This window comes from Jaculus jaculus, chromosome 2, assembly GCF_020740685.1.
Source record: "Jaculus jaculus isolate mJacJac1 chromosome 2, mJacJac1.mat.Y.cur, whole genome shotgun sequence".
In the NCBI taxonomy this organism is placed as follows: domain Eukaryota; kingdom Metazoa; phylum Chordata; class Mammalia; order Rodentia; family Dipodidae; genus Jaculus; species Jaculus jaculus.
Genome location: NC_059103.1, coordinates 128,341,397 through 128,485,575, shown reverse-complemented (window position 1 = coordinate 128,485,575; position 144,179 = coordinate 128,341,397). Strand labels below are relative to the sequence as shown.

Sequence of the window (144,179 nt, the reverse complement as noted above, 5' to 3'; positions counted from 1 at the left end):
GCACACTTTGCATATCTTTAGATTGAAATCGGAAACCCACCGCCACACCTTAAGATCAACCAGGAGCATTGCCTCCAGCCAGGTAGCCAGCAGATGCAAACTACAAACAACTGAATATATTAGGGGCCATCTATTCTATTCAAACCACCACAGCATCTTATGTAGTTCTGGCTTGGTGGTCATGAACTGCTTTAGTTTGTGCTTGTCATCAAGTGTCTTTATTTTTCCATCAGTTTTAAAAGAGAGCCTTGCTTACATAGCAAAATTTGTTGACAATTATTTACTCTCAAGGTTGTTAATATATTACTCTATATCTTTCTGGATTGGGGGTGACTGACAGAAAATCGGATGCTATTCTAGAGGTTTTGCTCTTGTATATGAGTTAGCACTTTTTCTTTATAACTTGTAATATTGTTTCTTTGCTTTGTATTTTTGATACATTAAATATAATATGTCAAGGAAAAGTTCTTCGATGGTCATGTTTATTTGGAGCTCTAAATTTCTATTATTAGAATGTCCATTTTGTTTATACTTTGGGAATTTTTTGCTATAATTTCATTGAGTAGACTTGCTATACTTTAATGTTTATCTCATCTCCTTTCTCTGTCTTTTCATTCTTAAGTTTGGTCTCTTGGTTTTTCAAAGCATTATTGGACACTGTGGACATATTTATTTCTATTTCTTTCTTTGTTAACATTTGCTGTAGCATTTTGACAGTCTTGTCCTCCATCACCAATGCTGCTTTCTTTTTCTTTGTCAATTCTATTGGTGATGCTTCCCTTTGTGTTTATTATTTAGCATATTTATTATTATTATTAACAACATATTTTGTAGTGATACATCATACATTGATGCCCTCTGTTCCCTCATCCCTGCCCCCATTCTACTGGGCTTGCAGGTATTCCCCATGGGGTTGTGGGTTATGGGTTGTGAAAGAAACAGTCAGACTTTTATTTGTCGGGGGAGGGAATGCCTTTAGGCATGATGTCTCAACCTGTGGCTCTTACAATCTTTCCATCTCCTCTTCCACAAAATTTCCTGAGCAATGGTGAATGAGTTTTAAATTTACTTCAATTAATGAGCTCTTAGGAGCCTCTGGATCTCTGCTTTGGTAAGTGTTGAGTATCCTCAGGGTCTGTCTCCTTCATCCTAGAGCTGACTATAAGGTTCACCATAGAAGCAGCACTCATGCTCATCTCCCCAATTCCTTTGTGGTTTCAGCTGTGGCTTGGCTGAAGTGTGGGGGTTAATTTATCTTCTTGGGTCTCATTACCTTCTGAAAAATAAGAACAGATTCTCTAATGGAGATTGAAGTCAGCATAGGTTAGATGAGAAAACATTATTAATTTAGGGAGAATTTTATGTATGTAACCTCTCTTTAACCAAAGTCTAGTGAAAGCTTGGCACTAGAGGACATAAGCTTTCTCTCCACAGGATTCTGATCTGGTTCCCAATTCCAGATATGGGTTCCTTTACAATGAAAAGATCTCTTAGCCAATCAGAAAACTATTGGTTACCCACCAAGGCTGTGTGCCACTGTTGTCCTCATGTGTACATCCTGTCATGGTGTTTGATTCTGAGTAGCTTAGACCTCTAGTTGCTCAGACCATTGTTGGCCACTTTGCCCCAGTAGCTCACATAGTGCTTTCTAGCACTAGACAGGCTATCTGGGGACTGGCTCGCTCTGGATTCAAGCCAGATTTCACCCTGTTCTGTGTAGGCAGCCTAGGTTGTGTTCAGCAGCAATAGGGTCTTACATTTTGCCTCAGATGGGCAATCAAGTGTTTTGACAAAAAAACTGTCTTGTTTTGGGGACCTCATCGGTCTCTCCAAACAACAGCTCATTGTGGTGAGAAACTGATTTCTGGTACCAGGATTTGCAGGCCAGAGACAAAAAAAAAAAAAAAAAAAAAAGCTAAGGCTTCATCCCGCCCTCTCCAGGGCCCTTCTTTTAGGTGCTCCCCTGCCCTTACTCCTGTTGAGTGTTATATCTTTTAGTCTATCCCCAAAGATAAAGGTTTCTATGGTGCTAGTTCACTGTATATTAGTTTTGTGTTTGTTGTTCTTCACTCTCTCCTTCCACTCCCCCCAAACCCTTCCACCCCTGTAGTCTGGGCCTTGACTTGCTTATCAGGTATGTCAGCAACTTGAACTACTTCAGGTTAGGAACCACAGATAAGTGAAACCATGTGCTATTTGTCTTTCTGTGATTGTGTGAGTCCACTGAGTATAATCTGTGCTAAGTCTGCCCATTTTTCTACAAATTTCATTGTGTCATTTTTTTCTCATTGTTGAGTAGAATTTCATTGTATAAATGGATTACAACTTTGCTATCCCAATGATGAGCACTTGGGTTGATTTCAGTTGTTAGCTATAATGAATTGAACAACTTTAAACATGGTTGAGCAAATATCTCATGTAGTGAAGCATGGAGCATTTAGGATAAAAGCACAGTAAGGGAATAACTGGGTCTGTTGGTAGCTCTATGTTCATCCTTTTCAGGAATGTCCATATTAATTTCTATAATGTTTGTACAAGTTTACAAACAGTGGATGAGTGTTTCTCTTTCCCCACATCCTTGCTAAGATTTATTGTTTGATTTTTCAAGGATTACCATCCTTACTGGAGTAAAGCAGAATCTCATAGTTTTTTTTTTTTAATTTGCATTTCCCTAATGGTTAAGGATGTTGAATATCTTCTTAAGTGTGTGTTAGCCATTTGTATTTCTTCCTCTGAAAACTCCCTATTTAGTTATCTGCCACATTTTTGGAGTGTGTTGTTTGATTGTTCTTTGTTTACTTTTTGAGATTCTAAACGTTGGGCTTCTGTCAGAGGTGTATCTGCTGAAGATTTTCTTCCATTCAGTGGATAATCTATTGGCTCTGCTTATTGGTATCTTTGTCTATGAAAAAGCTTTTTAGCTTCATGAGATCCCATTGGTTGAGTGATTGTTTAATTCCCTGGGCTACTGGGTTTTTGTTCAGGAAGGCTTTCTCCACTCCTATATCATGGAGAGTGGCTCTTTTTTGTCTTTTTTGATTACTCTTGATTGGAAGTCTATTTTATCAGATATTAAAGTAGCAATGCCTGCTTGTTTCTTATTTCCATTTGTTTGAAATATCGTTTTCCATCCTTTCACCCTGGGGAGGTGTCTGTCTTTAGTGGTTGAGGTTGGTTTCTTGAAGCCAGCAGATAGAAGGGTCCATTTTTCTGTTCCACCCTATTAACTTGTGTCTTTCGATGGGTGAGTTAAGACTGTTAATATGTAAGTTACAACTGTGATGTTTGATTTAGTCCCTGCCATGATGGGGTGTTTTATGGATTTTGGTGCTTTTTTGTGTATTATGCTTTTTTGAGCATATTATAATTTTGGTTATTGTGCTCTTCCTACAGGCTCTTGAGATTGGTTGTTTGACTCTTCTGTGTGCAATATTTTCTGAAGCATTCCTTGTAAGTTTGGCTTTATGTTCATATTATCATAGAGTTGACATTTTTCATGGAAAGTTTTCATTTTACCCTCTACTATGAGGGAGACTTTTGCTGGGTAAAGTAGCTTGTGTTGGAAGCCATAGTTTTACAGACTTGGAAATGTTCCATTCTAAGCCCTCCTGGCTTTCAGAATTTCCTTTGAAAAATCTGAGGTAATTCTGATGGAATTGTCTCTGTATGTAGTGAATTGTTTCTCTCTTTCTGTGTTTAGCACTCTCTCTTTATTTTCATTAAGAGTTTTAACTACGATGTTCCTTGGAGAGTTTTTTTTTTTCCTTTGGTCTTGTCTGTTTGGTGTTCTTTGAGTTTCTTGTATCTGGATGGGCCTCTCTTTTGAGTGATTGGGAAATTTTTCTTCAATAATTTTGTTGAATTATATTCTCTATGCCTCTGGCCTGGATTTCCTATCCTGGTATACCCAAGATCCAATGTTTGGTCATTTTAGTGTATCCTACAGTTCCCTCGTATTCTGTTTGCATGATTTGATTTCTTTGAACTTAGCAAAGATTTTGTACTCCCAATCAATTTCATCTGTCTTGTCTTCTGGTTCAGAGGTTCTGTCTTCCACATAAATAACTCTGTTAGTGAGGGGATCTTGAGAGGTTTTACAAAGCTCGATTTGATTTTTGTTTTCTATTGTGTTACTTGCTATTGTTTCTATCTCTTTTTTTTTTTTTCTTTTTGAGTTTGATTTCAGTTTGAGGTCTGATTTTCTTGATACTTCCCAGAATTCATTCTTGCATTTGATCATTAAGCTTATTCAACTGGTTAATGAGCTCTTTCATTTGTTGACTCACCTTCAATTTATTTATATCTCTTTTCAGGCTTCTAACATTTTCCTTAATAAAGTTCAAAAAGTTCAATAAACTTCAAAAGCTGAGTGCTCTAAGAGATGCTTCTGCTCAATTGCATTTATGTGATTGTTGTTTTTTTGATGGATTCTTTCCAGTTCAGCAATTCTTTTGATCAGGGTCAAATTGCTTGCTTTCTGTGTTTCCATTTTGGGATTCAATTTCTGTTGATTTATCCATGATCTCATTGAAGGCTTCCATTGTGGGACTAGGTATCCTTGGTGGAGATCTCTGTTTTCTGACTTTTTTTTTTTTTTCTTTTGCAGCATTGTGGTCTACCCATCTTGAAAAAAAACCATTGTATTTTATTGAAGCAGTAGTATTTGTCCTTGTAGGATCATCAGTGTGAGAATTCTGTTTTAAATGTGAACCAGATTGGTGTATGATGGGGTTATGAGCATAGATTCACAGGTTGTGGAGATTTCCAATAGGTCAAAAATACCTGGGGAGCTGAGAGGTCTGACCTACTCATTCCACTTGCATGTACTATTCAGCACATGAGGATTAGTGGACAGGAAACCAGGAGCAGAGAAGCTGGAGAGCCAGGGGCAAGAGGTCAGCTCCTACAATGACCTGTGTACCCTCTAGCTCAGAGGCATAGGGATTTGGGTACCAGGGGCTTCTCCATCAAGCTGGCAGGGTCCAGGCATCCCCAAGCCAGCAGCAGGGGAACTGGACCTGTGTTTTTCATTCAATTTTGTGAAATTTTCCTTTCCAACATTTTATTTGATTATTTTAATTCTTAATTTCTTTGTTCATTTTTTTCCCATGTTGATGACTTTTGCATCCACACTGATAATTTGTTTCAGCCATTTTGCTATGTTTTTTCTGTATGTTGCTGACTCTCCTCTCTATGTTACAATTTGAATTTGTATGCTTGTTTGTACCCTCCACCAAGTCATTGGTCAGTTTTTGCCAGAAAACTTTCAAAATCTTCATCTAGTATTTACTTACTTCAGTATCCTTGGACTCCTTCCTGCTTCCACCTCTAAAGTATTGAGATTATAGATGTATCTTGTTTATTTACTGCTGTTTTAACAGGCTTAATTTTTAAAACTTATAGCTATTTCTCACATGATAAAGGTCAATGTAAAATAAATTTTAGGAGGATAATGGATTCAAGAAAGCAAAACTTTGAGAAGTGCTAAAAAAGCAAAGCCATGAGTAAGTTCTATAATTTAGTACATTTAGGTAAAGGAATTTTTAAAAATTAATCTCTGTTATAATACCCCTGTCATTTCAAGGAGAGCTTAAAAATATATCAATCTTTAAACAATTCTCATTTTCCACACAGCTGGTGGATTTTTGGTTATTATGATAACCGGAATTGTAATGTGCTGTTTTATAATCATACATTATATAACATGAGATATTTTATTTCCTAGAGATAATAGGATATGCAAAAGACATTTATGGCACTTGCTATAAAGAAAATGGTACATTATTAAAAGAAGAAGAAAATGGAGATTAACATAAGAAGGTAAGAGATTTGAGATCAATGCTAGACCATGTTGTCATTAAGAAACTTGTCTATGCAAGGTGTGGTGGCACACGCCTTTAATCCCAGCACTCAGGAGGCAGAGGTAGGAGGATTGCTGTGAGTTTGAGGCCACCCTGAGACTACATAATGAATTCCAGGTCAGCTTGAACTAGAGTGAGACCCTACCTTAAAAAACCAAAAAGGAAAGAAACTTGGCTATGAGTAAGACCTCATAAGACTCTGAAAGGATGTCTGAAACAAAAAAAAAAGCAGGTAAAACCTCAGGTTTAAGAAGTATTTTTTTATTCATATAGTTTTATGTGAAAATAACTATAGACACATTTTTATCCATATAATTTTCAATAGTCATAGCCAGACTAGATGTGTCATACAGCTGTCATGAAACTCACAGTGCCTGACACTACCTACACAAGACCATCATAAAAGATCATGACATAAAAATTTAAAAGACTGATTGAGAGGTGGGCGTGGTGGCACATGCCTTTAATCCCAGCACTCAAGAGGCAGAGGTAGGAGGATCACCATGAGTTCGAGGCCACCCTGAGATTACATAGTGAATTCCAGGTCAGCCTGAGCTAGAGTGAGACCCTACCTCAAAAGACAAAAGAGAGAGAGAGAGAGACTCTAAGCCGGGCATGGTGGTGCATGCCTTTAATCCCAGCACTCAGGAGGCAGAGGTAGGAGGATAACCACAAGCTCAAGGCCACCCTGAAACTACATAGTGAATTCCAGGTCAGCCTGGGCTAGAGTGAGACCCTACCTCAAAACACCAAAAAAAAAAAGAAAGAAAGAAAGAAAGAAAGAAAGAAAGAAAGAAAGAAAGAAAGAAAGAAAGAAAGAAAGAAAGAAAAAACAGCAACTCTTAAATTGACAATCATCACAGGGATAATTCATAGAGGGAGAACTGGGAGATTTTTGTTATAATTCATTTTTCCTTCTCTACCAATCAGGAAAATGCTTTAGATGTTTCCCAGAGTAAATGATCACATTCCTCTTTATGTTCTAGATGTCCAGAATGTTAATGCTGGTCACTTGGGCCAATGCCTTGCTCAATGCTGAGGTCTAGTAGCCACACACAGGAGCTCAATGACCTCATAGAACACTGGCCTGAAAGGGATTCCACTGTTCTCCCTTGCTGCAAACTGTTCTGCCACAAAGCTAATGACTTGTTGCTGATGCTGACCCCTGGTCATGGCTTGAGCTTCCTGATATTGCTGGCACCTGGACATCTGCTGGACCACTCACTCAGCGAGTCCAGCCACAGCACACCTATAGTCTTCTAAGTCAGCCATTAAGAAAACGAAGAAGCTGTTCCATTGGAATAAAAGGTCTCTTCTCTCTCAGTGAGAGGCTATGGATTGAAATGGTATGATTCAGTCATGATTATTTTGCAACAATTGTTCTTGTGTGGAGTCACATTCGACTTTAGGACATGAGGGCCTTGGTCTCTAGTGCTTTTGTGGCATACGCCTTTCTCAGAATGTGTTGATTTTCTTTGAGAACTGTCTTGTCTCCTGTGGGATTTAATCTGATAAAACTGTTCGCTGGCCAATCATCCCTGCTTTAACAAGCTGATGGTTGGCCAACTAACTCTGGCTAGGTCAACAGATGCATCACACGCAACCACTTTCTGTTGTTTCCTGCCCAAGCTACTTACTCTGCCCCATAAATTGTGCTCATTGTGGAGGTAAGAATAGAATCATTATTGTAATCAAAGAATTTATAAAGTAGGCATGGGTCTATGTACACATTTACATACAACATAAGCACTACTGTGAACTCTAGGAAAGGACGGAAGAAGCTCCAAAGAAGGAGCACTTTCATGTTGTCAAAGTAGCTCCAGTTAAGTTTCAAAATAAATTGGATTTCTTCAGTTTAGCAGGAAGAGGAAAGTATCTCACACAGAGGGAACACAGATGAAAAAGACTGATTTGTGAAAGATTGGCCTATGTAGGAAAGAATAAGAACTTCCCACTAGTTTAGTACAGAATACAGCATGTTATGACAGGGTTAACGCAGAACCTGGCAGGGTTAAAAGGACATTTCTATAGGTTGATGTACAATGACAGGAGTGGGTATCATCACATAGTTTATGGTTTTCAAGTTTTCTGTATTTTAAGATGTTTTGACATCCCTCGGGGACATTATAGATATGGGGAGAGACACCTCCAGAGAGCTGGCTAATTCCTTGAGGTGGCAGAAAGTTTACTTGAAACCTGCCATTCTTATGCAGACTGGCTGATTTCAGGCTGTACCACACTCACTTCCTTGCATAACTCATAAATGCTACAGTAGTATTACCTGCCTCAATCAACCCTAGACCAGGTACCAGGTATCTGGGGGCAGCCCCTGTGCCCCAGAGCTCAGCAGAATCTTTCAAACTCATGAGTCCTGTGCTATACATAATGGCCTGCTTGGCTTTGCTCAAGATTCGCTAACAAAGGCCTTAGCTTTCCTTTTGTTCGTGTCTATATCTCCCCAGACCTTCTTGTGTTTGTGGTTAAGCCTCATACTTGATCCCCAACTAACAGAGCCTTTAGGAGGTGGAGCGTTACTAGAGAAGATGTGTCACTGGGGACAGGACTCTAGCCCTGCTTGACAGTGCTAGGGATCTCACTTTTTCTGCTATCTCACTGGTGGAGTGGAGATGAAATGCCTGGATGTCTGCTCCCACCATGCTTTCCCCACCACTGTGAAACTGGGAATAAATCCTTTCCTCCCATGAGCTCCTTCTTGTTTGATGTTTTACCTGGCAACAAAAAGGTAATTGCTACATTGGGTATGTCCTTTTCTCTCTTTTTTTTTTTAAATTTTATTTATTTATTTGAGAGCGACAGACACAGAGAGAAAGACAGATAGAGGAAGAGAGAGAGAATGGGCGCGCCAGGGCTTCCAGCCTCTGCAAACGAACTCCAGACGCGTGCGCCCCCTTTTGCATCTGGCTAACGTGGGACCTGGGGAACCGAGCCTCGAACCGGGGTCCTTAGGCTTCACAGGCAAGCGCTTAACTGCTAAGCCATCTCTCCAGCCCCTTTTCTCTTAATGTTAAGTAATAAATTCTCCTTTCAATGACATTGACTCACTCAATCATCTACACAAATTAACATAAGTTTAAACAAAATATTGAATTAGATATGACAGCCAAGGGACTGGAGAGATGGCTCATGGGTAAAGGCATTTGCTTGTAAAACCTAATGGCCCAATGTTTGATTCCCCAGTATCCATGAAATGACAGATGCACCAAGTGGCACATGTATTTGGAGTTTAATTTGTTGTGGCAGGAGGCCCTGGTGTGCCCATTCCCTCCCTCTCCTTTTCTCTTTCTCTCTCTGTGTTTCTTTTGCCTTCTCTCACACACACAAGTAAATAACTAAATATTAAAAGATAAAAGTATATGAACAGTTATATATTTCAAAAAAAATCATGGCAAACAAAAGCTAAGAAGACAGGGATCAAAATGACCAACAAATATCTAACTTGAGCCACTCAAGTCACTTGTGTGGATGGTGATGGCATGTACAAAACAGTGGGCACATTGAGGGAAGATGAAAGTGATTCTAAGGGTGGAAGGAAAATCATCCTAGCTACAGAAAACCGCTGAGCTATTGATGGAGAATAGGAGTTAGAAGTTAGCTAAACAGTTGAGGGTAACAGAGCCCAGAGATTTAAAGTGGGAAACATCCTTCATCCTGTTAGGGGTAGGAAAGTCCATTATATATATATGCTTTTTCCTAATGGAGTTTTTGTAACTTCTATCTTCTTGGAGGCCAAAAGTGTCAGAAGGGTCTGATTTTTATTTTATTTTTTTTTTCCTAAGTGATTTACCCTTCCCTAGAAACCAGGCATAAAGAAAACTTAAGGTGCCTAAACATCTCACATAAGAACTGGACTGACCAGCTCATCCTCCATCTAGTAAAGTATTATTCCTATAGATATTATATTAAAAAAAAACCTCAATCAGAGTCACCATGCAGATTAGCCCTTCTTTATAACTCCTGTTATACAGGATTTCTGCCTTTTTTCCTTCTCTTAAGGTCTATACTAAAATTTTGCTTTAAAAATATTTATTCAAGAGAGAGAGAGAAAGGGAATGAGAATGAGCATGCCAGGGACTCCTGCTGTTATAAGCCAACTCCAGATGCATAAGTCACTTCGGGCATCTAGATTGATGTCAGTATTAAGGACCCAAACTTGGGTCATCAGGATTTGAAAGCAAGTGCCTTTAACCATTGGACCATCTCTCCAGCCCATATAATAAAATCTTTCTAAACCTCACCCTTTATGGTCTATGGATTTCATTCTTCAATTTCACAAGGTAAGTACCTAGAGGCTACTGCCTCAGTGGAAGTTTTGTGTGACCCTAAGTGGTGTCTGCTATGTTAATTTCTGTATTAAAAGCCCAATCAAGAGCCAATACTGGCTTCATCAGTCTTCAAGGATACCCCATATTCCCTTATAACTATCTGGAATTGAAGAAGGGGGAAAGAAAAGAGTGGCAGCTGAGTGAAAGACCCGAGCTTGCTATGGAATCTCTTTGCCTAGTTCCAACACAATGGGTTGTATTTTTTTTGCTGTGGATGGGGGTAGTCAAGGGAGGGTCTCACTCTAGCCCAGGCTCATCTAGAATGTGCTGTGTAGTACCAGGCTGACCTCAAATTCACAGCAATCTTTCTACCTTTGCTTCATGAGTTCTGGGATAAAACTGTATTTTTTTCACTGCTGGACCTAAGACAGTGCTCAGAGCACAGTAGGTATGAGACAGAAATCAGTTGCATGCGTGTACTGGCCAGGTCCTGCGTCTTTCTTTCCTTAGGCTAACTACAGGTGATGCTAACTCCTGAGGGCTTCAGGAGGTGGTTGTCTACCTTTCCTGTTTTGGTAATGTCTGGGTTCTTAATTTTAGTAGAGCTAAGTCTCAGCCATTTAAAATTATATAATTAACTCCATTTGGCTTCAATGATGATTTTAAGGTATACTCATTAATGCAGTGGCTATTGCAGAATAAGGGTCTATAGCTGTTTAAGTCTTACTGGGCTGCTGGTTCATCCATGTGAACTATCTTGCTTAAAAAAGTAGTAGTTGCTGGGTGTGGTGGTGCATGCCTTTAATCCTAGCTCTTGGGAGGCAGAGGTAGGAGGATTGCCTTGTGTTCAAGGCCACCCTGAGAATACATCGTGAATTCCAGGTCAGCCTGGGCTAGAGTGAGACCCTACCTCAAATAAAGAAAGTAGTAGTTATGTGGCCTATACATTCTGTCCAAAGTTTATATGGTAGGTGTCAAAAGCCAGAATTAGACAATTTTGGGGCAAGTATTCTTATCAAGTTGCCTTTGGTTTCTCTTCATAAATAGATTTTTTTCCATGAAAAAATGAGATAAATGATTATATATTCCTCTTGCTCAGGCTTACCACTGTGAAAATTAAACCACTGTAGTACAGTGTCAGGAAAATAAACTTTATTTCACATCAATGGGCAGACATATGTTGACTTTTCATTGCTCTAAAAAAAAATACCTTAGATAAATAACATAGAAGAAGGAAATTTCGTTTGGCCTCTGGCATTGCCGTACAGTATGCATGGAAGGATGCTTATCTGTAATCCTTGTGCTTAGAAGGCAGAGAGGGTTCCAAGACTCACTGGTGCTAGTATCGACTAAATGGTGAGCTCCACACCAATGACAGACCCTGTTTCAAAAGTGGACAGTATCCCTAAGGATAACACCTTAGGATGTCCTCTGGTTTCTACATACCTGCATGCACATATATGCCTACACATACACATGAACATGCACACATATACATGCTGGGCTCTGCCAGCAGGGGTAGGTAGTGCTGAGGGAAGGACCAGGCTTGCTGGTTCCTCCCAAGGGGATGAGGAGGAGATGAGCGTTGGATGACCCAGACCTCTCCTAGCCACTGGAGAAAAACCACACTGAGTTGGGAGTCTTTTCAAAGCAGGAACTCACAAGAACTCACTTTATTGCTATGAGCAGTTGCCTATATAATGTTGGGGATGAAGGCAGGGATTTTAGGATGGGGTGTGTGTGTGGGGGGAGAGGTAAGGGCTAATAGTAAACTGTAACTATTGAAATGATAATTTCAACTGCCACGCAGGGGTGGCAGGCAAGAAGCCATTAGGCATCTTGCTGAGTCCTAGCTGGCCAGAGACAGGTTGCCAAACTTTAGCTAAGCTCAGGAAGTTCCACTAGGCCTCACGCCTGGGCCTTTCAGGGCCCAACACATACATATGCACATCATGGATACATATCATGGTTGCACATATAGATTTTGAACATTTTCATTTCTCTGAGGCAAGCCCAACAGACTGACCTTTTTTTATGTGAGAGAGCATGTGCACATGCACATGAGAGAGACAGAGAGAGAGAGAGGATTGATGTGCCAATGCCTCTAGTCATTGCAATAGAACTCCATGCATATGTGCCCCCTTGTGCACATATGCGACCTTGCATGCTTGTGTTACTTTGTGCATCTGGTTTATGTGGGACCTGGAGAGTTGACCATGTGTTGTTAGGCTTCACAGGCAAGTACTTGAAACATTAAGCCATCTCTCCAGCCTGAAAATTCTAATTTTTGCTTGAAGTTATATACGCACAAGCACATGTATGTGTGCATGTTTAGTGGTTGCTATCTCTAAGTGGTTAGGAAGAATTTCTTGCTCAGTATAATATAAAATACTACATGCTTTTTCTTGGCATGAATAATCTTTGAATTAGATCATTCTTTAGATAAATCATTTTTTCTTTGGCCTATTCCAAGTTTTTGAAAATATTTTGTTATTATAAATCTTATATTAGTTTGCTGTAGAAAAATCCATGAAGATAGAAAATAATCCATAATCCTACTAAGTAAAACCATTAATATCTGTAGTATATGTGATTTTTCTCTATTTTGTCTTAAGTAGTCATTAGACATTTGTTATGGATTGAATGTAGAATGTCCCCCATAGGTTTATGTGTTTGTACACAGTCCCCAGCTGGTGGTACTGCTTGGGAAAGTTGTAGAAACTTTGGCAGCTGGAGTCTTGCTGGAGGAAGACCATCACTCAAGTGAGGACCTTGAAGTCTTGTAACTGGCCTGCTTCTTGTTTGTCCTCTGCTTCCTGCCTACTAATGTGATGATGCAACAAGCTGTCACCTGCTTCTGCCACCATGCCAGCCCCAAAATAAAACTTCTCCTTTAAACCATAAGCTGAAAATAATCTTTTTTCTTTCTCGAGTTGCTTTTACCCATGTATTTGTTCACCACAACAAGAAAATAACTGGTGCAGCCTTCTTAGTATAAGAATGACTAAAAATAACCCATGCCCTCAAGTCAGTCAGTATCACATCTTTACCATCACAGTTTCTATCTTAATTACAGCTCCTAGCAGGTTTCTTTCCTTCCTTCCTTCCTTCCTTCCTCTCTCTCTTCTCCCCCACCCCTTTGCTGTCTTCCTTCTTGGAAACAGTTCCATTGTTCCTTTCATACTATTCTCTAATAGCTCCTATGGCTGCTGCATCAACCATAAATGTAAAGGCTTAATACAGGATGCCCCAGAAGGGCTGCTTTCCTCTTTGCAGGCACTTGGAGTGAATCTTTAGGTATTCTTCTTACAACCTGCACAGGCTGCCTGTATATCTTGGCTTCCTTCCTCTGTTTCAAAGCCAGCACAGATACAGCACATCCTCACACTGTTATCTCTGAGGTTCTCTCTCCATACTCATGGTCCTCTGATTGCAGTCACAAGGAAACCACATCTCCACATCTGACTGAGCAAGTGCAGATTATTAAGGTTTGACTGTGAAATGTTCTCCTCAGATTCATGCGTATCCAACACTCATTCTCAGTTGAACTGTTTGGTGAGCTTCTAGAGACTGTAAGAGGTTGGGCTAGCTGCTGAAAGACCTTAGTAGCTGTACTGTGTTCTGGGTCTGCCTGCATCTCTTCCCTCTCCTCCCATCTGTCCTTCCTATCTTCCATAAGGTAAACAGCCACATGGTCCTACAGCCATGATGTTATACCTCAACACCAGCCTGGAAATATGGAACCAAGTGATTATAGACTGAGCCCTCTGAATCTGTGAGCTAAAATATATCTTTTCTCCTTTAAATTATTCTCATAGGTATTTTGGTCACTATTACACAAAAGTAACTAATTCACAAATATTCCATGATGAGCTCCCTATATCAAACTTCTCAATTCACTCACGTCTACAAAATCTCCCTTTCCACTTTGGAAATCATGTGTTGATGTTTGTAAGGAGCTAGTTTTCTGTCTTGTACATTGAACAATTCTCAAAAGCTATTTATATAATATAAAAAGCAATAAGCAATATTAGATTGTCTTCACTCACTATCTTATTTGTACCATTGCTAAGTAGAGTTTCATGTCTTATTTTACCCTTGATGTGATTTAGGCTTCTGTTCTGACTTCTAGGATCTTAGTGTATCCACAGGCTGGTGATTCATCACTTACCTTCGTCTTGCATCCACCTTTAGTCAGTACCCTCTAATGAAGGCATTAAATATGTGCCTTCAGTAATCAAAAAATGTCTAGTTTGTTTTCCAACTAAAGTATTTTGAAAATTAAGGAAGAATATTTTTTTTCATTTACACAGTGACAAGCTTTCTAGATAGCTTTTGAAATTGATATTAAACTCTAGTGAAAAGACTAAAAAATAAAGGTAAGACCAAGTATACTTTCCATCATTTTTTTCAGCTGTCAAATACACATTTAAAAATTGTCACATTTGCCATCTAAAATGTTCAGTTCAGTGATGTCAAATGCATTCTGTAATGTCTTGCAGCATCACCATGGTCCATCTCTACAGCTCTTGCTTTCCAGTGAATCTGAAACTTCATACTCCATTCTTGATAACCTCCCATTCCTCCTTCTCTTGGCTGCCAGGGGTTGTCATCCTACTTTCTGTCTCTATTATTTTGATTACTCAGAATAGCACAGGTAATTAGGATCACACTTAGTTTATTTTCCCATGACTGGCTCATGTAATTTTTGCATAATGTCCTCAAGGACCACGCTTGATGCATATGACAGAATTTGCTTCCCTCATATGGCTGAATGACACTCTATTTGCATGAATGTACAACATTTTACTTATGTATTAATTAGATCCCTGAGTTGCTTACATGTTTTAGCTTTGCGAACAATACTTCTATCTACAAAATGTTTTCCAAGGAAGCCAGTTCATTAGGGATGTTTAGCCAATATAGTGCTACATGAGCTCCTGTGGGGAAATGACTAACAACATTGTGAGACAACAATGCTATGTGAAAGCAATCAGCCTGACAAGCTGGACACACCTGTGCAATGGTGGTACCCAGCCCAGGTGGGTAACCAATGGCTCTCTGATTGTCTAAGAGTTCTGCTCAGTGGAAAGGAGCCCATACCTGGTACTGGGAACCGATTCAGAATCCTGTGGAGACCAAGATTACAGACTTCAACAAGAAGCTCCCACTAGATTTTGGCCAAAAGTGAGGCTACACCCTTCAAAATCACTAAGTTAACATTGCATATCCCCTTAAGCTATGCTGAGTTCACTCTCTATTGGAGAATCTGTTTTTCTTTCTCAGAAGGCAGAGAACTGAGGACAACCAAAATCTAACAATAAGAAAAGATAGCTGACTCCCTGGCAAGAGATAAACCACCCCTTGCCTATCAGCTAGAGCCCAAGTAAAACCACAGAGGAATTGGTGAGATGAGCAAGAGTGTGGAGACCATGGCAAACCTGACAACCTGCTCCAGGATGATGGAGACAGACACTGAGGACACTCAAAACATAGCAGAAATCCAGAAGCTGCTGAGAACTCAACACTAAAGTGACTTAAAACACACCCATAAAGGCTCAAAGAATTTTGCAGAAGAGGGTGCAGAAAAATTGTAAGAGCCACATAATGGGAAGGAATATCAAGAGGCATTGTCCCCTCCTTTAGTAACTGACTGCTGCTCTCAAAACTCCTAACCCACAACCTCTTGGTGAATACCAGGAATCTCACAGAGGAGGGCCCTCAGTGGGAGGGGGTACAGGGGGAGAGAACTGATGGTACCAACACATGATGGATCCATACAAAGTTTCTACTTAATAAAAAATTTTTTCAAGACTTTCTTTTAAAAAATACTTTTATTTACTTATTTATTCACAAAATAAGAGAGAGAGAGAGAGAGAGAGAGAGAGAGAGTAAGACAGCATGAGTGAGCATGGGCACACCAGGACCTCATGCCACTGCAAATGAACTCCAGATGAACTCACCACTTTGTGTGTCTGGCTCTATGTGTACTGGGGAATTGAATCCATGCCAACAGACTTTGCAAGCAAGCACCTTTAACCACTGAGCAATCCCCCCATCCCAAGACTTGACTTTCAGTTCTTCTGGGTATGTATACATCCACAAGTGGATTATATAGTAATAATATTTTGAATTTTTTGAGGAAACATTAATTATTAGGCATAATGACATACTCCTGTAGTCTCACTACTCCAGAGGCTGGGGCAGGAAGACTGTGAGTTCAAAACCAACCTCAGCTACATAGTCAAGCCATGTCTAAAACACAAGCAAAACAACAACAATAAAAAAATTCAGTTTCTTCAGTACAAAAAATTCATTTCTGCGCTGGAGAGATGGCTTAGAGGTTAAGCGCTTACCTGTGAAGCCTAAGGACCCAGGTTCGAGGCTTGATTCCCCAGGACCCATGTTAGCCAGATGCATAAGGGGGCACAAGCGTCTGGAGTTCGCTTGCAGTAGCTGGAGGCCCTGGCGTGCCCATTCTCATTCTCTCTCTCTTTCTCTCTCTCTCTTTCTTTCCCTCTTTCCTTCTTTCTCTCTCTGTCTGTGGCTCTCAAATAAATAAATAAATAAATAAACAAAAAAAAGTTTAAAAACTCTTTTCCAGATCTTGAAGAGAACAGTTACATCTTTTCTCTTCTGTTTTGGTCTCCTCCCATGGGAACTTACATACACTACATGCAAAAACCAACATACTTTTCCCAACAAATGCAGTTCACTTCCTGCTATGATACTGATGACTCTTGTAAACGTTGCGTTGAAGTTTAGTTACCCTCACATCAGTACTAAAAGGTTGGATCTTTAGGAGGTAATTGGGTTGTCCTCATGAATGGACCCATTCTGGAATTAGTTGGGTATGTGGGAGTCAGTTACTGATAAAAACAATTGAGTTTAGGCTGGAGAGATGGCTTAGTGGTTAAGCACTTGCCTGTGAAGCCTAAGGACCCCAGTTCAAGGTTGATTCCCCAGGACCCACATTAGCCAACTGCACAAGGGGGCACACAAATCTGGAATTCATTTGCAGTGGCTGGAGGCCCTGGCGCGCCCTTTCTCTCTCTCTCCCCCTCTTTCTCTCTCTGTCTGTCCCTCTCAAATAAAAATAAACAAAAAAATTTTAAAAAAACACAAACAATTGAGTTTGGCCTGCTTCTCATTGTTCTTCCAGGTGCTGGTGGTGTTTGCCAAAGTGTTTGGGGGAAAAAAGGAAAGAACAGAGTTTAGTTTCTTGATGTGACCAAGTTCTACGGAATACAATGTGTGCTGGAAGTAACAAGAGAGCACAAATCAAGCTGAATAATCAAGACCATAACAAAAAAAGAAAGTAAAACCCTGGGCTTGAGGTAGGCAATCACAGGGAAAACTTAGGTACCTGCAACACTGCTTGGCTTTTTCTAAACAATGTACCTAGCAACCTGTTGGCAACTGGGCACCCCTACTTGTACCTAGCATTCCAATCTTAACCATGAACTGGTGAAATGATCCCAGGCTGAGATTCTTTTCACGGTGGATTATCGGGAATCTTAAAGAGAAGGAAATTAAAATAAACATGCTCAGTGTTAAGCATTTCCCTACTACAGAGAAATGGAAAAAGAGAATACATTGGTTGTATCCAAAGGTTGCTATTTATGTACTATTTTTTGCATAACAAAATGAGTAATAAATGCTATTTGATTTCCAATTCAGAAGTAATATACATTCTTTGTAAAATATATAGAATGTGGTAGCTTTAATGTGTCCCCCATAGACTCAAGTGCTTTATTTAGCTTGTAACTTGGACCTCCAGCTACCTGGCTGGAGGAGGTATGACTGGGGTGAGGAGTGGTTCCTGTTGTCCAGTTCTAAGGTATGTTTGTGGGGGCAGATCCTGATTTCCAGCCCAAAGGTATGCACAGCAATCTGAGCTCTGGTGGGTCCCAGCTGTTGGCTGCCTGTTTTGTCCTTGTTGCATGTGGTATTGGCTCTCTGCCTGGGTGTATGGAAGCAGCTTCTTTCACTACTGATGGAACTTTCCCCTCAATCTGTAAGCTTGAAATCAACTCCTTACTCTTATGAATTATGCCTGCTTTGGATGTTCATTCCAGCAATGTGAAACTGTCTACAACATAGAAGTATAAAGAGGAAAAAAATTCCTAATATTTCAATTCAGAGATAACTACTATGCACACTTGCTATGTTTTTCTAGTATACTTAAACTATATTAATATTAATACAATATTTATTTAATGATATTTCACAAATATCTTGCAGTAATTTCCTTAATTAAATCTTCATTGGAAACAGAATTTTATAAATTATTTTATTCATTTATTTGAGAAAGAGTAAGAGAGGGAAAAAGGAAGACAGAGAATGAGTATGCCAGAGACCCCAGCCCCTGCAAATGAACTCTAGACCCATGTACCTCTGGCTTGACATGGGTACTGAGGTCCTTAGGCTCTGCAGGCAAGCACCTTAACCCCTAAGCAATCTCTCCAGGCCCAGAGACAGTTTTTTTAATGGCCACATAATATTATAGTGAATAGATTATCAGTAATTTACTTTACCATTAGCCTTTTTAAGGTACTAGATTGCTATTATTTTTAAAATATTAAAAATAAAATTAGAATTGATTTTTATATAAATCTTGATGCTAGATATTTTTTCTTTGATTGCTGAATATTTTTTTAGAAATAGATTTCTAGCTATATATATATTGCTTTGGTGGGTCTCAACATCTATCTAAACACCTCTATGGAGAAGCTAGTTCACTCCTATGTATCTCTTCTCAATTCTGTGCTCAGTGACTTCCCACTGGAAGCTGGAAATTGACCACAGCAATTAGCAAACTCTCCAGATCAGCCTATTCCCTCTAGACTGTGTGGTAGCTAACAGTACCCATTGGAAAACTGAACCAAATGTTCTTTTTCTACATAGTGTTTAAGAATTCCTCTCACTGATGGTGCACAGCTGTAATCCTATGTTCCATAAAGCTGACAGGAGAATTGAAAGTTCAAGGCCAACAGGGGCTAAAGAGGGAGTTCAAGTCAAACCATAGCATGATACTTTGAATATAAAATGTCCTCCAATAGGCTCATGTGTTTGAATACTTAATCCCCTACTGGTGGTACTATTAGGGAAGTTTGTAGAATTTTTAGGAGATGGAGGAAGTATATCACTGGGGGTGGGCTTTGAGGTTTTACCACTTGCTGTTGTCTATCTCTATACTTCCTCCCTGCTAATATGCTCCCTGCTAATATGACAGATACTGGCTCCCTGCTCCTGCCATGCTTTCTCTGCCATGATGGACTATAAAGCAAAATAGATCCTTTTCCTTCCATAAGCTGCTTCTGGCCATGTAATGTTCCCAACAATATGAAAGTAACAATACATATAGCAAGACTATGCCTCAAAGAAAACTAAACAGGCTGGAGAGATGGCTTAGCGGTTAAGCGCTTGCCTGTGAAGCCTAAGGACCCTGGTTCGAGGCTCGGTTCCCCAGGTCCCACGTTAGCCAGATGCACAAGGGGGCGCACGCGTCTGGAGTTCGTTTGCAGAGGCTGGAAGCCCTGGCGTGCCCATTCTCTCTCTCTCCCTCTATCTGTCTTTCTCTCTGTGTCTGTCGCTCTCAAATAAATAAATAAAATAAAATAAAAACTAAACAAAAATGAAAAATAAGAATGTCTTTTCACAGAAACACGGGATGTAACTATAGACATTACTGATATTTTCCAAGTTCCAATTTGATACATAAAAATTAGGATATCATTTTGTTTTAATTTTCATTTCATTTCTTTTTTAAAAACTTTTTTTTAAGAGAGTGAGAGAAAATGGATGGGCCAAGGCTTCAAGCTGTTGCAAATGAACTCCAGATGCATGCACCATCTTGTGCATCTGGCTTACATGATCCTGGGGAACCAAATCTGGGTCCTTTGGCTTTGCAGGTAAGTGCCCTAACCACTAAGCCATCTCTCCAGCCCTCGTTTCTTTATTATTAAGAAAATTCCAGGGCTGGAGAGATGGCTTAGTGGTTAAGCGCTTGCCTGTGAAACCTAAGGACCCTGGTTGAAGGCTCGGTTCCCCAGGACCCACATTTGCCAGGTGCACAAGGGGGCGCATGCATCTGGAGTTCGTTTGCAGTGGCTGGAAGCCCTGGCACACCCATTCTCAATCTCTCTCTCTCTCTCTCTCTCTCTCTCTCTCTCTGTCACTCTCAAATAAATAAATTAAAAAACAAATTTAAAAGAAACTCTTTAAAGAAAATCCCAGTAGATGTGTTGAGCTCTGGGAGAAGACACATTCCATCATCCTAATAAATTTTCCATATTTTAATGATGCAAGTTATAGTTCAAAATAATTGTTCTGTAGATAATTTCCTTTTCATTTTCTAATCTAATCTATACTAATCTCTGATGGGCAATGACCCTAGCAAAAAAGCTGGATGTACAAAATACAAGGGAGACTATTGAATGAAGGATGACTAACAAGAGTAGTGACCTTTACCCATACGGGAAGATAAACTGGGCAGAGGACACTAATGAGCACCCCCCAAAACCGGACATAACTCAAGGAGGAAACATTGATGCAAATTATACGTATAGCTCCTCGTCCTTTACAGCAATGGGACATAATAACCAGAACTTCACTGGAGAGGCTGGGGTGTGCGATCACTTGAGCTTATGAATTTGAGGCTGACAAAGCAAGATACCCTCACCCTGCAGTCTCAGAAGAAGAAAAAATCAGAACCGCAGAAACAGTATTAGCCTCAGGTAAAATTTTAAGAACGGATATCATGTGCAAAGCTCTTCAAAGACGTCAAAGCTCAATCTATGAAGTTAAAATAAAACATTACTAAGAGTTCAGAAATGTGCTTTGTGGTTGTGAAACATCTCAGGATGGAGGAGAACGTGGCCTGAAGCTCTATGAGGATGAAAGAACAAGTCCTCGCCCAGAGCTCACTGGATTTTCTGAGATGTGCAATTAACCTCATTTGAAGTAATAATGTCTTTAAAATACAGCTACTGGGCATTGAAGATAAGTTAATTTACACCTTTACTTAGCCTTACTGTAAGTCCAGTGTTCTAAAATTCTTGTTTCCCAAGGCACATACATTTCAAAGTTAGCTCTCATTTAGCCTCTACTGCATTCTCATGTTTTGCTTGTGAATCCTAACATTTCTCTTGTAAAGTAAATATCCAATTTAATACATGTAATTAGCCAGCTTACTGTTGGTGTGGCAAAATACCTGAGATAATCAACCTAAGGGGGGAAACAACCACTTTATCTCATGTTTCAACCTCAGTGCTCTTGGGGCTTATAGCAAGGCAAGTACATACATCATGGTGAATGTGTGTGGCAGAGAAATCTGCTCACCACATGGTAACCTGGAAGCAAAGAGAGATAAAAGAAGGGGTTAGATTCATACGGGCGTGACCTAGTTTCCTCCACCTAGCCCCACTTCCTAAAGTTTCCACCATCTCCCCAGAGTGTGAGCAGCTGAGGACCAAGCCTTTAACAAATGAGCTTTTGAAGTACACTTAAGTTCTAATCATAGTACACACAGTCTCTCTTCCTCCCTTCCTCCTTCCCTCCCTCCTTCTTTGTCCTAATGTTGACAGGATGCTTATCTTGATACAAAGCAAACAAGACTGTCAGAAATTTCTTTCCACTACAACCCTTCAGCCCCTCTGTCACAGTACTGGTTAAGGAACATTCTGAGGTAAGCAGGAGAGAAACCAGGCAGAGATGGAGGAGTGTGAGCCAAGGTAGGAGAAAAGCAAGGATTCCATAGGAGCTTGGCAGCAAAGGGGCCAAATACTCCAGGCCAGAGCCATGCCTCATGCTCTATTCAAGTACTCTGGGTTCTGCTGAGAGCTCAGGAAAGATGAAACTAGAAACATGACTGGTAATTGTATGATTTAAAAAGAACCATTGCATGGGAGAGGTAGAAGTCTAGTCAGAACTGAAGAAATTGCAAGGTGAAAAAAGGGAGACAGCGTGTGGAGACAGAAACTGCCAAGAAGTTCTACAAAGAATGAGAAGCTAGAGACAAAGGAAGAATAAGGGAAAGGTTTTGTTTTTGTTTTTTAAACTATGATAATCCTCTTAGAACCAGAATGTCTCCATTTTTGGAGTCTGGTTGCCATTTCATTGTAACTCTCTGTTTTCCAAGAGTGACGCAGACCACCCCTCCCAATTATCACATTCCTGGAATGACCTGTCCAATTATCACTTATTTGAAGTGGCCCAATTCCTGGGGTAAGATGGACTGCCCTTATGTGGCCCCACTGCCACATAAGTATACCCAAGTCTGTAAGGGAATTGGCTTCTGATCTGTCTGGTCACAGCCCTTCTCAGGCTTTCTCTGAATGCAGCCTGTCTCAGCTGTTGAGCAGTCTTCTCCCTCCTTCCATTTCCTACTTTTTCTAACATTTCATTTGGTGAACACTTTTAAAAAGTTTATTTATTTATTTGCAGGGGAAAGGGGGAGAATGGACACACATCGGAACCTCTAGCCTCAGCAAATTGACTCCAGATGCATGCACCAGTTTGTGCATCTGGCTTTATGTGGGTGCTGGGGAATCAAACCCGAATTGTTTGGCTTTGTAGGCAAGCACCTTAACCACTGGGCCATCTCTCCAGCCCCTGGTGATGGCTTTTTTCTAACACCTTGCAGAACTTGGTCCTTAAGACAAACTAGTGTGTTGCAGAATACATACAGTTTACCAGCTGGTTATTCAAGAATCCCTCAAAGGTAAGCACTCTCTGGCTTAATCTTGGGATATACTGAGAAATCATAACCTCTATCAAAGGCGAGTCATACCCATTAGGATAGCTTTAAGTAAAAAAAAAAAAAATGGTGAAGATGTGGAAAATTGGCACTCTTCCTTATTACTAAAGAGTTAAATGGATCCATTACTTTGGAAAACATTATGGCCTTTTTTTTAACTGTTTATTAGTGGGGGAGAGAGCAAGCGAGCATGCTGGTGCTACTTTGTGTGCTGAGCTTTCCATGGGTTCTGGGCCAGCAGGCTTTGTAAGCAAGTGCCTTCAACTGCTAAGCCATCTCCTCAGCACCTGGTATGGCAGTTTTTTAAAATGTAGAGATGGAGTGACTATATGGTTCAGCATTCCCATTCCTATATTTCAACTTCATTCAACAGAAATGAAAGTATGTGCATATGAAAACTGGTACTTGAATGCTTATAGCTGCATTATTCTTAATAGCCCAAAGATGGAAAAGCTGCATGCCTAGAAACTGCTGAATACATTACTGTAAATGAAGTGTATTTATACAATGGGATACACTTTGGCAATAAACAGGAATGAAGTGTGGACACACGCTACAGCTCTGATGAACCTTGACAGCATTATGTGAAATCAAGCCAGATACAAAAGACCAAGTGTTGTGTAGCTAGCTGCCTTTGTGTGAAATGGCCCAGCTAAGCCAATTCAGAGACAAAAAGTTGATTAGTTAGGACAGAGGTGTGCAGTAGGACAGTTTGTGGTTGTGATAGCTAAAAGAATATAGGCTTCTGGTTGAGGTGATGAAAATATTCTAAAATTGTGGTAGTTGCACTTATCTGTGAATGTCCCCTCCCCCTCCCCCCGCACACACAAAGCATTGAAAGGTACACTATAAATGAGTGAAGTGTTGTGGCATTTGAACTGCAGCTCATTAAAATGCTATTTAAAAAGATAAATTAATGCCATCAATTACTTCAGCAATTGAAATTTGGGATTGGACGGCGAAAGCGCTGTTATGTCCAGTCCCCGAGGCCAAGAAGTCGGTGGTTGACTGCGTCGGCTCGGTTCCCGCGTGCACGAGACGAGAAAATGCAGCGCGCTGCAGTGTGTGGCAGCCCAGCGGGCGGAGGGGCGTGGGGGCGCGGGTCCTCGGAGAGCCCGGGGCGCCGGCCGGCCGGAGCGTAGGCGCCTCGGGTCAGCGCGCGCCCCTCCTCCGGCCTGAGTCACGGCGTCGCCGAGTCCCCACGCGAGGATGCTGCGGTGAGCGCGGCCGGGACGCCGCGGGGCTCTCGGGAAGCCAGGCCCGCAGCGGCGCGCTCCCGGCCGGCCGGCCGCCGCGTGCGCCCTCTCCGCGGCTGCTCGCGAGTCCCGGCGGGCGGCGGCCTGCCGCTCCCCAATGGCGTTCATCCGGAAGAAGCGGCAGGAGCAGCAGCAGCTGCAGTTCTACTCCAGGGAGAGGTGCGCGCCGGGCCGGGCCGGGCCGGGCCGGGAGGGGAGGGGAGCGGGGCGGCCGGGCCCAGGCCGGCGGGCGGCGTGCGGGCCAGGCTCGGTGGCCGAGGAGCGGGGCGACCGCTCACGGGAAGGCCGCGGCCGGGCGCGGGTCGCCTCCCCGGGGCCTGGAGCGCCGCCTGCCCGCGAGCCCCGACGCCCCCCCGCGTCCTCCTCACGCCCGCGGCCCGCGTGGGGCCCTCGGCCCTGGCGGAGGAGGTCGCGCCGCAGGACGAGCGCTCCCCGGCGGCTCCCTCAGAGCCCGGGGCTCGCGCAGGCCGCCCCGACCCCCACGCGTGCTCGGAGCCCAGGGCCCGGGCTGCGTGGCCTTGGACGGGCCGCCCGCCGCCCCGAGAGGGGTTGGGGTTCCACGGGCGAGCCCAGGCCGAAGTTGTCCCCGAAGTTAAACACCCCGCCCGACCCGGGGACGGGTCTGGTGGGAAAACTCACTTCCGCGCCGCGCGTCCTCCTCGGTGACCCACACACCTTGCTGGTGATCCGGCAGGGGTTGCCACCCTGGGCCCGAAAGCGAGGCAGGCGACCTCATTTTCCAAAACTTGCTGTGTGACTGACTGCTCCTTGAGTCGTCCCTTGGTGCGGCCAGACCTGCCCCGCGGGGCCCAGTGGATGCCAGGGAGCTAGGGAAACAGATGCAGGCTTTAATTTTCTGGAATGTTGGGCGATTCATTCTGAAATTTCTTTCTTTCTTCTTTCTCCTTTTTCTCCTGAGCTTGAATGGGGTTTCATTGACATCAACAGCTTGTTATGACTTGTAGGTGCTCTGTGTTAAATGGATGGGCATTCACGTTAGAGCTTTAAGAACTTTGAAACACCTTAATTGCCTGCTATTTTGAGGGAAATTGTTTCTCTTGGTTAGCTTACTGGCAGCTCTGCAAAGTCAGAGAAGCCTGCCTGTGGTCCTTGTTAATATTAAGCTGTTTTGTTAATATCCTTTGATCAAACAATAACAGGTCAGGCCAACAGGACTCATAGGCAAGAGTTCTCAAGGCCCAAACATATATCAGTAAGAAGGCATCAACTCTAACTGAGCATCAGAAGAAATAGATGCTAAACATTTTGTATTTTATTCCTACTTCCTGACTCAGCTTCATACCTTTGCAACTTTAGTAGGGTGTTTCCCATACACACACGCACATACACACACATATATATGTATATATTTAGTCTGTGGACTTGAATTACACAGTTTCTTCGTAAATCGTACAATTCATGCTAAAAAGCTAAATTTGGCAAGTCAGCTTATAAAAAGCAGGTTTATCGAGCCCCAAATTTGCCATTTCTCACACATTTTTCCTGGTTTGTTCCTTAGCAGAGATAAACACAAGTTGGCAAGATTAATATAGATCATCGCCTCCAGCATATCTCAGAGAACTTACTTTCTTGAGGAAACTTGGGAGACTGTTTGAGAAGTTATCTGTAGAGGCCTTCCTTCTGCTCTGAACACACTGGCTCCTCTCATGTTAGGGATTTTAGATATCTGTGCTGCCAAACAGTGACTCCAAAAAGAAATAAAATATATTTTTTGATAGTACATTCAGTTGCGTTTAGAATAAGTTGTATTTTCTACAAAAAAGATTCATTGGGAAATGGCTTAGATCACAATGATGGCAGATGAAATTGGGAAAAGAGGGTGTATTCTAGTTGTTTTCATGATGTAAAGAGTCCACAGGTCTTGATATGTTGCTTTAGAGAGAGAAAGAATTCCAGCTAGGATTGTCAGATGTAAGACACCCAGTTAAATCTGAATAATTTTTTAGCAGAAGTATGTCCCATGCAATATGTGGGATATATACCAAAAAATTAGTATAAGTATGTTATTATTTATCTGAAATTCAAATTTGACTGGAGAGCTTGTATTTTTATTTGCTAAACATAGTAAATAAAAGAGTCCTCTACTCAGATGTCTGATTTCAGTAGTCATGCCGTGGTGCCATTTGTTGGTAATATTTATGAAAAAAATGCTTTAGTAATTTTCAGGACTAAAAAGCAAAAGGACACACAGCCTTTCAAATTAAGTGCACTAGTACCCTGATGATTGTGATAGCAGCAGCCATATTGATTTTGCTGCTTATTAAAAATATCCTGAGCAGGTGCTGATAAAAGGAAATGAAAAAGGCAGTTCACATATATTCATTGGAATCATTGAAAATGTGGAGACAAGCTATTTTTACAAACTACTATTTAAAATAGTTCTACTTTACGGTCTCAGAATCAACTACGAGTTAAATTTTCCTATTTTCACTTTTTAATTTTTGGTGGTGGGACTATGATTGCTTTCATCTTGTGTTGCAGAAATTTAGGTAGTTGGGGCATGTTCCTTCTGAGGGACAGTTCTCGCTCTATTTCTGTAAGTCACAGAATAAATTAGTTATGTGTTGTCAGCTGTCATCTTAGGCTAAACAGTAGTGATCCCCCACTCTGTGTGTACCTACATGCTAGGTTAATAGTTTGGGGGCATTCCTGAGACTTTAGCATTACTTTAAGCATTCTCTGGGTACATAGTTCATTGCTTATGCTCATGTTAAGTACCGTTCTTTTTGAAGACTTAAAGAGACTTTATTAGATTAAGAGAAGAAAAGCAGGTGCAGAGAGCTCCTGCCATGTAGAAGGCAGAAGGAGGTAGAGAACACACGTGGGATTTGGGGTTTCCCTCCATCTAAGCCCAACAAGGCCGAGATGAAGGGACTTTACCAGAGCAGAGACCTGAAAGTTCAGGAAAGGTGAAAAGCCAAAAAAGAGCTTAAGTATCTTATTTAATATGTTTGTTTAATCAACTGATAATCTTGTTCTGTTTCATCTGATATTAATATACTTATAACAAGTATAAATAATATTATATTTTTAAATATTCTTTATATATACTAAATATAAATAAGTTTTTGCAGCTTATTTGCATTACATGGAATTTTCTGTGATTTCGCTTGTCCATGTCCTACATTTTCAGTATATCTCTTGCAGAGAGAGCTTATTGCTGAGCTCTTGATAATTTTTGTCACCACAGAGGTGTCTATTTACTGTCGTCATAAAGGTACTTAGATTGGTTTCTACTCATCTGCTCTTTTACTTTGTCATCCTCTTCCCCTTCCTTCCTTTGAACTAAATAAGGTCTCAATGTTCACTTTCATTTTTTTTTCCTGCATAGTATGTAAGATGTACATTCTGATTCTGGTTTGTGTGTGTTTCATCAGAAATGTGAACATGCATAATTTAATATTTGAAACTGATCATTCTTCTCCTCCTCTAACAGTGTGAGCATGTTAGAATAGCTAACTCTTTTGTGCTTTTTAATGCTAGCCTGCTCTTGTCTGGTTCAGTATGTGCATCAGACATTATGGTTACCTAGTTAATGACTGTGTAGTTTTATATGTGTTTATCACCATCTTTGATGAGTATTTCTTCCTGCATTTCATATCTTCCTTGGAATTTTTTTCTTTCTTAAGTATATTCTTAAAAGTCCCTCTGAGCAGGGCCTGATGGTTGTAAGTATGCTGCCTTTGTTTTCTTGTGCCTAAATATATCATTATTTTACCTTTGTTTTGAAAACAGCCGTGTTTGATACATCATTTCATCAGCATTTTGAAGATTATGTAAATAAGGCACCTGGGTAGGGAGTACACCCCAGACTTCTTAGAGCAGCATTAGATAGGGATGCTGTAAAAGAAAAAGTTCAGTGACAGGTGTGGTCTACCCTTCTGGGCAGCATGGAGCTACTTGGCTAGTCCACTTAAACTTCAGGAGAACCTTGGAGCCCACAATGACCAGGGGCCAAGAAGTGGTTGTACTGGAGTGAAACCTTGACTCACCGTACACAGCTCAGCATGTGTAGCTGTGAGTAGTCTGGCTTTTTTCTGGATGCTTTGAAGGCTATTTGCCTAGATATGGAGTTGTTCTGTCTTCATTTGTCCTGGTTGGGATTCCAAAACCTGAAATAATTTTGGAAAATGTGGTGCTGACCATCTTGGAATATTGCTTCTCCCCTGTAAAGGTTTATACTGTTGTCAACATAATAGGACCTAGAGTCACCTATGAGGGATTACGTAGACTAGGTTAGCTTGTCTGTATGTCTGTGAGACATCATCTGGATTAGGCTAATTAACATGGGAAGACGCACCTTACCTATGGGTGGCATCACTCCATGGTGGCAGTCCTGGAATAATAATAAAGGAGGGAGTTGGTCCAGCCGTAGCATTCATCACTTTCTGCCTCCTCACTGTGCTGATTGTGAACATGTCAAGCCTTTGCCACTGTGCCCTCCCTGTCGGACAGACTATAACCTGCAGCTATAAGCTGAAATAAATTTTTCCACCCTTCGGTTAACTTTTTAAAAATATTTTATTATTTGCGCACAGAAGTAACAGAGGGGAGAGGGAGAATGGGCAGGCACATCAGGGCCTCTATCCACTGCATATGAATTCCAGATGCATGTGCCACCTTGTGCATCTAGATTTACATGGGTAGTAGAGAATCAAACCTGGGTCCTTAGGCTTTGCTGACAAATGTTTTAACTGCTATGTCATCTTTCCAGACCCTAGACTGATTTTTGTCAGGCATTTTGTCCCATCAGTGACAAGTAGTACATGTCCCATCCTTTATATTTCTTAGAATTCAGCAACTTTATTTTCCTGTGGTGTGTTATAGATTATATAAACTCATTTTATAGGTTGCTAATTTCCTGTCTAGTTACCTAATTTTGGTTAACCCATTATGTAAATTTTGAATTTTAAACTTGTAGTTCTAGTTGTTTCATTTTTCTTCTTCCTCTTCTAATTTTTTGGACAAGGTTTTTCTCTGCAGTCTAGGCTAGTCTCTTGATTCTCCTGCCTCAGCCTCCTGAGTTTTGGGAGTTGGTTCATTTTGATAGTTGCCTGGTTGCTTTGTTTGCTTAAGCATACCTATGGTCACTTTGTTTGTCAAAGCATAATTATGGCGCAATCTGATGCAGGTGTTAAGTCACAGGTTAGATAGTGTTTTGTTGCTTTCCTGACTTCCATAGTAATTATAAATTTTTTGATTTTTGTGATCATGCCTTCTGGTCATTTGAATATTTTTCCTTAGAAATTCTTCCAAGCCCTGAAGTGTATTTTTCCAGAAGATTTTCACTTGTGTCTGCCTGTGCTTTGAAGAGAGACTCCAGTTACTTATTTTGGATTTTACTCTACTATGCTTACTGTATTTGCCCATAATAAATCCAGGTTGTCTGCTTGGGCAAAGCCTCCAGCCCCCACCCTCACCCCATTAGGGGAGAGCTATTCCACAACCTGTGAACTTTTCATGACTTACACTTTATGCTTCTTTTGCCTTTTTTATTTATTTATTTTATTTTTTTAAGACAAGGTGGTCCTTTTCTCACTATGTAGCTCAGTCCAACCTTGCATTTGCCTCAGCTTCACAGTTGCTGCCATTATAGCTATGGACTGTACCATACATTTGAAAAGATTTTTTAATAATTTTCCCACAAGTTCTATAATATCTGTAGTGTGGTTTTTCTTTGGATGTTGGAGCTGCCACTGTTGCAGGATTTAGGAGTTTGGGGGGGTTCCCCAAGCCTTTGAACCCCAATGTTTGGGATCTAATCCATTTTAACAAAGGATTGAGAAAAAGGACTCTGAGAAGAATAAACTGTGAATTATAAAGTTTATTGAGGGAGAAATTATGAACTATGAGGCTTATTTTGGGAGAATTGTATTCAGAGGAAAGGAAAGCTAGAAGACACAGGCCAGAAGAGAATTCCCTCACTGCCCAGCTGGAAGGAAGGTGGGGGAATTGAGAGTTAGGAAAATTCCATCACAGAGAAATCTGTAAGGGTAAAGTCAAGGAAGGGGCACACACATGGAGGAAGCAAACAGAGCCAAGGCCAAAGGATCAGAAGAAGCAGAAGCACTCACACCCAGGCACAAAGTCTAAGCGCCCAGGCCTTCACCTTCATGCTTGGATGGGTCAGGAAAGGATAAGAAACAGGACAGTGAAGAACCCAGGGCTTAAAGAAAGATCACATATGTAGCAGAGCAAGAAAATACCCAAAACCAAGACAGGGACGTGTCCAAAGAAAGAACGAACTTCTAAAGCAGGAATCAGGAGAGTCCAGTGCCCAGAGAATATACCAACAGAGTTATTACACACGTAGAAGACCTGGAGCTTAGAGGAAACTCACACATGCAAGAAGTATCTGAAAACAAAATATATGCAAGAAGCAAGCAGAAAATACCCAGGCAAGTAAAAAGAGCTGGGCTGGGAGAAGGGAAGAAACAAACACCCTGGTGTTGGGAAAAACCATGGGGGCAGGGGGTTGACAAAATGGGAGGGGCAGAGAGAAACAATCCCCCTTCCTTCTTGGGAAAAGGGGAAGAACAGGAACAAGGAGAGCTGGTACCAGGAGAATATGGCCAAAAGAGTGATTACCCATGTGGCAAGCCCTTTTATAGTTAATTAGGATTAACTTTGTAGTCACACTAGGGTATGTCAGGTAGAGACCTGATTGGTATATGAACTCAGAGGCTGAGTCAGAAAGGGCCAGCTCACTTAGGTATGCTAGATTGAGGAAGAAGTAGGAGGCACTGTTGCTGAGGGATTGTTTGTAGCCATGTTGGCCAAAACTGGATAGGTTGCAGTTTTGCCAGCGCAGGTGAGGTAGCCCCTCCTTGTACTTGGGCCTTGTTTCTGGCTGACTGCCCATAAAAAGCTATCTTGCTCCTGTTTCTTCTTCACCATGATGCCTTAAATTAATGCTTGCTGATCTCTTTTAATAAATCTATTGACCCACTGATTAAGAAGATAATCTAATCAATATCTGCCCTCAGTTTTATAGTTGAAGAACTCAGGGTCTAATTAAGTCAAGTGATGTGACTGACTAAGGTCAACTAATTTAGTCCTGGGTGATGGTTAATCCTGAGAGTACCTAGGAGATTATTAAATGTGTCTCTAGGTGTGTTTGTGAGGTCATTTCCAGGGAAGATAAACAAAGGGTGGGGGGGGGAGACCCACCCTGAATGTGGGAGACACCATCCAGTAGGCTGGGGTCCAGATGGAATAAAGAAGAAAAAGGAGAAAGCTTTTAGAATAGGTACTCACTCTGCTTCCTGACTGCCATGAGGTGGGCTGCCCATCTTGCTCTCCACCATGATGGAATGAAGCTGTGGAAGCCACCGCCACAAGTTGTCCCTGCCTTCAGGTTGTCTCTACAAGGCATTTATTACAAAGACAAAACAAAGACCTAACGTACTCTGTCTAAACTACATTAAAGCTAGTACTGAGGTTCTATAACCCTAGTTCACTCCTTTCTTCTCTGTGGCATGCTGATACTGACTGTATGTTGTATACCAGGATTGTGGACTGCTGGCCAGTGCTCATTTTTAAAGTCTCGGGGATTTTGAATGTTTGAAGCCTGGTGTATGGGATATTGGAAATGTGAAAGTGTGGCCCACAGGCCAGCAGCATGGGCATGCCTGGAGCTTAACAGACACACAGACTCTCAGGTACCATCCTAAGTTCACATCAGACTCTGGATTAGAACAAGATCCCCAAGTGATTGGGTATACATTAAAGTGTGAGAAACACTGCTGTAGTCAACAGAAAGTAGGCATTCATCCTAAATTTTTGTTTGCTTGCTTGATTCTCTGAACAGTACTATCTTCTTTACATTCGTAAGTCCACAACGCTCCCAAAAGCATCCCGCTCTGGAGTATGACTGTTTGCAGTGAGGGGATCTTGAGGATTGTGTACCTAGGCCTTTGCTAATGCTAGGTATACACTCAACCACTGAGCTGCATCCCAGCTTAGTGCTCTACCACTATTGATGAGCATTGGTGATTTTTTAAAAAACCTTTCTTCTCATATTGCTGAGGCTTAAATTATTAAGTAGCAGGTTGTATGGATGGTATCTCTTCTGAGCTCTCTTGTTCAGGAAGCAGCTGCATTTCACACAGTGAATCAGTATAATTTCCTAGAGTATGGCTGACTGATAGGGTTTTAGACTTACCTTGCAGGGTAATGGCTAAAAGGCCTGCTGAAATAGTAACATTGATTCATTTGGACAATGGCAGCTCTTGCAGGGTAGGAAGAACCAGGGATTTACAGGAGTAAGCCATGGGAACAGGAATTAGAACTGTTTAGTCACCCAGACTTGCCTTTGCAATTGTGGAAAAGATAGATAATCAGATGAGCTGTTTCTTATTACAGAGGATGATGGGACTTGATCTGAATCTCTTGCTGAATAGCTATGGATTATGAAAAGTAAAGACCTGTTAGGCATGGCAGTGAACAGCAAGAAGGGAGACATCAGTATGGGAAATTCATGACCAGAGTTGTGATGGAGGCATGGACCAGAAACCACTTTGGAAAGAGGAACAGAGATTACATACATGTATTCATTTGTTACCAGATATGTAAATGAATAGGGAAAAATTGGAAGCCAGGCTTGGTGGTGCGCACCTTTAATCCCAACATTTGGGAGGCAGAAGTAGGAGGAACGCCATGAGTTCAAGGCCACTCTGAGACTACACAGTGAATTCCAGGTCAGCTGGGGCTAGAGTTGAAACCCTACCTTGAAAAGCCAAAAAAAGAAAAAAAAGCATGGAGGTTGTGTACCTAGAGTAGATCAGAAAACAGGAAGTAGCATTAGCAATACATGCACAGAGATGCTTAGAATTAAGTACAGTTCTTTGACTTCCCCTTTTGAATGTTTTTTTTTTCTAGCTTTGAAGTTTTAATTCATTATAATGCCGAAATCTTGGGAACCTTATTTAATTTAGAACATTAAAGGAAAATTAATGAATCCTTTAGAAAAACTAATCATGTAGTGTTACTTGTTGAAGCTCAAGGAGATTATGGGTATTGCCTTACATAGAACATAGATTTTAAAGAAAGCAGATACTGAAAGTTTGACAGGGCAAAAATAGAGCCATTATTATTGGATAGTTCTGGAAAGCATTTATCTAAGAAGGTGTACAAAAGTGTATTTCAGAACTGTTAATGCAAATTATCTTAAGTGAAGATAAGGCAGAAAAACAGCAGTTGTCTGTGGCCCTGCAGGTAATGTTCCTTTGTGCTTCTAATAGTTTTTGAACATGAGTCAAAAAGTTACACACAACTAACTTCAAGAAGTTTGAAATCTCACATGAATGAAGGCTTTGAAAAAATGCTGCATATTTAAAAACTAAAACCAAAATTTTCTGAGCCCATGTTTGAAATGAGGAAGTACTTGACTGTTTCCCAGGGCCCAGCCTGTCAGTGTGACATTGATTTATGACAGAGAAAGTGTCTCTTATTTTGTACTCTGTTCATGACACTGACCTTCCGGCTAAAAGTTTCATATGCAAATGCAGGTGTCTGGGCATAGAGACCCTGGAAGAATCTGAATGGAGCATCATGGACTTGGCTCAGCCATGCAGGAACTTTGGGAGCCGGGAAAAGAACCTACATGTGAATAGGTTTAGTGCTAATTCTAGGTGGGATAGGTTGCTTACCATTCACCAAGCAAGAAGCTCAACAGTCTTCAGAAGGGATTGGCTATCAATCATGCCATGGGACCCTATAATCTTCGTTGACAGAGTTCAGACTAGTAGTTCTGAAAACACAGTAGATCTTGATCATCTGTACTTGATCTGAAGAGAAGGCTGACTTTTTTGACGTTTTTGTGGCAAAATCAATAAAAGAAAAATTAGTTTGTTATTCGGCATGCTGAATACTTTAGAGATGGGAAGGTCTCAAAGCAGTCTGAGAAGCAAGGTCTCTCTCTGTCTTTCTCCTGCTTCTGAATCATGTCCTGATTGTTAGGCCAGAATTCTTCTTCCTTTTTAAAATTACGTATGTGTGTGTCTGTGTCTGTGTCTGTGTGTGTACCAGGATATCTTGCCACTACAAAAAAAAGTGCCTTCCAATTTTACATGGGTAGTTGGAGAATTAACTATTAGCCAGCAGGCCTTGCAAGCAAATACTTTTAACCTCTGAGCCATCTCCCTAGTCCTTAATTTTATTTTTTTATATATATAATATATTTTGACCATAATCCCCTCTCATCACTCACTCTTGCCCACTTCCTGTACTCCTTCCGTTGACTACCTTCCTTTTTTCAATCCATCCCTCTTCTATTTTGATGTCTTTTTTTTTTTTTTTTAAAGCATGGACACTATATCCCCTCCCTCTTAAAATCAGCCATGAAAACTAGAAAGGTTACTTTCTGTCTGTTCTCCATCAAGCTTCATTCCCACAGCGTCTTGTCCATACTCAGGAGGAAGGTGTGGCATCAACTTAGACCAAGAGGACTGAAGGCAGGACTTGCTGTGCTCCACCTCAGTCCATTATCCTTTTGCCCAGTCATGTCTCTGTATAGTTCTCTGTTTCATCTATTTCTCATGGAACATAAGCATAAAAGGAAGGAAGGTAATTCTTCCTGGATCTTTGGCTCCTAATGTCCAAAACTCCCATGTCACATAAACTTTGATTAGATAAATTTGTTATGCTTTTTTCATGTGTACCTGAGTTTGTTATAGGAAAATGGGATGTGACTGTTACCATGGACGAGGGTAGGTGTCATTCTGTTGTGCCCCAACCCCTCTCTTCAGACATGAATGTCTATTGCATTGGCAGCTTGGCTGTTGTGGTGGGCATGGAGGAAGGAGGCAGGATGTGGTTGTCCGGTAGCAGGAGTAACAGGACTGTGGTCTTGTCTAGTATATCCACCTGTTTTCTTAATTTCTTCCTTATTAAGAAACTGAAAGGCTAGTCTCTTTAAACTTACTCTAATGGGGGCTGTACAACCAGCTTAGTCTACGCGTGTTGGCTACTCAGAGCATGGAGGCTCATGACCCCTGTCTGCATCACTCAGTGTCACAGCACTTTTTCCATTAAGCTGGTGTCAAACTTGTATCTCTGACCTTGATACTGGACTGACTGGTAGAAACTCTGGATCCACTATCAATATAAGTAATGATGATGAACTACTATGAATGCAGTTATCCCCAAGGGTTACCTGCAGAGAAACAACTTGATGATGTTGGTCAAGTGCTAGCATGTACGTATACTTCTGTGATGGTAGGATAACATCTTTATAGTAGAACTGACGTCATATGAGGGAAGTGGTCTAAAAAGTGACCTCACGCTCTGTTAAGGTGGATTAAACTGAGACTCTTGAGGGCTGGGGCCATGACAGCAAGTGTTTTAAAGATACAATTTATGGGGCTGGAGAGCTGGCTTAGCGGTTAAGCGCTTGCCTGTGAAGCCTAAGGACCCCAGTTCGAGGCTCGGTTCCCCAGGTCCCACGTTAGCCAGATGCACAAGGGGGCGCACGCGTCTGGAGTTCGTTTGCAGAGGCTGGAAGCCCTGGCACACCCATTCTCTCTCTCTCCCTCTATCTGTCTTTCTCTCTGTGTCTGTCGCTCTCAAATAAATAAATAAAAAATGAACAAAAATAAAAAAAAAAGATACAACTTATGGTCTGATAGAATACTAATGGGTAATAGTATAAAATCATAAAATTATAAGACAGTGATTTTAATTTTTTAAAGATGTGGAATCTTTTATTCCATAGAATGTAGTTTAAAAATCATTGTGAAAATTTAATTGTAAAAATTTGCATATAGGAAAACTTTAACACAATTATCACTAAACATATCAGTGGGAAAACAAAACCATTCCTTAATCTGTTATTTATAAAAATACTTTTAGTTATTTATTAGAGAGAGAAAGGCAGAGAGTTATAGGCTCACCAGGGCCTTCTACCACTGCAGACTAACTCCAAATGCCTATGCATCTATCCTTATGTGTGTACTGGCAAATCAAACCAGGCCATCAGGCTTTACAAGCAAGTTCATTTAACCACCCCTAATCTGTTAGTTTTAAAGTGTTATTTGGTTGTAATTCCTTGTGTCTGTGTGTGGTATTTGAATGGATGGCCCCCAATATAGTCAGGATTTTATTAGTTTGTAATTTAGATCTGCAACCACCTGACTGGAGGAAGTGTCACTGTGGGTGGATCCTAGTATCCATCTCTAAGGTGTGGGGGTGGATTTGGAATTCCTGTCCAAAGATGTGCAAAGTGCTGACCTAAGTTCCTAAGTTCCTAAGTGTGCTTGCTTGTCTCTCTCTCTCTCTCTCTCTCTGTCTGTGTTGACCTGTGAAAGCAGGCTAGCTTCTTCTGCCACTGGGGAACTTTCCCTGGATCTTTAAGCTTCAGATACAGCCTTTCTTCTTCCCATAAACTGTCTGGTTTGGAAGTTCATCCCAGCAACTTGAGGCTGTCTACTATAATGTGTTTTATATCTCTTGTAAAATATGTGTATGGTAAGTGTGAACCGAAGTTCGGGGGGGGGGGAGGCGGGAAAGGGAGGGGAGAAAGATTTGCCTGTCCTGTAAGACTGCACCTGATTAGAATATTAATGTGGAGAAATGAGAATGTTACAAGTCCAGAGCCAAATTATCTTGGGCTACCTTTAGCCCCCTTGCCATCCATTTAGTGTCCACCACTCTCTGACCTAACATCCTGGTAACTATCAGATGATCATGTGAAACCTTTGTGGAATGTACTCATAGACCACCAGCTTTCACCAAACCAAAGACTAAGTCATCAGACAGCATCTAAACTCTATAGCAGAGATGCCCTGCTTTGCTGGAACTCTCCTACCTGGTGTTTACACCAATGTATATGAAAAATGCCTTGGTCTATGACTTTCTTTTGTTCTGCAACTATAAAATCTTCATGAAACAGTTAACACTTTGGAACATAGAATTTGGGGTAAGTGAATCAGTGTTCCTAGGCCATGTTCACTCATATGTGGCTCCAGAATAAACTGTCTCTTACTCCCTTTGAGGTGAGAGCTACATGATTTGTGTCAACATAAAGAGGCTACAATTAATTTACTAAAGTTATGGTTTGAGTTCTAAAATGGTTGATAGGAACATGCTTGAATTATTATATGGTTGAATCTTAAGGTGATTTGTGCTCATAGCAATACCCTTACCCTGTTACCTTCCTGAAGAATACTTCCTCACTTCCTTTCCTTGCCGTTTATATTGGGAGAGGCATGAGACCAGCGGCAAGAAAGAAGCACCACACAGCTCTAGCCAAGCAGATGGCTTCTAGTCATTGAGGTACAAACTAACAAGTACCAGATAATTAGTATCTTCCTGATTTGTACCTTCCTGGAAGGTACCCACACCATCAAAGGGCTGCCTCATAACTTTAAATTGTGTGCTTATACTAAAAGTCTGGTTTATGATTATTTTTTGTTGAACTTGAGAATAAATCCAATTTATCATTCATTCTTATTCACAGATTTTAAAATGGAAGACAAGTCAGTAAAAGAAGGATGATAAAACTGGTTCCTGTAATCTTTAATTTTATGAGTCATTATTTTGGGTACAATTTTTTTTTCTTTTTTTAAAATTATTTATTTATTTATTTGAGAGCTACAGACACAGAGAGAAAGACAGATAGAGGGAGAGAGAGAGAATGGGCACGCTAGGGCTTCCAGCCTCTGCAAACGAACTCCAGACGCATGCGCCCCCTTGTGCATCTGGCTAACGTGGGACCTGGGGGACCGAGCCTCAAACCGGGGTCCTTAGGCTTTACAGGCAAGCGCTTAACTGCTAAGCCATCTCTCCAGCCCTGGGTACAATTTTTTGAATGAGCAAATTTCTTCTTGTGTCATGCAAGGATATTAATTATAGCCTTCTGACCTTTTCTTCTGCTTTCTGCCTTGTCTCTAGTACTTCAAGGCATATTCTTCTGGCTTGTTCTTTCATGCTAGACCTTTGTAAGGGTGTTAAGTATAGTCTTTGATCTGTTCCCTACCTGTCTCTTCTTCAGGTTGCATTCTTGTCTTGGTCTTTCTCCTTCATATGAGCAGCTCACAGTCTTGGACGGCCCATTCAAATTCAAATGCCTTCTTAATACCCCGTTCCCCCAGTTTCTGAACTTTTTGTGAGTGCTCTGATTTGCATGGATTTTTCTCCCTAGTGGTGCTCTCTGAAAGTATCTCTGCTCTGAGTTCAGGATGCTGCTCCCTGCTCTCTATCTTATGCAGACTGGCTTGTCTTTTTTTCCCATCCTTTAGTCTGTCTACGTTACTTTAGTCTTTGGGTTTTATCACCTAAAATAGTTTTAAAACATTTTATTTATTTATTTATTCATTTATTTGCAAGGAGAGAGAGAGAGAGAGACCAACAGAATTAGCATACCAGGGTCTCCATCTACTGCAAACCAACTCCAAACATATGCACTTTGTACATCTGGCTTTACATGGGTACTGAGGAATTGAACTTGGGTCATCAGGCTTTGTAGGCAAGTACCTTAACTGCTAATCTGTCTCCCCATCCCTTAAAAATATTTTTACTTACATCTTAGTAGTGCTTCAGGTGCCAGCAAAAAATGAGAATACATGTGTATCTGCCATATTTAGTCTAAATGTCTCACCTTCAATACAATAAAACTTTAAGATCCATCTCAATTTTGGCAATTTCTCTGAAAGCATTTCCTAGACACTGTTAATGTTCCCTGACCCTTACTGTAAAACAAATGATATTATCTTCACTTCTTTGTCATATATTTATTTCTGTGGAAGTATAACTAAATTATTATTTTGTTTTTTTTATTTTTAAAAAAATTCTAAATTTATTTTATTTTATTTATTTGAGAGAGGGAGAGAAAAAGGCGGATAGAACGAGAGAGATAGAATGGGCATGCCAGCATCTCCAGCTTCTGTAGACGAACTCTAGTTGCATGCACCACATTCTGCATCTGGCTTATGTGGGTCCTGGGGAATCAAACCTGGGTCCTTAGGCTTTGTAAGCAAGTGCCTTAACTGCTAAGCCATTTCTCCCGCCCTTTCTTCCTTGATTTTTAAAGTTAAAAGCACCTAAAACTCAAAGAACTACCATATTGGTTTACTTACTTTATTTTAAAGCATCTGTTGTGTATATAACCATGTTTGCACCTGTCTCATAAAGGCACATTGTCTTGTGAGAGTAACAGCAACTCAAGTCAGAGTGTGGGGGGGGGAGGGTGTGACAGAGGAGAGATGGAGATGCCTGGCTAGTGCGGTCAGGGGAAGTAGAAAATGAAAATTCCGTTGGTTACTAGTGTAGCAATGTTTTTTTGTTTCAGATAAAAGAAAAAGCTTAATTTCACACAATTTGAGAATTCTGTAAAGTACATTGCATCCACCTTGTGAAGGAAATTATTTTTTTGGCAGAGTCGAGTCACTGCATAGAATGAGTTTTAGCATACAACATATACTTCCCAAGTTCTTCGTAAATTACCAGTCAATTGGGTAAGGATGTTGGATCAAACATTTTAAATATACTGCCTTGCACTTTTTAAAAACTAACTGAAAAAATCCACTTATACCCCACATTTAGGTTTTCCTTGCTGCTGCTTAACCTGGAGGAGTATTATTTCGAGCAGCACTCAGCTAGCCATGTTCAGCAGAGCGGCAGCCACGAGGAAAGGTAAGAGAGCTGTGGAGAGTTGTGCATGAACAGACCTTGGTGATATCTAGTATTCCTTGCATGTGTATGTGTGTTCACATGTGTGTTGGTACATGTGTGTGTATACAAATGTATATGCACATGTGGGCATGTGTGTGGAGGTCAGAGGTCAGCTTCAGATTTCTTCCTTAATCATTCTTCACCTTATTTTTTGAGACATTGTCTCTCTGAACCTAGTGCCAGGTTTTGTCAGATTAGCTAGTAAAAGAAAACTCAGGTTTGCCCTGTCTCCTCCAGTGCTGGGGATTGCAGGCATGCCCCACTATACCTAGCTTTTACTATGGGTTAGCTCAGCTTCTCGTGCTTGTGAGGCAAGCACTTCACTGCCTGGGCCAATTCTCCAGCCCCGTGTTGGTTATTTTTTTTTATTATTTTTTTTTGTTCATTTTTATTCATTTATTTGAGAGTGATAGAGAGAGAAAGAGGCAGATAGAGAGAGAGAGAGAATGGGTGCACCAGGGCTTCCAGCCACTGCAAACGAACTCCAGATGTGTGCACCCCCTTGTGCATCTGGCTAACGTGGGTCCTGGGGAATTGAGCCTTGAGCTGGGGTCCTTAGGCTTCAAGGCAAGCACTTAACTGCTAAGCCATCTCTCCAGCCCTGGTTATTTTTTTTTTAATTAAGTGTAGATCCCTATAAGGTTTTTTCTCTTCCTTCTTTTTAGGGAGATAAAGGATAAGGGCCTACTATCAAATGTTTTTTTTTTTTTTAAAGCCAAAAGTGATGACTCTAGTTAGTTCCACTAAGGTTGCTGGGCAGGGCTATGGTCCATCTCATCATTTGTTCATTGGTCTAACTTGTTACCTAGTGTGCTCTGTGCTCAGTCATTAGGGTGGTAGTGCTATACAATATTAATCATTAACAATAAGAGTTGTATGAAGTACCATTTTCAAAACAAATACATGAATTATGTCATTTGAACCAGAGGCCAAACTGATTTCTCCATAGGTACTAATTTTCTACTTTAAAAGCACATTCTGTTTCTTTCATCTGACCTTTCAAAAGTTATGCATAAAGTATATGATACAGTCTCTTGCTTTCCTTGTCCAGTTGTATTCCAGTGTCACCAAATTTCTAAGGAATATAAAGTTCTGGTCAGTTGACAAAGTAGAGCTAATAATTATGGCTGTGATGATCAATTCCTGACAGATCTATAGGTGTCAGAAAAGTTTAGGCTTTTAGCAAATCTGACCTGCCTCTTGCTTTTGCATCCAAAGCTTTATTGGAATATAGCTGTACCTACTTGTGACTGTATGTCCATAAAGCCAAAGTTTGTTTTGTTGGGCCTTTCACAGAGAACTCTGGCCATAATTGTATGGTATATCATACTCTTCAGTAGCTGCTAAGATCATTAGGTAAGAAGTTACTGGCGAGGGCTAGAATGTACTTCCACTGGTAAAGTACTTGCCTAGCATGCATGAATTCCTGGTTTTCATCCCCAGCACTACATAAACAGAGTATGGTGGCACACTTATGTGATTCCAGCATTCAGGAGGTGGAAGCAGCAGGATCATAAGTACATTGTTGTCTAAGGTTATTGGTATTAAGTAATTAGGTAAAATCCTTGGGGAATTTTAAGAAGCTACTGAGAAATCTCATAATAAGACAAAGAAAGATTAGTATCACCTCAATTCTACTATCACCACAAGCCTCCACATCTCCTGATGCAAAGGCCTTCCAAGTGCTTCCTGCCTAACGTATTGTCAGAAGATCTGTCCAGTATCTATCTGATCCTTTAGTCTTATGGATAACCTCAAAATAGTAACTGGGTAAAGGAATATCATCAGTGCATTCAGCAAAAGGTAAAGGGCTTAGGAAGTGTGTTCAGCAGTAGGTGCTCATCTAGAACTCATGCTTCGGGAAAACTTGGGTTCAATCTCAGCATTGCCAATTTATCACAATGTCAAAAACTCTCAATATGATTAACATATGTGAGAAATGTATCAGCCAAATGTAATATTGACTATGTTTGAAGTTTGATTTGAGCAATGACTTACACACATTTATGAAGTAGGAAATTTTTGAATGCATATACTTGATGGCATTAAAGAGTTACTTATTTTTTTAGTGTGATAATGATAGGCTCATTATCAAGAGAGTACTCCTTCAGAGATTCATATTGAAGTACTATGGATAAAGTATATGAGTTCCAGAATTCTGTCTATAGACCAACAGGGTTCTGAGAAACAAAAACTGGATGAGTCACCTCCAGCACACCAGCCAGGGCACAGGGAACATTGCAAAGGTAGTCATGGAAAGAATATGAGAGCTGCTGTCACTGCTATCCAGAGAAGCCTCTCTATGGAGATGGCAGTAGATACTGAGGAGACTCAAGACTCATCAAAGCAGAAATAAGACTCTGCCAAGAGCTCAACACTAAAGGACATTTCTAACATACCCTCCAGTGCTCAGGGAACACTGTGAAAGAGGTTAGAAAGAATCTAATAGCCACATAGTAGGAAAGTATATTCTGAGGTCATTGTCCTCCTTGCAAGACTGACTGTTGCATTCATTACATCATGGTGGTTGCTGGTACCCCACAAGACCTGCACTGTTCAGAGCTGATAAATGTTTTGACGTAGAGAACAGAGGAGACCAAAAGGAATGAGATAAGAAAACAGAGGAAGGACTATGTTGAAAGAGGAGGGTCGTCAGTGGATTGGGCTGGGGGAGAGAGGACAAAAGAGGATAACATGACCAACTTACAGTATGTTCATATATTAAAATGACCAATAAAGCTTTTAAATGACCATGTGTTATTAGCTATTGATATATGGGCTTCCTATTGTTTTATTTAGAAATTTCATATTTTTTTAAGTTTTTTAAAATTATTTATTTATTTATTTAATTGACAGCGACAGACACAGAGAGAAGGACAGATAGAGGGAGAGAGAGAGAATGGGCGCGCCAGGGCTTCCAGCCTCTGCAAACGAACTCCAGACGCGTGCACCCCCTTGTGCATCTAGCTAACGTGGGACCTGGGGAACCGAGCCTCGAACCGGGGTCCTTAGGCTTCACAGGCAAGCGTTTAACCGCTAAGCCATCTCTCCAGCCCAAATTTCATATTTTTTAAAAGAAATGGAATATTTTATAAATTCAGGTATTAAAATGTATGTACATTTCACAACATGAAAATAAAATGATATAAAATTTCAAAAACCCTTTGAGGAAGAAGAATTGTAAACTGCATCATGACCTTCAGTATGATGGGTCTTCTGATTCATTCAATATATGGATACTGAGTGAAAGCTTAGGTAAATACTTCCAGAACAGAGGAGGGAGTGTTGCTCTGTTGGCATGGGCATTCTTAGTAAGACTGTGTTTCTCAATGTGGTGCCTCCTAAGAAACTTCAGCTTTTTTTTTTAAAAAAAAAAAAAAGAATTTATGTATTTGCGTATGTTTGTGAGTATGTGTGTGTGCGGGGAGAGCATGCTAGGGCCTCCTGCTGCTGCAAGTGAACTCAAGACACTTGGGCCACTGTTTGCATCAGGCTTAAGTGGGTGGCATGGGAATTAAACCTGGGCTGGCTGGCTTTGCAAGCAAGCACCTTTAACTATTGAGCCATCTTTCTAGCCCCAAGTTTCTATATCTACATACTAATATATAGTTATTCCCTGGTATCCATAGAAGATTAGTTCTTAGGGCCCCAGAGATACCAAAATTCTTGAATACTCAAGTCCCTGATTAAAAATGGCATACTATTTGCATATAGCCTGCACACATGTTCCTGTTTCTTTAAATGATCTGTAATTACTGATAGATCTAAACACAGTACCTACATGTCACTTCATTCCCATGGATTTAGTATAATACTTGGCATATAGATAGACAATTCAAGTTTTGCTTTTGGAACTCTGGAATATTTTATAACATGTTTTAAATCTGAAGTTGTATACTGTGTGGAGGCAGGACCTCAGCTATGGAGGTCCAGCTACCATTGCTTCAGTTAAGGCAAGGAGACCAGAGTCCTGGGATAGACAAAATGAAAGTTTACCAGGTCACCTAGCAAGAGCTGGAAAGTATCCACATGACATTGAAGTGATTGTAGAGACATGAGATCTTTAAAATTTCAGAAACTGATCTGGCGGGGGGGATGTTATGCTTACATACCAGCATTTCTTATATGTGACTACATAATAAGCTATTGTCTTGGTTTGATCATTGATAAAAAATCAGTCAATTGACAAGACAAAATGAAGGTGACGTATGTTGGTTAAAATTAATAACAATCTCTAACAATTTGAGCATATTCATTCCAAAATTTAGGGGAGCCATATAAATAGCCCAATAAACTAAGGAAGTAGCAAAGTCCATCCATATCTGATTTATTTGATTGTATACTAGAAGCTACATGGTTTCTAAATTTGCTTTATTGCTAGGGTTTTTTTTTTTTTTTGCCTCCAAATTCCTCTATGCCCCAAAATCATTGTTACAAGTATCCTATGCACTAAATTCAAATTTGATTTTACTTTATTTTTAAATAGTAAAAAACTTCTTTACCTAATTAGGTTTTGATATTTAATGTTGCCTTCTGAATAGCTCTTCCAGATATAAAGAATTAAAAGCCAACAGAATTCACTGAAGTCATGGTATAGTGAACACTTTTTAATGTGTCTGGTCCTCAGTTTCCTCTGTAAAGTAGTTATAAGGACCAAATAAAAATAGCTTAGTGGTTAAGGCACTTGCCTGCAAAGCTTAAGGGCTCTGGTTCAATTCCCCAGGACACACATAGGCCAAAGGTGTTACATGCACCTAGAGTTCACTTGTAGTGGCTGGAGGCCCTGATGCACCTATTCATATTCTCTCTCTCTCTCTCAAATAAAAATAAATAGACTAAAATATTTAAAAATAAAAATTGAACTTGGACTACAGGATGATTCAGTGGTGAAGGGCATTTGCTTGCAAAGCCTGACAGCCTGGGTTAAGTTCCCCAGTACCCTCATAAAGCCAGATGCATAAAGTGTTACATGCATCCAGTGTTCATTTAGAGTGACAAGAGGTTCTGTCATGCCTGCCTCATCCCCACTTACAAATAAAATTTTAAAACTTGAACATATAAAACATCGTGATGGTTTGTATTGTCAGCTTGACAGGACATCACCTATGAGAGATTATACAGACTAGGTGGGATTATCTTGTTTAGGCTAATTAAAGAGGGAAGATTAGCCTTAGCAATGGGCAGTACCATTCCATGGTTAGGGTTCTGAATAAAAAGAAGAGAGCTGGCTGAGCAGCAGCATTCGTCACTCTCTACTTCCTCACCGGGGACTGAATGGACTAGCTGTCTCAAGCTCCTGCCACCATCCCTTCCTGGCATGATAGACTGCAAGCTGAAATAAACCATTCCTGATTTAAGCTTATTTTTGTCAGGTGCTTTGTCTTAAAGATAAATTGAGTAATAGAGTGTTCAACAAAATAAACTATAATTACAATATGCACAGATTTCTCTACCTCTGGAGAGGTGGAGATAAGGAGAGATTATTTTTTCCAACCTGTCATACTTTTTGCTCTAATTGTGTTATTGACTTATTAGTTCATATCTTAGTAACTTACTTTTTTTTTTTTCTTTTTGATTTTCATGGTAGGGTTTCACTCTAGCCCAGGCTGACCTGGAATTCACTACGGAGTCTCAGTGACCTCGAACTTAGAGGTCCTCCTACCTCTACCTCCCAAGTGCTGAGATTTAAGGCGTGTGCCACCACGCCTAGCTTTTTAACTTACTTTCTAATTATATAATTATAGTCTATAATCTCTTCTGATTTGGCTCCTAGGAAAATCAGAGGCTCCTTAAAAATATGTTCAAAATCAGTGATCTTTGAACCAGATGCAATATCCCAGCCTATCATTAAGGTAAACAAATTTTAAATGTCAACAGACATTCCTTTTTTGTATGTACTATTTATTTTTGCTTATTTATATAATATTCTTCCTCAATTCTTTCCAGATTCCTTTGAGAGATTGTGTAAAAATAGGAAAATATGGTGACAATGGAGCCAATAAACATTTTTCCAAGTAAGTCATTTGCACTAACTGTTTCATTTTACTTCAACCAAAAAGTTTTATATCTGATGACTTTTATCTGTGTTTTAGGACAAAATCTTGGGGTATTTCACTCATTTTCAGTCAGGTAAGGAGCACCTAGTTAAATATTTACAAAAACATCATGCTGTATTTTTTATATTTTATATGAAACATGCATGTGTGTATAATTTTTTAACATGATAAAGCTTTGTATTTATAAGACCCTTGGAACAGATGTTTAAATGCTTTTAAAACATAGTAAGTGAGAAATTTTTTTTTAAGTTGTGATTCCCCCACTGGGATTGTATTAATTAGGATCTTCTAGAGGAACAGAACCGATAGACTGAGTAGATATTCCATTGAAGCTTTATTGGGTTGGCTTACTTGATACAGATTGGGCAGTCCAACGGCAGCAGTCTTTAGGCTAGAGAGTCTGAGAACCCAGTAGCTGCTCAGTTCACAAGACTGGATGTCTCAGCAGTCTCCAACCTGGTGTGAAAGCCTGGGAAATTCCTAGAGAGCTGCTAATCTGGAGGTCATGCTGGAAGAACAAAGAGGCTGGGTCTTTTTTTTTTTTTTTTTTTAATTTTAGAGAGAGGAGAGTGAGATAATTGGTAGTCCTCAGCCACTGTAATCAAATTCCAGACACTTGCGCCACCTAGTGGCCATGTACAACCTTGCCCTTGCCTCACCTTTGTGTGTCTGGTTTTGGTGGGATCTGGAGAATCGAATATGGGTCCTTAGGTTTCACAGGCAAGTATCTTAACCACTAAGTCATCTCTCCAAGAAGCTGGGTTTTGTTGTCTGTAAAGGGTGACAGTAACAGGGTAGATGCAATCACCAACAAGAAGCAATGGCACCTAGGGAAAAGGATTACTTTGTCCTGGAACCTCTGTATATAAGCAGCCACTAAAAAGGCTACCCCACTCTGGGAAAGTCTTCCCTCTTCAGTTAATCCTATCTGGAAATGCCCTCACAGACTTGCCCAAGAAGCCTGTCTCTTATTTGATTCCAGACCCAGTCAAGTTGACCCAAAGATCTGTCCCAAGGATTCTTCATGTTCACAAAGAATACAAAATGTGCTATTGTGTTTTTGCCCTCAGGAGCTCAGTGTCAGAGGTTAAAATGAAGGTACAATGGTTCTGCCTGTGGCCTTCTAGTTGTTGAAAAGTGAGAGGCCAGGGCAGGCCATGTGAATGACCTGAGACTGATGTCTGACAACCCAGCACTGGCTTAGGATAGGTACTCTCCTGTCAGTATAACCTTGGGGCCATTGTTATTTGTTCATTCTAAATATATTTTATATTCACTTATGTTCCTACTGTTATGCCTGCTATAGTATGAACATCACAAGACAAATTGAAGTATCCTGTCCTATAATTAATTAATGAGTAAAATGGTGAATAAAGAGAGATAAGAAGACTTCTAGTATTTTCTTTTAGGTCTAGACTTCACTTTCTTCATCTGTACACTAATGTGTTAGGCATGTTGTTTTGACTGTACAGATATCTAGTTGTATACATTGTTGAGGTGTTGAGAAAAATTCCTCTAGTATCCAGCGCATGTAGAAAAGCTGTGGCAAACAGATCCCCCAGTTACTATACTTCAGACCTCAATGCAGAGCCTTCCACAGGATAGCACATGGAGCTTCTGGGGGAGTCAGTGGAGAGAGGAGGTCAGATTGATCCTCACTGTCTGAAAATTGTCATATGCTTTTATTCACTAAACAGTTGTTGAAATTTCTTTGATGAATTCTGGGAGATTTCAGATTCCATAATTTTCTGCAACTAACTTTTGTGATTCCATTAGTTTTAGTTTATATTATATTTTTATTTATTTATTTGTGAGGAGAAAGAGCTAGAGTATGGGTGTGCCAGAGCCTCTTGCCACTACAAATGAACTATAGACACATCTGCCATTTTGTGCATCTAGCTTTATGTGGGTACTGGGGAATTAAACCCAGGCCAGTAGGCTTTGTAGGTAAGTGTCCCTAAGCAGTGAGCCATCTCCACAATGCCTCCATTAATTTTAAAGAAGAAAAACATTTTGTGGTCTATCTTTGACTTCCTGTGTTTAACTGACATGCATGAAAGCAGTTACAGCCATCTAGTGTTTTGTGGAGAGAGCATCGTTTCTAATAGTTCTGGTTCACTTCTGTGTTCCCATGTCTGTATTTCTTACCATGATCTTATACTAAAGCATCCATATCTTAGAAGTACTTTTGAGTTGAAAGGAATATTTCCTTTATAAAACTACCTATTTTAATAAAATTTCAATAACTTTGTTCTTTAAAGTAAAGCTTTAAAATCCTCTCACTTACTTTTAACAGTTTATAGAAGAGATCTCAGATGAAACCAGCACAAAACCAGCCTAACATCCAGCTGCTCTTTCAAATACTACTTTAAGCTTCTTCCCATGTCAGATATACAACGAGGCAACTTTTGTGGGATTTTTCTTTTTCTTCTTCCTTTCTTCCTTCCTTCCTACTTTCCTTTCTTTATTTTTAAAATATTTTATTTTTATCTATTTATTTGAGAGAGAGAGAGATGCAGAAATGGAGGGGGGGAGAATGGGTGCACCAGGGCCTCCAGCCACTGCAACTGAACTCCAGACACATGCGGCCCTTGTGCATCTGGCTTACGTGGGCCCTGGGGAGTCAAACCTAGGTCCTTTGGCTTTGCAGGCAAGCACATTAACCAGTAAGCCATCTCTCCAGCCCCTCTCTCTTTGTCCTCCCTTCCTCCCTCCCTCCCTCCTTTCTTTCTTTCTTGCACTTACTAGTTTACAGGGTCTCAGAGAGATAGGTTTTACTTTTAGGGCTTGTTTTTGTTATTGTTGCTGTTGGAATAAGAAGGTATGTATGTGTGTTTTCAGTATTTATTTCATTCACAGCCCCAGAGATATAGGGAAGATCAAGATGAGAGAGAAGCTTTTCTCTGTATGGACTTTGCTTTTAAATGTCAGTTAGGGACAGATGTTACGGGAATAAATGAAAGGTGGACAAAAGGACAGAGGACATGGGGACTGTAGGGTGCAACTTCAGACATAGTGGTCAGGAAGGGCTCCCTGCGAACAAGGTATCACTTGACCAGGGACATAGAGGTGAGGTGTGCAATGATAATGTGCCATTGGTCAGAGAGGTCAGAAGAGAAGTTTCAGAGATTGTCAGAAGATAAGCCCTGAAGGTGGGGTGCCACAGGAGGCAGTCTGCCTAGAGTATGGGAGTTATGGAGAGCAAGCTTAGTAGGGACTGGGACCCTGTTGTGGAGGTTCTCTGGGCCATGGTAAGGTTTTAGAATAAAAGGCAAAAGTGTGTAGAGCCTGTGGTAGCGAGATGGATAGCCAACTGTGTAGAGTTAAGTGTAGAACAAGATGCTTAAGGAGGTTCCAGAAATACAGACTTTTACACTAGGGATAGATTTTATACTAGGGATAAAGAGAGTCATTGTCTGGAGATACTTTAAAGATCAACCTGCAGAAGTTTTGAGGATAAAGCTAGGTGTAAAAGGAGAAGGATCAAGAGAGACTGGTGCATAGTAGTGCCTTTTATTGCACTAGCAAGGCCTGATGTGAGCATGCTTGGTTTGAAGCTAAGCTGGAGCTGCCTGGCAGACCGCCCAGAAAAGTACAGCAGGTATCCAGCTGCACAGGTCTGGGTTCCAGAGAAGTTGAAGCTAGAAAGGTACTGAGAAAAATCCTTCCCCTTGTCTACTTGGATACATAATACAAAGGATATCATTCATCAGACATCTAACTTATCCAGTAATTGTTGCTATCACATTGCCTTGATAACATTTGTTATCAGTACTTTAAGCCACACTGGTATTAATGCAAGTACTTTTGCAAATAGAGGTTATGTAAAAATGGTTTAAAACTTTACATTTATTATATTTTAATGTTTAATCTTTACAGTAAAAGCTTTCAGCTATTTCAGCATTGTCTTGTCTTTCTCAGGTATATTTCATTAAAGAGCATAATATTGTTGCACCATATAAGATAGAAAGGGTAAGTAAAGATTTTTAATATATTCCCAGAAATTTAAACAGTGATTTTGAGCAATAGGATTTTGACTCTATTAATATTTTTAATCAAATATAGTAATACTGAATACTTCAAAGTGTATTACCTCACTGTTATTACAAAGTCATCCAAGGAAGCCATAGACTTTTTAGCTCAAGGGTTTTTGTTGTTGATATTGTTATTGTTTTGTTTTTCAACCTGGAATTCACTATGTAGTCTCCAGGTGGCCTTGAACTCATAGCAATCCTCCTACCTCTACCTTCTGAGTTCTGGGATTAAAGGCATATGGTACCATGCCTCACTTGGATTAATATTTTTTAACCTAAAAACAGTGTGCCTAAAAGCAGCTTCTTTGATGATTAGATTAGAAATTGAAGTTAGGATATGTGTTGTTTATAATTGTATTTACTGTGTATCACTGCAATTGCCTTATATTATGTAAAACTTATTCTGAAAAACATTCAAGAAATATAGGCTATGAAGTCCTAATTTTAGCAATTAGTAATCTCTTATAAAAAGTCTTCTTGGGTGGAAGCTCTAAGTAGACTTGAAGACAATCTCCATGAACTTTCAGGCATGCATAGACATTTCTTTGTGCTTTAGCATAATATATGTAGGGCAAAGAGATTACTCCTGTTAAAGGAGTTTTTGCAGGACTCAGGGTCATGGCTAACTCCTTCTAGTGACCCTTCTGTGAATTAGAAAAGTTGGGAAAACACAGTCCCTCATGGTTTCAGTCGCAGGTCAGTCTGCAGCCTGTTAGGGGCAGCTTAGGAAGCAGGTTGTACCATGGATCTTGGGTTTTATGGGCAGGAATGCCTGCTTGTACTGATTATTCAGCAAATGTAAATACCAAGGCTTGCTGCTGTCAGAGGATGCTCTGGCAGTGTGACCGGTATAGTGTTTCCCTTTGCGTGAGTCCTTTTATACAGCCTCTGCCCATCTCCCAACACCCCAAGTAACTATTGCCTGTGTGACAGCACATCTCCACACATTGACAAAAGCACCCCTACCCCCTCTGCCAGGGGAAGCCCTTTCTCCCAAGTTGAGAGCCACTCTTCCAGTGTACATTCTCTAGAAATTCTGAGTTGATGTGAAGTTCAATGTGGTACTCCAAGGGCATCTGCTCCATTATTGATTGAATAGTGTGTTGTCTAGGGAAACAGCCAACAGAGCATGAGTGCAAATGTGTGTATATGCACTACCTATGTACATGCATAGGATGGGGAGAGAGGTTGAGATGAGATCAGTATTAGGAATTCATTATAAAGAGTTGATTTATGAGATCATAGAGGCTGGAACACCCCACCGCAGGAGAGCCAAGAGTGTAAATTGAGTCTGGGGTCTGAGTCTGGAGGCAAGGGAAGCCCCGTATCCCAGATGGAAGATAGCCAGAGAAGACATTTGATTCTCTTTGGGCCAGATTAAATGAGACTTGCCCACAACAGGGAGTTCAGTTTGCTTTACTCAATATATTGACTGAGATAATATTCTCATTCAGATATATTTTTACAGATATACCCAGAAATAATATTTAATTTAGTATCTTTCCACATTGTTCAAATCAAGTTGACATGTAAAATTAGCCATCACTGTGTATATGTACTCATCCTCAGAGCACCTAAGTGTAGAAGCCAAAATGGAGAGAACTTCAGGGAAAGCTAGACCCCAAAATGATCCTGTCCAGTTCACTTTGTTGGTTAGAACATGATGCTGATAGACCCCAAAACAATGTTAGTAAAAGACTTTCAATACCCTTTTCAACAGTGGGTATAGCATCCAGCTACAACATCAGTCTGAAAATAGCTCTGCAACCAAATGAACCCCTCACAGACATACAAAACATTCCAGCCAACAGTGCAGAATACACATGAGGCATTCTTCAAGGCAGGTCACATGTTAGGTCACAAAATAAGCCTTAACACATTTAAGACTAAAATCATGTCATGCATCTTAACTGACCACAGTGAAATAAAACCAGAACTGGAAATGTACAGATAGTGGCAATTAGAGAGCAACTCTCAAGCAATAGATCAAAGAAGAACTCTCAAGAGAAATTGGGGGCTAGGGAGATGGCTTAGTGGATAAAGTGCTTGCCCTGCAATTGTGAGTATCTGAGTTTAGATCCCCAGAACCCACCTAAAGCTAGATACTGTAAAATGAGCACCTGCAATTCCTATGCAACTATGTAAAAAGGAAAGAAAATCACCTAGCAACTTGCTAGAGGTGAACAATGAGAGACCCTTCCCAAAACATGGTGGAAGGCAAGGACCAACACTTTGCCCTTCTGTGACCTTCACATACATGCCATAGCATTTTCACACCTGCACTTACACACACACCAAAAATCAACGAAAGAAAGAATTTAGAGGTATTTTAAGACAACTGGAAAACAAAAACAGTATGCCAACACTTATGCAAAAGCAAAAGTGGTAGAGGGGCCTTTATAAAGATCAGTGCCTACATTAAAAAAGAAGAGACAGCCAGGTGTGGTGACGCACGCCTTTAATCCTAGCACTTGGGAGGCAGAGGTAGGAGAATTGCTGTGAGTTTGAGGCCACCCTGAGACTACATAGTGAATTCCAGGTCAGCCTGGGCTAGAGTGAGACCCTACCTCAAAAAATCAAAAAACTAAAAAAAAAAAAGAGAGAGAGAGAGAGAGAGAGACAGATCAGCCTGGACTAGAATGAGACCCTACGTCGAAAAACCAAAAAAAAAAAAAAAAAAAAAAGAAGAAGAAGAAGAGGCCTCAAAACAAAATAAAAATCCTTGATGGTGAGAGAGAGCAGGAAATACAGTCTCAAGTCAGTAGAGACAGTGAGTAATAAAGTAGCAGTGAGGCTCATGCCTCTGCCTCTTGGAGCTCTCATCCTGTTCTGAGAACACGGGCTGAAAATGCAGAGTGAGCCCATTCTGTGCAGTGACCATCGGGCAGTCAACTGACATTCTCCTTCTCTTGCTAGGGCAGAATGGAGTATGTCTTTGAGTTGGATGTCTCAGGGAAGGTGGATGATGTCGTGGAGACGTTGCTGCAGGTAAGCCTCCATGCTCCCAAAAGGAACAAAGCAAACAGAGTCAGACATTTTTTTCTGTTTTTTTTTTATTTTTTTTGAGACAAGGTATCATGTTAGCTCGGCCGGCTTTGAGCAAGGTTCCCCTTTAATTCCTAATCCTCCTGCCTCTACCTACAAAGTGCTGGGGTTATAGCCATGTACCACCATGCTGGCTCAGAAACTGTGTTTTAATCTCCTATTTTATATTACCTAAATAGTTACCACTTTTTCTAAGTATGTTGCTTAACTTCAACTTCAGTGTGTTGAATTTGAAACCATATGTTAGGAAGAAACTATAGCTATTGCAGAAGTAAGCTTCCCATAAATTTGTTGTTGTTATTTGTTAACTTATCTCTAGTCTTTTTCATGTTTAATTATTTGGCTTTTGATATTTTTATACATGTATATTACATTTTGATCCTATGTGTCCCACATTATTCTTCCTTATCCCCCTCAATCTCACTGTACCCTTCTTCTTACTTATACTGCTAGAGAGAACGACTGCCACCTCCCCCAGCATCCATGAGCTCCTCAGGGAGGGGACTGATCTAATAAGCTCATTCCCTACTCATAACAGCACGTAGACTGGCCTAGTAATGTGCAGGTAGCCATAGTGCTCCTCCTGCTCCACCAGCTCTTATATTCCTTCTGTCTCCTCCTCTGCCATGAACCCTGAAACTTATGATGAAGTATAGGTTCTGTGTAGGCCAAGCACTTATCAGTTACTTATTTGCAGCATGTTGACCTATTGTGAGTCTAGCAGAAGTGATCTTGACTGTTATTGAGTGACAAAATAATCAATATTTTTCATTGTCTGTAAAGAAATGCTTGATATCATCTACAAAGAAACTAACTAACTGTATGTGTTTGTAATATCGTAGCTGCACAGAGCATCCTGCCTTGAAAAGTTGGGTGACCAAACCGCCATGGTAGGTGTTCTTGTTGCTTGCTGTCTTTGATTGTGAATTAACTTCTATTTTTATCATATTTATAAATACTTAAATCCACACCTTTTAAATGATTCTGTCTTTATAGATAACAGCCATCTTGCAGTCACGTTTAGCTAGGACATCATTTGACAAAAACAGGTAAGATTTTAAAGATTTTGTTTCCTACTAGCAGTGGACAGCTGTACCTGTAGGCCTCATTCAGCATCTTCAGAACTGATGTAGGGCGGGGGCATGGCTCAGTGCCAGAGCACTTGCCTAGCACATGCCTAGCCTGCTTTCATCTCCAGCACCACTGAAAAGGAAAGACAAAAAAGATTGCTGTTGTCCCTGTCTTCTCCCCCTGTACTTGTTCATTTTAGGGACTGGCTCAACCTAAGAAAAAGAGATCTCAGGACTCCCTCGACTCTCCTCCATTCGTTTTGCACACTGTGATACCCCAGCGTGAGCTACAAGAACCTCCCACCAGAGCCCCAGGGCAGCTCGTAGTCTACCTTCCCCATTAGTGTCTCTTCCTGTTTCCCTCCTCACTCGTGGACTGATGCCCTACTAACATACCTTCTTTCTAAAGAGCCCTTGAATCCAGTCATTGGCTGTTGTAAATTCACCAAGATACCCCACTGTCATCAGGATGAGTACCAGCACCTCCTGGCTCAGCCTTTCTGTGCTTGTGCTTGCTCGTTGCTCCTAGTGACTCTGGCTCCTGTGAGCTCTGGGCTCCAGCTGCTCACAGAGGAACAGTTCCTGCACTGTGGCATGCTTTCTTCCCTCAAAGCCTTAGTCACATTCCCTCATTCCATTGCGCTGAGAACAGCACCACATCTCCTTGCACCTAGCTCACTCTGGCTTTTCTGATTTTAGCTTTGCTGTCAGTTATTCAAGAGTCTTTCTTTGGTCCTTCAAGTTGCACTAAATATTTTTCCTGCCATGCCCCATAGAGACCAAGAAAATATGCTCTTTGCTGTTCTAATGGCCTTCCCATTGATTTTCTGACTTAAAAAGTGTATAATATATTTTCTGTAAGTAATGGTAATTTTTTTTTTTTGAGGTAGAGTTTCACTCTAGTCCAGGCTGACCTGGAATTCACTAGGTAGTCTCAGAGTGGCCTTGAACTCATGGTGACCCTCCTACCTCTCTCTGCTTCTCGAGTGCTGGGATTAAAGGCATGCGCCACCACACCAGCTAGTAATGGTATTTTTATTATCGTATTGCCTTATATTAGTAGATTTCTTTTTAGTTAATATATTTAGTCTATTTGTCTTTATATTTATCTCTTACATCCCTGTATTAATTACTTTATCTTCACAGTGACCATTGATATTTTGTAGTGCAGAGCCCCACATCTTATTTTCATAACTTATGTGCTCCATGTTCTTGGTCTTGTTCACTTCCACATGAATTCAGAATCAGCTTTCAAGTTCCATAAAAGCAAGGCTGCTGGGTCTGCTTGTGAGAGCAGGGTCTCTAGTCTTCTCTTCACCTAGACCTTCTTCATAGTCTCCTTAGGGCTTCTTCATAAATCCTTTCCTTTTAGCCTTAGGCCAACTACTTCACTCTTTTTTTTTTTTTTTCCTTTGGTTTTGTGAGATAGGGTCTCACTTTAGCCCAGGCTGACCTGGAACTCACTATGTAGTCTCAGGGTGGCCTCGAACTCACATCGATCCTCTTACCTCTTCCTTCCAAGTGCTGGGATGGAAGGTGTGTGCCACCATGCCCAGCTTGTACTTCACATTTTTGATGGCACTCTAAGTGCTTTGTTATTAAAATTTTATTTTCTGCTTATTAATGATATGCCGAATGCAGTAGAATTTTGTGTACTTCTCTCATTTTCATTCACCCAGTGAAACTTTGTGGTCAAGCCTGTTAACTTTACACTTAAATTCTTTGTGTGTACAAAAGCTTATGTATAGACTATTTTTCATTCTTTGTTCACTAGCATTTCTATTTGAGATTTCTATAATCATTCATATTTAGGATACACTGAAAGGAGTAACTGAATACATTGGTCATTTATAGGTTTTTAGGTGCTGGCCTTACCAGTGATTGTAAGCAAGATCAATGTATGATATTCTGTCTTCATGTCACCTTGTGAGACTGGGGAGTCAGAGGCGTCATGGCCTTTTGTCCTACATTTTAATCTACTAAAGGATCCACCAGTAAAGCTATGTAGCTAGTGCTTTTTAATGTCTATGTTGATTTTACTACATAATGTTAATTTTCTTACCATTTTTATAGAAGCAAGGTATATTAGGCAATTGGCTTGCTGAGGGAAGAATGACTTTCATTTTAGAAGGAAAGGAAATATGAAGAATTACTTTTCCCTGACTTTCTCTAGCGCATCATTTCCAAGTTGCAGTTTAGAATCCAGTTCCTAAGGACAGCATGGCATTCAATTAAAAAAAAATTGTTCTCTAGTTTTCATTCATCTAGATTCTGAAATGTTAGTTTGAAAACTTACAATTGAATGTTTGCAGTATGAAATGAAATATTCCAGTATGGTGTTTTTTTTTCTCTCAAAATGAAAGCAACTATATAAATAAGTTTGCATCATGTATTTCTCTTTTCTAATTTTTCTTATTTATTTTTATTTATTTGAGAGCAACAGACAGAGAGAAAGAGGGAGAGAGAGAGAAAGAGAGGGAGGGAGAAAATGGGTACGCCAGGGCCTCCAAGCCATTGCAAACAAACTCCAGACATGTGCGCCCACTTGTGCATCTGGCTAATGTGGGACATGGGGAACCAAGCCTTGCACTGGGGTCCTTACGCTTTACAGGGAAGCACTTTACCGCTAAGCCAGCTCTGTAGCCAGCATCATATATTTCTTGTTGAAAGAATATGACTATTTTCCCCTACTTTTTATTATGAAAATTTTCAAGTAATCACAAGCTAAGAGATACTCTGTGATTTACCAGGTGGTTGGTTGTTAATATTCTTCCAGAGTTGCTTTAGTTCATACCATGCTCATGAGCTTATTTATGTGGTTGCTCTGTGTGTTTATGTATCTGTATGGAAACAGTTGGCTGTCTGTAATTTCTCTATTTGTGGATTCAACCAACGATGGGTTGAAAATCCTTGAAAAAAGTATCTACATTGCACAAGCTTTTTTCTTGTCATTATTCCTAAACAGTACAACATAGCACAATATAGCACCTACTTACATGCACTTTCATTGTACTAGGTATTTTAAGTCACAAGAAATGTCTTGTAATGTATGTAGGTCATGTGCACATTACTATGGTAGAGATGTTTACATATGTATTTTTGTATGTGTGTCTGTATAATATGTACATGTTTGTATGAGTATAGTTTTACTGTGAGTCAATTGAAACTAAATTGCATGACAATGCCCTATAAATATTTAGGCATGCATCTGTTAAAGGAATATTCTCATATCCATTATACCATTGTCATCCTCAAGTAGCTGTACTAGCACTGAACACATGGCTCCATTGCCTCATTTCACTCATGCATACCCCAAAATATCTCCAAAAGTACTTTGAATGGAATAGAATTATCTCTGTACCTCATAGCTTTCCACATTGCTATGTTTAGTTTGTAGATGTCATGATCTTCTCCTGGGCATCTTCCTAAGTATTTCCTTGATGCTACTGAATTTTTTTTTCCCAGTTATTTGTTACTGGTATACAGAATAAATTCTTTTTATATTGACCTATATCTTGAAATTTCCAAATCCATGATTTAGTCCTACATGAGATTTTAATAGAGTCCATATCATCCCCATAGTTGTAATCATCTAGTCTCTGAACAGTGTTCTAAACACTCTAAGGCTATTTCCTGATTTGTTATATTATTTTATTAATAAATGTGTTTGGGACAGATTTCTCTGCCTTATCCATGTTCTTACAGAAAAAGGTTTAATTCTTCATCACTAAGGAATGGTCCCATGTGCAGGTTCTTCATAGATGCCCATTATCACAATAGTAAATCTTCTTTTATTCCAGTTTGCTGAGAGGTTTTTTTTCAATAAAAGATATAGAATTTTTTTTCAAATACTATTATGTATTTGTGAGTAAAAATTATTAATGAGATCATCTAAGACTGAATTATTCTTGAGTATTCTACTTATTTTTATTATTGTTATTATTATTATTCTGAAACCAGGTGCACAAGCTGGCACAAACTCAATAGTTTTTTGCTTCAGCCTCCTGAGGGTTATGATTATAGGTATGTGCCACCACACCAAGCTTCATTTATTTTTAAACTAGACTATTTAGTTTGCTGGTTCTTGTATCTGTTTTGGTAAATTCCATGTTTCAGAAGTGTCTATTTCATGTGGTTTTCAGATACATTAGCATGTATTTGTTCTGTCCTTTTAGTGCTAGCAGATTAGGACAGCATAGTGACCCTCCTTACCATCACCTTTTCTTTCTCAGTGTTATAGGAGGATTATAGACTTTATTAACTTTTCAGATAATGACTTTTACCCTTTTTTTCTATTCATCTATTTTATTTAAATTTACTGTCTACTTTCATTATTTTTCCAGCTAGTGAAAAACTGAGTAATGTTCCTTGATCTTCCTTAAGACAAACTCCAGACTGCTTATTTTATACTTTTTTGTAATAGAAGCACTTAAATTTATAAGCACTGCTTCAGCTGTAGCCTAAAAGTTTGATGCTTGTTTATCATTTCTATAAAATATTTCATAATAATATTTTATACTTTGTTTTTATTTTGGATCCACAGGGTATTAAAACTATTGCTTAATCTCTGCATATTTTATAAACATCTTAGCATTGCTGATTACTAGCGGATATTACCTGGTCATCAATATATGCCATATAATTTCAGTCTTTTTTGATAACATTTGGTTTTTGGCCCAGGATGTGGTCAGTCCTGGTGAGCGTTTCATGTAACCTGGAAAGAATGTTTACAACTACTGAGTATGCTATTCCGTAACTTCGTCTGGATGGCTGATGGTGGCCCAGATAATGCTGTCCTGTAACTGTCATTCAGTCTAGGAGGCTGACCTGATGGTGGCTCAGATGATGTGTACTTTATTATCTCCTTTGTTGATGTGTTAGTTGCTGAGAGAAGGATGTGACAGTTGCCTGATAACTGTGGAGTTTTTTTTTTTTTTTAATGAGAATTCTCCTAGGTCTGTTAGCTAATGTACTTTGCACTGTGAAGCTAGTTAGGAGGTGTACATACTGTTTCTTTGATGCTCTCTTTGTACCTTATTCTGGGGAAATCTCTTTTCAGTTTCCTATTGTATCTACTTTGGTTATTTTTGCTCTTTAAATATTCTATTTTTACTTATTTATTTGACAGAGAAAGAGGGAGAGAGAGAAAATGAGTGCATCAGGGCCACCAACCACTGCAAATGAACTCCAGATATGTGTGCCCCCTTGTGCACCTGGTTAACGTGGGTCCTGGGGAATCAAACCTGGGTCCTTTGGCTTTGCAGGCAAACACCTTAACTGTTAAGCCATCCCTCCAACCCTGTCCAACATCTTTTAACTGAACCATAATACCAAAATATTCCCCCCCAAAACCCGTAATGGCACAGAATAAACACACTGCAAAAGATGGCATTGGGCATAGCAAAGAAATATTCAACCAATACAAGATCAGGGCAAATATCAAACCCTGTAACTTCAAGTCCAACAACTCTATCCAGTGACAAGTCTCTGAGTCCAGTAATTCTAACCAGCAACAAGTCTGTAGAGTTCCAATTCCGCCCTCCAGCTAGGCTACTCACAGTCCTGAAAAACTTCATCAGGACCAGCAGTTCTCCTTGGCACCCATCTCGTGGTCCCAGCATCTCCACTGGGTCTCCATTGCAACCTATGGTTCATCCTCATGGCCCCATGGGGTCTCCATGCAGGCATCAAGAAAACCTGCTGCACACTGCCCATGGCCATTTCCAAAACACAAGACCACATTACAAACTCAATAACGCTCATTCTCCTGTATTTCTTTTACTCAATAATACCAGGTAGGGTGCCAATTTGTCAATCCAGAGGGAAATAAAGCAGACTTTGAAGAACAGGACACTCCTTGAGCACTCTGGCCCCTCCAAAAGAGTCTACATTCTTCCTGTTGCCCCAGCGCAGTTCAGCTGGCCCAATTTCAAAGGTTGTAATCTCTCAATTACAGCTGAATGGGCACAATTCACCCAAAGATTTTGCTTTCTGTGCCATATCCCTCTGCTCACACCAGTTCATTTCTATGCAAAGCAACTCTGCACAACTTCTCAAGACACAGGCATAACAGCAAGCTTTTCACAGAACTATCTCTAACCCAGTCCAAGCAAAGCTCTTTCTCACCCTCATAAGCCAAACCTCACAGTCCATAGTCCTTACTGAATTCAGGTCTTTCAACTTTGACCAGAATAGTCCATCAAGCTATATTTACAGCATTGCAAGGCATCTCTTAGGCCAAGGTGTCAAATCCTTTCACATTCCTGAATGTCAACTCCAAAAGTACAAAACCACAGAGTCAGGTGTCTAACAACAATCCCACTCTTCGATGCCACTTTACTGTTGCCGTCAGGTTCACATTGCTGGCAGAAATCACCCAACCAAGAACAGCTTTTGGGAAAAAAGGGTTAATTTTGGCTTATGGGCTTGAGGGGAAGCTCCATGATGGCAGGGGAAAATGATGGCATGAGTAGAGGGTGGACATCAACTCCTGGCCAACATAAGGTGGACAGTAGCAACAGGGGAGTGTGCTCTACTTTGGTTATTTTTTACTTTGCCACTTTGTGTTCTTCTCAGTGGTAACCTACAAATTACAGTATGTACCTTGTAACAGAGGGTATCTTCAAGTAACATTATGTTCTACTAATTCATAGTAATACAAGAGTCTTGTTCTACTCTTTTCCCATTGAGCCTCTCCTGTTCAGTGCATTGTTTTTAATTTCAGTATATGCCATATAGTACTCATACTTATGTTTAAAAAAGACACATTCTGAATACATTAGACACACACACACACATATATATATATATGTTTATTTATAAATTAAAAACACTAAAATAATTGTTTTCTGTTTATTTAGTTATTAATCTGTTTATTTTCCTAGTGTCCTCCCTTTATTTCCATGTATCCAGTATTTCATCTGCTGTCATTTCCTGAAGAACTTCCTGAGGCACTTTTTTTTTTTTTAATTTTTTATTTTTATTTATTTGAGAGCGACAGACACAAAGAGAAAGACAGATAGAGGGAGAGAGAGAGGGCCAGGGCTTCCAGCCTCTGTAAACGAACTCCAGACACGTGCGCCCCCTTGTGCATCTGGCTAACGTGGGACCTGGGGAACCGAGCCTCGAACCGGGGTCCTTAGGCTTCACAGGCAAGCGCTTAACCGCTAAGCCATCTCTCCAGCCCCTGAGGCACTTTTTGATACATTTTTTGTTAAGAACTTTAATACATGCCATATTTGATCATATTTATATTCCATTGCCTTGCTTTGTTGCCTGTCTCTATTCTCTACTCCACAAAGCCCCTCCTCTTTACAAGCAGTCCTCCTTCTGCTTTGATGTCTCATTCCTTTTGTCTTCTTCCATCCTCTGTCAAAATGTTGATGTGCTCAGTCAGTTCATGACCAGAGGATAGTGTCCCACAGTATGCCTTCCCACCCTGTAGCTCTTACGTTCCTTCAGTCCTCTTCCAAAATGTTCTCTGAGGCGTAGAGGGAGTGTTGGAGATATCTCATTTAGTGTTGACTCTACTCAGATCTGTTGGAGATTTAATTCTTTCAGCCATGTCTATCACAGAGTGTCTTCATTTCGGCTTGTTTCGAGGGTAACTTTGGATGTGGAAATGTAGGTTGATAGGTTTTGTCTCTGCTTTGATGACTTTCATTTTGTTGTTCCTTGTGCAAAGCTGCAGAATTTACATCAGCACATTTGTAGGATGTGGCTTTCCTTGTGCTTACTCAGAGTAAGAGAAAGATGAAGACTGCTTCCTCTTTGCATACCATTGGCAGACACTCCTGTGATAAGATGTGTGGAGTTTTCCATACCACAAAATTCTGTGATTTCATGTCTGTTACAAGTAATCCAATTTAGTTCTGACACTGTCTGCCTGGAATTAGTGCTGACCCCATTACTTAAGAACTCAGTCGCATGAAACAATCCATACTTAAGCACCATCACGAGTCCAGGTTGTCAGTTATTATCTAGCCAACTGGCTATAATTGGAAGTTTCTAAAGCCCCTTCCTTTCACCCTTTGCTAAATGGCTTAGGGAACATACATTACTGTGTTAATAGGAAACATGATAACAGACACAGATGAACCATAGATGGAGACACATGGAGAGGCCTGGCAGGCTTTGAGCATACATGCTTCTGACTCTGTGGGGCGGAGCTGACCAACCTTGTGCATGTGGGTGTTCACCAGCCTAGAAGCCCTGCAGTCCATGTATTTTAATGTATTTTTAATGAGGCTTTGTACTAGGGCATGTCCAGTTATTAATTCACTTTCTAGCTTGTCTCTCCTCCTCCAAAAGTGTAGACTGACAGCCTCAAGCCTTTAATCATAACATAGTCTTTTCTATGACCAGCCTCTTACCCAGAAGCCACAAGGATCACCTCACTAGAGCAAAAAGTACTTCTGTCACCAGGAAGTTCTAGCAAGCTGGGTCAAAAAATCATTGAACCAGATCATTGAACAAAAGATCACCTAGCCCCTCTGTTACCTTGGAAATTGCAAGGGTTTTAGCAGCTCAGCACCAGGAATGTGGGGCAGAGACCCAATGCATTCTATCACACAGTTACAGAGAAATATATCTCTATGAATCATCAGTTATTGACCTTTTTCTTTATTATTTACTTTGTCCTTTTTATGTTAATATGGTTTATATATAACCCCAGATTTATATACTAAATTCTATAAGTCTTTAATTTTCTTCATTCCTTTAATTTTGCTTCATTTAGTACCATCTGTCTGTGTGTCTTTGAGGCAGAGTCTCACTCTAACACAGATTAACCTGGAACTCCCTCTGTACCCCAGGCTGGCCTCAAAGTCAGGGCACTCCTCAGCCTCACCAGTGCTGGAATTAGAGGAATGAGCCACCACGCCCAGCTTCAGTTAGGACGTTTTACTGATCTGTTTTCAGCTTTGCTGGCTCTCTACTCATGTAATCTGTTAAGTTTTTAAAGATAATTTCTGATGCCTAGATTGTCATTTCTTGGTGAGTGTGTTTTTTTTCTCTAGTTTCTGTTTCTCCACTGAACTTTCTGTACCTTAAGCACAGTTACAGATTCTCCCGACACTTGCCATCTTCTCTTCTCTTCAGTCCTTTTTAGAGCATAGTCCATATTTACATTTGCTTCTTTGTGTGACTTATAATTTCTTTGCTTTAAAAACTGGAAAGAAGGCTGGATAAATGGCTTAACAGTTAAGGTGCTTACCTGTGAAGACTAAGGACCCAGGTTCTTTTCCCTAGAACCCATGTAAGCCAGATGCACAAGGTGGCACACATGCATCTGGAGTTCTTTTGCAGTGGCTAGAGGCCCTAGCATGCCCATATTCTAACCCCTCTTTCTCATAAGTAAATAAATAAAATTTTTCTTAAACCTATGTGCATATTTAAAAAAAAAAAAAAACACTGTGAAGACCAAGCTATGTAGTACTGACCGTCAGAAGTGGCTGCGCCTTTCCTTCTGTCAGGTTGCTTGTGTTGGGGGCTCTCTCTGTGGAATCTGTCCCGGAGCTAGAGTCAGGCTTTGTTGTGGCTCTCTCCCTTCCTTCCTCCTCTTCTTCCTTTCTTTTTTCCTTTCCTTCTTTCCTTTTGCTCTCTTTTTCCCTTCTCTTCCCTTCTGTTCCCCCCCCTCATTTTCTCCTTTCCCATTCCTTTACCCCCTCCCTTTCCCTTCCTTCCTTCTTTCTCCTGGCTCCCTTCTTATATGTTCCCTGTGCTTTATCAGCAGATGTTTGTCTCTTTGGAGGACAAGGAGGGGTGGAGCCGTGTTCCCTTCCTTCTTTCTCCTGGCTCCCTTCTTGTATGCTTCCTCTGCTTTATCAGCAGATGTCTGTCTCCTTGGGGGACAAGGAGGGGTGGAGTTGGGGTTAAGTGAGTATATGGGTTACAGAAAAACCACTGGGAGTGTTGAGTGTTGTCTCTTCACTTTTTCTTATTTCTACCTCTTTCCTCTACTTTATTTCTTTCCTTCTTGTCCTGCTCTCTTTTGCTGCCACTCTTCCCTCCTTTCTGTTCTCCCTGTTCCTCCGGGGTAATTGAAGCATCTCACAGGACCATTCCTGGAGTGCCCGTCAGAGCCTTGGTTGAGGACCCTGATGAGCCCTGCTGTGGTTCACAAATTCCGCTACCCCACCACCTAGAAGAGCCACAAGACTCTGCGCTCAGATTCCTCTCAGGATCTCTGTCATTTTGCACCGACTCAGGACTGGCAGTAGCCCCTTATACTGTCCTGGTCATGACCTTGATGGCCATCTGGAAACCTTGCTCTTCTGTCCACATAGTGCTCCCAGAAGGCAGGCAGGCACTGTCCACCACAGGTCCATACTGGCCCCTCCTGCTTCAAGCTTTCTTTCTGGGTGTTCTGAGGACTGGTCATTACAGCTTCTGCCAAGCCTGTTTTCCCCCATTTGTGTATAAGTGGCTGGAGCAGTAGTACTTCTGATGATGATGAGGGTGGTCATTAGAAAGCTGGCATATCCTGAGAGTCCATCAGTCATGAGACACTAGGCCATATGTCTTACATTTCTGTAACCTCACATCACTACCACTTGTACTTAGTAAGGGAATGCTTTAGACTTTATCTTCCCTAAGATGTCAGATCTGTACACCTGAGGAATTCTGGAACTATTTGGGTCTTTAAGACTAGCCACTGTCTGAGAATGGTGAGAGAATTCTCATTTCTATCCCACCCAAGAGAAGTCTTTGTTGTCTATCCCTACTGCAGCTTTCTTCTTCTCTGAAGCTGTCTTATCCTGTATTCCTCACCCTCCTGTGATAAGCCATGCCTCCTGACACCCATCCATTTGTCTCTTCCTTCTGTGATCAGGTTCCATTAGGTTTCTTAGAATCCTCAGGTTTCTGATGGGCTCCAAGAAGTCATGAGGGCTGTTCTGCTTGCTAGTTGGTTTTGATCATTAGAGGAGAGTTTCAAAGGTCTGTTTCACCTTTCACATCCTGGCATGAAGGCAAGTGTGCTCCTCTATTTGTCCTGTTACTTATGAAATGTCTTTCATTACTTAGTTTTAAGGCTGGGAATTCGACCATGGCTTATGTATGCTAAGCATAACACTGACCTCTACTCCCAGCCCCAGGAGACTTATTTTTAATCCTGTTACTTAACCAATTGCCCCAAAATATGATTTAATCAAACAGAAAAGGAATTTTTTTTACTAAGTATTTTAAGATTAAGAGGTCATCTTTGACTGATTTTATTTCAGTAATTCCAAAAAGCTTTATACTTCAAACTGACCTTCATTTAATTTAATGCCCATAGTCTTATAGGTAAGTGTACTGTTAACTCATTCCACCCGTGTTCAGGTTGGACATAATTCAAGATACTCCTTCACCTTCTGAGTGCTTAGATTACAGGTATGCACCACCACATTCAGCATGAATAAAAGGTGTCGGTGATAAAAATGGAAGGCTGTCAGGAGAGAAGTGTGAGTTTAGTTGGAGGATTACTTGATGTGGCTTGCTTATCTCTGTGTCTGTTATACATATTATCCTTGGTTGATAAATTGGGTTTTCCCTTTGCTACTGAAGCAAGTGCTGGTTCTTTCTAGCCAGCTGGTTTGTATTACCTCCTTTTTCGTACTAAATGCAGTTTACACAGTGTCTTATAAAGTCACAATGCAGATAAGCCTAGAGAGCAGGTCAGTTTCTGATTTTTCTTACTTTTGTTGCAAAACATCTTTTCAGATTCCAAAGTGTTTCAGAAAAGCTGCATATGGAATGCAAAGCAGAAATGGTGACACCTCTGGTGACAAATCCTGGACACGTATGCATTACGGACACCAACCTGTATTTTCAGCCTCTCAACGGGTACCCGGTACGTAGACCACAGACTGTGTGCACTGCTTTTTCTGTCCTTGAGTTTGACTTCACAAGTACTGTGTCCTCACATTCTGGGAGGGTCAAAACTGTTTGGTACCCCTCAAACCAGCACAGTCCTGACCCACACTCACCCAGGCGTGGCGTCCTCTGCCTTATTTCACTCATTGTGGAGGCCTTTGTGCCTAGTGCTATAAAAAGAAACTCCACTCCTGCTATTGTATTCAAGGACAGCAGAGATTTATGTCTTTCTGCTGGGAAGCACTTTTGGAAGATCCCAAGAAAATGTGCCACAGTTAACACAAGGGCTGCTTCCTGCACAGTTGTCTGTGTGCGGTCACCCAGTGGCATTCCTTGTCTCTTCATGACAGTCTGGGTCTGCATCTTTCCTGAGCAGCATTGTGAGCTGCTCTTGCAGCCTGTGTGCAGGTTTGTGTGGAGCACTTTCCATGATCTAGGAAAATCTTCTTTTTCTCCAGGACTTTACAGTTCAGGATGTGCCAAAAGTACAAAGACTCTATGCTAAAACTTGTAAAGCTGAGTGACTTCCTAGAACTGGCCCCTTTTTGGAGTGAATCATTAAGAGAACAGAAACCCTCACAACCATGGTAGTGTTGATGGGTCACTTGGTAGGGCGAGGTGGAGAAAAGAGTGTTTTCTATAGTAGAAATACACACCCTTGCAAGTTGCTAGGACAATCATTCCATGGTGTTAAATAAAACACCTTGGCTTTGAAGTAAAATGTGATGCTATAACAATTCTGCCCACTAGGTGGTAGCACACACTGGCCAAATCCTACAGAAGACCTGGCACGTGGTTGAATGGCATTCTCCAGTTGGGGGTAATTGGCTGGGCTATTAGTGGGTCAGAAACTTGTAGAAAAATATCTAAGTATTGCACAGCTTCAGTATTTCTAGCATGAGTACTCATACCTTTCCAGTACCCTGGCAGGGTCCTTGTCATGACAAGAGTTCTTCAAGGCATTTTCCAGAGGCCATAATTTTGGCCTCTCCAGGCAGCTTCTCCTTGTCACCTGGGAACAGGAACACTGGGGCCTAGTCTTTTAGCCAGGTGCACAGCCTTTCCTCATCTTGATTTGCTTCTAGTGTTTTAAGTCCCTGAGACTCAACAACATTTTCTTCTTAAAGAGTTCGGAGGCCCTGCTTTTTTACTGTAGTAATTTACAAGCTTTCATACTCTGATAATTTATTATTAAAAAAAAAAAAGAGGTAAATCAGGACTAAGCAGACCCTTGGTCTGTAAAATTGTAGCAAGATTCCAGAGTAGTTATTTATACTTGTACTTTACTATTCTCTATCATCCAATAATCTTGAGGTAACCTAAGAGATAGAATTTAACACTATCCTGTGAGAGTACAGAGCAGGCTTAGGAGACATGGCCAAGGTCATAAAGGTAATGGAGAGAAGGGCTGGAGAGATGGCTTAGTGGTTAAGGCGTTTGCCTGTAAAGCCAAAGGACCCCTGTTCAATTCCCCATTACTCACAAAGCCAGATACACAAGGGGAGTTCATTTGTAGTGGCTGGAGGCCCTGGCACACCCATTCTCTCTCTCCCTCTCTGTGCCCCTTTCTCAAATAAATAAATATAAAAATCACCCAAATAAGAATAAACTTAAATGGGCTGGAGAGATGGCTTAGCGGTTAAGCGCTTGCCTGTGAAGCCTAAGGACCCCGGTTCGAGGCTCGGTTCCCCAGGTCCCACGTTAGCCAGATGCACAAGGGGGCGCACGCGTCTGGAGTTCTTTTGCAGAGGCTGGAAGCCCTGGCGCGCCCATTCTCTCTCTCTCCCTCTATCTGTCTTTCTCTCTGTGTCTGTCGCTCTCAAATAAATAAAAAAAAAAAAAAAGAATAAACTTTAAAAAAAAACAAAATAAAAATAAATAGGGCTGGAGAGATGGTTTAGCGGTTAAGCGCTTGCCTGTGAAGCCTAAGGACCCTGGTTCGAGGCTCAGTTCCCCAGGTCCCACGTTAGCCAGATGCACAAGGGGGTGCCCATTCTCTGTCTCTCCCTCTATCTGTCTTTCTCTCTGTGTCTGTCGCTCTCAACTAAATAAATAAATAAGATTTTAAAAATAAATAAATAAATGGAGAGCAAATGTGACACCAGAGCTACCTTGTTTCAAGAAACTTTTCTAGTTGACCACTTCCAACATATTTGGAAGGTATGATTTGGGTGCTTGTATCTTTTTTATGACACTGAAGAGCAACTTCTGATTGTATTAGATTGATGGTGTTTGATATGGTCTTTGTACTTTTTAAAGAAACCTGTGGTCCAGATAACACTCCAAGACGTCCGGCGAATTTACAAAAGGAGGCACGGGCTCATGCCTTTGGTGAGTTCAGATGCATCCAGTGGAGGGTTGTCATTCTTCTGGTTGTCTGGTGATTGGTTGACTCATAGACCTCTGTGGCGGGCCTGAGGATGCAGGCATGTTGTATGTAAACAAATGGACTCTGATTCCTGCTGTTATTTCTTTCTCTTTCTCTCTCTCTCTCTCTCCTCTCTCTCTCTTCTTAAAGTTTTTTGAGGTAGTGTCTCACTCTAGTCCAGGCTGACCTGGAATTCACTATGTAGTCTCAGGGTGGCCTCAAACTTACAGATCCTCTTACCTCTGCCTCCTGAGTGCTCCGATTAAAGGCATGCACCACCATACCCAGCTCCTGCTGTTCTTTCTGTTAGATGAACTAGAAATTGATAAAAGAATAGTTTCTTCTTGTAAATGAGATATTATGTTGAAAAAACAAGTTTGGTTTCAAAAAACAAAAGGGTTAAAGAGTCCTTGTTCTGACTTTTCAGCTTCTGAGCTTGGGCTAAAATAGTGTTTGCAGATTTATCCAGTATCCCTCCCACCATCTACCTATTACAGCTTAGTGTCAGAATAAAACTTGAAAGGAACTAAAATACCAACTTTTTAGTAGAACTGTAGTATAGACACAGTTAACTTGGCTTTGGGGCTTAGTTGGAGCAAGAAATAAGGAAAGCTAGCTATTTAAATCATATGGGCAGTTCTTCCTATCAGTTTCCTCAGGGTACTTGCATCTGTACTTATGTTTGTCTTACATACATACTGCAGAAACCAAGTCATACACAAGATGTGACTCCATGGTGTTTGAATTGACATCAATATAAATTTGTTTTTTTCTCCTTTGACTATTAACCACTGACTTGGTATCATTACAAAAGCATTGTGAATTTTTTTAATATCACATTTTTGTCCTTTTAGTATGTGAAATTTAACTATTATGCTATTTTATGTGCATGTCTAGAGAGTTAAGAAAACAGATACTATTACAGTTCTCCTATTCTGAGTATCTAACAGTAGTCAGAAAACATGAAGAAATTACATTGTTTCATTGCCTTTGCCAAACAAATCATCATAGTCTCTATGAAGTGAATAATATTCTTGCATGCTGCAGATAAAGCACTTGAGACTCCAGGAGCTAGCTTCCTAAGTTTTCCAATTGTAGTTGCCAGTAGACTGAATGTGAACCCAGGCTGGCATTCATCTCATCCTTGCCATTTCCTGCCTGAATCAGCTTTCCTAGCACACTAACCATGAAGCTAATTCCCTTCTCAGACATTTGGTCTTACTGTGTGGCCTAGTCAGGCCTGGAATTTATGATCCTCCTGCCTCCTGAGTGCTGAGATTATAAGCATTCAAGTTCATAGTTTTCTCTTAAATCTCATAATTTGAGGGCTGGAGAGATGGTTCAGCAGTTAAGGTGCTTGCCTGAAAAGCCTAAGAACTCTGGTTTGTTTACTCAGTACCCATATAAATCCAGATATACAAGGTGGCACATGCATCTGGAATTTGTTTGCAGTGGCTAGAGGCCTTGGTGTGCTCATTCTGTCTCTCTCTCTCTCACTCTCTCACTCTGTCATTCTCTCCCTCTTCCTCTCTTTCTGTCTCATAAATAAAGTGTATATTTTTAAAAATCATAATTTAAAAAGTCTGTTTATTTACAACCTCCACACTTATACACAATCCTCCCTGATGGTAATCCCCTCCCAGTGCCCTCCTTTGTCCCTCCACCATCCACCTACTACTAAACTGCTTCCCTTTATCAACTGGCTCCTCTTATGTTTTGATGTTTCCCTCCCTCCCTCCCTTCCTTTCTCTTTTTTTCTTTTCTTTTGGCTCTCATACTATCAGATCGAATGTAGACAGTGACAGCCAGTGTGAGGTTAGGAATGCAGTAGTCACTTTGTGTCTGGAAGACAGCATTCCAAAGAACTCGTCCCCATCCTTTGGCTCTTATATTCTGTCCGCCAGCTCTTCTGCAGTGGTTCCTGAGCCTTAGAGGTTGTGATACAGTTGTCTCAGTAATGAACACTCCACTGTCTCTTCTCAGCACTTTGATAAGTTTTGAGTTTCCCTAGTGGTCACTTCCATCTGACAAGAGAAGCTTCTCCAACTAAAAGGAAAAGCAGCATTTAATATTTGAGCATAAACATAGTTATTTAGAGGGCAAGTTGAGTGGACAATATATATCCATCTAGCCAAACATCTGTAGCAGTTATCCCCTGGGCTTATGAATTCTCTACCCATAGGTTTTTGACTACATTATTTAGTACCAGGCAAGAATAACCTTACTTCCCATAGATTGCACCTCAATTCCAATCAGAAAGCAGTTTGTTCCTCCCATAATATACGTGCCACCATTGCATCAGTTGGCACATCTGCCCTAACTGTACAGCTGTCAAACTTACAGGGTTCACTGCTGGTTGACACTGCTGATGAATTTTCTCCCCAGCAGTCTGCATAACACTTTCCAGCATCACGAAACTAGTCAATGGGGAAGGACTTCCAGCTTAGCTCCAGCTTGATTTCTCAGTAACCTGCAGTTCAAGTATGTGGAGTCTGCAGCAAAAGGGTATTACCATCTAGTTCTGATGGGCAGCAAAGAGTCTTCACTATCGCCTGGGTTGTTTTAGGGGCATCACGTGCCTCCCTGAGCTGTAGTGCACTAGCAGATATCCCACCCTTGGCACTTAAACTTTTTGATAACAATATATACAGCTCTGTATATGAGTACTTCTGTCAAAACTTAAAACTATAAAGTTTATTCAAAAACTTTTCAAAGTCCTTTATGTTTTATGTATAAGAAAGTTTTTTTAAAAAAATCAAGATTATCTTTTGTGCATGTTCATGTGTGCACGACTATGGGAAGAGGATGCACGTGTGTGTGTGTGCAGGTGAGTGGATAGCTTTGGCTGTCATTTATCTCAGGCACCCCCACCTTTTTATTAATTGGAAACTTTAATGTATAAGCATACAGTAATTTGATCGTGCTCCCATCCCATTATCCTCTTTTGTACCCTCCCCCTTCCCCCCATTCCAACGGGAAACTCCTCCTTTCATGGTGGTTATTCTTCTGTTTTCTTGTCCTGTTCTTTTGTCTTTCACTGTCCTTTATGACAAAATGTTGATGGGCTCATCCCAGTGCCAGAGGTAGGTCACATAATGAGCTATTGGTCAGAGAGGCCCCAAAACAATACAGGCCATTGCCAGATACTTGGTTACTCACTAAACCAGATGGTAAGACTCTATTGCTGAAGATACCATAGTCTGGGGTAACAGGACATTGAGCTGTAACTGAGATGGAAGTCATCTTCCTGCTGGATAGCTGTCATAGTGCTAGAAAACACTATGCCATCTTCTAGGGGACAAAGGTCATCAAAATTCTGAACAAGCAGTGGATCCTGCAAGCTACAAAATTAACCACAAAAACAAGATACACCCATGGGTGCAATAGTGGCCCATAAGTTATGGAGGTAATCAGCTGTTCTCTTATAGGATATGAGACCTACTGAGTGGGAAGGAATTCACACCTGGTACTGAGAACTGAGGCAAAAGTCTGTGTCTTGGTAGGTCATAGACTCCCAGGGGGGACCTTCTACTGTTCTTTGGCTAAACCAAGACATTATGTCTACCAGAAAGCCTACTAAATGTATACATTTATGCCCTTAGATTAATGCTGATCTTGCTTTTGTTTAGAGAACCTTCTTTTTACAGATGGAGGCAAATGCCTGGGAGACCCCAAGAATCACCAAAATGGCGAGATGAGAAAGCCCAGTGCTTAGTACTGGTCAAACCATCCCTATCACACCCACCAGGGCTCAGCATACATTGTGGAAGAAGTAGTGGAATGAATATGAGTGTTACTCGCAGTGCTAGCCAGAAAACCTTCTCTATAGAGATAGCAGTAGACACTGAAGGACTCAGAACTCATCAAAGCAGTAAAGATGCTTTCAAGAGTTCAACATTAAAGGAGGTTTTTGTCATGCCCTCTAAGGCACAAGGAACATTGAAGAGGAGAGTATGAAAAGAATGTAAGAGGGCTGGGGAGATGGCTTAGTAGTTAAGGCACTTGGCTGCAAAGCCAAAGGACCACCGTTCAGTTCCCCAGAACCCACGTAAGCCAGATGCACAAGGGGGTGCATGCATCTGGAGTTCTTTGCAGTGACTGGAAGCCCTGGCACGCCCATTCTCCCCCTCCACTCCCCTCACACTCTGCCTCTTACCGTCTTCTCAAATACATGAATTAATTAATTGAATTAAAAAATTTTAAACCAGCCATGGTGGCATACGCCTTTAATCCCAGCAGTCAGGAGGCAGAGGTAGGAGGATTGCTACCTCTGTGAGTGAGTTTGAGGCCACCCTGAGACTCCATAGTGAATTCCAGATCAGCCTGGGCCTAGAGTATGACCCTACTTTGAAAACTCAAAAAAGAAAAAAACAATTTTTTAAAAGAATGTTCTTTGGGGCCCTGTCTTCAGGCATTCACTCATGTATTCATGCCTGTTTAGAGGTTACTGATTCCCCAAAAGACCAGGATGGTTCTGAGCACATCTTTATGTTTTTAACTACAATACATAATATATTATATATGTATATTAGTAAGGAGAGAGAGAGAACCATAGGCAGAATAATGAATATGGGCATGCCAGAGCCTCTTGTCACTGCAAATTAACTCTAGATGCATGTGCCACTTTGTGCATCTGGGTTTTCAGGAACTGAACCTGGGCCATCACACCTTGCAAGTAAGTGCCTCTAATTGCTGAGCTTTCTCTGTAGATAGACACACATGCGCGTGTGCGCGCGCGCACATGCACACACACACACACACACACACACACACACACACACTATTTATTTGAGAGAGAGGTGGGGGGAAGGAGAGAATGGGCATGCCAGGGCCTCCAGCTGCTGCAAATGTACTCTAGACACACGTGCCACCTTGTGCATCTGGCTTATGAGGGTCCGGGGGAATTGGACCTGGGTTCTTTGGCTTTCCAAGCAAGCACCTTAATTGCTAGGCCATTTCTCCAGCCCTCTATTTTTAGCTAATGAAGAAGTAGTTTTCCATATGGCTTATTCATCTTACTCACAACATCTTCTATTTTGATTAATCACCTCCTAACCCTTCTATCCTCAGTCCTTCTCCCCTGGCCCCTCATAGACTTTACCACCCCTAGTATTCTGCCCCTCTACTTACATATCTACTAAACCCTTCATTTATGCCCACTTTATCTTCCTTCACATCCCCTTTCTAACTTCCTGGCTCCTATACAACACCAGCTAATATACCAGCTCATATACAAATCCCAAAATTTGAAGCTACAGTCTGCATATAAGAGAGTTAAAATAATCATGTTTTATTAATTGAATGGGTTATTCAGTTATTAATTTGTTAGGTTGCATAGTTATTTCTTAATTTATATAAGAAAGCTAAACATTTATGTTGAAGAAGAGATGTAAATGTAGTTTACATCTACATCTACTAGATCAAATCTAGTTTTGAATTCCAGAATAATAAATTCACAAAAGCTATTATCAGCTAAAATATTTAGTACCAAAGAGATTTTTATTATTCTGAAATGCATCTCTTGATCTCAAGAAGTTTAGAGGCACAGCATAGATACATGATAGATGATTGATTCAGAGAGAGAGAGAGAGGTCCTTGAATCAAATTATACATGGAAAATAGGAATACACAGCCTAAAACTCAAGAATACAGATGCTTGACTGAAAGGCTTTTGTGATTATCTACTTACAGTAGGATTGCAAGATGAACCCAATGCTATTTATTTTCTTCTTTCTGAGTTTGCAGGGCTTGGAAGTATTCTGCACAGAAGATGATTTGTGTTCCGACATCTACCTAAAGTTCTATGAGCCCCAAGAAAGAGATGACCTCTATTTTTATATTGCCACGTACCTAGGTTTGTTGCTTTCTCTCCATTGTGTGTATTCATGTTAAGGTAGTTCCACTCCTGAGAAGCTGGGATCCCACCGAAGAAAAGAAAAGAAAAATGTTCTTCCTAGAGTTGTCTCTCCATGGCTTTGCTTTTTTTTTATTATCAGTAATTATAGTTCCTGAAATATGTTAAAAACTAAGGGAAATATGAATCACTTCTGGTAATAGTCCATTCCAGTTGTACATTATTAAAACTCTCTATGAGTATGTTTTTACTCTTTTAATGATGTCCAACTTTTGTGGTTTACAGATAGTCTACCCAAGCATTTTTATATTCATTCATCTCTTCTATTAGTTTATGGAAACTAAAACTGAGTTTCTTTTTTAAAAAAAATATTTTTATTTATTTAATTATTTAAGAGAGTGAGTGACTGAGAGAGTGAATGGGTATACCAGGGATACTCTTGCCACTGCCAGTGAGTTCCAGATATATGCACCACGTGGAGCATGTTGTTATGTGGATACTGGGGAAACAAACCAAGGACACCAGGCTTTGCAAGAAAGTGCCTTGAACCACTGAGAAATCTCTATAAGACTGAATTTCTTTAGGTGAGAAAGTACGTATATGAATAGTGAGATCCTTGTCACACACACACACACACACACAAAAAAAAAATATGTGTAAGGAACAAGTAAACCTTATCTGCTTAACCCAGCAGCCTTGGAGTAGAACTGGGCTAGAGAGATGGCTTAGCAATTAAGGTGCTTACCTGCAGAGCCCAAAGACACAAATTCAATTCCTCAGTACCCACATAAGCCAGATGCATAAGGTGGTGCATGTGTCTGGAGTTCTTTTTCAGTGGCTATGCCTGGCATGCCCATTTTCTCTGTCTCTCCTCTCCCTCTCTTTCTCTGTCTCTCTCAAATAAATACATAAAATATTTTTTTAAAAAAAGATTTATTTATTTTCCCACCTTTAACAGAAAGAGCCCCTGGATTTTTCTTATTGATCATGAACTTTTTACTAAGTTATATGACTAAATTGAATGATTATTAACTTACAGAGTTGTCAGATTACTAGAAGGGAATGATCTGTATGAAAACAAACCAATAGCCTACTTCTCTTTTTCTCAGGATGTGTTTTTGGAAAGCTTTTAGAAGGGTCTACATTTAGAAACATGGTTCTTACAATTACAAGTTAGCTAATGACTTGTGTGGGAAGTGGAGTGACAATCACAGGGTCCTCTCCCCCTCAGAGCATCATGTTGCGGAGCACACTGCAGAGAGCTACATGCTACAGTGGCAGAGAGGGCACCTCTCTAACTACCAGTACCTCCTTCACCTCAACAACCTGGCCGACCGCAGCTGCAATGACCTCTCCCAGTACCCTGTGTTTCCATGGATAATCAGTGACTATTGTAGCACAGAATTAGGTAAGTGCTGCCATGCCTGGGTTCTGAGAAATCTGAGTTGGAAGAGGTCTTTATTATTTTATAGAATACGTTTTGTCTTAGAATCCTTACATGATAAAGGAACAAATCAGGACTTGTTTCGGTTTTAATATCAAACATTGCCAATTGTCATTCTGAGATAGTGGATGCACCATCAGTCTGTTGCTTTATATATGTTTATCACTTTTAGAAGGACATACATAGAAAACATGTGCATGATTGTCATCTGATCTTACCATTACTGGCAAGTGCCAAGGTTAGAAATATTTCATTTTCTTGCTGAAATTTAAAACTGAGTTTATCATAATATCTTTAAATTCATCTTAAAAGAACAATTAGCAAACAGTATTGAATGAATTGTCAAATTAGAGATTTTACTTTAAAAAATATTTTTATTTATTTGCAAGCAGGGAGAGAGATATATATATAGAGAGAGAAAGAGCATGGGTATGCTAGATCCTCTAGCCACTTGCAAACCAACTCCAGACACATGCACCAGTTTGTCCATCTGACTTTACATGTGTACTGGGGAATTGAACTCAGGTTGTTAGGTTTTTCAAGCAAGCACTTTAACTGTTGAGCCATCTTTCTAGCCTGAGATTTTACTCTTAAGTGGATGTGGCTAACATTTTCTTTGCACCTATATAAAAAACTTAAGTGTTCACTTTTCACAGATTTATCTCAATTTTTTAAAACTCCTTTGTAGTAATAAATGTGAAATCAAATCAGTTCAGTTCAGAGTAAAGTTAAAAGCTCACTTGGGCTGGAGAGATGGCTTAGCAGTTAAGCACTTGCCTGTGAAGCCCAAGGTCCCCAGTTCGAGGCTTAATTCCCCAGAACCCATGTTAACCAGATGCACTAGGGGGCACATGCATCAAGAGTTCGTTTGCAGTGGCTGGAGGCCCTGGTGTGCCTATTCTCTCTCTCTCCCTCTCTGTCTCTATATCTATCTATCTATCTATCTATCTATCTATCTATCTATCTATCTATCTATCTATCTATCTCTATCTATCTATCTATCTATCATCTATCTATCTATCTATCTATCTATCTATCTATCTATCTATCTATCTATCTACCTCATTCCCTCTATCTGTAATTCTCAAATAAATAAATAAAAATAAATCCCAAAAAAGCTCATTTGTTTGTTTGCCTATTTATGGTTATAGATTTATCAAATTCAGAAACCTTCCGTGATCTTAGTAAACCAGTGGGAGCCCTAAATCAGGAACGGCTGGAAAGACTCCTGGTATGTGGATGTAGACCTTGTTTCTAACAATGAGCCACACCCTGTGCTTTCACTAATGCTATTTTCCCAGACTTGAGGAAGCTGATGCAGAAGTGGCCCCCTAACCTGACGTCAAGTCCTCACCTTTCTTTTCCCAGAGACAGTAAATGCTCAGTGTGCATGTAATCTTCAGTTGAAGAAGTAGGGGCTGATTTTCTTACGGTCTGATGAATTATTCCATGAAGTCTGTGGTTAATTGCACAGAGTTGTACAAAATCAGTTCAGTTTTTTCAAAGCCCAACACTATTACCACTAATCCAAGAAAACCACAATATATATTGAAGGAATGCTACAAATCAGATATTCTTTCCCTTTTACGGGTCCCTACCAAAGAGGGGAATTAAGGAATGCGGTGTATCCACGTCAGGATCTCTGCTAAAGTGTTCATTCTTTTTGTCAGTTTGAACTGCTGAACAGCCAACAGTGAGCCCTGTCTCTTCCTGTACTGTAGGCACGCTACCAGGAAATGCCAGAGCCGAAGTTCATGTATGGAAGCCACTACTCATCGCCAGGCTATGTGCTCTTCTACCTTGTTAGGATTGGTAAGATTCTCTGTCACCTCCATGGCATTCTTTTCACTGAGATTTGCTGATGATTCTGTAACTGGACTCAATTCTGACTTTTCCCCTCTAGCACCAGAGTACATGCTGTGTCTACAGAATGGAAGATTTGATAATGCAGATAGAATGTTCAACAGGTTTGATATGAATGCCTTGCCATTTTTAGCACTCTCTGACTACACATGCATAGTATGCTTGTTGTAAATAAACTGGATAAAAGCAAAAATGTAAAGAAATATAAATTACAGTTACTCCATTCAGCATTTTTCATGACGTGTTAAATGCAAATGGGAGAACAGTTTTAAATATTTTTCCTGTCTTTTTAAGTCTAAGCAGTTTTTTGTCATAGTTTATAAATTTTAGAACATTGATCTTTAAAATTATTGTTTCACATTCTAAAATATATAGTGATTTATTTAAGTGATTTTTCTGTTCCACATTTAGCTTTTCCTCCATTTTTTATTCTTAACAGTTCTGCTATGAGAGTATTTAAATAATGTTATGCATATGCATAGTTAATAATTCCTTATCAACCACCACAATGTAATTGTTTTAAAAAGTAGTATTCATTTGGTATCCATAACAGTGATGTGCTAATCCTTCCTAATATATTTTTAATGTTTTAAGTACTTACTGAGAAAGAAACACAGAGAATATGGGGGAGCCAGGACCTCTTGTCACTACAAACAAAATGCATGCACCACTTTGCATCTGGCTTTACTTATGTACTGAGGAATCAAACCCAGTTCGGCAGGCTTTGCAAACAAGTGTCTTTAACTGCTAGTCATCTCCCCAAGTCCCAGTCTTTTGGTCTATGTTTTTCTAATCTTTTTTAGAGCTCTCCTCTATCTGCAACTCCCTTGAAATGAACATTGTATTTACCGTTCAGTGTTTGTGCGTCCTGTGTTTGACAGTATGTATGTGGTGTGCAGTGGTATCAGTTTGGCTTATTCGCTGTGAATCATAAGAAGCCACATCAACTCCCTGGGCCCTGTTTTCCTAGGGCAAAAGGTCCTGGGGAAGTCAGTGAGAAAACCAAGCTCTTGATGGCAGAACAAGGTATCCCACAGGTGGCACGTGGGAGTCACTGTGACTGCTGTTCCTTGGCTGGCACATACATCATGGGAATTTTTTTTTTCATATTTAGCATTGCAGAAACCTGGAAAAACTGTTTGGATGGAGCCACAGACTTTAAAGAGGTGAGCAGTTCATAGAGCTAATGACTCAGAGGGCTGTGGCTTATAACTGCTCCAGAAAATGTTTGTTGCTCCTTTCCTTTACTCTCTGAACTTGCAGTTAATTCCAGAATTCTATGGTGATGATGTCAGCTTCCTAGTCAACAGTCTGAAGTTGGATTTGGGAAAGAGGCAAGGCGGGCAGATGGTTGATGATGTGGAACTCCCCTCCTGGGCCTCCAGTGAGTACCACCTCTCAGGAATTGTATCACACACATCCTAATCAAGAAGTGCACTTTCATGACCAATAATTATTTTGCTGCTTAATTTTTAAAAATAAAAATTTTATTCTCATCAGTCTACCCCAAATCAGAAGTACTGAGTCTATGTTTTAGTAACATCAATATACGGAGAGATCTACATATTTTAAAAATGATTCTTGCCCTCTGTTTCCCCTGAAAATTTTTATTTTACATGATAGAAAAATAGGCTCATGAGAACCACATGCTGCTTATCTCCCAGAAGTGTTACATATGTGTGGGTGAATATAAGGAAAAGGAGACTACATAGGGTTCTGACTAAGTCTCCTCTGAAAGGTCCACAGGATTTTCTCCAGAAGAGCAAGGATGCCCTGGAAAGCACCTATGTGTCTGAGCACCTTCACGAATGGATTGACCTGATATTCGGCTACAAGCAAAAAGGGAATGATGCTGTTGGGGCCCATAATGGTATGCAGTATTGACTGAAATGTCATTTAGTGTTTAGGGGGATGAAAGCAAACCAGGAAGCTGGGCGTGGTAGGGAACATCCATCATCTCAGAGCTCAGAAGGCTAGGCTAAGGGATCACAAGTTTAAGGCCAGCCTACACTTGCATAGTGAGACCTTATCTCAATACCAAACCAAACCTAAGACAGAAATAATCAAAATATGGTAGAACAGTGACTCAATTCCTATGAAGGGCCCTGGAGTTTCCTTTTAATTAAGCAGAAGAAACATAGCAGCAGCCCACCTTCTCTTAAGCTCCAGAGCTTGTTTACTCTAAGCTCTTTGTGTTAGTAACAAGGGGCCTGTGGAAGTGAAGTCACACAAATGCTATGACTCATGCTTTTCTAGGAAGAAGTGGTGTTGGCTGAGGTGAACATTCATCTCTTTGCAAAGTGCAAATGAATTTCTTTGAACAGTTTGCTTGCTTAAATTCTGAACAGGGTATTTCTAATTAAATACTACAGTTTTCAATAATATTTATATCTCTTTTCCAGTGTTCCATCCCCTGACCTATGAAGGAGGTGTAGACTTGAACAGGTATTTACATTTCCATAAAGAATTTATTGTGGTGTTATAAAATAGCTCTATCTAAATTGTGAATGTAGTTATTTAATAGGGTTAAAGTATGTAATTTTAAAATGAGTTTTCTCTTTTAATATCATGTTAGTTTCTGAGAAAGTAGTGTAAAGGTCTGGTAAAGGTCCATCTCTCTATGTTGGTCTGCAGTACTTGAAGCCTGAGCTCTTAGGGCACTTAAATCTGGTGGTTCATCATGTCATTTGTGCTTTTTCCTAAAGCATCGAGGATCCCGATGAGAAAGTAGCCATGCTGACACAAATCCTAGAATTTGGACAGACACCCAAACAGCTGTTTGTGACACCACATCCTAGAAGGATCACCCCCAAGTTGAAAAGTCTGTCCCAGACCTCCAGTTATAACACTTCTGTTACAGATTCCCCAGGTACATTTCATAAAGAGAGTAAATGTTAGGGTGTTTTGTTTCTGGTTCATGACTAACATGTTTCTGAAGGTTCTGATGAGGAGATGACACACAAACTGCTGTGTCCGTTAAGGTGTTTCCTTCTGGGGGCTACAGAAGTAGAATTCCTGCTCACATACAGGACCTGGCTCAGTCCCTAGTACCACAAAAAAACAAAGAAAGAAAAAGAGATGTTGTTCTACTCCTGTTTTATTGTTAGTGTTGGTCTTTAGTTAAGCCAAATCCATGGCTAGGATCGCTGTGTTCCCTGGCTCCTCTGCAGCTTTCCAAGCTGTTGCTTGGTTCTAGGCTGCTCACATTGCCATACTTACAGTCCCAGCCATAGATGCCTTATCAGACCCTATCTACCCTGTTCTTTCCCAGAAATGACTTCCCGTATCCCCAGGACTCTGCCAAGCTCACTTAGAGAACTTGAATTCAGTTTAAGCTTCTCTTTTTTTTTAATATAGTTATTTATTTATTTATGAGAGAGAATGGGCACATCAGGGCCTCCAGCCATTGCAAACAAACTCCAAATATATGCAACACATTGTGCATCTGGCTTATATGGGTCCTAGGGAATTGACCTGGGGTCCTTTGGCTTTGCAGGCAAATACCTTAACTGCTCAGCCATCTCTCTAGCCCCCTCCCTTTATTTAAAATTGTGTTTTCTTATTTTACATGTGACAGATGTGTATACAGGATTTGTCCCGTGCACATATAAGATGGCCACTAAAATAAACACCATCTGGTGCTCAAATCCACTGTTTGGAAAGGAAGGAACATGCTCACACATCATCCATGTTCTGTATGCTACATAAAGTCAGCTTCACCCTATGGGTGCCAACTACATATAGCTCCTTGTCAGCAAAGTCACAGCATTCCATTTTATTTCCAACTCTGCCTCACCCAGGCCTCTGGATACTGAGCCTCTTAGATATGCTGGCACAGTAGCTGAGTGGCATGGAAGAACAGCTGAACGAGATGGCTTGATGGCAGGGGTAGGGAGCAGCCTAGAGTATTTCCAGACATACAAGGATAAGTCAGAAAGATAATAGGATCACCTTGTGATTTTTTTTTTTTATTCCACCCTTGGGCACCCATCGTGTGATGGCTTTAGAGGGTGATTGCTCCAGCTTTTCTTAACATAGAAGTGAAAGCATTACTCTGTCTGGAAGCCCTTGAAAACCAGAAGCCTTATTTGATTTCTTGTTTGCTTTTCTCATCTCAACGTAAAAGTAAAACTGCAGCATTCTTAGGCAGCTGTCAGGTTTTTGCAAAGTCTGCTAACAAGGAAAATGTTACTCAGGCTTATATTCTCCACAATGCCTAAGCTAGTAGTCAGGTGAAAACTGCCAACAATGGTAAGATTCTGGCATTCAAGGTTACCTTATCTTTCTCTACACATTTTCCCTTAGCCAACATGGACTCTGCTACAAGTATATTTGAAAGCAGTTATATTGTGTGGAGTGTTTCACTTTCTTGGTTGCTTGAAAACTACTGTGAATGTAACATAGCTGTGTGTGAGCACTTTGGCTCTTTCACATCCCCAGTTTCATGTAGTCTCTCCAGGTGAAGAGTCATTTGAAGACCTGACTGAGGAAAGCAAAACGCTGGCCTGGAATAACATCACCAAATTGCAGTTACATGAGCAGTATAAAATCCACAAAGAGTAAGTGCTCAAACTCTGTGAGTTGTGGAGTGATTTCTGTTCAATTTAGTCTTCATTGGTTGTTATCCTGCAAATTGTCTACAGTGATGTCCCATTTGAAGTCAGTGTAGCAAGAAAAAGTTTGGCATTGAATGGTAGCGCTGGCCCCTATGCTCACTTACACTGTTTTTTCTGCCATCTGTCATTTTAGAGTATGGGATGGAGTTTGCAGATAGCATGTAGTTTGTGCCTCTCAACTGGATACACCATCCCTCAGGTCTTAGATGGTGTGAAGCTGTGGGACATGTGTCTGTCCTCAAGTTTTTAATTTACTAATAGAATAAGGGAAAATGCATTTTAAAAATAATAATGAGAACAAACATACATACATGGATTGATGGATGAGAAGACAGATAAGCCATTGACATAATGGTAATAAGCAAACAGGGAGGGAAGCAAGAGGGAAACCTATGTATTACCAAGTCCACGTTAAGTTTTTAAATGCCACTTAAAAGAAATTGGGCTAGCTGTCAGGCCTGAGGATATGCGCCTTTCAGGTCCTCTCAGTCAGGGTGCTTATGAACCCTGGTAGGAAGGCTTCAGAAGCTCAGGCTTCTCATGGCTCATCCTTCTGCAGAAAGAAAACCCAGGCCTAGAGCCCATGCCCCTGGTCCTATTCCATGGTTGACATCAGCCAGACAGGTTGGAAACCACATGTCCCACTGATCCTGAGTAAATCTGGAGGTGCTAAGGCCTGGCTGTGCTTTAGCTGCCTGGCTCGAGAGCAGGGAGTAGCATCTTGAAAAGACAGCCAGGCCAGCTCAGCCTTGTTTGTTATTTTCACAATAGCTTTTATTCCCTGAACATACATAATGGTATGTATGAGATCATATAGCCCAAGACAGTGAAGACATGAGTAAAACTCTAGTGCTCATTCATCTAATATTTAATGGCTGACCTTGAAGGTCCTCTAAGAAGACCTGCTAGAACCAGATGATTATACTCTTGGAAGGCATTAGGGAAAGTAGATAGAGAATGGAGTAATAAGCAAGCGATTATGAAGACTAGGTTCTATCATTTTGGTGTTAGTCAGAAAAGGTGAGTTAACAGAGAAGCAGTTTACACTTGTCAGAGGTGTTACATATTGTCTATGACAGCTTGCAGAGCTACAAGTTGGGATATTTTCTAGCAGCAAGCAATTTTCAGAGCAAAGATGGACATTGCCAAGCAATAATTTGCATTTGGCCAATGTGCAAAGAGAACAGATGCAACACCAAAGTTTGAGGACAAAAGTGAAAACATGAAAAAAAAAAAGCATAGACTTGAAACAGAGCACATGGCTAGCTGTCATTTTTTAACACTTGTGTTTTTAAACAGGGCAGTTACGGGGATAGCAGTCTCTTGCAATGGGTCTTCAGTCTTTACAACGTCACAAGGTATGTTTTCCTACCTGAAAAATGGTCGGGCTGGAATCACAAAGCACATGTTTTAAACTCCTGATCAAGGACTTTACTTGAATGTGCTGCTTCCACATGCAATAGACTTAGAATAGTTTCATTGCAGTTTCCCTAAAATTAAAGACTCCTGTTGCTGACAAAAGTTTCCTGAATGAAGTCATGAGGCAAGAAACGTCACTGTGCCATATGTTTGCTTAGTGGAGGCTGTCCCACTGTGGGAAGAGGTTCCCAGGCAGCTTGCTGGCCCTGCTGTAGCCCATAGTGGGGCAGGGAAATGCAGGGCTCTGCCAGGCATGATTTTTTTTTAATCATTCAGCATGTATATCTAGAATTTTTTGTAGAATTTAGCTTGAAAGTGAATTCATATATTGCTAATGTGCCTATGTATTATCAAAATTTTGAAACACTTCTCAATGTCTTGTTAATAAAACCAATGACCATTGGTATTTGGCTATCTTGATCTTTAAAAAATAAGCAAAATGTATCTCTTGTTCTGCATGCCTTTGTTTCCCCAGTGGTCTGGGTAGCATATTAATTAAAGTGTGTCTTGTTCCTGCTGTGCTCACAACACAGGTCTGCTCTCTGGGAGGGTATGTAGGTACAAGGGTGATATAACTGTCCTGCTTTGACCTTGAGACAGCCACCTCTGACAAAGATAGTAGCTCTTTCTCATAAGGCTACTTGTTCTTTAGTCTGTATTTAACATGGGAGATTATAGTTTCATCCATTATGTTTAGCAATAATGCTCTGTAACTAAACATGTCCAAGACAGTTACTGCTCCCACATTCTGTTGCCATGGTTTGTTATCCACTGCATTTCATTCCTTTTCTTTTCAAATACCATCTAAGATTCCATAAAAGGACTGGAACTCAGTAGTTCAGTTACTAGAGTTCTGGCTTGTGCTAGTACACTCCAGTAATCACAGGACTCAGAAAGTGAAGGCAAAAGGATCAGAAGTTCAATATTATCTTAACCTAATGAATTCAAGGCCAGCCTTCTCAATAAAAACAAAAAGAAATACATAAAATAGAATTTTTCGACATGAAAAATTATAATAGACCACAAAGGAAAGCCACTTGTGGGACCCACTGGCCATATGAAGGTCCTAAGATGGTAGTGTAGTAGAGGAAAACAGCTAGTGGTTTGCCAGGACTTCTGGTCTCGTGTTGGCTGATGTAACAGCAGACAACACTGTATCTTTTAGCAAAGCCTCTGTGGTTAGCTGGACTTGTTAGACTTGCTTGTTCAAGTCCTTCAGCTCATCATACCCAGGATCTTGTAAAGTGAGCTGTATGAGCATGAAAGCTTTTCTCATCTCCCTGGCTTATTAATAAGAAGTACATCACTGCTTGGTGGAATTTTTAGGTAAACGGAGGTGTGTGGCTTTTTAAGTCAAATACCTTTGCTTTTTAGTTTTGCATGTTCTTAGATTTCCATGATTTGTATTACTGATGTATATGCATCCACATGCTTACCCCAAAGGGAAATTTCTTCCTAATACTGTGGACATACATGGGACCCACCACCTGCAAGATTAGCATTTACTGTGGTCATTAGCCTGGTAACATCCAGTACAGGGGGAACATCCTTGACTTTGAGAAAACTTTTTATACACAGCTGCCTTTATTGTGTTCCTTAAGATGCCCACATGATTCATCTTCAGAAGGCTGTGGTGAGCAATCAGAATTGCCTGACAGGATGCAAAAGTAAGGTTGGGAGGACTTTTCCCAGATGAATTGTACCCCCCAGGGAAAGATCAGACAGCTCAGTGTTCTTCTGTATTTGTTTCATGTTAATGCTGAGGAGAGTTACAGACTTCCATAGTTATAAGTTCCCAGGAATCCTATGGCAGAGATTTGATAAAAATACTAAATTTTACTATGGAAAAGAATTTTTTAAATATTTTATTTGTTTATTTATTTGATAGAGAAAGGGGGTGAGATAGAGTGAGACAGAGAGAGAAAATAGGTGCACCAGGGTCTTGGTCCCTGCCAACGAACTCCAAACACATACACCACCTTGTGCATCTGGCTTACTTGGGTACTGGGGAATAGAACCCATGTCCTTAAACTTTGCAGGCAAACACTCGAACCACTAAGCCATCTCTCCAGCCCTGGAAAAGAATTGTTTTAAAGGAAGGGCTGCAGAGATAGCTTAGTGATTAAGGCCTTTGCCTGAAAAGCCAAAGGATCCTGGTTCTATTCCCCAGGACCCACGTAAGCCAGATGTACAAGGGGCCGCATGTGTCTATAAATGAGTCCATTTATAGTGGCTGGAGGCCCTAGCTTACCCATTCTCTTCCTCCCCCCACCCTTCTCTCTCTCCCTTCCTCCCTACTTCCCTCTTTCCAACTTGGATAAATAAGTAAAATACATTTTTTAAAACAGAATTGTCTTAAGGGTCATTCTGATGTTTTATCATGTTGGATATTCACAAGTGAGGAAATAAATATATATATTAGGCAAGTGCTTTTTCTCTGAACTATATCCCCAGACCTCTATTCTTTTTAAAGAGGTTGCATTGGTAAATTCACAAAGCTTCTGTTAGTCAAGGAAGTTTAAAACTTGGACATTATAATTCCTACTTTGTTATTCCTTTGAAAATAAATTTTGGGCTAGAAAAATTGCTCAGTGTTTAATGGCACTGGATTGCCAAACCTGATAGCCCAGATTTGATTCCCCAGTATCCATACAAACTAGATGTACAAAGTGGTGCACGTGTCTGGAGTTTGTTTGCACTAGTAGGAGGCCCTAGCACACTATTCATATTCTCTCTTCTCAAATAAAATATTTAATTGTAATGAAATTGAATGTTAACCCACTATAAGTGTATTATTCCCTAATTGAGACATTTTAGAAAATACTATGTTGCCAAGATCTATTTTGTTTAAAATTAAAATTCCTGTTTTAATATTAGGATTTCTGCCCCTCCTCTGTTACTTTCCACACACTTTCTCTGCTAGGCTCCAGAGTACATACAGGCCTATGGAAATGACAACACTGCACCATGTCTTGCTGGGATTCCTAGTTGATCAGTTGATTTCCTTGTCATGAGTTATAGGTCATAGAACCTTAACAGTGACAAGGCCTTAGGTCACTGTACACTCAGTCCTCTGAAATTATACTGATTGTTGACCTTCAGAAACAAGTAGGTAACTGTCCTTTGACATCTTTAATAGTTAAGAAAGCTTTCATGTCTATTTTCTAACATCTAGATTCCACCTTGAAGATGTTTTCTAAAGAATCCAAAATGCTACAAAGAAGTATATCATTTTCAAATATGGTAAGTTCACTTTATCGGTGTTTTGGTGGGAACCTGTAGGGCCTGAACATGTGCTAAGCATGTGCAAGGCTCTAAGAAGGGAGAAGGGTTGGAGAAAGGAGCACTGGCTTCAGGTTGCTTCTTTCTTACAGTATTATAATTTTACTTTTAGCCTAAAATCATTAACTTATTGAGTTTTCATACATGTACATTGTATTTTGATCTTGATATTTTCCCATTAATTTCTTTTGTGCCTCCTCCTTCATTCTCCTTCCACTGAGCCTCTTCATCTTTCCAATGATTCCCCCTCCTACTTTAATGCTGTTTTTTTACTTCCTCTATCATCCATGATAACATGTTGATGGGGCCAATATTATGTAGGTCTACAAGGAATGATAGCCACTGTAACAGCAACCTTGTGCTGAAGACAAATTTCCAAGGCATTTTTCCTCATCCTTCTAGCCTAAAATCTCAAGAGCTACCCAGTAGAATTCTCACACAGTTTATCCTCTCTTTTTGCTATCAGAATAAAAATGTTTATGTACTACTTAAATAATTTACATATTTCTGAGCCTGGTGGTTATGCAGTGCTATAAAACCTGTTCTTCTAAAAGAACATGCTTCATTTTAATGTACATCGTCCAAAAATTTTGAAACTCCCCAAGGAACTGTGAATGTTTGCTTAGTCACATACATCTGTAATACAGAGGGCAGATTCATCCCAGGAGATTATCTCAGCCTCCTACCCCCACACCTCAATGATTTACTCCAAGCGGCACCTGAGTTCCTCCAGCCCCATGCATGGGAGTCCAAGATGTTTCAGGCTTTGGTCATATAGTATGCTTGACCTACTGGAACATTTGGGAAGAAATCATCTGGAGTTGGCCAGTTCTGAAAACCTGAGTAGTTATGAGGAAAGTTACCATAACATTGATTTGAAAGGAACTCATAAGACCATGTTAGGGATTTATTAATTAATTGAAAATTATTAACATTGAATCACTTGCATTTCAGGCATTATCATCTTGTTTACTTTTGCCAGGAGACTCCACTGTCATAAGTTCCTCTTGGGACAACAACGTGTATGTATCAGTACATGCTCCTTTGTAGTGATGCCACAGGAGAGCAGCTCAGCTACCTTCGCTTCTGTGGCTGTGAGGCATAAAAGGACAGAACCTTCCACTGTAGAATACTGAGAACTAATATTAGATATGGAACAATGCCACCCATTACTTGAGTGCAATAATTTCTCCAACTAGAATCTGTTTGTTTGTTTTTTTTCATAAGTTTAAACTTATGTTAAAATTTATGTCAGCCATATTGGGACATTTCAAATTCTATATTCAAATTTTTAAATAAAATTAGAGCAAGAAATTTGTAATTCTAATGACCCTTAGTAATTTAGAACTAAATTGTGTTTCTTAAATATGTGTTTAAGAGTCTTAAAATTAAGCTTGAATACTGTTTTAATAGTTCTTATTATCTTTTAGCTATTTTTATTCCATAGCATTTGGGAGACGCCAAGACACACTAATGGGACATGATGATGCCGTTAGTAAGATCTGTTGGCATAACAACAGGCTGTATTCTGCATCTTGGGACTCTACAGTGAAGGCTTGTATATAATTTTAACTCAATGTTTGAACATAAAAATGTACACCATTCAATTTCCTACTATGTTGTTTTACCTTTTTCATAAAGTATATAAATGATATATAAAGATAGGTTATTGCCTTGCTTTTCTTAAAATTTGTTTGCTGTAAATTACTAAGAAATTTATTAGTGTCTGTACAATGTGTTCAAGTGGGGTATTAAAGGTCTAGTATTTGTACAATAAATATTGTAGGGGCTGGAGAGATGGTTCAGCAGTTAAAGACACTTGCTTGCAAAGTCTAATGACCTAGGTTTGATTCCCCAGTACTTATAATAAAGCCAGATGCACAAAGTGACACATGCATTTGGAATTTATGTATAGTGGTCCTGGCATATCCATTCATTCTCAGTTCCCCCCTCTGCTTGCAAATAAATAAAAATATAATTATAGACATATGTACAGTAGCAGCTTCTCTTATTTGATGAACTAGCTGATGAATCAGAAAGTTCCAAGTTAAATTGAATCACTAAAAAGAATACTATTTAAATCTAAGACGTGCAAGTGCAAAAACATTCACCCTTCTGTGGATGTGCAGCTCTGAAAAGCCTCTTTACATTTTATACAACTTTCCCATACAATCCACACCAGTGCTCCTCATGAGACTTCCAGTTTGTGTTTATATAACAACAAAAAAACAAAACCATCATATTTCTTGCAAGCATTTTTCACAATTTTTTTCCTATAGCCTTTTAGATATGTTTATATTCTTGTACCTAATTTTGATAATTTGGGGGATTTTACTTTTCAAGTCTTCTCAGAATATTAGTAGGCACTACATTTCTGCCTTCATATTTCCTTGATTAATATACTTACATCACACAGAACGTCACATAGAAGGGATAGAGGACATCTATAGACAGACAGGTCTATAATTAAGTGTGTGCTAGTGTAGGAAAGAGCCAATTTGGGGGAGAATCTGGAAGTATCCCAGTTTGTCATTGGCAGGCATGTTGGATGAAATTGCTTGAGAGGTTTTCAGAAATGTGGTGGGGATGATTTTATATTAAAAATTTGAAAACACTTTTTGCAATATGCCCCATTGTAGGTGTGGTCTGATGTGCCTGCAGAGATGCCAAGCACCAAAAAACACCAGTTTGACTTGCTGGCCGAGCTGGAGCATGATGTCAGTGTGAGTGCCACTGGCAAAGCTCTGTGGAATTGAGCTGAAATGTCTGGAGGGTGGTGGGGTGGAGGGGCTTGATTCTTTGTGTAAGTCCTTTTTGCTTGTTTGTATTGGAGGAGATTATAGGCCAGAAGTCTCAGTTATTTCCTTTGAATTGACATGTTAGGTTTGTAATTCTACTTCATTTTTTCCTTCCAGTCTTTTCCCCTGTACATATTCCTAAGAATTAGCTTCTGTCAAACTAATTTTCAAAATGTCATCTCTGAGGTGGAACCTGCCATGCTTTCTGGTGTGGAAGGTACAAGGGGTCATCTGGCTGAGGTTGCCCTCCAAAAGCTGAGGACAATGACCAGTTATCTAGGATGCCTAAAAATGCATGACCTAATGACAGAGGTGAAATGCAACTTCTTGTGCATGGTATTTTGTGAGTCATGTTGCTGTTTTGGTCCATAATTTAAGAGCACCACCTTTCCCCTATGGCTGTGAATTGATGTTGAATCTTCATGGTCTTCACTTTAACTAGAGTTGAGAAACTCTTAGTATGTAATTCACAGTGGCATTCCAGTAGAGCCTTCTAGAGGGATCCTCCCCAGAAAGCCTTCAAATAGTCATATGTCAAAGCTGCATGTAGTGGCACACACTTTTAATCCCAGCACTCAGGAGGCAGAGGTAGGAGGATCGTGGTGAGTTCAAGGCCATCCTGAGTCTAGATAGTGAATTCTAGGTCAGCCTGGGCTAGAGTGAGACCCTACCTCAAGACAAAAACAAAACAAAAAAGTCATGGGTCAGCCCTGGTTCAGGAGTTTGACAGTTCACTACAGTTTATTATTCAGTTACCTTTCAAAGACTAGCAGCTTTGGGCTATTTAAGCACAGCATTACAGTTCCCGATTCACTTCTGCATGTACTTTGTAGCATATTTAGAATTTGACTTCATTTTAAAATTCATGCTCATTGAGTAGGAGTGAAGTACAGTGAAGTACAGATGCATTTGCTAGACTGTGTACTGCTCAATAATGTTCCACACTGGAATCAGCCTGGGCAAGCACAGCTATAATTCTGAGTGGTTTTCTTCCATAGGTAGATACAATCAGTCTAAATGCTGCAAGCACACTGTTAGTTTCTGGCACCAAAGAAGGCATGGTGAACATTTGGGACCTCACTACAGCCACCTTATTGCACCAGGTCCCATGCCATTCTGGGACTGTACATGAGACTGCTTTTAGCCCAGGTAGGTATGACCCTTTTTAACATCAATGACAGTATGTCAATTGGGATTTTGAAATTTTTAAAAAAATGCTTAAAAGAAAAACATGATATGCTGATAAACAGTTGTGCCTACAGCTAAGATCAGTTTATGTCCACATATTGTATACTTGTGGCACTGGTAAGTTACATATGGTTCTTAATTCTTCAGTATTAGAGAAGTGAGATATAAGTGGGAGTAAGTTCATATCAAAGGATCCTCTCATCCCAGGGTCTTAGAAACAGACAGATACAAGAAGCATTTCTAAGAGTATAAATACAAGGAGCTTGAGAAAATGAAAATGACAAGTCAATTCAGAAATAAGACCTCAGAATACTCTAGATTGCTTTTAAGGTTGTCCTCCACCTGTGTCTTGCTGTATGTTGCAGACAGTCGCCATGTCCTCAGTACAGGAGCAGATGGCTGTCTGAATGTGGTCGATGTGCAGACAGGGATGCTCATCTCCTCCATGACATCAACCGAGCCCCAGAGGTACATTCCTGATGAGCAGTGAGGGTATTTGTGGCTTATCTGTTCAATGTAATATGCCCCTTCCTTCATGACAAACTGATTATTTCCCTTTCTTGTAGGTGTTTTATCTGGGATGGAAATTCTGTTTTATCTGGGAGTCAGTCTGGTGAGCTGCTTGTTTGGGATCTCCTTGGAGCAAAAATCAGTGAGAGAATACAGGGACACACAGGCAAGTAGTAGTGCAGCTGTCTAGATCTTCAACTCGGGCCTGCCTTTCCAGCAGGGGACACACTCCTCCCAGGCAGGCAACACTGTGTCCTCTAGGCTGTGGACCTTTATACATTCTGGTGGGCTGGTAGTTATCTGCATGTCTTAAGCAGCTCAGGATTTATGGTGACATATTAAAAGGAAGTCTTAACTTCCTATATGGAGAATTTAAAACCATGGTATTTTGAAGCTGTATTTTGATAACCTATGGGCTCTAAAAAATAATGCATTTTTTATAAACCCAGGAAACAATCCCAAATGAATCACAATGAAAACTAGGGCCTTTTCTACCTAATGGTGTCAAGACTGCAGACACACTTCCCATCTTCCTGAGATGTTCCTGTGTCCCACATGCATCTTGTTATTGAAGTGTGTGGGTTAACACTGTAACATAAGCCATCTTAGATGTCTGCCACCCTCTTATCATTTAAGCAGGCTCTCTCAGAGACTTCATATAGTTTGCTTACATTTGCTTGCTTTCCTCCTAATCATCTGGAGGGCTGTGGCTGTTACTTACTGTTAACTATTCACTTGCCACTGTGAGTAGTAGCTTTTATTTTTTCCCATCACCGTTTCATATAGTTATTTCTTAAATGTATACCATAAAACTAGGGAGCTATGCTTTCCTCCTCAATTTAGTAGCTTGAATAACCATATTTCACATGTCACACCTTCCACTACAGAACAAGTAAACTGGCAAGCTTGGTCAGTGTCATTTTCCTTCCTGCGTCTCAGGGCTTTTGTTAGTATTCCATTTTTCCAAGATACACATATTTATCAGTAATTCCCAATTGCCTTAGCTTTAGATTTATATCTAAATGGTTTCTGTTCTCCCAACTTCTTGAGGCAGTTGTTTCAAGTTTAGAAGGACATCACAAGCAGCACTCACTTTCTCTTTGTCAGTGTGAGAGTCAGCATCATGGGTCTCCTTTTGGCTGTCATCCTCCCCCCTAACCAAATGTCTTTCTCTCAGGAGCTGTGACATGCATATGGATGAACGAACAGTGTAGCAGTATCATCACAGGAGGAGAAGACAGGCAAATTATGTTCTGGAAACTGCAGTATTAAGTGCCTTTTTCTCTCAAATATTAAGTCAACTCTTATTTAAGGTACTTTTAAGCCAAACTTTTAGGTGAATGTGTAATGATAGTAATTGGAAGTTTCACCACATGGAAAACTTGTGGCTTTAAACTTTCTAAATCATGGTGACTTCACTGAAAACCATTTGCTGCCATCTATTAAGATGAATAAACACAGCTACGTTAGTGAAGCGAGCATGACGTTTCTAAGGCAGAGGGTTGTTATAGTGTGAGAACAGCTAGGACGTTGTGCTGGATGGCAGTGGGAAGCTAAGACATACTAAACTGGGCTGGTGAAATACCAAAAATCACTAACCAGTTCAGGATTTTCTGATGTGTGTTTTCATGGGGTGCTTATTTTCTGTAATGCACCCAACTTCTAATAACCTGGGAAATGAATGGCAGTTCTTGTAACAGTAAGTTCACTGTATAGGAACAGTTTGTATATCATTTAGCTACTAAGTGTACATCTTTTCTACATTAAAAATATTTTTCTGTAATGAAAGCACTTTTCCATTTTGTATTTAAATTATTTATCCCAAAGACTAGTAGCTTTTAAGAATCATGTTAATCCTCCTATGGAGCCATTCTAGTGACACAAATTCAGTTCCATTTCTATTGAAGCTATATTCAGGTCCAAGGCCAGACAGCATGTGGCCAATCAGACTGGAAAATGTAAATTTCAGACGAGCTAAGCTATATGTATAGCAGTACCACTGATCCACTGTGATTTTAACTTTTCTGTGCTATTTCGAGCATTGTATCTTTCAGGCAGTATAGCATGAAGTAGAATTCTCAGTTTTAAGTGTCATTTAATACTGTGTACATGGAAGCTCTCTGGTGTCAACAGTGTCACCAGGTTCCTCCTGTGACCAGACCTGGCCACCTATTGCTCCCTGCTAGCAAGTGACTTTCAGACTACTGCAGCTCTGAGGACTATCAGTCATAGCCAAAGATGTGAGACGCAAATTTGATGACTGGTGAAGTTTCCAAATAATGCAGTATCAGACTAAACTTTAACTTTATTTGTATACATTTATTAAAATAGAGTAGGTATAAACAAAAAAAAAATATCAAGATAAAGTGTCAATGCAATTTTGATTGCAGGGAGGAGTCAGAAAAATGAAAATCATCAGGAAAAACATTCTATCCCAAAGTCTAGGTTACATAATGTTATAATTCATATGCCAAAATTAAGTATTACCCACTTACTCTACAAGTGAAAAAAGCAAGTCCAAAATCTATTTTTTAGTGTAAGAATCTTTACATTAAATATATAATGATTTCTCAGAAAGTGATACGGCAACATTTAGAAGTTTCCATTATGCAATGACTAGAAAATCTCAAATATACCTAGCCAGCTATGTTGTAGCTCAGTACATACCAATCACCAGAACTGTTCTGGGCTGGTGTATACTAGTTTGACCTGGAACTAGCATTGTGAGTTTTAGAAAGGCAGCAGTAATATTTTGGCTTGTATTCTAGATGATTACCATAGTTAAGGCGACAGCTGAAGCATATTAAGTGAAGGTAGTTAAGACTTAATGACAGTCATCACAATCTCTTGCAACCTACATACACTGTATAATGCTTACATGAGATGAAACTATTGTTGCTTAATTGAAATTTTATGCACACACATACAAAGAGAAAGAATTTTAAAAATAACAATCAAAGGCAATCATCCTAAATGTACTGATAGGTATTAAAAATGCAAATATACCATAGAACTGAAGTAATATGAGCACTACACTTTACATAGGAGAAAAGAGACTGGTTCTCATACAGCTAAGCCTGCATCAATCATCCTAATCACAATGGCTTATAAAAGCATCAGGTTTCCAGTAGAGAAACTACTCTAGGAAAGTCAGTAAATCTTTTGAAAGTTTCACATCTGTAAAACCAAGATAAACCTACAACTATCTTGGAATTGAGACTACTGGATGAAACAGGAAGATTCCCAGCCATGATGTAAGATAAGAGAAAGGCCCTCATGCAGCATGTGCTCCCTGGCTCCAGGAAAGCTTCGGGTGCATGATGCAGAAGTTGCCAAAGAAGGAAACTGAAGAAGCTCAGCAAGGTTTATGCTCCGCATGGCTTTTAAACCTCAGGAATGGTATGATCCATCAGGCTCTTCATAATGCTCGGCGCCATCCTACAAGACAGTCACTTTCATTATGGCATTTTTATTTTTCAAAAATATAGACAATCCAAAACAACCCAATTCCAGTTTTGGACCCATTAGTATCCATGAAAGAATGAAAGGTCTTTTTTTTTTTTTTTTTTTAATTTCAGAGCTACAGACAGAGAAAAAGGCAGAGAGAGAGAGAGAATTAATGGGTGTACCAGGGCCTCCAGCCACTGCAAATGAATTCCAGACGCATGCGCCCCCTTGTGCATCTGGCTAACGTGGGTCCTGTGGGCCCTGGGGAATCGAGCCCTGAACCAGGGTCCTCAGGCTTCACAGGCAAGTCCTTAACCACTAAGCTATCTCTTCAGCCCAGGAAAGGTCTTTTTAAATGAGCTCAAATCTAAGGATACTTGGAAATCAAGTTGCTGGTAAATATGACCTGACCTTTCTCTATTATGGTAAGAAAGAAAGGATAGAAGTCTTTGCATGTTAAAATTAAACACTTAATAGAAAATGGCAAGGCTGTGAAGAATTAGAAGAAATGTGGGTGACAAGGGGCCTAAAAGTGACTTAGGAAAAGAGAACTCTAGAACAACTCATCTTGTCAATATTTTTTTAACTCCAAGAATAGCTAGCGGCATTCTACTCAGAAGCCAACAGATGAAAATTTCATTGGGAAAGTTATGTGTAAGTAGCTGTTAAATCTCACTTTTGGGCTGGAGAGATGGTTCAGTAGTTCGAGGCTCAATTTCCCAGGATCCATGTAAGCTATAAGGTGGCACATGTGTCTGGAGTTCATTTGCAGTGGCTGAAGGCACCCATTCTCTCCCCCCCCCCCGCCTCTTTCTATCTCTCTCACTCTCAAATAAATAAATACCAAAATTAAATCTCACTTTCACATGCATGATAAAGATTGTGAAAGGAGGATTCCAGGGTAAATTGGCAACAGCTAGGATAGAAAACAGGACTTGGAAAGCTCTGGAGAAAGTCAACCCTTGCTGATACTTTTCCTGCTACCTGAGACACTGAAAAGAATAGAAACTATCACTCTAACATCCTACAGGCAAGAACTCTTCATCATGAACCACCATGACTGGCGAAGCAGAGGAACTGCAGGCAGAAAGTTCAGTAATTTGTATCAGTGTCATATGACTACATGCGTAACATTGAAGACTCATCCACTTACCGTTTAATAATATGCTCAAAGATAAAAGCAGGCATGATGGTAATGGTAACTACAGTCCCAGATGTTGACAGTATATCTGCAATTTGGGAATCCTGATGAAAACATATGAAGAAAACATATAATGGAAATTAAATTTTACTAGACTTCTAATAAACATATAAATACAATAAAACTGTTAATAGTCATAAAATAAAAATGTTGTTGTTCTGCTAATCTCTCTCAAATCTCAATCAGTGATATTTCCAATTCCTAGTTTTCCTTACCAAATTTGATTCTACAGAACACAGTTTTACAGATGGTAACAAGTCACTAAATAAACTGAGTTGAATATACTGTGTAAAATCTTTTCCTTGTTTACAAAATAAGTATTTTTCCCATATATAGTTAATTGTATCCTAGAACTTATGAAATAATCTTTTTTAAGTCACTTAAGATAATTAAGAATGATGGATTTAAAAAATTTATGAAGGGGCTGGAGAGATGGCTTAGTGGTTAAGCGCTTGCCTGTGAAGCCTAAAGACCCCGGTTCGAGGCTCGATTCCCTAGTACCCACATAAGCTAGATGGTGCATGCATCTGGAGTTCATTTGCAGTGGCTGGAGGCCCTGATGCATCCATTCTCTCTCTTTCCCCCCACCCCTCTCTCTCTCTGTTGCTCTCAAATAAATAAAAATAAAACAAAAACAACTAAAATCTATGAAAGTACTAATATGTACCAAAGTATTATTCATTTCCTATATTCCAGGACTGAAAAAAGTTGTACAACCATTTATTCAGATTGTCATCAAAAATTTCCCTGCACATCATGCCTAGAGGCATTACCTCCCCCAATAACTGACTACTGCTCTCACAACACACATCCATGGGGAATATCTGCAACCACACTGAGGAGGGCCAGCAACAGAATAGAGGCAGGGAAGCGGGAAAAGGATGGTACCAACACATGACATATCCATACTAAGTATGCCCATAATAAAAAAAAAAAAATTTCCCTGCCCATTTCCACAGAATTCTAACCTAAGGGACTTTTAGGGATCATTTAGTCCAGCCTGTCTTGGTATAGTTAGGCTAATTTCAGATAACATCCTAAAGAATTCCTGTGACTGGCCCAAGAACATAAGTTAGCTTTTGGCCCAGAGCCTCAGCTCCCACACTTCCTATCCTATACTATATAATATAGGTATATTTTCAAAGTCAACTGATCAAAATAAAGGCATTTTCTAAAATAAAAAAAAAAAAAAAAACAAGCACAGGTTCATTCCTGACCTTCAATCCAATGACATTCTGTCCATTGACTTCACAGATGTTATGTTCAGTAAGAAGACCATTTCTGGCAGCAGAACTATCTTTCACTATGGATGTTATTTTTCCACTTTTGAAGATAAAACCAACATGTCCACTACTATCCTTATGCATAGTAATTGTCCGTTCAAAAGGTCTGCAAACATAATGATTGGGTTCAACTGAAATTTTAATTTCATATTCCATTGAATTTCACATGCCACAAATTCCACTACGTTGGATATTATATAGTAAGTGCTAAATGCTTCTAAAAAGAACAACTTATGGCTCTGAGGTTGTGGATGCACATGTATCTTTGAAAAATTTTTTAAACCACTGAAATATGATTGACTTGCTCTCAAGATCTTCTCCTTTAAGCATGAGAGACAACAGTACTTCATACAGTGTAGCAACAGCCTTTTTCCCAGAGACACTGTGGTGGTTTGATTCAGGTGTCCCCCATAAACTTAGGTGTTCTGAATGCTAGATTCCCAGCTGATAGAGATTTGGGAATTAACACCTTCTGGAGGCAGTGTATTGTTGGGGGTGGACTTATGGGTGTTATAGCCAGTTTCCCCATGCCAGTGTGTGGTACACTCTCCTGTTCCTGTTGTCCACCTTGCCGGGGGGGTGATCTCCACCCTCTGCTCATGCCATCATTTTCCCCTGCCATCGTGGAGCTTCCCTTCAAGCCTGTAAGCCAAAAATAAACCTCTTTTCCCATAAGCTGCTCTTGGTTGGGTGATTTCTACCAGCAATGTGAACCTGACTGCAACAGACCCATTATACTTTTACGTTAACAATGAGATGCCTTGGACATACATCATTCAATACTTTTAGTATTTCCTGAAGCATAACTTCCCAGAGAAAGTAAATTTACTGCTCATATCTTGATTTTGAAAATTTTAGATTCTTTTTTGCCCTGGTTTTATTATTCTTAAATTTTTAGTATTATGTTAGTTTAGTTTATGTTTAGTATTATGTTGGGGGGGTTGAGACAGAGTTTTATTTTGTAACCCTGGCTAGCCTTAAACTTTAGATCCTTCTGCCTCTGCCTCCCAAGTGCTTAGACAAGTAGTGGAAGGTTCCTCAAACCCCTATGGAAGGAAGGGCCACAGCCATAGCAAAAAGACAGCCTTAGGAGCTGTCATGTTGGTTATACACTGCTCACTTTCCTACTGTTCTGCCATCATGTTACTGTAAGACTGCAATTCCTACTGTTCTGCCATCATTGTTATACACTATGAAATGTATAACAGTCAAACGTTCCTATTTGTCCAACTTACTCTTTGATTTATTTTTATTTTCTTTTTGCTTAGACATAGGTAAAAAATGACTGATCACTTTTAATAAAATGTATATTAAATTCCTAAAATGGTTAATTTTAAATTCTAAAATTTTAGAAACTGAAAATATAGCCATAGATAAAAATCAGATAAGCCGAGTATACTGGCATCACCTTTAATCCCAGCACTTGGGAGGCAGAGGTAGGAGGATCACCATGAGTTTAAGGCCACCCTGAGATTACATAGTAAATTCTAGGTCAGCCTGAGCTAGAGTGAAACCCTACCTCGAAAAAAAAAAAAAAAAAATCAGAGGTTTTAGAAAGAAATAATAAACCAATGCTTAGGGCTGGAGAGATGGCTTAGCAGTTAAGGAGTACGCCTGTGAAGTCTAAGGACCAGGTTTAATTCTCCAGGTCCCATGTAAGCCAGATGCACATGGTGGCACATGCGTCTGGAGTTCATTTGCAGTGGCTAGAGGCCCTGGTGTGCCATTCTCTCTTTATCTCTGTCCCCCTCTCTGTTTCTAATAAATAAATAAAAATAAATCTTTAACAATGTAATATAGTACTCATCAGGGCTAGGAAAAACAATAAACAGAGGCCCATTTTTCTTGTACAGAATGTTTAAGTTATAAATTATAGCTAAAAGACTTTCATCCTCATAGTAATGAAATGCACAGCCTCCCCAGAGGGCAGATTTGATTTACAAAACTACCCAAGTTCTTGGAAGCTCTGTGTCTGCTCTAAGCCTATGTGAACACCCTAGGCTGGATGGTTAGGCAGTAGGTTGGAACATGAGGCCACCTTTATGTCACACTGCCTCAGTTATTGCCCTAGCATATATTTTCCAGAAACATAAAGATAGGAAAGTCTGCTCACAGGACAAATGAGATAAGGTATACATGAAAATCAGAATTATATTTAAAAATATCAGAACAGTCTACACCACCCGACATTTGATCATCATCTCAAAAAATAAAAAAATAAATAAAACCCCAAAAGCTGTATTTACAGAATCTTGAAGCACAATAAAATGGGAAAGTCGACTTGAATTTCTATTTGTACTATTGAGTAATGGCTTACCTGTCGCGGATGGTCATTGTAATCTTCTCTCCAAAAGCCTGCTTGAGTACCTTGTGTGCCTTATCAGAGCTCCAGCCTGCACAGTTGTCACCATTGATCTGGAGCACCTGGTCACCAAACCTCAGACCAACCAATGAGGCTGGAGAATTAGCCTGAACTAGCTGAACAAATACACCCTACAATAATGAGAAAACAATTAGTCATTTATTGCTGTTACAGTTTTAAAATGGCTGGTTAGGAATCTCTTTTAGTACATAAGAAAAAGACAATCGAGAAATACTCTATAATTATGTACTGTTACCCCATAAAAAACCTGAAATATGTATTAGGGCAGTAACCCCCAAAACAAGAAAAAAAATTTTTAATTTCAGTCATGACCCACCTGATACACCTCTAGCAGACCCCTCTTCACCTTAGAATAAAAAGACTTAAGAACAGGGCAACTTGTGACAGAATGCCAAGTAGTAAGTGTTAGCACATGATCATTATTAGGGGGAAGGCAAGTCGATGTTAAAAGTTCTTTAAGTTCTTTCACAGCTTTAGGAAAAATGCTAGTTTAAGGTAATAATTCTACCTTTCAAGCTGAAAGGTTGCTTTATTCAGTTCTTAGATTATGCATAATCAAGTAAAATTAGGAATTAAACAGGCTAAAATAATAAGCATGTTACAAACCATAACAAAAACGCTTATAAAGGATCCATTATGATATACAGAAAAGTACCACTAACAACTCAGAGATACACATACTTGTTGAACCAAATATAGACAAACACAAAAGAAGAGGAAGAAACCTAGGGAAATGTAACTCCATCTACAAAGTTAGACCTTCTCTATAGCCTAGGCCTGTTTCTCCCATCAAGTGGCATAAACAGGTAGCAACCCATTAAGTGGACCACTGTGCGTTGGCCAAGTGGATAAAACCATGGCAAAGATAACCACAGCAGGGCAAAAGGGACTATTAAGAGAATCTTTGCTACAGAATACTCACAGGAGAGGAAGGTCAAGAACAGTAAAGTCAGGGCTTCCCAATCAAGCACACTAATGTGTCTTGCTTAAGCTGTGAAAGCGTGGCACACATGATGCCTTCAGCATCTCACAGCAAGGCTGGGTTCCTGCCAAAATCAGCCTCATTCACTTAAGCACTGGAGCACAATTATTTTATATGTGGAAAGGCCAACACCTAAGACTTACACAGAATTCAGTAATGATGAAAATTATAAACTGGGTAAAGACCTACTATAACCCTTACAACTCTAAACTGTTCTTGTTTCATGACTTCAGTGTCACAAGGTAAAAGATAAGTAATTGTAATAATATTAAGTACTCTGGCTGCCCTATTATAAAGAAACTTGCTCAGGAAGTGGCCCTTCAAAACCCAATGTTAAAGACAGAAAAAACAATCCTGCAAAACTATCTCACAAAGTAAATCATTACCATTTGGCTTAAAAGTATGCACATTTCAATTTTTAACTATCACATGTGCTGCCTATTTTAATCCAAGATTTCTATTACACAGGCTATTATTATAGCTTATAATATATGTAAGACAAGTGACCTGTATTTCAGTTAATACTATTTTTAAAAATCATTCAAAATAATGTGCTTAATAAGCTCCCTCACAACAGGGCATCCCCAAGTGAACAAATTTAAATTAGTAGATTTATAATAACCCCAATTATAGATGCACCACTACAATTCATTTCTAATTATATTAGTTATTCTTTAAAATTCTTTAAGCCAGTTAAATAAATTCAAATTTGTATAAAAATACTTACATTATCAATGGACTTAAGCCTCAGTCCAATTTTTCCATCTTGATCTTTACACAAAATGACTTCACGAATCCCTTGCTTAATTTCCGCCCTACGAATTCCGACGTCATTACCTGTTACAGGTGCCACCATGTAATTCATACTGGAAGGTCTTGCTACCAACTGTTGGCAAATACACATAATGTGTCAATATTTACAAATACTCTCATTTTTTAAAAAATCAAAATTAATTGTAACATACTGAGTATGGTTTTCTAAAAAATAATCCATAAATCTTTTTTTTTTAATTTTTATTTATTTATTTGAGAGCGACAGATAGAGAGAAAGACAGATAGAGGAGAGAGAGAGAATGGGCACGCCAGGGCTTCCAGCCTCTGCAAACGAACTCCAGATGCATGAGCCCCCTTGTGCATCTGGCTAACGTGGGACCTGGGGAACCGAGCCTCGAACCGGGGTCCTTAGGCTTCACAGGCAAGCGCTTAACCACTAAGCCATCTCTCCAGCCCGCATAAATCATTTTATCCTAATGAGATTGGAATTCTACAAAGCCGACACTAGTTTTTATTCACCAATTCCTTCTGTAATTTACTTCCCATTATCATCCGGGTTTAGTGACTTGCTATGCTTGCTGCCTTCTGGTGCCACAGAACTCATCTCACGGGTACCAGCAGCTGTGGCCTAACAGCAACTCACTTAACAAAAGAGTAAACATGTGACAACAGTCTTGTAAGACACAATGTTGGCATTAACTTAAGAACCATTTCTCAGAGCATAATTGTCATTAAACAACTCCCTTGGTTTGTCTTTATCTCAAACATTCTCCCTAACTTGTGCTTTTAGTCTCTATGAAAAAGAGCAGCATTTACCTCTCAGTCATATTATGAAGATGCAGACAGGATAGTTTTACACGTTTTCTTGCAGAGAACTGAGTTTTTTAAAAGTATTTGTTTATTTGTTTGTTTGTTTATTTGATAGAGATAGAGGGAAAGAGAGAGAGAGAATAGGCATGCCAGGGCCTCCAGCCACTGCAAACAAACTCCAGATGCATGCACCCTCTTGTGCATCTGGCTAACGTGGGTCCTGGGGAATTGAACCTGGGTCCTTTGGCTTTGGCAGGCAGACACCTTAACTGCTAAGCCATCCCTGCAGCCCGAGAACTGATTTTTTTTTTTTTAATTTACTAATACCATGATGGAATAACTTACATTTACTTTTTGTTATGGAAAAAATAAAGACAAAAGCTGTGAAACTGTGATGTTCAGAGTGACAGCAGGCAAGAATATGAGCTATGAAAACATCAGAGTTAAGTGTTTATTTACTGAGACCTGATGGTAACCCTGACAGCACATTCTAAAACTGACATGCTAACAGAAGCAACAAAAACATCTACACTTAGAAATTATCATGAAAGTAATGGGAACACAATGTCAAAAGAAATTCTTGAGGAAAGGAATAATTATAGACATGAGACTTTGAAAGGAAAGTAGGCAATGGGATAAAAATGAAACTTAAGAAGCAAATGAAGACTCAGTTGTAATTCATGTGCTTGAGAATTACCAAGATTCTAGAGCTGATGGTCTAATGGAAGAAACACACATGAACTACACTAGACATCAACAGAGCACCAGGAAGAACCACCTGTGAAATAACAGCAAGTAGACTGCCATGCCACTAGGTTAAAGAGACAACTATGAGGTAAGGTGGAGGAAACCAGAATTTACAGAGTGAGTCTGGAAAGGAAAGGGTTGCACAAAGAAGGTTCCTAAAGTCTGAAATAGGATCCCCTTACTCAGTCTGAAGCTGAGTATTAATCTAAGTGGCATGAAGTAAGGCTTCACAAGGCTGGGGAGCACTGTACGTTCCAGTACACTGTACAGGGTGCAGAGACATTCACCCCTAACAACCAGAGTAGGGAGCACTTAGGAATAACAAGAGAACACTAAGGTCCCCTGGTGGGTACCATGGAAACATTCTAGTTTTTCAGGCCTGATCTGACAATAGCCAGCTTCAAAAAAATCAAGCTTATCCACAGGTAACTTAACTGCTTACCAGAACAAATACTAACATTTAAAGAAATTCAACAAATCCTACCACTTATATATACACAATATCCAGCATACAGTTAAAAACCATGTGGCATGTGACAAGCAAGATAATGTAACACACAATCAGAAAATTCAGTCAATAGAAGATTACAGAATAACATAGATTGTAAAATTACCAGACAGTTTAAAATAGCAACTACACATAATGCTCAGTATGGTCAAGGATTTAAAGAAAATCAAGAGTTAGAGAGAGATGGCTCAGCAGTTAAACGGACCTTGTTTACAAAGCCTAACAACCCAGGTTTGATTTCCTCAGTACCCACATAAAGCCAGATGCACAAAACGTTGTATATGGAGATAGTTTGCAATGGCAGGAGACCCTAGCACAATCATGCTTTCTCTGCCCCTCTCTTTTGAGTTCGAGGCCACACTAAGACTACATAGTGAATTCCAGGTCAGCTTTGGCTAGAGCAAGACCCTACCCTGAAACACCAAAAAAGATCAGACAACATTTACCTTCATCTAAATCTCTGACAAAGTTGCCAGAGATATACAATTAGAAAGGATGGCCTCATTAATAAATGATACTGGGAGCTCTACACATTAGACCCACACTAGAGTTCATCTTAGACCATACACACAAATTACCTCCAAAAGGATTAAGGACTCAAGTATAAGGCATGAAACCACAAACAGAAGAAAAAACTCTTTGATATTTATCTTGATATTGATTTTTATTTTGATACAGAATCACAAAAAAAGCAAAAACATGTAAGTAGGATTATATCAAACTAAAAAGTAGCAAAATGAAAGCAACCTCAGCAAAATTATTTAAAAATCACATATCTGATAAGGGGTTAATATCCAGAGTGTATAAAGAATTCACAAAACTCAATAGCAAAAAAAAAAAAAAAAAAAAAAGCCAATAACCTAGTTTTTAAAATAAAAATACTGGGCTGGAGAAATGGCTTAGCGGTTAAGCGCTTGCCTGTGAAGCCTAAGGACCCCGGTTCGAGGCTCGGTTCCCCAGGTCCCACGTTAGCCAGATGCACAAGGGGGCGCACGCGTCTGGAGTTCGTTTGCAGAGGCTGGAAGCCTTGGCGCGCCCATTCTCTCTCTCTCCCTCTGTCTTTCTCTCTGTGTCTGTCGCTCTCAAATAAATAAATAAAAAATTTTAAAAAATATATAAAATAAAAATACTTGAATAGACATTTTTCTAAAGAAGCCATACTAACAGCCTATAGGTTTATGAAAGGGATGCTCAACATTATCAATCATCAGGAAGTGCCTAGAGGAGCCATCACTGTGGATAGTGGTGACTACTGAGGAGATCTAAGACTTGTCAAAGTGATGAAAAAGCTGGAAAAAAGAGACACTCGAGAGCTCAGCACTGGAGGAGGCATCTCTATCACACCTGCCAGGTCTCAAGGAACATTATGGAGGAGGTGGCAGAAACAGTATCAGTGCTGCTCTCACCACTGACCAGAAACTTCTCTTTGGAGATTACTGTGAATACTGGGAGACACAAAGCTCATGTATGCTGAGAATAAAAGGCTATTTAAGAGCTCATTGCTAAATAAAGCCTTAGGGAACATTGTAGAAGAAGGGATGAAAGAAACTAAGAGTCACAAAGTTTGGAGGAATAATATAAGACACTATCCTCCATACACTGACTGGTGCATTCAGGAGTGACCTCTCAGTGAGTGGTATTACCTTCTTAAGACCTATACAATATTGTATCATCAACATCTGGACCTAGATGATAGAGGAGGGCCAAAAGAATGAGATATCAAAACAAGAAAGATGAAGAGGAGGGTGTTCAGCAGAATAGGGGAGGGGAAAGGGAACAAAAAAGGTCAACTAGGAGGAGACTGAAATCAAATTACAGTATGCTCATGTATTAAAATTCTCAATAATGAAACAAAAAATCATTTAGAAATGCAAATTCAAAAGTCAAAAATGAGATTACCACATAACATCTGTTAAGGTGAATACTATCAAAAAGACAGTTGGTAAAAGTATTGGAAAGAGTGCAGAGAAAGCAAACACTTGTGTACTGTTGTACACTGAATGTAAATTATTACAACCATTATAGAAACAGTCTAGAGACTCTCATAAAATAAAGAAAAGTTGGGCTGGAGGGATGGCTTAGTGGTTAAAGCATTTGCTACGGAGCCATAGGACTCAGGTACAATTCCCTACTACCTAAGTTAGCCAGATACACAAGGAGTGCATACATCTGGAGTTCTTTGCAGTGGCTAGAGGACCTGGCACACCCATTCATATTCTCTCTCTCTCTCTCTCTCTCTCTCTCTCTCTCTCTCTCTCTCTCTCTCTCTTTCTCTCCCTCCCTCCCTCCCTCCTTCTTTCTCTGTCAAATAAATAAATAAACAAGTAAATTTAGGACTGGAGAGATGATTTAGCAGTTAAGGTGCTTGCCTTGCAAAGCCTAAGGAACCAGGTGTGATTCCCCAATACCAATGTAAGCCAAATGTACAAGATGGCACATACATCTGGAGTTCATTTGCACTGGCTAGAGGCTCTTGTGTGCTTATTCTCTTTCTTTCCCTCACTCTCTCCCTCTTTCCCTCCCTCTCTCAATAAATAAATAAAATAAAAAATAAAAAGTATTACCATATAATCCAGGAGTCCCTCTTCTGGACATATATTCAAAAGAAATAAAATCAATATATCCAACATGCTTTCTGTACCACTGGTCATAGTGGCCAAGACTTAGAAACAAGTGTCTATCAACAGATGAAAGGACAAAGCTCTGATTACTCAGCCACTGACATTTGAACAATATGGACAAACCTGGAGAACATTATGCTAAATGAAACAAACCAAACACAAAAAGACACCATCTGGTCTCCTTGCTATGTAGAATCTAACAGTCACACAGAAACAGAGTACGGTAGCCAGTGTCAGGGATAGACAGGGGGCCAAGGGATAGAGGAACGGTGGGGAACTGTTGGTCAAAGTGCAGAAACTTTCAATGATAAAACTAAGTTCTAGGGATCTCATGAATAGCATGATAACCATAGCTTTTAATACTGTACACTTGAAATTTCTTACCAGATCTTAGTGTTTTTACTACAAATAAAAATGTATTTATATAAGGTGGTGGCTGTGCATATTAGCTTGATATCAGAATGATTTCATAGTATACACACATTTCAATATATGCTGTACACCTTGAGTATACATAATCTTAATGTGTAGACTGTATCTCAATAAATCTGGGTGAACCAGATAGATCAGAGACACAAGAAAAATACTGCATATGAAATGAAGTATTCAATGGGTAGAAAGAATTAATAGAAATCTCCAGCAACAAATTAATAATTAAAACAAAATTCTGTTTAAAAATGGACCCAGCCAAAGGACTTAGGGTTCAACTCCCCAGGACCCACATAAGCCAGATGCACAAGGTGGCCCATACATCTGGAGTTTATTTGCAGTGGCTGGAGGCCCTGACATGCCCATTCTCTCTCTTTCTAAATAAATAAATAATAAAATGGACAAGGCAAGGTACCAATAGCCCTAAACATTCAGATACCTCTAATCTACTAGGTACTAAATGGTGAAAAAGAAAAAAAGACCAGGGCTGGAGAGATGGCTTAGCGGTTAAGCGCTTGCCTATGAAGCCTAAGGACCCCAGTTCGAGGCTCGGTTCCCCAGGTCCCACGTTAGCCAGATGCACAAGGGGGCGCACGCGTCTGGAGTTCGTTTGCAGAGGCTGGAAGCCCTGGCGCGCCCATTCTCTCTCTCTCCCTCTATCTGTCTTTCTCTCTGTGTCTGTCGCTCTCAAACAAATAAATTAAAAAATTTAAAAAAAAAAAAGAAAAGAAAAAAAGACCACCTGATGTTCTAGTCAAGGGAAAGGGAACAAGGAATTCACAACACATGAAGCAAACAAAATCAGAAATACTAACGGAAGGCTCATAACCAGTTACTAAAATAAGATCACATATCACTGTCTTTTCTCTGCCTATAGTAATTAACTATTTTGTTTCTCTACACATTCCTTTACCTTTACAAATGGACTGTGGGTAAGGTTTCACTTTTGTCTTTAAGATTAAAAAAATTTTCATCTGGAAATATGAATATTAACAAGGTAATTGATAATATAATAATATCATGACCATAAGCACCATGACAACTGTCACCACGCTATACCATTCCTGAAAGGGTGAGTCATTTCCCTTGAATCAGAAGTAGAGTGACTTTGTACACTCCTAAAATTAAGAAAAATTTCCTATTTTTTAAAGTTGTAAACAACAGGAATATGTGACAGAGATCACAGTGATTATTAAAGCCCCAAGTATGCATTATGGGCTATTTGCTTTTTTAAGACTATTTTTAAAAACCTTGATTTTTATGAAGGAAAACTGTATTGTTTTGTTTTGTTTTGTTTTCAAGGTAAAGTTTCACCCTAGACCAGACTGACCTGGAATTCATTATGTAGTATCAGGGTGGCCTACTACCTCTACCTCCCGAGTTTTAGGATTAAGGGTATGTGCCACCATGCCCAGCCTAGAGAATTACATTTCTTTTCTTTTCTTTTTTTAAGTTTTTTTTTTTTTTTTTTAGTTTTTATTAACATTTTCCATGATGATAAAAAAAATATCCCATGGCAATACCCTCCCTCCCCCACCCACACTTTTCCCTTTGAAATTTCATTCTCCATCATATTACCTCCCCATCTCAATCACTGTACTTACATATATACAATACCAACCTAGAGAATTACATTTTGTAAGAAAGTAGACAGTTGTCATATGAAATTCAAATATCTGTAGAAGTGTGGACATAATACAGAGAATTAAAAGAGCAGATGGTGGCAGGTATTAAACTACTCAATCAGCTCCAGATCCATCCTTCCATGCTCTACTGGATGGTGCTGGGCTTGCACTGTGCAAGTTCTATCTTCCTTCGTCAGCATTTTTCTGGTTAGCTTCCATCCTGTGAGGTCCACAAGACTTGACTAGGACAAGCCTACCTGTTATATACTTCTGCTCCTGCCAGTCACTGAGCCTTGCCACAAGCCTGGCAGCAGCAGTTGCTTCCAGTCTCCAGCATTTACTACTGATGCTCTCAAAAACCAGTCTCATTCCAACCACTCTGGAGACCCCCTCCACTGAGGTCTGCGTTCTGGTGTGGCTCTGTTGCAAAGCTTGTCTAGGTTCTAAGGCTTCTCCCTGAGTTACCCTCCATCTCAGGAGCAGCAGCAAACTTTCTGCAGTTCTACCTGGGTTCTACTTTTTTCTTTTCAATCCTTTCACCTTTTCCCTAGTTTCTTTTTTTTTTTTTTAATTTTTATTTATTTATTTGAGAGCGACAGACACAGAGAGAAAGACAGATAGAGGGAGAGAGAGAGAGAATGGGCGCGCCAGGGCTTCCAGCCTCTGCAAACGAATTCCAGACGCGTGCGCCCCCTTGTGCATCTGGCTAACGTGGGACCTGGGGAACCGAGCCTCGAACCGGGGTCCTTAGGCTTCACAGGCAAGCGCTTAACCGCTACGCCATCTCTCCAGCCCTTTCCCTAGTTTCTTAAATGACCTCTGCTGAAATATTATAATTTACCAACTGTATGAGGACTAATACGTTTTCAGTAACTATCTGGTAAATAAATGCTAGGTACTGTGTTAAACACTGCCGTATGGCAACAAGATACACATGGTGGTAGTTTTGAAGTATTTGACTATAGTTATAGTGAGTGCTATAATGTACTATGGTCTTACAACAATGACTTTAATAAAAGGTTAGTCTTGGGCCTTATGACAAGAAACTTTAAAAGCTGTCAGAGGAATGGCAAGAAACTGAGCCAAGAAATGATGGGACAGAACTGTACTTCAGAATGATTAATCAAGCAGCAGCTTAATACTGTTTGAAGTAAGGATTACTACTGGAAAGGTAAGAGATTACTATAATCATCTAGATTAGAAGTATAAGACCTACAGTTACTGTTCAAATGGATAAAGTAAACACAAGAAACTTGGCAAAGACAGGATTACTAGATGACCATGAGGAAGTACAAAGTGCAGAAGACAAAAAAGAGCAGATTAGTAAAAGACATCAGAATGCTCAAATCCCAATTCAGTAGCAGAACATAATTATCTCAACAAAAGTTAAGAAATAACAGCTAGAAGAATGTCTAAAACTTAAGTAACCAATGTTAAAGTTAAAAAAAAAAATGAGTTACCTACAAAAGGAGAGTTTATACCTATGGACAATGTACAACTTTATATGATTCAAAAGGAAACTATACATACCCCCTGACCTGGTGCTCCAGGGACCATGGCCAAATTTGTTTGTATTTCTTCTTCATTTAAACTCAGTCCCATATATTGAGAGAGCTCTGGATACAGTTTAGGATAGAGATCTAAATTAAATAAATGAAGCAAAGGGCATTGGCAGGATATTCAGAATGAAAGCATTACAAACATCTTGTATTTTTATAACATTTCAGTTATAATGAATTTGAAGGAACAAAACAGAAGGACAGCTCCCTAACTTGTATAATAATCAGAATAACAAATATATAAAACCTTTAAAATTATGTAACTATAAAAACATCTGATCTGAAACAACCTCAAATTTCTACACTATTGTCTCTTGGTGTCCATGGGCATTGATTTTAAGACCCATCACAGATACCAAACTCTTCGAGTGCTCAAGTCCTTTATGGAAAATGGCTGTTAACGGTACACACATGTAGGTTCACCACTTGGGAAGCAGGAGAATCACCACAAGTTCAAGGCTTTCTATGGCTACATAATGAGCTCATATCTCAAAAAGCCAAAATAAATACTTAATATAAAATAAGATGGTTTCATAATTATATAAAAATCTATGAAGCTATTCTTGTATAGTTTGAATCTCTGCTAGATTACTTGTAATGTTTAATACAATCAAACTGTATGGAATATGTTATATTTTACTTTTTAAAGAATGATTTAAAAATTGTGTTCACAGTACAGATAATTTTAAAAAAATTTTTTTATTTATTTGTAAAGAGAGAGGAGTAAAGAAAGGAGAGAGGGAGGAAAGGGAAAAAATGAGGAGAGGGAGGGGAGAGAGGGAGAGAAGAAGATAGATGGATGGAAAGATGGATGGGTGGGGGGGGTGGATGATAGAGTATAGGTACAGCAGGGTCTCCAGTCACTGCATAGGAATTCCAGACACATGCACCAGTCTGTGCATCTGGCTTATGTGGGTACTGGAAAATTGAACTTCGGTCCTTAGGCTTGGCAGGCAACTGCTTTAACCACTAAGCCATCTCTCCAGCCACAGATAATTTTACATTTTATTTTTGGAGATTGAAACCATGGATACAATGGCTGACTAAAATGTAGAAACAATTTTTTTCAAATAAACTATTTTTCCCGTTTTGTTTCTTAAATCTATGTTATGAGGAATAGCACTAATTCTCTAATTCAGAACTGACCAAAAATTACTCTAAACATCATTCTAAACATCTTCAAGAAACGAACAAGAGGGCTGGAGAGATGGTTTAGCAGTTAAGCGCTCGTCTGTGAAGCCTATGGACCCCGGTTCGAGGCTCGGTTCCCCAGGTCCCACGTTAGCCAGATGCACAAGGGGGCGCACGCATCTGGAGTTCGTTTGCAGTGGCTGGAAGCCCTGGCGCGCCCATTCTCTCTCTCTCCCTCTATCTGTCTTTCTCTCTATGTCTGTCGCTCTCAAATAAATAAATATAAATTGAAGAAAAAAAACATTTAAAAAAAAAAGAAACGAACAAGAAAAAATTTTGAAGCTTGTAAATTCATTTAGTACTCTACCACTTTTAAGAATAGCCATATTCCAAAATACTATAGTCTTTAAATATTAACAATATTTTACTTTTCAGTAGTACCAAATGATCTATGTGTGACTTGAAGTAGATTTTCTCAAGGGAAGAGTGTTAAAATAGCCAAGAAAAGGCAACAGGCACAAAAATTTATTTAACACTTACTTTGTACTTAAAGTCATATTATTTAAAGGCTCTTTCCTGAGTCACTCTGAACCACGAGAGAAAGGAAAAAAATGTACAATATGAAAACTAAAAAGTTACTCCTAGATTAGAGTCACAAAAAGGAAAGGTTGGAAATTTCCAAAGTTCCTTCTGGGAAACAGAATTCAAAAGTTCAAGGGCAGGGCTGGGAAGGTGGCTCAGTCAATAAAATGTGTGCCACCCAAGCATGAGGACCTGCATTTGTATCCCCAGCTCCCACATAAAAGATAAGCACAGGGCTGGAGAAGATGGCTTAGTGACTTAGTGGTTAAGGTGTCTGTGCCTGCAAAGCCAAAGGATCTCAGTTTGATTCCCCAGGACCCATGTAAGTCAGATGCACAAGGAGGAGCCTGCATCTGGAGTTCATTTGCAGTAGCTGGAAGCCCTGGTGCGTCTATTCTCTCTCTCTCAAATAAATAAATAAATGAAATATATATTTAAAAACAAAAACAGCACAGCAGCACGTGCCTCTTATTTCAGTGCTGGGAAAGTAGAAACAGGAAGATCCCTTGGGCTTGTTGGCTAGCTAGTTTAGCCAAAATCAGTGAGTTCCGGGTTCAGTGAAAGACTGTCACTGGCAGGTGATTGAATGCATCTCATGTTGACCTCTGGTCTTTACATATTTGTGCAAACACATGCAACAACAAACAAGTACACCCACATACCTATGAACATACACATATACATACAAAAAAGTTCAAAGGCAACACTGTGGGAAACTATACTTTGAACCTAAGTTTTTCCTTTTTTTTGTAAGTGAAGCAACCATGTTAAAGACTTATGCAACAAATTAAAATGAAATTGCATTATGCCATAAACACATCTCCAGGATTACTTTTCTTTTTATACATTTATGTATTTATTTGAGAGAGAGAAGAGGCAGATAGAAAGAGAAAACCGACACCCCAGGGCCTCCAGCCACTGCAAACAAACTCCAGAAAGCATGCACCCCCTTGTGCATCTGGCTTATGTGGGTCCATCGAAATCGAACCAGGGTCTTAAGGCTTTTCAGGCAAACACCTTAACCACTAAACCATTTCTCTGGCCCCAGAATTACTTTTTAAATAAACAGTTTAAATTATTGTTACTACCACTTTAAACAGTTTAAGCTTATGGCTACTAACATGTCACCAATTTTATGTGATATGTCAAAAATATTTAAAAAGAAAAATCTTGAGGCTGAGAAGATAGCTTAGTCAGTAAAGTGCCTGATGTGCAAACACAAGGTCTTGAGTTCCAGCCATGGAAAAACAAGGCAGATGTGGTGGCACGTGCTTATAATCCCAGCACTAGGAAGAAGACAGAGTGAGGAAGATCCCTGGGACTCAGTGGCCAGCCAGACCTATTTGTTGAGAGCCAAACCAGTAAGACACCTAATCTCAAAAAAAAAAAAAAAAAAAGTCATGCCGTGTCTAAGGAATGAATGACACTTGGCACATGCTTCCTCATGCACAAGTGCACTCATACACACAAACACGCATGCATGTGTGCATACACAAACGCCTATCTTGGATTCTATATTTCAAGAAAAAACAACTTTACAAATATATCCCCTCCGGGAAAATGAACCCAAAGTATAAACCTACTTCCATCTTGAGTGATGGGAACAGAAGCTTCTGTCAGAATTGCTGAGTTGGCAGGATTAGCAGAGAAGGCAGTTTGAGCCTGGGAAAAAAAAGAAGAAAATTCCAACAATATGCTATAAATACTTACTTAACTTTCACACTTAATTACCAAGTTAAATCAATCCAGTACTTTAAACTAAAACTAAAACCTGAAGCTTCAAAGAAACTATTTTAAACATTACTGCAATAATATTTTTCAAAGGAAATCCATAAATAAAAAAAGTATTTTCAATTCCAAATATTTTAAGACTATTATAAAAACTGAAAAACAATGTTTTATATGTCTTACAACAGTTCTGCTACAAATTAATGTTTTCAAAGAGCATGTCAAATAGATGTCAACATATTTCATTTTCATTCTTCTTTTACTAATTATTCCAGAAAAAAAGGTCAACAATATTCATATTAAAAAAATCACCTAGCAGTTAAATACCTACCAGCCATGAAAAGACACAGGGAAAACAAATACACATATTACTAAGTAAAAAGCCCTACATCTATTACTAATTTTCATTTTCCTTTTAGATGCCCCACTGAAGTAATCTGTATCTTCATATACCAAGTATAGAGAGTGGTTAATTAGAAGTTATACCAAAAGCATGCTTTATAATCAACATAATAAAGTAATTTATACCTGTTAAACTTATTTTGCCAAAGTACCTAATTAACTCATGTTTAGGTATATGTCTTGCCTCTATCTGGGCTCCATGCTTTATGCTGTGTTAAACATCCCACTGACAGAAATACTTTGCCCTTTACAGCTGAAACTTTTTGAGATAGTAAAGTCATTTAGAGATGAGTTTATACTAAACTGTATACCGGTCTCTAATTATCATTCATTGCTTTATTGGAAATATATCAATTTAAGAACTAAAATTTATGCTTATATCTCAAGTTGATCTGAAGTAAAAATTAAGCATAGACTCAAAGGTGCTGAAAGATGAAATATTTTATTTAATTAGGTCTAGCCTACAAAACTTTACTTGTTTTTTAAATTTTGTTGTTGTTGTTGTTGTTGTTGTTGTTGTTGTTGTTGTTATTTTTCAAGGTAAAGCCTTGTTCTAGCCCAGGCTGAGCTGGAATTCATTATGTAGTCTCAGGGTGGCCTTGAACTCACAGCAATCCACCTATCTATCTCTGCCTCCCAAGTGTTGGGATTAAAGACATGTGCCACCACACCAGGCCTACAAAATTTTAAATGATACTAAGCTCATTTGGATTGTAAATGTTCTGATGTACTATATTGTCACTGATTCAATCTTTAAAAATATTATTATTCTAATGTGTTGGCTCACACCTGTAATCCTGGTGCTCAGAGGCTGAAGTAGGAGGATCACCATGAATTCAAGGCCAGCCTGGGCTACAGAGTGAGACCCTACTCAAAAAAGTATTATTTAATAATATTTTACACAATGTAAATTTAATCAAAAACAGCATGACTATCTTCATGATGATAAATAGTAATCTACATGTTCCAAATGAACTCTACAATTATTTTACCCAATAACAGGTAAAAGAAGCTAGTAACCAACTGAGGTTTTTAGCATGGAGGAAACTTAAGTCCATATTATTAGGTGAAAGAAGTCAATATAAAAAGACTACATATTATATGATTCCAATTCCATGACATTCTAGAAAAGGCCAAATAGAGATACAGTAAAAAGAGAAGGGGTACCAGGAGAGAGAAAATAATACAGAGATCACTGGTGAGTTGTAGGGCAGTACACATGATTGAATCCATTTGTTAAAGCACAGAATATACACACCACCAGTGGAATACACCTGGAATTACAGCTACTTGGAAAGCTGAAGCAGAAAGACTGAACATATGAGACCATCCAGAGTACCAACACACACTTAAAAAGGCTGAAGCAGCAGCTGCATGGCAGTTTGGGCCTAGTGTGCACGATGCCCTGGATTCAAGTCCCAGTACTGGGGATATAGAAAAAGAAAAAAGCTGGCCTGGGCATGGCACACATTTTCAATTCCAGTACCTGGGGAAAACTATTGTAAATCTGAAGCAGCTGGTCTACATAGTGAGTTCCAGTCCAGCCAGGGTTATAAAGCAAGCTCCTGTCTCAAAATAATCCCATCCCCAAGTAGCATATGATATACCAAGAGTAGTCTGGACTTCGTATGATAATGGCAACATCAATATACAGTCATCACTGTTAACAAATGTGCAAACATTCATGGTAGGGAGGTAGTTAATAAGCAGAGGCAGGACGGTATATTCTTCTTGACTTTGTTATGAACCTAATACACTTCTGGGAAATTCAGCTCTATTTTTAAAAATACTGTTTCTAATGCCAGGCGTAGTGGCACATGCATCACCATAGAATTTTGGAAGCTAAGGTAGGAAGATCCGTCATGAGTTTGAGACCAGCCTGGGCTGCACAGTGAGTTCCAGGTCAGCTTAGAGTACAGTAAGATCCTGCCTCAAGAAAACAAAAACAAACCAAAATAAAAACTACTATTTCTAATGTTGGACCCATCAGCATGTCATGGATGATAGAAGAGGGGGAAATAACAGCAAAATAGTAGTAGTTGGAAAGAAGGGGTCAGTGAAGGAGGGGTGGGAGACAACAAAGGAGAGTGGGAGAGGATTATGCTTAGGGCATATTGTGTAAATGTATGGAGGTTGTTAATAAAAGTGAAAAAATAAATAAAGATGAACACCATTAAGTTCTCCTCCACCTATGACTTTCATACTCCCTCACAACCTAGGGCCTAGTCCTTTTCTCAGCTCCTCTCCAAAGATCTCTTCAAGCACTCCCAAGGGGCATCTGCTGCTGGCCTCATTCTCTTTGCTCCAGAATATGAGAGCAGATACTCAAATACCTCTTATTAACTACCTCATTAATTGGAATGTGGACATAGATAGAAACTTACTTCCAACTTGATCACCCATCAGTTTCCTGACAACAGTCTGATATCCCAGCAGTTTCTATTTTATGGTTATATTGTTAGACATGTGGATGAAACAATGTTTAATAGTACTAACTGCACATAATCCTTGGAACAGGAAGGTAGGAGTGATGGTATTAGGAGAGTGTTAAACAAGGCACTAGACCCTGGTTTCCACATCTCTGATAACAAATTCTCAGTGCACGCTTGTTAAACTGTAGGCTGCAACCCTTAGGTATCATTTAACTGAGTGTGGAAATAAGAAAAATAAGATAGTGTTTCTTTAAATACTAGTTATTTTTCTTTTCAAAATATTTTTATTTATATGCAAGCAGAGAAAGAGAGAAGAGAGACAGGAAAAGAGAATGGGCACTCCACGGACTCCAGCCACTGCAAACGAACTCCAGATGCATGTGCCACTGTGCATTTGGCTTCATGTGGGTACTGGGTAATGGCCCCCAGGTGGTTAGGCTTTGCAAGCAAGCACCTTAATCACAAAGCTATCTTTCCAGCCCAATACTAGTTCTATTTTAGTCTCATTAATTGTGTCCCACTAATACTCAATATATCAATTACTTTACTCATTACTGGGACAAAATGCTAATCAGTAGAATTTAAAGAAAGGGTTTATTCTGGCTTACAGTTTTGAGGAGATATATTCCATGATGTTGGGAAGCCGATGGCAGGGAGGTCATACTGCACGCAAAACCAGGAAGGAGGCAGGGTGGTCATACTGCACGCACAACCAGGAAGGAGGCAGGGAGGTCATACTGCATGCACAACCAGGAAGGAGGCAGGGAGGTCATACTGCACGCACAACCAGGAAGGAGGCAGAGTGGTCATACTGCACGCACAACCAGGAAGGAGGCAGAGTGGTCATACTGCATGATGTTGGGAAACAGATGGCAGGGAGGTCATACTGCACGCAAAACCAGGAAGGAGGCAGGGTGGTCATACTGCACGCACAACCAGGAAGGAGGCAGAGTGGTCATACTGTATGATGTTGGGAAACAGATGGCAGGGAGGTCATACTGCACACAAAACCAGGAAGGAGGCAGGGTGGTCATACTGCATGCACAACCAGGAAAGAGGCAGGGAGGTCATACTGCATGCACAACCAGGAAGGAGGCAGGGAGGTCATACTGCATGCACAACCAGGAAGGAGGCAGGGTGGTCATACTGCATGCACAACCAGGAAGGAGACAGGGAGGTCATATTGCACGCACAACCAGGAAGGAGGCAGAGTGGTCATACTGCACACACAACCAGGAAGGAGGCAGGGTGGTCATACTGCATGCACAACCAGGAAGGAGACAGAGAGGTCATATTGCACGCACAACCAGGAAGGAGGCAGGGTGGTCATACTGCACGCACAACCAGGAAGGAGGCAGGGTGGTCAATCATTTAAAAATGTCGCGGTATACTATTGGCCCTTACCTCTCCCCCCATCCTAGAATCCCCACTCTTATTCTCAACGCTATATAGGCAACCACCTGTAACAATAAAGTGAGTTCCTGCTTTGACTAGACTCCCGGCTTGGTGGTGTGTTACTGGCCATCGACACTCACCCTTCTCCTCAACCTCTTGGGAGGAACCAGTGGGCCTGATCCTTCCTCAGCACTACCTGCTGGGGGGCGGGGGGGGGAGCCCAGCAATTTCCAGAAAACACCCACAGAAGCTATGTTGTGGAGTCACTTTTGTCAAATTCTGTTCACCACATCAAGGAACTCTAAGTTCTGGGTCCTCTATCTGTTTCTTAAAACTACAGGCAGGGACCCACAGGCTTCTGTTAGGGTTTGGGATAAAAAGAGGTCTGGAATTCTATGATACTAAAAAGCCACATATGGATTCATTACATACTGCAACTTGTCTTCACTTAAAAACAGTACTAAAAATTTCCAAAATAGCAAGAATTAAACACAATGCCAAATTTTCACCTTAAGCAGAAGCATCTGTCTTCCAAGACAGTAATTGCCAAAGGAGGACAAAATTCCCAACCTGGACAGCTAAGGAAGTCTCTCAGCACTCTAGCAGCACGTCTCTGGAAGAGCTGACTGCCTCCATGGGCCTCTACACTTAGCCTGCTCTTCTAAAAGTGGCAGCATGTACCCCACCAGTTGCTGTGTCTAATTTCAGAGCAAAAACATAATTATGCTATAAAGATTATCTCCAAAAACCTGAAAGAAAAATGTACTATTTTTCACACAATTGCGACCATCTATAATGTAAGGCTGAAGTATCTTATCAACTTACACACACTGTAGATAACTTAAGAGAAAACTAAGTTACTTTTAAAGAGTTTAAGATAGATTTTAAGGAAATAGCATCACATGCCCATTAGTTCACATTGGAATGAGAAAAAAAAAAAAAACTTCTCATCTGTTTGTAACTTTTTAGTCTAAAATAGAACTAATGAAGGTTTATGAATTATACAAGTGAACAAGCTATCTACTAGTTACATATGTTTCACTCAACAAATATGTAGAACATTTGTTATAGAATATTTTAAAAAATTAAAAGTAAACATACCTGAATCACTTTATCTACCTTCAAATCTTCAAGGGATGGATAAAGAGCCATTTTTGCACGTATTTCCTTAAAAAAAAAAAACACTTTTATTCAGATGTCATAAAAATGTACATAATATACAGTACCAGAAGCATACATATAAACATACATTACTCTAAACATAATTTTAAAAAAATCAGCTGTGGGCAGGAGAGATGGCTTAGCCGTTAAAGCACTTGCCTGCAAAGGCAAAGGACCCAGATTCGATTCCCCAGGACGCATATAAGCCAGAAGCATAAGGGGGTGTATATGTCTGGAGTTCATTTGCAGTGGCTGGAGGCATGCCCCCCTGCGTATTTTTCTCTCAAACAAATAAATAGAAATAAAAATAAAATATATTTTTTTAAAAAATCAGCTGCAGAGCATACACACACACACACAAAATGTGAACATTTAATCCATACCACAAGTTGTTAACTGATACTTAAGGTTATCATGAAACCATCTTTCCCTTCCCACAACATACAACATTCATCATGGATGTTAAAGTTTCCTTCAAGTAAAAGTCCATTCAAGTTTATAAAATCAAAGAGAGGAATTCTGTGACTCATTCCCAGCCCTCTCAGTGCTTGCGTCCTCTGGCAAGAGAGCACCCTTAGTAGGGTACTGCTGGCACTCAGGATACACTTTCTTCTGCAGTATCATTATGTAAAACACCACTGGGAAAGAATGCATATGGGAAAAGCATATGCTCTGTATTTTTTCACAAGTTTTATTTTCAGGAGACTAGTCAGAGGGTAAGGAGTAACATGGAATTTTTTTGCTTTTCATTGTTAAGACTTCTATACTGTTCAACAATTTTTAGCTACCATCAAGTGCTTTCTGCAACAATTTAAACAAAATTCTCTGAAAGATGCATGGATACATACTTTAAATATGTTTAGGAATTTAACCAAACAAAACCAAATGAGCCAGCTCCATCAAACTTCCATCTCCACATCAAATCTTTATTTCCTCCTCTCCAAAAACAGAGCTGAACCTCTTTTAAAATAATATTATTTTTCTTTTTACTTTTCATTTTTAAATTTTTTATTATTTATTTTGTGTGTTCTTATGTGTACAGATGCACAACTACCAAAGGAGAACTTTTGAATTGGTCCTCACTTGTTCATCTCAATAAGCATGTTTTTGTTCTGGATACTCACTACCCTCTGCTCTGCGCAGAGAGCTACTTGATGTCAGTGTAAGCCTGCTGGGGTTACACAGCCTGCAATGGCTTCCCCGCCCCGACCCCATGGATTCTGGAGACTGAACTCAGGTACAACAACTTGAGTGGCAAGAATTTTATCCACTGAGTCATCTCTCCAACCCCAGTTGAGCCTTTTAAACATGGCTCTACTGATAGCAGGCATGGTGGTTTGCACTTCCAGAGGGCAGCTAAAGGTGCATGACGAAAGTTTCTTTTCTCCCGGGTTCCAGTGCACAACTCCAGCCAGACTCTCAAATGCCCTGGTATCTGCAGAGAAGCACCTCATACGTCTAGTTCATAGCAGCACTGCAGAGCAGCATTCAGCAGAATGCCATCAAGGTATCACCCCAGAAATGGCTTACAAGAAAACCGGTCATGCATTCCATCTTTTCACTGTGTCTCCAATGGTAGTGGGGAAAGACAATTCTATAAGGTATTACAGGGGCATTAATCATACCGATGATCATTCTCCTCTCCCCTTGGGAGAGAACACAATCTGAATGGGGAAAAAAAAATTCTGCTATTTCTATTAACTATTCCAGATACATGATAGTAAATAGACTCATGTGTTATTTTCTGCTTGTAATTGTTTTATGTTCTCAATTCTTTTGAGTAAATCCCACTTCATTATGGTTTAAGAATTCTTTTAGTGAGCTAAAATTTTGTTGAAGAAATTCTGTATCTATGACTGTTGGGAATACTGGCCTGCAGTTTTCTTTCTTGTGGTATCTTTATTTGGGTTTGGTGTCAGGTTAATGCTGGCCTTATGAATTTTAGATGTGTTTTCCCTTCATCTTTTTATTATTATTTTTTGTATGTGTGCACATACCATAGCAGACATGTAGAAATCAGAAGACAGCTTGTATCTATCCTCACCTTCCACCCCACTTGAGGCAAGGTCTCTTGTAGTTCATTGTTCACCACTGCACCTGCCAGGCTAGCTAGTCTCCAAGCTTTCAGCAAATTCTCCTGTTTCTGCACCCATTCTTGTGGTGAAGCAAGCCTTTAGCTTAAACATGGGGTCTGGGCTTCTCTAGACTCAGGTACTCAGGCTTGCTGCCCAAGCACTTTATTCTCAGCCTTCTCCCCAGACCTCACTTTTTTTTTTTTTGTTTGCTTTTGGTTTTTTTTATTTTATTTTATTTTATTTTTGTTGTTGTTGTTGTTTTTTGAGGAATTCACTATGGAGTCTCAGGGTGGCCTCCAACTCAAGGCAATCCTCCTACCTCTGCCTCTCAAGTGCTGGGATTAAAGGCATGCACCACCATGCCCGGCAAGACCTCACTTTTTTTTCAATTTGGGGAGGGCAGTTTTAGAACGATCAACACCTCTTCTTTAAATGTTTGGTAGACCTCCCTTCTGATGTCTTGAGATTTTGGTTGGGAGGATTCTGAATACAGATTCAACCTTCTTGCTAGTTATAGATGTGTGTTAGCCTTTTTCCTATTATTCTAAGAAAGTATCTGAGGCTGAGAAACAGAGGGGGAGTCTTGTTTAGTTCACAGGTTGGTATGCTGAAAGTCCAAAGGGTGGGGGGAGTTACTGACCTGGCCACTCGTGAAGGGTACCCTTGGCTGCCTCACACCACATCAAATGGCATCATGGTGATAACATGAGAGCAAGAGGTTACATGGTAGCCAGAATGACAGAAAGGGGGCCAGTTTTAACCTCCTACTGTGCCCTACCTCTTAAAGGTTCTATCATTTCTTAGCACCATCAACCTTGGGGACCCAAGCCTCCAACACATGAACCCTTGAGGTGTATGACCATATCTAAAACATGGCAAGGTTCTTCCATCTTCATGATTCAGATTTGCCAAATTGTGTCCTAGGAAGCTTATTTCTGAGCCATCCAATTTTTCACAGCCACTTTTAAACACTAATTCTGTAGCATAGGCTGGAATCTCTATTTCTGATTTTGAGATTCTGTTTTTTACTCTTGGTTCAATCTGTTGATCTCTGGGTGGGGGAGGGGACTCCAAATTCTGTGGATCTTCTATTTTTCTATCACTTTTGTTTCTGTTCTAATCTTATTTCTTTCTGCTAATTCTGGATTTAATTTTTTTTTTTTACTTGAGATGTGAAATGAAATTGCTGGAGATCTTGATCTCTGTGTCTATTCCCTCTGCCATAATGGGAGATCCAATCCTAAACCTTACTCATGCTAGGGGATCACCCCACGCCTGAGCTATGGCCCAAACCCATCTTTTTATTTTTTAAATGGAAGGGATTACCACAACAAACTTCCCTCTGAAAATGGCTTTTGTAACATCCCTTCAGTTATAGGATCTTTGTTTTTGTTTGTCAAGATATTTTCTAGTTCCCTTTTTGATTCTTCTTTAAACTAATAGAGTTCAGGAGTATAATTTTCACATATCTAATTCATTTCCCAGTGTCCTACTGATTTCTACTTTCATTTCACTGTAGTCAGATAATATGGTTAATGCAATATTATTTTTTAATATTTTATTTTTATTTATTTTGAAAGAGGCAGAGCGAGAGACCATGAGAGAATGGGTGTGCCAGGGTCTGTAGAAAGAGCAAGAGAACGGGTGCACCAGGGCCCCTAGCCACTGCAAACGAACTCCAGACGCATATGCAATCTTGTGCATCTGGCTTATGTGAGTACTGTGGAATCAAACCTGAGTCCTTAAGCTTTGCAGCAAGCACTCTAACCTCTAAAGCCATCCCTCCAGCCCACAATATTTTTGTTGTTGTTGTTAAGAGTTGTTGGTGACCTAATATGTGATCTTCTCAGGACTGTGTTCGACCAGCACTTGAGAAGAAAGTGTCTTCTGCTTGTGGGGAGAATGTTCTGCAATTCTTTAGGTATATCTGGTCTGGGGCTAGAGGGATAGCTTAGCGGTTAAGGCGCTTGCCTATGAAGCCTAAAGACCAAGGTTCAATTCCCCAGTACCCAATTAAGCCAGATGCACAAGGTGGCACATGTATTTGGAGTTTGCAATGGCTAGAGGCCCTGGCATGCCCACTCTATCTTCCCCCCTCTCTCTCAAATAAATAAACAAATGCAATAAAAAATTTATATCTGGTCTGTAGTATTACATCCTCCATTTCTTTAACTGATGCTCTGTTTATCCTATTCATTATCAAAAATGAAATATTGGAGGCTAGACAGATGACTCAGCAGTTAAAGGCGCTTGCAAAGTCTGCTGGACTGGGGATCAATTTCCCAGTACCGACATAAAGTCAGATACACAAATTCACACATGCATCTCAAGTTCATTGCAGTAGCAGGAGGCTCTGGCACATCCATTCATTTGCTTTCTCTCCCCCGCTTACAAATACATTCATTTAAAAAAAAAAATGTTTTTAACAATGCAATATTGAAATCTCCTATTATGTTGCTACTTATTTCTTATATTAGTTCAGTCACTATTTGCTTCATGAATTTCAGTGACCTAAGGTTGTATGCATATGTAACTGTTCTTTCTTCCTGGCAAGTAATATTTTCATTATGTAATATTCTTGTTTCTGTGAGTCCTTCATGGTTTCAGTGTGACACTCATCTTTCTCTTTTGGGTGCCATTTGTATCAAGTGTCTTTTATCACATCCTTCCATTTTCAACCTATGTGTCTTTGCGTTTATCATTAGATTGGTGGGCCTTTGTCATCCATAGTCATTTTATGTCTTTTGATTGTGTAGTATCATCCTTCCAATAACTGACAGAGAATGACTTCACTGACATGTTCTTATTTTCTATTTTGTAGCTTTTTGCCCTTGCTTTCCTCTCCACATTTTCTTTTGCTACTTTGTTTTGTAGTGACATGCTTTGATTCTGTTCTCATTTTCTTTTGCAGATTTTCTATAGGATTCTCACTGATGCTACCATGGGGCTTAAAATGTCTAACAGCTACAGCAATCTATTAACAACTTCTGCCTTTTAAAAAATCTATACTCTTTCATCTCACTCATAACCACACTTTGTTACTGAGATCACACATTTCCCTTACATTGTGTATTTATTAAAATATTTTTTAGGTGCTAGAAATCTTATACTTTTGTCTCTGACTTACAAAAATAAACATGATGGCTATACCAACATGGCAACATTGCACTGTTCTCTATGCATCTGCACTCCTGCCTGCATCAGTAGTATTCATAGGCTTTGTTTTCTAAGCACCCTTTAGTTTCAGCTGGAGGATGTCCATTAGTGCTGACTTACACATACTATAGGCAGATCTGGTAATGAAGACTCTCAAACCTATGTTTGGGGGGGGGGGTTGTTTGTTTTTAAAGGATTGCTATTTCACTTACGAAGAACAATTTGTGGCATATAATACATGCAGGTAGCTCAGTAGAATTTTGAATATATAATCCTTCCTATTTGAATGGAACCTGCAAGATTTCCGTGGTAAGCCCGCTGTTTGTCCTATTACAGTGCAGCTCCATGTACATGAATGAGCTGCTATGCTCTTGCAACTTGCAAGTGTTTAACTTCTGCCAATTGACATCTTTGGTTTGCTCTTATTTGGTGTCTGCCAGGGTTCTTGACTGCCATACATGTCACTTTCCTTCCCCAGCTTTAGGTGTTTGGGCCATACTTTTTGAATTAAGTTTTCTGCTCCCTTTCTCTTTCCTCCTTCTGAAGCCATATTATGGTGGCCCATAAATCAAGACATACTATAATCTCCTCCTCAAATTCAATAATTTGATGGAATTCAAAGACCTCAGCAGAAAATTGCTCACACTTATCAGATTATAATAAATGAAACAGGTGAAAGACATGTTAAAGTCAGGGGAGGATGGCTCAGTACGTAATACTGTAAACAGCTATGTTGAACAACATTCTCTCATCTTTGGTGTTCTACTTCAGCATGCTGCAAAGAAATATCTTTGCATTAGACCTGTATGATGAGCCCCACTTTTCTATAACAAAGGCACTCATTGCCTCCTAGTTTTCTTCATGAAAAAAGTGGCTGAAGGCTGGAGAGATGGGTTAGCGCTTAAGGCACTTGCCTGTGAAGACAAAGGACCCATGTTTGACTCTCCAAATCCCACGTAAGCCAAATGCACAAAGGTGGGGTAAGTGCAAGGTCACACATGCCCACTAGGTGGCACAAGTGTCTAGAGTGCAACTGTAGTGCCTGAGGCCCTGGAGTACCAATTCGCTCTTTCTCTGTCTTGCTCTCTTAAAAATAAATAGTTGAAGAGTTTCTTCATTAAAAACATAACTTCTTAAACCACCTTTGCTTAAAATTCTCTTTTCTCCAGGCCTCTGAACTTGAATCTCCACATCAGCAAACATACAGTCCTTCTCTATGAGCTCCACAGAAACAGGCTATGTTCAATCAAACATTCTCTGATCTGTGTGACCTGACTGCCACTCTCCCTCCGGCAATTCCCAGCTTTTTTTCTAATCTTTCCTACCTCATTACAAAAACCAGCCCTTTGCCTATACCAGTGACAGCTTGCTTGCAAAGCTCACACTTGGTATTTTCTGCTTTGGAATACTCCATTAATGTCACTTTTTACCTGAAAATTAATGTGACACTTTAGAAACAAAAAAAGGATAATAAAGGTAATAACAGAAAAGGGCATCCTTTCTCCATTCCCCATCCTAATTCTGTCATCAACCACTTCTACCTATGCATCCTGTCTCCACTCTTCAACCTAACCCCAGCATCCACCACTTCTCCTATGCATCCTGTCTCCACTCTTCAACCTAACCCCAGCATCCACCACTTCTCCTATGCATCCTGTCTCCACTCTTCAACCTAACCCCAGCATCCACCACTTCTCCTATGCATCCTGTCTCCACTCTTCATCCTAACCCCAGCATCCACCACTTCTCCTATGCATCCTGTCTCCACTCTTCATCCTAACCCCAGCATCCACCACTTCTCCTATGCATCCTGTCTCCACTCTTCATCCTAACCCCAGCATCCACCACTTCTCCTATGCATCCTGTCTCCACTCTTCATCCTAACCCCAGCATCCACCACTTCTCCTATGCATCCTGTCTCCACTCTTCATCCTAACCCCAGCATCCACCACTTCTCCTATGCATCCTGTCTCCACTCTTCATCCTAACCCCAGCATCCACCACTTCTCCTATGCATCCTGTCTCCACTCTTCATCCTAACCCCAGCATCCACCACTTCTCCTATGCATCCTGTCTCCACTCTTCATCCTAACCCCAGCATCCACCACTTCTCCTATGCATCCTTTCTCCACAATTCATCCTAACCCCAGCATCCACCACTTCTCCTATGCATCCTGTCTCCACTCTTCATCCTAACCCCAGCATCCACCACTTCTCCTATGCATCCTTTCTCCACTCTTCATCCTAACCCCAGCATCCACCACTTCTCCTATGCATCCTTTCTCCACTCTTCATCCTAACCCCAGCATCCACCACTTCTCCTATGCATCCTGTCTCCACTCTTCAACCTAACCCCAGCATCCACCACTTCTCCTATGCATCCTGTCTCCACTCTTCATCCTAACCCCAGCATCCACCACTTCTCCTATGCATCCTGTCTCCACTCTTCATCCTAACCCCAGCATCCACCACTTCTCCTGTGCATCCTGTCTCCACTCTTCATCCTAACCCCAGCATCCACCACTTCTCCTATGCATCCTGTCTCCACTCTTCATCCTAACCCCAGCATCCACCACTTCTCCTATGCATCCTGTCTCCACTCTTCATCCTAACCCCAGCATCCACCACTTCTCCTATGCATCCTTTCTCCACTCTTCATCCTAACCCCAGCATCCACCACTTCTCCTATGCATCCTTTCTCCACAATTCATCCTAACCCCAGCATCCACCACTTCTAAGCATCCTTTCTCCACAATTCATCCTAACCCCAGCATCCACCACTTCTCCTATGCATCCTGTCTCCACTCTTCATCCTAACCCCAGCATCCACCACTTCTCCTATGCATCCTTTCTCCACAATTCATCCTAACCCCAGCATCCACCACTTCTAAGCATCCTTTCTCCACAATTCATCCTAACCCCAGCATCCACCACTTCTCCTATGCATCCTGTCTCCACTCTTCATCCTAACCCCAGCATCCACCACTTCTCCTATGCATCCTGTCTCCACTCTTCATCCTAACCCCAGCATCCACCACTTCTCCTATGCATCCTGTCTCCACTCTTCATCCTAACCCCAGCATCCACCACTTCTCCTATGCATCCTGTCTCCACTCTTCATCCTAACCCCAGCATCCACCACTTCTCCTATGCATCCTGTCTCCACTCTTCATCCTAACCCCAGCATCAACCACTTCTCCTATGCATCCTTTCTCCACAATTCATCCCAATCTCAGCACCAACCACTTCTATGCACCCCAAGTTTTCCAGTGCTCAGTAACTTGTGCATAGAATATTTTCCCTAGCTAGTAGTATCAGGCTGTGACACTTTCCGGGAAGACTTCCCAGAAGAACTAACTGAGTCTTCAATGATCACCTTGGCAGACTCAAGACTGGCCTTACTTTGCAGCCATCAAGCAAAGCCTTCCTACATTCCAGTTATTAGTTTTACACGAGAAAAAATATAAAAATCCAACAAAACCACTCAAACTCTGTTTATGTTTATAGGGGGAAAAGAAACTACAAGGCATTATGGGTCATACCTCAAAGTAGAAAAGCCAAAGTATCAAACAACAAACAAGTTATTTAATTACTATTTCCACAGCACATCAATTATTAAGCAATCATGTATTAGCTGCATATCATCCTGTGGGATTAGGGTTACAATCCAAAATTCAGATACCAGGATACAGATAGTGTCACCTACTTCCCAGCTTCCTACAATCTCCTCTGTAACTACAAGTCAGAGAAGAGATAAACCCTATATACCAAGTCTGTGAAGTGATACTGTCAAAAACTTTTTGAAAAACTGCAAAACTGTCACTGGGAAACTCTTCCAAATCTGACTGCAATTTCAGTGACCAATGACAAATGACAATGACAGAGGTTTCTGAAAAGGTTGTTAGTTAAAAGTTCTCATTTTTAGTCACTCACAATTCTTATCAAACACCACTATGTACCAATTAAATATAGAATGTTTTTAGGCCTTCATTTTCAGCTCAGTAATTAAAAGGAAGATACAGGTCCCCTCTCTTCTGAAATCAGATCACTAGGCAAAAACATTTGCCATCTCCAGAGGTGGATGACAACCTTCCTGACCATTAGAGCTGTTTTTCATGGGCCTTATTACTTCAAACATTCAACCTTCCCTTGAATCTTATTTAATATCTTCATGTAATATGAAAACCCTTGAACCTCATTTAGCCCTGAAACAGACAGCACAGGGAAAAGTTTAGCAACTGGAGCACCACTTGGACTGGGCAATAAACGTATCACATTTCTCACAATGCGTCTAGCACCCTGTTGCTGACCTAGTACCCCCTACACCTGGATAAAACTACAAGTAAACTCTTGAAACAATGGAAATAAGTTATTCCTCTTGACAACCCCTTGGTAACATCCCCTTTCTATTCAAATGTATTCCAAGACATATCTAGGATCAAGAGCCACTCCAGCCTGGACTGGTTTGGGGTGCATATACAGAAAAGCAAACTGTGTCCTCTGAGTGAACTATTAGGGAGAATACATTGTTTACCACTTTATGCCTAGGCACTACTGGACATATATATATGGCACATTGTGGGAAGAGACTACACAGTAACTCTACAAAACCCAAGCCTATCAATCAGAATAGAAAACCATCCATATTACACCCCTGAACAACATCTCTTCCTTCCCCTAGACTACATAAAAAGAACCCCAAAATAGTAAATTACTGTTCTTGAGCAATCTAGCTCAAGGAGCCCAGTTGCTCTCTAGCAGTGCAATTCCCCCTTCCACTGCCTTTTGTAGTTTTGCCTTACCATCCAGTAAACTATCTGTGGGCACTTCTTCAATTCTTTGAGTAAGAACCTGGATTCCGAGAACACCAATATCATCCCTAGACCTTAGATAATAACCCCAAAATTAGTTTCTATCACGAGATTTTTCAGTGGTTTGGGTAGTGCTAGGGTTTCTTCAAAACTTTTAAAGACCAAAAAATTTATCAAGTTTCTCATTTATACTTCAAACACTATCAAGACCACATGATATTATTTCTTTGATGTCGTTAAACATGTGCATAGACCAAAGTCATGCTCAACTCATGCATATGGAGTGAGACTTTGAAAGATGTAGTTATTTTTCTCCTCACTATAATACTCTACCAAACAGAACTGGTAATGCTTTCCAAATAACTCACTGATATCACCCCTTCTCAAACCAACCCACTACAAATGCCCCCACCCCCAAACTGGGTTATTAAATTAAAATATTTGGTTGTTTATCCCAAGCCATTTATAAACATCTTAGGATCATAAAAATTTAGGACTGCAGAAACATTGGCCTCAATGATGATGACAATGATGATGCTACAGTGGCAAGACTCAAGAGTTCTTAGCCATAGTTTCCTAGCCCCAGTTGTATCCTCAACTTATGTTGCTTCCTACAGTCTCAGCTTAATGTATGATAAATTTAATTTAATCAAAAAGTTCCCTCCTTCCCACTATGAAGCTAGGATATATCTGTTCTTTAATTATTTACCAGTATAAGCTATTTTCTTCTAACATCACCAATCAGGAGTTTGAATATTCTAAGCCCCAAATTCCCATATGAATATAATCTAGCCAACTATTCCCTTATCAAAAAGGTAGCTTAGTTAGCTTCAATTATTGCAAAATAAAAAATATTACAAAACCTTTCACATTGTCCTAACTGGAGAAACTAAAGCAAGCCTAGGGTGAGGCCCAGGAAGCTATCCTCACACCTTCAGAGTCCAAGGGGCCCAAGTTTAATTTCTGAGTTGTGTTTATGACATAAAGGTTAGGTTCAAAAGAAACTTTTATAATTCTATTACAGAACCTTGTTTTTTCCCTACATCTAAAAATATATTTTCTATTTCATCATTATTCATTAGATATTCTAAACTATTTTAAAAAGAGGGAGGGGACAAAGATGACAATAACAAAAAATAAAATAAAATTGCTTAGAATGATAATGCAACAGTGAGGCAGATCATCAGTTCACAATACCCAAAGTAAGCATCCTCTCCAGGTGGTTTACAGTCTGAAGAAGTCACATTCATATTTCTCTGATTTGTCTACCAAACTTACTTGGTATGGTTTTTAGAGACCAACTGAAGACAAGTCTATAAAAAGGGTGACTGGAAGAGAATATTAATATCGATTTTTATTTTTCAAATTGCACCAATTATTCATTCTATTTGGTGTTTTAGAAACCTGCAAATGAAAATTCTCTCCAAGGAGCAAAAATGGTCACCTTCTCTACATAATTATAAACGACTGAAGTTTTTAAGAGTAATGCACTTTGACTGTGGAAGTGTAAAAGTCAACAAGTAGTGATGGCAGATTCAGCAGATGTTCTGACAACACAAATGCAAGGAAAACCAAAAGCAATAATATGATGCTGGAACATTTGAGAATGATACCTGGACTTTAAAAAAATCTTTAAAAGTTAGGGTCATATATTATGACTAATGACCAGCTAAGTGAATCTAAATAAGTTTCCCATTGCATTTATAGACACCTTCAAACTCAGGAGATTATGGAATAATTTAGTTTTTATGTGTCAAATTTTCTAGTAAAAGTTGTGTTCTATTACCTTTTCATTTTCATGTCTACAAATTATTTATAAATAGTAAAAAAAAAAAAAAAATTACCAGGCATGGTGGCAAATGCCTTTAATCCTAGCCCTTAGGAGCAGAGATAGGAGGATCACCGTCTGTTCACAAGGCCACTCTGAGACTACATAGTGAACTTCAGGTCAGCCTGAGCTAGAGTGAAACCCTACCTCAAAAAAACAAAAACAAAAACACTCACATGATAAAGCAGCAATGAGCTGGTTTCCTAATATACTGAGAGCTAATAAGCATTTCATACAGTTCATATACAGTATGAAGGAACATATGCTGATAAAATCCTAAATTGTCTTGCAGAAAAGAATTTTGCAATCTTTGGCTAATCATCAAATCAGAATTACCTGAGGCAGGAGATAAAAATAGTTTCCTAACACAGATTCCATGAAGGACTGGGGAATTGAGCTTTATAATGAATTCTCAAGGAGACTGTGGTGATTAGTCACTGAGAACTATAGCCATATAAAGTCCACTGCAAGTAATTACTTCTTACCCATAGGATTCCATTTCTCACTTATGAGACTAGAAAAAATGGAAAGATTAACACACTTTCTCAGCGCCTTTGACAAAGGCTTTGAAATAGTCATGTATTACTACTGTAAAGTGTCACCTAGAATGATTTATATAAATTTATATATCTACCACAATTACAAATTCACTCCCATAGTATCACTTCGGGCCTTTAGCTGAGAAATATAGTTGCACAAAGGAAGCAACATACAAGAGTTTATTCACTATAGCATTAATTTAAAAAGACAAAGCTTCTTTTTTATATGATAGATAAAGTCTCCCAAATTACTGTAACTGACTAGAAAAATAAAAGTATATTGTACAATGAATATTAAGCATACTAGCACTAGTGTTAAAATGAGGCAATCATATTTATTCATCTGCCCAGATATAAAATATTCCAACCCTTAAACAACTGGCTGTCCACCAAAGGAAGTAACTGGCTAGAGGACACAAGGAAAGACATGCTGTAGCAAGCATATGGAGGCTTTACACCATAGGCATTTTAACTATTTAAATTTTGAGCAATATGTCTGCTTACATCACTAAAAATTAAATACATTTCCAAAATGTTTTAGCAATACTTGTAAAGAAATTAAAAAATGGCAACCAAGTATTACTAGATGTGGGAGTATTTTAAAGTGCAGAGGAGTCTTTCTTTTCTCTAGGCGTTTACTACCTCAAAAAGGTGCCCAGGTCTAACAAAAACAAAAGGAAAAAAAAAAGGTGAGTCACGCTCATTTCAAAAGACTAAGTAATAAAATAAATGCACTTGTCACCCGATCCCCTTTTGTTCATGATTTTTAAATCATTTCTTGTGTCATCCAACATATAACTTTGACAAAAAGCTTGCAAAGTTAAACTTAGATTATAATGTGGTAATTATTTACTGAACCTTTACGTCATTCCATTTCCTTATTTTGTGGCACCAAAGCACTTGGCCTATGTTTATGTACCACTAAAGGCATAGTCATTTATGCAGCAAATTTGCTAACTTAGGGTGGAAAACCACATTTCTTACCGTTTGTCCTGAACATGACATCAGAAAAATAAAGAATGTATATATCTGAGTTTTAACTGATGACACTTAAAATATCAAGGTAATTTACCAGGCCTAGGGCTAATGTTCAACGTAACGTTGATTTTTAATCAAACACCACCGGGGCAGGAAGTGGCTGTCAAGGATCCCAGCGTACTCTCCTCAGTCATCTTAAGAAAAAGGCTCGGTATGCGTGCGCAGATGGCGTAAAAACAGATAATCCCACTTTGTGAAACTGAAAACTTTCGGGCTGCCCACGCCTCCCCCCGCCCGCCCGCCCGCCGCCCGCCGCCCGTCGCCCGTCGCCCGTCGCCCGTTAGGAGCAGGAAATCCTGGAAGGAAGCTCTGAGTCACCTCTCCGGGGACACCGCCTCCCCCGCCCGCGACGGGGTCGCCGCCCGCTCCAAGCCCGCTGCCCGCGGCCCCGGGGAAGGTGACGGCGGACGGGCGCGTGACGCCGGCCCTCGGCTCTCTCCCCCCGGCGGGCCGCCCCGCCCCGCCCCGCCGCGCCGCGGGACCCCCGGCCCGCGCCGACACTTCCCGCGCGGGCCCCGACTAGGGCGCCGCCGCCGCCGCCGCCGCCCGAAACCTTGGCGCGGTGACCGGCCGCCCCTGGGCTGAGCGGCCCGCGCGCCCCTCGCCCTCCGAGCCTCACCTCCTCCGGGACCCGCAGCCGCCGCCTCGGTCACCCGCCGACTTCCGAGAGCCGAGCCGAGCCGAGCGCCGCGCTCCCAGCACCGCCCGCCAGGCGTCACGGCCGCCCCCGCCTTCCGCCTTCCGCCCGCGCGCAGGCGCGCGTCGCCATGGCAACCGCGCGGCTGGACCAGGCTCGGGGTCCTGGGCCGCGGGGCCCGGGTCTGCCCCGGCCGCTCCCTCGCCGCCCGCGGGATTCACGGCCCCGGGCTCCGCGGCCGGCCCTCGCCGCGGTCCGTGCGTTCCCGCTGGGGTCTCTCGGCTCCCCCCACCGTCACCTTGGACACAAAGAGGACCCAAGACGCCCTGGCCGTCCTCCCTCCCCTGCGGGTCTCCGTGAGGCTTTACCTGGGCCAGGGCTCTGGGCAGGCGTCCACCAGCCTATGCTCCTGCGGACTCTTCTCAGATCCTTTCCTCCCGCTCTTAAGTCTCTTTGTTCTCCTGAGCTAACGCTCATTGGTTCATAATGGGATTGCACAAAAAAATAATAGTCGTATCCTAATGAAAAAATATAGGCTATAATGTCTAGAGTTATATGCTCGGCACTGTTATAAGAGAAGGAATACAGTCTGATTTGGTCTTTATATTAGTCTGTAAAATCCGTACAACATCCCATTACAAAGAAGCTATTACCTGGGAGTATTCCTACTTGTGGAACGCTACCGAATCCATATATATACATATGGCATTAACATGCAAGCGCAGTTTAGCTCTGGCCAACTCGTAGCTCCACAATGACTTGGAAACTTAAACTGTGGTAAGCAAAGCATGGTTCTGAAGAAAAATAGAGATGGAATTGCAAGATGCCTCTCGTTCAAGGATAGGAGAGACAACTTCCATTGTTAAAATATCAGTTTTTCACACCTTGATCTATAGATTTGATAGAATCTCGCTTAAAATTCCAGAAGTTATTTCATGGATATCAATAAATTGATTCTAAAGTTTAAGTAGAAAAACAAAAGCACCCTCCCCCAACAACAACAACAAAATCAATACTGAAGAAGAGAAACCATGAGGCCAGGGTAAGTGTATCACTTTTGCTACCCTAACAATTTACCAACAAGGATTGAGAAAGGTTTAAACCATGAAAATGTATCTCTCAGTGTTTTGTAAGCTGGAAAATCCAAGATCCGGGTTCCTGAAGCTCTGGGGTCTAGGGAGGATCCACCTACCACTGCATGAGAGTGAGAGGGTGGAGGGAAATATGAACACACTGTAGAACAGACTTCAGCATCTGAATTTGCATAAGGACATAAACATTCTTTCTGTAGCAATACCAAACACAAAACAGTAGTTTTGACAAGAGAATGGACAGAAATCAATAGAACACAAAACACAGAAATACAAGAGATCTTTAATGGGTCTTTGACAATGAAGCAGAGTTGTTCACAGAAAAGAGAAGTCTTTGCAGCTGGGATGGGGCTCCACTTCAAACAAGATTACTTGCTGAGCACGCAGAAGACCTTGAATCTGAAACTCTTCCCTCTTCATTTCAAAATGAACACAGAGAGAAAACGTGACCCTGAGAAAGGAAGAAATAAGAAGACAGGGAGAAAGGAAAGAGGCAGTAAGGTAAGTGAGGGGAAGGAAGTAAGCAGAGGGAAGAAGTGAAGGGAATGGAAAGGAAAGGTGAGAGAGGAAAGAAAAGGAGTTTGGGGGCTGGGGAAATGGCTTAGTGGTTAAGGCACTTGCCTCCAAAGCCTAAGGACCCTGGTTTGCTTCCCCAGGACCCAAGTAAGCCAGATACACAAGGGGGTGCATGTGTCTGGGGTTCATTTGCAGTGGCTGGAGGTCCTGAGTGCTCATTCTCTCTTTCTGTCTGCTTCCCCCCCCCTCTTTCTTTCTCTCTCCCTCCCTCCCTCAAATAAATAAATAAAATTTTAAAAGGAAAAAGTAAAGGAGTTGGGAAAGTAAAGGAAGGAAGGGGAGTGAGAAGAAGAGGGAAGGGAAGAAGGGGGACAAGAAGGAGGAAGGGAAGAAAAAGGAAGGACTTCTCACGTGGATTTCACTTGTAAAAAAAAAAAAAAAAAAAAATCTAAGCCTGGGGAAAGGGCTCCGTGGTTAAAAGCAATTTCTGCTTAAGCAGCTTAGGAGGGTCTGAGATTACATGAGTTTGACTCTCCAGAACCCAAGTAAAACGCTGGGCATGAACATGAACCTATGTAACCCTAGTAGGCCTAGTAGGGTGAGAGACTGGAAAATCACTGGGGGCTCAAAAACTGGTAGCTCCAGCTTGAAGAAATGACTGTGTGTCAAGGAAGCACACAAGTGAGCAGTAGAGAAGGGTAACTGAAGCTCCCCTCTTGCCTATGCATGTAAACACCATCTCCATCTACACACACATGCCACAATGCTTATACCACAATACATATATACATACATGAAAAAGTGAGCCTAGACCTATACTTTAGACCCTTTATAAAAATTGCCTTGAAATGGATTATATCCCTAAATTTAGAATGAAAACTTGGCTAGGGCAAAAAGCTTTGAGATTCAACAAGACAAAGCACATTCCATGGAAGAAAAAGTGGACAAGTTGGACTTCTTTAAAGTGAAAAACGCTAGTTCTATAAAAATAATGTAAAGAGAAAACAAGTTACAAATCAACGGGGAGAAATGTTGCAAGAAAAAATATCTGATAAAGGGTTTATGTTCAAAATGTGTATATAAAACTTATATCTCAACTGTAAAAACAATTAAAGACTGGGCAAACTTTCTGAACAGACATCTCACCAAAGAAGGTAAGTTGACAAATACATGAAGACAAGTTCAGTGTCATATCACAATAGGGAATGAACCAGGTGTGGTGATATATACCTTTACTCCCAGCACTTGGGAGGCAGAAGTAGAAGGATTACTGTAGGTTTGAGGCTACCCTGAGACTAAGTAGTGAATTCCAGGTCAGCCTGGGCCAGAATGAAAAAAAAAAAAGAGGGAAAGGCTTGAGCTAACACACTATACACATTTGAGAACAGTGAAAGTCAAAACCATAACTAATACCCTAATACCAAATGCCAACTAAGATGTAGGAACTTTTTTGCATGGCTGGTTGGAAATGCAATCAGCCACTTTGTTATAGCATTTGGAAAAGTTTTACAAAGCTACTGAGATCAGCCCATGCCCTACCCTAAATCTCTCCACATTGTTAAAAACTGGGTTTGGGGGCTGTGCTTTGCCCTGAGAGAGACTCCATTTTATATATAGTATTTGATGCCATTTTGAGTGCAAACATAGAAATAGAATGACTCTTCACCTTGGTGGGCACATAATACCATCTGTCCAGCAGCACCCATGACTCACAGACTGATAAATAACTTATCTCTAAAAGTAAAATGGGTGTCACCCTATAAAGTTATCAAAACAAATTGGGGCCATAATGAGCACATGACATGTCAGGAAAACCAGGCTCAAGAATTTATTGGCACACTAGATCTAATAAAGGGTACAATTCCTTCACCTGGAGAGATGGGACTGGAGAAACAAATCATTCTATATCATTCTATATTCATACAACTTAAAAACTGAGCTTTTATTATTTTTTTCAGTTTTTTGAGGTAGGGTTTCACTCTAGCCCAGACTGACCTATAACCTGGAATTCACTATCTAGTCTTAGGGTGGCCTCGAACTCATGGCAGTCCTCCTACCTCTTCCTTCCCATTGCTGGGATTAAAAGCATGTGCCACCAAGCCCAGCTAATCTGAACTATATTGAAAGGAAAGACACCCAACACCACAGTGGTAACAGCCCCACCAACCTATAACCTGGGTATGTGTCAAAGGACTGGCAGGAAACTCCCAGTTATCCCAGAGACATAGTTCAGCTCAGTCCTCACTGTTGAAGCAGCCTACTCAAATGGCCATCAGTCCAGCTCAGCATTCATCCATTTGAACCTGGTCATATTCCTTCATCTATGGCCTCCACAGTCACATGTCACTTCTTCAACTTGACTCTATCCTAAAGATGGGCTCTGAACTTTCTTTTCATACTTATAAGCCTCCAGTTGCCTCCACTTGCATCTCTTTGGAATGCCTAGAACTCTCCTGTGTCCTCTTTAACCTTTTGTGGCTAGTCTATAGCCTACACATATACATATATGGAACAAGACTGTATGATATGCCATTTGTGACTGGAGAGTTAACATTAGCAGATAAGAGTGATATAAAAGGGCTGGAGAGATGGCTTAGCAGTTAAGCGCTTGCCTGTGAAGCCTATGGACCCCGGTTCAAGGCTCGGTTCCCCAGGTCCCACGTTAGCCAGATGCACAAGAGGGCGCACGCGTCTGGAGTTCGTTTGCAGAGGCTGGAAGCCCTGGAGCGCCCATTCTCTCTCTCTCCCTCTATCTGTCTTTCTCTCTGTGTCTGTCACTCTCAAATAAATAAATAAATGATTTAAAAAAAAAACTGAACAAACAAACAAAAAAAGATGTCTTTAAAAAAAAAAAGAGTGATATAAAAGAACCAGTGTTTGTCTCAGCCTAGCTATCAAGGGAAGCAGAACTACTTGGAAAATTGCAGCCAATGAAACCAATGTAGCTGGTGAATTTATTCTCATTAAATTCTGACATTTTAGAAAGACACCAATATGTCTATCGTTCTGATATAGCAGGTGCACTACAAAAGCTAAATATAATTTTGCCATAAGAATCATTTATCATATTCTAAGCACTCACTCAAACTGAAAAGTTATGTCCAAAAAAAAAAAACTGCACATGAATATTTGTGGCAGTTTTATTCATAGTTGCAAAAAAATTGGAAGCATCTAAGGTGTGTCCTTCAATAGGTGACTGGGGAAACAAGTCATCCTATATTCAAACAACTTAAAAACTGAGCTATCAAGTCACAAGACTATGTGAGAGAAGCCAGTGTGGTGGCAAATGTCTGTAATGCCAGCACTCAGGCAGTAAAAACAGGAGGACCACAAGTTTGAGGACAGCCTGAGCTGTCTAGCAAGACCCTGTCAAAAAAAGAAGGAAGGAAGAAAATACTGTATGATTTTAGCAATATCAAATTTCAGAAAAGGCAAAATTATAGGAAGTGAAATATTCAGGAGTTTCCAGAGGTTGAGGAATATGAAGAGGGTTATGGATGTGAAGCACAGGGAATTTTTAGCCATTTTGTGTTATACTATGATGGTGGATACATATCATGTATTTGTCAAAAGCACATGCGCACGCACGCGCACACACACACACACACACACACACACACACACACACGCTCACACGCTCTTTTGGTCCCTAGTTTCTAACACGGAGGTTCAAAAACCCACATGTTGTTCTAATTAGATGCTCAAGGCAGAGGAATGAGGTACAGGGACTCTACAAAGCTTCAAGATGAAATGAGTCACCAGAAATGCCAGCATGTGATTAGGACTAGAACTTCCAGCCACAGCTGCTGACCTCTAGAGAGGGGAGCTCTGAAGTTTGAGCTTATATACTTATCCATTGATTTAACAACAACAAATCCCAAAAACCCTGAGCTGGGTGTGGTGGCCCTTACTTGTAATCCTAGCAGTTGTGAAGCTGAGGCAGTAGGATATATATATGAGTTTGAGGCCAGCCTGGGCTACAGAGTAAGTTCCGGGTCAGCCTGTGCTAGAGTAAGATCCTGTCTCAAAACAAACAAAACAAAAACCTAGGTGTCAAGGCTCAATGAAGCTTCCTGAGTAAAGGATCTTAAACCAGGACCCTTCCAGATCTTGCTGTATGTACTTTGTTCACTTGTATCCTTTACAATAAACTGTAATCCTAAGTACAGTGCTTTCAGTAAGTCTGTGAGTCATTCTAGCTAATCATTGGACCTGAAAGGGAGTCATAGTAACCTTCAAATTTGTTGCCTCTTTGGAAAGCACTGTGGGAAGTATGAAGAAGGTAGGGCAGTTTTGCTGAAGACCTTTACCAAGTGGGATCTGATGTGAACTGTGGGTAATTATTATCATAATTGAATTCTAGAATGCTTAATTAGTGTCACAGAGCTGTTGACATAACAGAACAGTGTACAATTCAGAGTGAACTCTGATTTAACCTATGGGCTTCACTAATATCTATATTATGATGGATGCTTGAAGAAAAAGAGCAAGGACCAAAATAGGATATTATAAGAAAATCAGTATTAAACTAGAAGTTCAAAGAGTGCTTCCTTGAAGATGTAGCTTTTAACCTGAAGAGTAGGAATTACCCAACTGATTAATGGAAGAAAACTGTTCCAGGCAAAAGGAAAAGCAAATGTTAAAAGCATTGCAGTTGAATTGAACCTTGACGTTTTCTAGGAGCTGAAAGGCCATTATGGCTAGAACACCAGGATAAGGAAAGGAACGGCTTAATATGAAGTAGAAAAGTAGGAGGAAGTGTACTACAGAGTCTGAGAAAAGAGTATCATGCTGTCTAATTATTTATGCCCACAGATTAGTGCTGCTCTTAGTCTTGGTCAGAATACCACCTCCCACTCAGTGCTCAGAGGTTAATGATCTGGGGGAGGGTGAGTAATTCTCTTCAGTGGGATAGCTGCTGACAAGTGGTGGGAAAAAGGGGTTCAGTGGTAATGGAAGAAGAAGAACAGGGGATAATTAGTGTGTATGATAAAAGTGCAATATGTATGTGAAACTGACAATTTTAAAAGTGATTTTTAAAAGTCTGATAATAGGGCTGGAGAGATGGCTTAGCAGTTAAGCGCTTGCCTGTGAAGCCTAAGGACCCCAGTTCGAGGCTCGGTTCCCCAGGTCCCACGTTAGCCAGATGCACAAGGGGGCGCACGCGTCTGGAGTTCGTTTGCAGAGGCTGGAAGCCCTGGTGCGCCCATTCTCTCTCTCTCTCCCTCTATCTGTCTTTCTCTCTGTGTCTGTCGCTCTCAAATAAATAAATAAAATTATAAAAAATAAATAAATAAATAAAAGTCTGATAATAAAAAGGAAGATTTACCTGAAAAAAAGACATTAGAAGTAGAGTTAATTTAATGGACTATTTTTTCCCATCTGCAACAGAACTTCATGGATAAGGGTTGAGCACAATTGTGTCCTATTAAAAATTTAGGACTAGAGAGGTGGCTTAGCGGTTAAGCGCTTGCCTGTGAAGCCTAATGTGGTGGTTTGAGTCAGGTGTCCCCCATAAGCTTAGGTGTTCTGAATGCTAGGTTCCCAGCTGATGGATATTTGGGAATTAATGCCTCCTGGAGGGAGTGTATTGTTGGGGGCGGGCTTAAAGGCTTTATAGCCAGGTTCCCCATGTCAGTGTTTGGCACACCCTCCTGTTGCTGTGGTCCATCTTATGTTTGCCAGGGGGTGATGTCCACCCTCTGTTCATGCCATCGTTTTTCCCTGCCATCGTGGAGCTTGCCCTTGAGCCAGTAAGCCAAAATAAACCTCTTTTTCCCAGAAGCTACTCTTGGTTGGGTGATTTCTACCAGCAATGTGAACCAGACTGCAACACCTAAGGACCCCGGTTCGAGGCTCGTTTCCCCAGGACCCACATTAGCCAGATGCACAAGGGGGCGCACACATCTGGAGTTCGTTTGCAATGGCTGGAGGCCCTGGTGCGCCCATTCTCTCTCTCACTCTTTCTCTCTGTCTGTCACTCTCAAATAAATAAATAAAAATAAACAAAAAAATTAAAAAGAAATTTAAAAACTTACCCTTTTGCACATCTAGACTGTATTTCAAATGTTCGACAAACACGAACAGTGTGATTGGAGAATTGGAAGCAGAAGAGGTAACTAAGGAACAAAATAAGGGGTGGACATGAAATAAAATAGCAGGAACACTTAAGGAGTTGCTCAGGGAACGGTCAACAGTGACAGTGGGAACAAATGTCAGGAAAGGCAAGGGAAACTGGCAAAGTTATTAATACCAAGGAACAAACTGCTAGGATCTAGTAGTCTATTCTCTTTTTGTTGCTTTAATTTGTATTTCATTTATTTTTAATGGATACATACAAACAGAAAAATATGCATTAATGGGATGCTGTGAATTTTGATACATGTAGACAATGTATAAAGTTTAAACAAAGTTAAACATGTCTCCCCTCAACCATTCATCAGCAGTTTATGATTAAAACCCTTAGAATTGTTTCATTTTGGCTTATTTGAAATGTAAAGTATATTAATATAGTGTACATTATATTATATTCTTGCTTCTGCTTAACTGTAACTTCATTCTTGGGTTTTCCTCCTCTGCCCCCCCATACTCTTCGTACCCTTCCCTCACTTCATCAGACTATCACAAGAAAAAAGAAAACATAATGAGTGGGCTCCCACAACACAGGGCCATAAAAGAGAAGCACAAAAAGCTACAGGGTAATGTTGGAGGGAGAATTTAGGTGACAAGTAGGCAAGAGGCTTGGTAAGTGGGTGAACTCCAAATTGGAACTGGGTGAGAGAAGGTGGTAAAAGAAAAGTCTCCAAGAGAACTAATATGCTTGAATAGACTGGAGGAATCCTTATTCTGGTAGGAAGTAGAAAGAAAAATTAATTGTAAGGACTTATATGGGCTGGGAAGATGCCTGAATGGTTAAAGGTGCTTGCTTACAAAGCTTGACCACCTGAGTTTAATTTTCAAACTACCCATGTAAGCCAGATGTAAAAAGTGGGACAAAAGTCTGGTGTTCATTGCAGTGGCAAGAGGCCCTGGTAAACCCCTTCAACACACACACACACACACACACACACACACACACAATTTTTTTTAAAAAACAACTTAGGTAAAGGTACCTGCTTACAAGGTGTGCTGGCCAGGGTTCAGTTTACCGGTACCTACATAAAACAAGATGATCAAAGTTGCACATGCCTATGGAGTTCATTTGCAGAGGCAAAGGGCCCTGGTGTGCCAGTGGTTACTCTCTTCCAAATAAATAAAAATATTTGAAATTGACAGATAAAAAAACAAAACAACAAAAACTTCATATGAGCTAAGGATATAGCAGCTCAGTTCCCTAGTACTGTGAGTGTGCGTGTATGTGTGTTCTAGGGAATGGAGCTCAAGGATAGCCTGGTTAAGGGTAAAGATAAAGGTGAGACCCCGTCTTCAAAAAGTGTATATATATGACATATATATATATATATATATATATATATATATATATATATATAAAACACGATTAAAAGCCAAGAATATAATTACATCATTATACATGATATGTGTTGGAATATATTTATTTAAACAAAATTAGATCAAACATGATCATAGAGTAGCTACAGGTACTCATTTATTTTCCAAAACATATTTTTATTCAGAATTTTCAACAGTCTGATACAAAAATCCATAAATGTGAATATATTCTAGCAATTACCATGGTAGGTCATGACTAATCAAGGTTAGTACTGTTCATAAACGTTTCCTTAATATTCTATACTGTGCCTAAAGTGCAATACTCTTTATTCCAAATGAGTAAACATAGAACTGATTGTCAAACAGAATTGAACATTTCATCTTTTTAAGTTCTCTGAAATATTAAAATTAGCATTCTTGCGCTTTCTGAAGATTCCATTTCATCATAAAGCTCAAATAAGAGTTAATCATTTGTCAGTCACTTGCTCAGCTGAATTATGTAACTTCCTCTTTAAAAACTGTCTCCACCACATGACCAACTAGCCTGCCCAACACTCCTCATAATATTAGCCTTTGTTCCAGAACCCATTTCCGCTGAGAGTTTTATATTGTATCAGCAAGATTATAAACAGTGTTTTGTCAAACAGTGAAACCACCACTTAAAACATTCCTCAGCTGACTCCCTTGGAACAACTTTTTTGTGCATTCCAGAGAATTCTACTTGAAAGAGGCTATTTCTCTGAAAAGGAGTATGTCTATCATATTTTGCCTATTTAATTACCTCCTAATTCATAAGGGTGGCTCCTTATTTAAAAAGAACATTGAAGCTGGGTGTGGTGTCGCACACCTTTAATCCCAGTACATGGGAGGCTGAGGTAGGAGGACCACCATGAGTTTGAGGCCACCCTGAAAATACATAGTGAATTCCAGGTCAGCCTGGGCTAAAGTGAAACTCTATCCTGAAAAGCCAAAACTATAAAAGCAAACATAAAATAAATAAATAAATAAAAAAGAACGTTGACCCTAGGAGTATACCTCAGTGGCAGAGTACTTGTGAGTACATGTGAGGTCATGGGTATAACTTGTATTGTCAAAAAATTAATTAATTAATTATAAGACATTGAAATAAACTGTGTAAAGCCTGGATATTTGCAAGAGGTAAATGACTAATGTGATTTTTTTTTTTAAAGTTTGGATTTAGCAAAGACATGCTGTTGAAATTTTAATAGTCCCTGTAGCTAAACTAAGCATTTCTCCTGGTAGTGATGTTACAAGGTTACTTTTAAAGTTCTTCTATCTTAGGTTATTTGACCTTTATGAAATATAATCTACTTATACTAAAGATTCAATCAAAATCATGACCCCTACTTTTTATAGGTGCTAAAAATATTGATGGTTGTTATAATAGGTTAAACATTTTTTTGTAAGATGCAGTTTATACAACATTTTAAAAATCCCTAAACCTTTAACAAGTAATAAAAATATTGTTCTTTACATGCACATAATTAAACATAACTTGTAAATATAAGTTAAATTGATTTATACTGCATTTGGATCCTCTTTTGCAGTTATGTTTGGCTTCTCTCTCTCCCCTCTCTTATCTTCCCTTCTTCCCTATTTCTTCCTCTTCCCTTCACCTCCCCCTTCTCTTTCTTTTGTTTTTGAAGTATTGGGGATTGAGAGGCTTCAGGCATGATGGGCAAGCAGTCTAGCACTGAACTATATACTCCAAGTCTGGCTTCTGGTTTTCTAAGAACCTAAAATTTTACTGTGTTTAGAAAAGGTACCCCTCTACAACATATCTTTATTTATGAGGGAGGGGTACCCCTCTGCAACATTTATTTATTTATTTATTTATGGAGGAAATGGGCATGCCAGGGCCTTCAGCCACTACAAATGCACTCCAGACCCATGTACCATCTTGTGCATCTGGCTTACATGGGTACTCAGAAATCAAACCTGAGGCCTTCCAGGTAAGTGCCTTAACCACTGAGCTATCTCTCCAGCCCTAAAATACATTTTAAAATGAAAAACACATCTGTTTAAGGCAATGTCAAAGTGATATGTGACTTTTTTCTTTCAGTTTTAATTGTTTACTGAATCATTTATTTTTCTTCAAGATCCTACCTTCTTGAGTTGGCTGTCATGGGTAATACTTATTTGGAAAAACCTTAAAAGCCTACTTGATACAAGACTCCTGTAACAAGAAATATCAAGAAGTGATCGATAACATTCAAGAAAATACTTTAATAGATTTGAAGTAGCCATGTTAATGAGAGAACATACTGTTCTACATCAGTGTTTAAAAAAAAAATGGGGCTGGAGAGATGGCTTAGCATTTAAGCGCTTGCCTGTGAAGCCTAAGAACCCTGGTTTGAGGCTCAATTCCCCAGGACACAAGTTAGCCAGATGCACAAGAGGGCGCATGCATCTGGAGTTCCTTTGCAGTGGCTGGAGGCCCTGGCATGCCCAATCTCTGTCTTTCTCTCTATCTGCCTGTTTCTCTCTCTGTCTGTCACTCTCAAATAAATAAATTTAAAAATTAAAAAAACATTTTTAAGTCAAACTTGGTGGATCACAGCTTTA

At 40.1% G+C, this 144,179-nt stretch overlaps 2 protein-coding genes across 5 annotated transcripts; one reads left to right on the top strand and one right to left on the bottom strand.

Annotated features, from left to right (window-relative positions):
• Window positions 1–24,098: 24,098 nt before the first annotated feature.
• Nsmaf (neutral sphingomyelinase activation associated factor) lies at window positions 24,099–93,044 on the top strand. 3 transcript variants are annotated; one of them, XM_045143712.1, is made up of 31 exons: window positions 24,099–24,121; window positions 39,722–39,811; window positions 45,624–45,702; window positions 45,797–45,864; window positions 45,943–45,979; window positions 49,828–49,878; window positions 52,857–52,928; window positions 53,828–53,875; window positions 53,982–54,034; window positions 65,759–65,888; window positions 68,171–68,242; window positions 74,025–74,133; window positions 75,365–75,541; window positions 76,729–76,808; window positions 77,299–77,389; window positions 77,481–77,544; window positions 78,555–78,606; window positions 78,704–78,824; window positions 79,179–79,310; window positions 79,843–79,885; window positions 80,146–80,309; window positions 81,891–81,999; window positions 83,356–83,414; window positions 86,651–86,718; window positions 87,712–87,779; window positions 88,188–88,311; window positions 89,397–89,480; window positions 90,554–90,704; window positions 91,109–91,211; window positions 91,310–91,419; window positions 92,431–93,044. In XM_045143712.1, exons 1-31 carry the CDS (start codon window positions 24,114–24,116, stop codon window positions 92,523–92,525), a joined length of 2,712 nt encoding a protein of 903 aa, XP_044999647.1. In that variant the 5' UTR covers window positions 24,099–24,113; the 3' UTR covers window positions 92,526–93,044. The 3 variants fall into 3 exon arrangements, with proteins under 3 accessions (XP_044999647.1, XP_044999645.1, XP_044999646.1); XM_045143710.1 differs by lacking the exon at window positions 24,099–24,121 and adding an exon at window positions 24,210–24,319; XM_045143711.1 differs by lacking the exon at window positions 24,099–24,121 and adding an exon at window positions 39,514–39,633.
• A 546-nt stretch (window positions 93,045–93,590) lies between these two features.
• On the bottom strand, window positions 93,591–132,993 carry LOC101602277 (syndecan binding protein). 2 transcript variants are annotated; one of them, XM_045144052.1, is made up of 9 exons: window positions 132,906–132,993; window positions 118,394–118,459; window positions 112,919–112,997; window positions 109,594–109,703; window positions 101,277–101,435; window positions 99,502–99,677; window positions 97,119–97,290; window positions 95,854–95,945; window positions 93,591–94,691 (listed from the first exon to the last, which is right to left on the bottom strand). In XM_045144052.1, exons 2-9 carry the CDS (start codon window positions 118,442–118,444, stop codon window positions 94,637–94,639), a joined length of 894 nt encoding a protein of 297 aa, XP_044999987.1. In that variant the 5' UTR covers window positions 118,445–118,459; window positions 132,906–132,993; the 3' UTR covers window positions 93,591–94,636. The 2 variants fall into 2 exon arrangements, with proteins under 2 accessions (XP_044999987.1, XP_044999986.1); XM_045144051.1 differs by lacking the exon at window positions 132,906–132,993 and adding an exon at window positions 132,520–132,612.
• Window positions 132,994–144,179: the final 11,186 nt, after the last annotated feature.

Coding starts and splice junctions, on each gene's coding strand:
- Nsmaf (XM_045143710.1), top strand. CDS start 24,258: ATGGCGTTCATCCGGAAGAAGCGGCAGGAGCAGCAGCAGCTGCAGTTC. Junction 68,243..74,024: donor GGCACGGGCTCATGCCTTTG/GTGAGTTCAGAT, acceptor CTGAGTTTGCAG/GGCTTGGAAGTATTCTGCAC. Junction 76,809..77,298: donor AACGGCTGGAAAGACTCCTG/GTATGTGGATGT, acceptor CCTGTACTGTAG/GCACGCTACCAGGAAATGCC.
- LOC101602277 (XM_045144052.1), bottom strand. CDS start 118,444: ATGGCTCTTTATCCATCCCTTGAAGATTTGAAGGTAGATAAAGTGATT. Junction 109,704..112,918: donor TCCCATCACTCAAGATGGAA/GTAGGTTTATAC, acceptor TATTTAATTTAG/ATCTCTATCCTAAACTGTAT. Junction 99,678..101,276: donor GGCTTAAGTCCATTGATAAT/GTAAGTATTTTT, acceptor TCATTATTGTAG/GGTGTATTTGTTCAGCTAGT.